Source organism: Mesoplodon bidens (genome assembly GCF_964165515.1).
Source record: "Mesoplodon bidens genome assembly, chromosome: 7".
In the NCBI taxonomy this organism is placed as follows: domain Eukaryota; kingdom Metazoa; phylum Chordata; class Mammalia; order Artiodactyla; family Ziphiidae; genus Mesoplodon; species Mesoplodon bidens.
In genome coordinates this window covers 14,483,011-14,604,906 of record NC_138164.1, presented here as the reverse complement: position 1 = coordinate 14,604,906, position 121,896 = coordinate 14,483,011, and the positions used below count along the sequence as shown (strand labels likewise).

General features: G+C 48.0%; 3 protein-coding genes and 1 pseudogene across 4 annotated transcripts in view; 1 reads left to right on the top strand and 3 right to left on the bottom strand.

The window, feature by feature from the left end:
- Nucleotides 1–14,347: 14,347 nt before the first annotated feature.
- On the bottom strand, nt 14,348–87,194 carry TMPRSS13 (transmembrane serine protease 13). Its single transcript, XM_081238861.1, has 13 exons — nt 87,095–87,194; nt 34,558–34,798; nt 33,379–33,483; nt 30,142–30,264; nt 29,037–29,166; nt 27,101–27,193; nt 23,286–23,329; nt 21,857–22,019; nt 20,772–20,944; nt 17,945–18,043; nt 16,635–16,777; nt 16,328–16,480; nt 14,348–15,617 (listed from the first exon to the last, which is right to left on the bottom strand). The coding sequence occupies exons 2-13, from the start codon at nt 34,691–34,693 to the stop codon at nt 15,591–15,593; spliced, it is 1,389 nt and encodes a 462-aa protein (XP_081094987.1). The 5' UTR covers nt 34,694–34,798; nt 87,095–87,194; the 3' UTR covers nt 14,348–15,590.
- On the bottom strand, nt 31,595–32,230 carry LOC308619740 (large ribosomal subunit protein uL22-like; annotated as a pseudogene). The gene has a single exon. The product of its transcript is annotated as a large ribosomal subunit protein uL22-like (transcript).
- Nucleotides 87,195–94,601: 7,407 nt separating the features above from the next.
- IL10RA (interleukin 10 receptor subunit alpha) lies at nt 94,602–110,906 on the top strand. Its single transcript, XM_081241067.1, has 7 exons — nt 94,602–94,744; nt 96,831–96,945; nt 97,553–97,743; nt 98,871–99,040; nt 100,803–100,950; nt 102,998–103,119; nt 106,339–110,906. The coding sequence occupies exons 1-7, from the start codon at nt 94,678–94,680 to the stop codon at nt 107,263–107,265; spliced, it is 1,740 nt and encodes a 579-aa protein (XP_081097193.1). The 5' UTR covers nt 94,602–94,677; the 3' UTR covers nt 107,266–110,906.
- Nucleotides 110,907–121,309: 10,403 nt separating this feature from the next.
- Nucleotides 121,310–121,896, bottom strand: part of SMIM35 (small integral membrane protein 35) — a gene marked incomplete at both ends in the record, with an annotated part of 2,025 nt that continues 1,438 nt past the window's right edge. Inside the window, one exon of the mRNA XM_081239392.1 lies at nt 121,310–121,409. Within this exon, the coding sequence (XP_081095518.1) occupies nt 121,310–121,409 (100 nt within the window). The remainder of the gene's footprint in view (nt 121,410–121,896) is intronic.

Below are 121,896 nucleotides of genomic sequence, written 5' to 3'. Positions count from 1 at the left end.
TTCCATGAGATTATTATGAGGATTGGTATAGAAAACACGTGTAAAATACCTACCACAGTGCCTGGCAATGACAATTGCTCAATAGACGTGTGTTTCTTGACTTTCCTGTACTAACCAAGCCCACTTTGACCAGCCCCAACAGAGAACTGTAACTGACACCTATCACGGACCTGCCCTGTGCCAGGCAGGGAACTAGGCACATCCCACGCCTTCTCACACAACAACCTTGAGTACCAGGTGTTCCTGATTCCCATTTTCCTGTGAACTCCACCCTGTAGCAGACCATTGTGACAAAAAGTCCTAGCAGATGCAGAGATGCAAGACAGCAGCGACTGTAGGGTCAGAGGGACACGCCCCCTGCTCTGACCTGTGGACCTTTGCACGTCGCCAGGAACCTGGGTGCTCCGTGCAGGATGAAAGTGCCAAGTTCTGCTAACCCTGTCCATATCTGGGGGACGCTGATCGATCCAATTTAACTCATCAAGCTGGCTCAGGGAGTGACCAAGAGAACTGAATACAATTCTCTGGTTGGAGAGGCTTCTGCAGGAGATACAGATGCCAACAACCACCTCTGAGCATTTACCACAGGCCTGGCACAGCGCTGATGAGTTCACATACATCCCCTTCTTTTCGGGTGCACTCAGCAGGGAGTGGCAGCTTGCAGTAAGCAGAAGCTGGAAGAGACCTTAGTTCCCTGACCGGGAATTGAACCCTGGTCGCCTGGGTGGAAACCAGGAATCCTAACCGCTAGACCATGCGGGCCAGCGTCTAGGGTCTAAATCCCCAGTCCTTGTCTGCCTTGAGAGGAAAAATCTGACAAGGAGACGGAAGATATAGATGAAAGTAAAGCGTTTATTAGAAAAGCAGAATACGTGGGGAAAGACGCATGGGCGAACTCAACGAGAGAGTAGATAGAGTCATGCCTTTGGGAAGTTTAGATCCTTTATAAGGGGGCAGTCTTCTGGGTCTTTGTTCTTCTCTTGGCCAGTCGTCTTGCTTTGACCCCATGGCTAATTTGTCTCAGCGCCCTCCCCTAGGTGCGCAAGGACCCCTCAGCCAAGATGGATTTCAGCGCAAGGGCGTCTGCGGGGGATGGCAAGCCTAATTATGGTCTGGCGTCCCCTGCCTTTTTGACCCCACGGAGCCTTTCTGCACATGTGTCGTGTCTCCCTTGCCCCAAGGATGGGAAATAAGTGACCTCTTGATCTTTTAAACAGGGTTTAGTCCCTCTCTGTTCCTGCTATAAAATTGTTCTATGTATGGCTATTTACCCTATTCCTGTTGTTTTTATATCAAAGTGCAGATCTCGAAGCGCAGGTCTCAAAGTGAGGACAGGAGGCTGGTCATAAATGTGTTGCCCGGAGCCCACTTGTCTCTTGACTCAGGAAATATAAACAGGAGGCTGGTAATAATTGTCCGGCCTGGAGCCCATCTTTTTCCGGCCCCAAGGAGTGTGAACAGGTGGCCAGTTGTAAATGTCTAGCCTGGAGCCCATCTATCTCCTGCCTCGCCCTCATTTAATCCACACGACAGCCCTGCGATGCAGATCCTATGTTTGTCCCCATTTCTCAGACAAGGAAACTGAGCCGAAAAGAATGACACAATTTCCCAGAGTTGCTCAGTTGATCAGTGACAGAGCCAGGACCCAAATCCAGGTGCAAAGCAAGTACTTGTTTGGAGTTTGTTTGGTGAAGATGCAACCTCAACTCACAGCTTCCAGGGGTTCTGCACTCCTGGCCCCTTCTCCCCATGAGAAGACCCCGATCCCCAGGGCTCCCATAATGCATGATCCTGTGACACAAGGACACCCTCTCATAGCCACCAGCCACCCCTGACCCCTGCCTGTGTTGGGCTTGAGGCCCTGGCACCCACCCCTGCCCTCACTGCATGCCAGAAGCCATTAGCCAGGGATAGGCAGGAAATTGCTTTCTTTGTCCCAGTAACCTGTTTAGAGGAAGTGCTGGGAAGTTTTTTCCCCTCTGAATAGGCCATCTCTCTCCGTCTCCCATCGTGAACTTCCTGCTTTCTGTGTTGTTGAGATTAGATTTCTGTCTGTGATCAAAGAAGGGTGCCTTGTGGCTGCTCTAGCCAGAGACTGGTAAGAAATAGGTGTTTGGCTGGAGACACATCTGGCTACTGTCATTATTGTCATCATTTGGTATCTGCTAAGTGCCCCAGAGCACCTGCCCTAGGCTCGGGAGTGCTCTGAGAAGACAAAGTCAAGAAAGATGGAGTGAGCTTCCTGCTGCCAGGCGGCCTACATGCAAATCTCCACCTGCAAGTCAAATATCCCAAGCCTGGCGCACACAGGTGTGTTCAGACAAACACGTCCTCTAGGAGGGGTTCATGAATGTAAGCGAGACTCGAGCCTTGCAACCACCAGAAGGGCTTGTTAAAACAGAGTGCTGGGCTCCGCCCCCAGGGCACCGCACTTTGAGAACCAGCCCACTAATAATGCCTCTACCAACAGCACTGAGATACTCACATGTGTGCTCCAACGCATGTACACGCACAGACATACGTGTTCAGACACAGGGCTTGCCACCTCTTAAGCATCCTCTGGCCCCACTCTCCCCCTCAGTCTTTGGGCTTCAGTATCTCCAGTCTTCTCGGCATTCTCCAAGCCATGCTCCTCCTGCCTCAGGAGGAAAAAGAGGTAGGAGAACAATAAATTGAGGCAGAAAAGCAGAAACACTCATGTGTGCTGTCGTCAGGTGTGGACCAAGAACGCTGCCTGCTGAATCAGCAAACAGAGGATGTTGCAGTCATCAAGCCATCAGCCACTGCAGCTACCTTGAAGGTGCGCCCTGAGGGAACTCAGGATGGAGACAAACAGTCTGCCTGCCACCACACCATCAGCTACTATAGCGCCCCCAATGGTGTACACTGGAGGGGATTCAGGATGGAAAAGAACAGGATACCGGCCCTAGATAGTGGAGGTGCATATCAAAGGAATGATTTCATTAAGCCAGATTTTGCATCTTCCCATACATAGACAAGTGCTAAATTCATTAACTTTAGTTGTTTGTTTTTTCTTTAATTAACAATAATCTTTTGGTGTTCCAGCTGCCTGGGTTTTTTTTGCAAAAACTCCTATATATCCTGGCTCCTTGCTGTCTTCCGGGCTTAAGTCCCCAGCAAGTCTGCGGAATAAAACATAATTCTCAACTTTTAGGTTGTGCTTTTTTTTTTTTTTTTTCAGTCGACAGTGGGAAATGGCAGTAGATTCTCCTGGCAAGATGGTTCTCACTGAGGGTGGAACAAGAGACAAAAACTTTCTCTGCCTGGAACACACTTTCTCCTACTGAAACTGAGCAAAGGCTTGTGTGTCTGTGGTGCAGAAAGCCAAACTCTGACAGTAGGAGTTGGCATCAAAGTAAGGAGTTATTGCACGGCACTGAGCAAGGGAGTGGGAGACAAGCCTCAGATCCACTTCCACTTGACCTTTGAGCTAGCGGTTTTTAAAAAGGAGAACAAAAAGACTGAGATTAATCATCGTCTTGTGATATTTACAATTCTCTGGCCAGGTGGTCCATGGCTTGGGGGTCTGTTAGCTCAGCTTGCCCTGGAGAAACAACCTGAGTTTGTATGTTAATGATGATGTCTATAATAGGAATCTTAGTATATTAACATTATGGGCAATGAAACCAAGCAGGATCCTGCGGGGCCCTCCTCAAAAGTCCCTCCGCATTTCCTGGTTCTCATTTGTAGAAAAAGGCTTTAGTCTCCTAGGGCTCCCTGAATTCCAAAGAACAGACTGAAGTATGTCCTAATTAGGGAAGTGAGGGAATGCAGAAACAAAGGAAAAGCAGTCAAGCAAAAAAAGTAATGATAGCTTAAACAACAGTTCAGCAATAGAGCAGAGTCCGAGTTCCTCCTCAAGGAATATACAGAACAATCTGACACATGTCTTTGAGTTGTTCTGCAGAAACTAAGCCCCCACATGGGTGGAGGATGGTGACTACACGCTGACCACAAACCAGACTGGTTGGAACCAGAAGGTTGATGATTAAGATTCCTTGAATACCACCCTATTACCTCACCTCACCAGCAGCAATCAGAAGAAAGTCCACGAGCTGCAAACCCTCACCCCAAATGTTGCCTTTAAAATCTCTTCCCTGAAAACCATTAGGGAGTTCAGGCCTTTGGAGCATAAGCTGTCATCCTCCTTGCTCGGTGCCCTGCGATAAACACTGTACTCTCCTTCACCACAACCCGGTGTCAGTAGATTGGCTTTGCTGTGCAGTGGGCGAGCAGACCCAGGTTTGGTTCAGTAACACCAACAGGAATTTTAGTATACTAACTATGTTATTGACAACAGTAATTTTAGTCTGACTCTGATTAGTGTTCAGTTAGCATAGAACTGAGGTCAGAGGGGACAAAAAAAGAATAAAATTTTGGAAAGAGAGATGAATCATAAACTCGGTATGAAAACTCGGTTTTAGGGGGACTCGGTTTCACTACTCTTTGTCTAGTTAATGCCTACCCACTCCTCAGATCTAGGTTCTAACACCTCTTTCTCCAGGAAGCCTTCCCTGATTCCCCTACCACTCCCACCACCATCACTAGACCAGGGCAGAGTCTAATTAGAGGTGGTGATAAAATGAAATTATTTTAAGTCAGGAAAGGAAAAAAATTTAACATAAAATTGTCTCCGCTATTTGAGCCGCTACCGCCCCCTCTTTAGTATGCATTGTGCATCTGCATTATACATTAACTAGATCCCCTTAGATGACACAGGAATGCCTATTAGCCAAAAAAAGAAAAAAAGAAAAGAAATTTCCTCCTCGTGCCAGCGAGGTAACTCCTTAGGAGATAACATCCCTTCCTTAATCCTGTAAGGGGTCACAATGACCAACTACTCACCTTGCTGGACTGTGTAAACTGTCAGTACATTACTTTGATGTATAATCCTTTGACATATAACCCTTTGTCTAATAGCAATGTTGGGGGGTGGGGGGAACAGTTCTCAGAGCTTTTTGAAAGACTGTCTCCCAGGTTATAAGCCCCAGATTGGTGCAAATAAAATTTTCCATTTCTTTCTTAGATTGAGTATTGATTAATTTTTCATCAACATTGGTCATATCTTTGTATAATTTTTCTTCACATATTTAAAAAACGTATGTTTGAGTCCGTGAGAGCTGTGATCACGTTGAGTTTCTCACAGTTCCACCCTAGCTGTGTGCCTGCTTCATGGTAGATGCTCAGAAATGTTTGTTAAATGAATAAATGAACCCCTCATGCATGTGGACAGCTCACATAGACACACAGGTATTCACGCAAGAACACGTTCATGTGTACTTTTACGTCTGCCTTTAGCATTCTTTGAACCATGGGGTAACGGACTTAGACACTGTGGAGGTGTAGAAGTTAATTAAACTCTTCTGAAAAACAGTTTAGCATTTTGGATAAATATGCAGACAACCCTACTTACAGGAATTTACCCTTAGGAGATCATTGCTTCAGAATGAAGCATGCACAGAGAACTCTATGGCGTTAATGTTTATAATATCAAAATCTGGAAACTAACTACTCTACTTAAACATCCACTGAGAGATTAAGTAAATGACACATCTACACAGTGGAGTAATCTACAACCATTAAAGATGATAATATCCATCCCCCTGGGGAAGGTGTTTATCTCTTATTGTTGAGAGAAAAGAAATCAAGATACAAAATAATCTGTATAATATGATCCCATTCATATAAAATTGTAGACCTCTCTCTATGGATACATAGAGAGAGATCTAGAAAGATTTTACCCAAGTGCTAATAATATTTACCTCTGGGTGGTGGGATTTTAAGTAATTTTTACTTTCTTCTTTGCAAAAGTACCTACTATTGTAATAGTTATTGAGAGATTAAATGAGATAATAAAATATGTGATGATGTGGAGAGTTTATGCCTGGCAAATAAATGGTACACTTTATATTATTTTTATAGTTTTCAGGATTGTTTGGATTTTTTTCAGATGCTCCTGTAGTGAGAGTTAATTACAAAATTACAGAAAAAAAAAATCAAGCTTTAAAAAAAAGACCAGAGTGGAAAGGGGCAGGGAAGGAACACCACGATATAGGTGTGTGTCCTCCACTCCAACCGCAAGTCCTGCTCCCAGCACTTAATGTAGTCCTTGCACTAGTGAGTGCTTGTCATAATTTATTGAATTCAACAGAATTTGGGGCATCTATTAGTCCAATTAGAAGGATTATCAGAGAAGAACCTGATGGAGTTCTAATCTCCAGTCCCAACCACAAAGCAGACCCCCACAGGCTTCATCTGCAATATTGAAGCTATTAGCCCTGCTTCCCCAATCCTGGGCAGAATGATCAAAGTGTTTCTAGCACACTCACCTAGGATGCATCAAGCCGAGGAAGTTAAGAAAATGCAAATTCCCAATCACTCTTCTTTCTCCCACCCACTGAGCTCTTCATTAAACTGCAATTAAATTAACATCCCTCTTCTTCAACAAGACCCAATATCACCACATAAAGCTGACTAGCCTTAGCCCCCTTCACGGGAGAGATTGTTCACTTTTTCCTCAGAGTGAGCAGTGAAGGTAAGATCAAGATATGGTTCCAGTAGAATTTCCAGAAAGTTCCTATCCAAAATCAATACCTGCGGATTTCCCTGTTTTTGTCTTGCTGTGTGGTCTAATACAGCAGTCCTCAAAGTGTGGTCTGAGGACCCCTTAAGGTGCCTGAGACATTTTTCAAGGGATCAGCAGGGTCAAAACTATTTTCATAATAATGTTATGATGTCATTTGCATTTTTCACTGTGTTGACATTTACCAATGGTACAAAAGCAGTGGTGAGCAAAACTACAGGCTCCTTACCATGAATCAAGGCCACGGCACCAAACTGTGTGTGTAGTCACTGTGTTCTTCGCCAGCACACTCTTGCCAGTTTCACTTAAGAACATCTTTGAGGGGCTTCCCTGGTGGCACAGTGGTTGAGAGTCCGCCTGCCAATGCAGGGAACACGGGTTCGTGCCCCGGTCCGGGAAGATCCCACATGCCGCGGAATGGCTGGGCCCGTGAGCCATGGCCGCTGAGCCTGCGCATCTGGAGCCTGTGCTCCGCAACGGGAGAGGCCACAACAGTGAGAGGCCTGCGCACTGCAAAAAAAAAAAAAAAAAAAAAAAAAAAGAACATCTTTGATGAAGTGGTAGAAATTATTAATTATTGAAAAGTATTCATTTTACTTAATCTCAATCCTAATTACATGTCTTTTTAACATTCAGTGTGAAAAAATGAGAAGTATGCACGAAGCACTTCTGCTGCATCCCAAAGTACTAAGGTTTTCTTGAGGAAAAGCCTTGTATTGTGTTGGCCAAGAAGTTTGTTTGGGTTTTTCTGTAACAGCTTACAGAAAAACCCAAACGAAGTTTTTGGCCAACCCGATATTTTTGAGCTGCAAGCTGAACTAGCCACTTTCTTTGTGTGAAATACCGTTTTTCCTTGAATGAAGATTAACATATAAATGACTATTCAGACTTGATAGTTGGCAATCATTTTCTCAAAAATGAACAAAATGAGCTTGTCACAGCAAGGAAAACAACAGACAATATTTGTTGCTAGGGACAGAATTTAAACTCTTATGAAAGTTAGAATTTTGGAAAATTTGCATCCTTCCCATGAGCTTGACTGACTTCCAATCCTTAAGACTTTTCTAAGAGATCAGTGGTAATATTTTTTTTAATTAATTAATTTATTTATTTTTGGCTGTGTTGGGTCTTCATTGCTGCACAAGGGCTTTTTCTAGTTGTGGCGAGCAGGGGCTGCTCTTCATTGAGGTGCTCAGGCTTCTCATTGTAGTGGCTTCTCTTGTTGCAGAGCACGGGCTCTAGGCGTGCGGGCTTCAGTAGTTGTGGCTCGCAGGCTTAGCTGCTCCACGGCATGTGGGATCTTCCCAGACAAGGGCTTGAACCCATGTCCCCTGCATTGGCAGGCAGATTCTTAACCACTGCGCCACCTGGGAAGTTCCGAGGTCAGTGGTAAAATTAACACATATTACTTTTGATATTGTATAATGAAGTGTGTCAGCATGTGGAAGATGTTCATAACTCAGAATCAGTATTTTCCAAGTGACAAATGCATGATGTTACATTATTAGGCGTGGGTAAAAAGACCCATTTGGAGTGCAACACAGACCAAGAGATTTTAATGTAACTGAGTAAAAAAGTTCATTGACAGGTTTTAGATTCCACATTGCAACTGACCTTTATGAAACTGTCACTTGTCAAGTTTGAGTATAGTAAGTATCAAAAACAAGGATCCACAATTACCTGAAAAGGCTAATAAACTATGTTTCCACTTTCCAACTCTATATCTGTGTGATATTGAATTTTCTTCATACATTTCAACCAAAACAGCATATCACAACAGATTGAACACTGAAACAAAAATGAGAATCCAGCTATTTCATTCAGCCAGACATTAAAGACGGTTGCAAAAATGTAAAACAATGCCACTCTTCTCCCTTTTTTGTTTAAAAAGTATTATTTCAATAAAAACATTATTTTTGTTAACATTAAGTACTCAGCTACAAATATAATGAAATAGGAACAGGATCGGTATGCTAAAAACTACAAAACCTAGATGAAGGAAATCAAGGAAAATCTAAATAAATGGAGAGACATATCATGTTCATGGTTTGGAAGACTCAGGAGTTAACATGTTAATTCTCTCCAAATTGATTATAGATTTAATGCAATCCCAATCAAAATTCCAACAGGCTTCTTTATAAATATAAGCAAGCTGGTTCTAAAACCTATATGGAAATGTAAAGAGCTAGAATAACCAAAATAATGTTGAAAAAGAACAAAATTGGAGGATTCACCCTACCCAACTTTAAGACATTCTGTAAAGCTACACTAATTTAGACAGGGTGGCATTGGTGAAGGATAGACACATAGATCAATGGAACAGAATAAAAAGTCTAGATATATACCTGTACGAATATGCTCAATTGATATTTGACAAAATGCAAAGGCAGTTGGATGGGAAAAGTACAGTCTTTTCAACAAATGGTGCTAGAATAACTGGCCATACATTTGCAAACAAAGAAACAAACAAAAAATGAACCTCAATCTGTAACTCAGTGGTATCCAAAAAGTAACTCCAAATGGACCTTAGGTTCAAATGTAAAGCATAAAACAATAAAATCCTTAAGAGAAAATATCAGAAAAAATCTTCTAGAGCTTGGATTTGGCAGAGTTCTTAGAACAATCCAAAAAGAAAAAAAATCAATAAATTGGAATTCACCAAATTAAAAACTTTTGCTCTGTAAGGACACAATTAAGAAAACAAAAAGACGAGCCACATGGGGAGAATACATTTACAAATCACATATTCAACAAAGACTAGTATCTGGAATATATAAAGAACTCTCAAAACTCAACAAGAAGAAACAACCCAACAAACAGGCAAAAAATATGAACAGACATTTCACTCAAAAGGCTAGATAGATGGCAAATAACACATAAAAAGATGCTCAACAGCATTAGTCATTAGGGACATGCAAGTTAAAACCACAGTGAGACACCACTACACATCTATTAGAGGGGTTACAATAAAAAATCTGAGAATACCAAGAACTGTTGAGGATACGGAGCAACTGGAACTGTCATATTGCAGGTGGGAATGCAAAATGGTACAGCCCCTCTAAAAATAGCCTGGCAGTTTCTTATAGAGTTAAACGTACGGTAACCATAATCTCACCTAGAGTAATTTGTCCCAGAGGAGTGAAAACTGAGGTTCACATGAAAATCTGAACACGATCATTGAAATCTATGCTTATCTTGATTTCTGCCATGATCTCATCAGGAAAGAATGGCTTTGATTCTAGAGAGAATTTATTGGCCTTTGTACAGTGTTCATAAGAGACAGGCCTGAGTTGTCCACAAGCAGAAGGGCTTTGGGGGTTGAAGAGAGGGGAGCAGCCTGGGCCTGACCCAGGGAGAGTGGGGTTCCTGAGCCTAGGGGTACAGAGAGCAGTGAGTTTGTGAGCTACACCCTTTACCTGTAAAATCCCCTGAGGGTGACTGTGATGGCTGCAGACTGAGCACCCCGCCTGGAGAGCAGTGGACAGGCTCTCCTGGGGCTGAGCTTCCTGGCGAAGAACATGATGAGAGATGTTTTCCAGCCAGGCTGCAGCAGTTCAAAGTCAGATTTTAATCTGCTTTTAAAGAGAAAGATGACATTTCTTATACTTCAATGACATGGAACAAATTCCTACTGGCTCTACCGATGTTAGCTGGAAAACCCAGGGATAGATGAGATGACCCAGGGTGAACATTCACCCTGAGAAGAGAGCTGAGTCTGGTGTCCTGGGGACACCATTTACAGAGCTTGTGGGAGACAGAAGGAACAGCCAGAGGGTCAGGAGGGGAACTGGGAGAGCTTGGTGCCACAGAAGCCGTGGCAATTTCACAGAGGAGGAAGTACTCGATAGTTAAATGCTGCGGTTCCAGTAAGATGAGGACTGAAAATGGTCCATCAGATTTGGCAACGTGGCAGTTCACTGCCATGATGGGGCAGGAGCCTCATGGCCGTGGTTGGAGGGGTCCGTGGAGAACAAGGATGTGTGTCCCCTCACAGCCCTGAAGTGTCAGCTCCTTTGGCTGAGCAGTCAGATGCCACCAGAGCAGGGCCAGTGACAGGAATCCATCCTGGTCCCATCAGTGGTGAGAGAGCAGAGTGAGGTCAATGCAGTGCATCTCCTGCCACCCGTAGGGGATGGCCATCTACCCCAGATGGTGGTGTCATCTCCACGGAAGATCAGCCCATTGCTATGAGACTAAGAGGAAAGTGTATGGAGAGAAATGGCAAACTTCCTAAGCCCTGGAGATGTTTCCAAATTTCCCTCTCCTATCTCACTTATTGGGTGAAGTGACACGGAGGTGAAGGATCTGGCCCTTTTGTTGCAAACTCAACATTTGTTGAGAGGTCCTAATATGCCAGTCACTTTGCCCTGTGTGTTTACATGCATCCTCCCACTTAATCCTGCAACAACGTGTGGCCTAGATACACCCAGCTCACGTATGAGGAAACAGAGATTGGCTTGCCACAGAGCCAAACAAGCGGCTGAGCTGGAATTTGTACCTCCAGGTTGCTTTGATTCCAGCTCCAGGACTCTCTCCACTACAACACAGTGTAATTAGGAGGAATTATTCAAAGAAGGCTCCCAGCTCCCTCCTTGTATGAAAAGTGAAGAAATTCTGGGACCTGGGACTTAGACAGAGGAGACAACTTGTTATATCCACAGGTCTCGCTGGCAAGAACTGAGCTTGAAGGACCAAAGACCAAGCCATGCTCCTCCGTTCTCAAAGGACTCATCCAATAATGGCTCCTGCCTGGAGCGTCCCAGCTGCTTATCTCCAGACCACAACACTCTGTGTTCCCTGGGTAGGTCCATTGTAAGACCAGCATGGGGCTTTCTCCCTGGGCTGGGTGGCAGTTTCCAAGGAACACGAAGCCTGGGCCAGTGCAGAAGAGGTAGGGAATGAGTGGCACGTACCTCTCAGAGTCACCCACCCACATCGAGGAGACATGGAGGTGTCCTGGGGCCATAGCGGGTCATGGCATGGGAGGGTCTCCCAGAAACCATCCACTTGGGGGTGGTGGGGGAGGTGCCAGGGGGCCTCCTCCCATCCATGATGCATTTGTCCCAGCTTCTGGAAGCTGCATGGTCTAAGGCTCTGGTCATGTGACACTCTGAGGGATATGCCCATCCTCCTCTGGGGGGTTGTCCCACCTTGCCCCTCCTCCAGCACAGGCCTGGTGGAGAACAGAAAGATCCACAGAGCCAGATGGCAGACCCCATGAGGCGGCAGCTAGGAAGCCTCCACCTGCTTTTAAAGCAGCTTTTAAAATCAGACAGCCTGGCTTCAAAGTCCAGCTCTGCCACTTAGTAGTTGTTAGTTTGGGGGAAGCTTATTCCAGTTCTCTTGGCCTTGTTTCCTCATCTGTAAAATAGAGATAATAAGAATGCCTACTTCACACTCACAGAAGACAATACACATCAGGTGTTCAGCAGAGCATCTGGCACATAGCAAACGTTCCGCAAAGGTAGCTATTATTGTCATTATCCACATCATTACCGTTACGAGGAGTTCTTTCCATGTGCATCTCTCAATGTCCTCCCAATTGCATCAGGACATCCACTAAGCAATTATGGAAAACAATAGGTCTTGGGAATCCAACCAAAGCCCAGAGGCAGCTGGATGGGCAGCAAGGCTGTATAACTGGCTCTTTCTCCAAAGAGCCACCATCACCTGTCCCACCCCCAACGCACTCACTTGACCCTCCCCCTTTCCCCAGGGAAATTCAGCCGTCAACAGAGCTGACAAAGCCAGAGAGTTTGACTGGAACCTGGAGATGCCTGGGACCCAGGGACCATAGGACAGTGTCACCAGCAACACCTCCCCTCAGTACACACACCCATCGCCCTGGAGATTCTGGATCAATGTGGGAAATCCCATCACCCACCCTCCATGATTTTTATAGCCTCTATAGATGTCCTGGGCCTAAGGAATATTTTTCTCTTCCCATCTAGATACTGCTTTTTCTCTTACCTCTCCCTGACACACACACCTCTGCACCCCAGCAAATCAATTTCTGCCCTAGGAAGCCAAGAGAGGAGAGAAAGAGTCTGGTTCCTAAGTAAAAATGAACAGAGATGCCATAAGCCCTAACCCTCTGCCCCAAGGCCTGGCTTCTGGGATATGACCAGCTTCCTCTGGGGGGCAGAGATGGCTGGTTATCTTCCCAAACAGGTGCTTACTCTCTTGCACGGGAACTACCCAGGGACTGACTTTCTTAGTACCTTTCCCACTTGATCTAGGTGGTGCCATGTGATATGTCGACACCCATAAAATATGAGTGAAAATGACATGTATCACTTCTGAGCCAGAGCATTTAAGAAGTGGATATGCTTCATCTTTTCTTTCCTCTGTCCACCGGCTGGAAGCAGATGACAAAGTCACTAGGCTGAAAGAATCTGAGCCCCTGAAAGATCATGTGGAAGAAAGCCTCCCATTGACCAGACACCCTCACTGGACTGTTAGGTAGATGAGAAACAAACTTGGATTGGGTCAAGCCACTGAGACTGTGGGAAATTTGGGGATCTGTGACAGCAGGTGTGTTACCCCTGCTGCTAAATATAGTAAGCCTGGCGCCTGCCCCCTCCCCATGCTTTGTCGTGCAGACAGAGCAAGCAAATCATTGGAAGGAGGATTTCCCCTGGCACTGACAGGGGAGATGAAACAATCTTGGGGTGTCCAAAGGCCAGGCCCATGGGGGCAGGCCTGGAGAAGTCTGTGCTCATGGCTAGAGGCACACATGTGTGTTGAGGGTGCTGGGAATTCATCGTGGGATCATAATGGGTGAGGTCAATAGATTGATATTAAATGGAGGAAAAGTAAGTGCAGAGCAAGAAGGGCTAGATCTTTCAGAAGAGGCCAGTGGGACCGCCCATCCAATTCTCTTGGAAACAGTTGAGTAAGCACTGGGGCTTCTTTGTAAACATGCCTTTTGCTGAGCTGGCAAAGTCAGAGGCAGAGAAAGAGGAAGGAGGGAAACAGAATAGGCACTGGCCTGCTCTTGCCCCACCCCAGCTGCTTGGTGAAGACTCACCTACTCTATTAAGACTCATTTCAAATCTCACCTCATCTACGAAGCCTTCCCTGATCTCTCTAGGTGCAGCTACTGGCTGTGTTCCAAGCACGGTGTCCACACTGAGTCACAGCTTCTATCACACCGGGTCATGACCATGACTTCCTGAGAACCACTGTGGTTTTTGTACCACCTGGGCCTGGCGCAAGTTCCTGGTACAGAGCAGGCACCCATATGGTGGGTGAATGAATAAATAAATGATGTATGATTAAATGAGCAGAACCCAAAACGGAAGAACCAAAACTAAGAACAAAAACTGAGGACGTCTGGGCACCTGGGAGGACAATCTCAGTTTTCTACCTAGGGTACCATGAAAACATCCAGTGACACATTTTTCAGGTCACGCAACTTTTATTGCTGAAGACCGCTGCTAGGGGTGCTGTGGATGTGAATGTTGCCGTCCCCCCAAAACCCCCAGCTGTGATAACACATCACCAACCCCCTCAGACCCTGCCCAGCGAACACTAGCCAATTCCAACTGCTTTTCCAGAACGGTGTATCCCCTGAGCAGCCATCTGCCTGGGCTGGGCTGGGCTGATCTGCTCGGACCCTGCCCGATGGGAGTCATCGCATTACCAGACAGGCCCAAAGAGGGTAGGAGAATGGGATTGCGGGAGGATCGGGTGCCCCAGAGAAAAGGATGGGGAAGGTCCAGGACTTCAGCTGATGCCCTGCAGGAGGGGCAACTCGGATCCTTCAGAGAAGCTGTTTGGAGGGCCTGGGGACAGAGCCAGCTTTCTCTCCAAGGCAGTTTTCATGGCAACACTGTGTCTGTGAGAAGGTAAAAGATGGAGAAAGCTGAGAAGAAATTCCAAAGTCCCAGGACAGCCCTGGGTACCAGGGATGCCCATCCACCTGGATTTTCCCAGGCTCCGGGGCCAACAGAGAAGCAGCATCGGTTCCTTCATGCTCCTGCAGCCCTTGGATGCAGCAACAGTTGTGGTTCTCTTTGTGATGGATTTGCCCACCAGCCCAAGTGAGGATTTGCTTCCCTGAGTATCTCAAAGGGCCCCTTGAGGGCAGGAGCATTCTGTGGGACTCCAGAGGGGCACAGCTGCCAGGAGCCCCTCTGAGTTTCTGAGGTGATTGATGTTAGCTCTCTTGGCTCCTGGAATTTTTTTTTTTAATTTTTATTGGAAGATCGTTGATTTACAATGTTGTGTTAGTTTCAGGTGTACAGCAAAGTAATTCAGTTATACATGCACATATATGCACTCTTTTTTCTTTTAGATTCTTTTGCTCCTGGGATTTGTGGAGAATTTTTTAGAATACATCTACTTCTATTTCTTGAATATAAAAATAAAATGAAATGAAATTTGCCTCCAACAGCCTGTGACCAAATGAGGGCAGCGAGCCCTGTCCTGAGTTGTCAGCGGGGACAGCCATGGCACGGCCCCAGCAGGAGGGCTGAGAGGGGAGAGGCCACGCAGGAGGTCAGCGGGAATATCTTCCCACTAGGGATGGTCCCGGTACTCCATAAAACCTATTACTGGCCCTTGATGGCAGTGACAGCTGGGCCACTCGGGGGGGCAGCCCATTCTGGACTAGTCTCCAAGTTAGGGTCAGAGAAGCAAGAATTCCTGATGTGACCTTCCAGGCCCTTCCCTGGGCTCCACCTCCTCCATCCATTATGGTCACCCCTGTGGGAACCTCCATGGCGTCCAAACAGTTATCTTCAGGTAATTTCCAGCCTGGCGTTTGAGAAGAGCCGAGAGCTCTCCTGGTTTCTGAAGACCTTGGGAAAGCAGTGACACACACGTGTGCCCATGCACACACACATGTGTCTTCACAGAGGCAGCAGACAGAGGAGGTGGCACGATGGTGTCTGGTGGCCTTTAGCCCAGATGATGGTGCCTATGGCCCGGTCACATTGGCCAGAGTCTTTACAGCAGCCAGTGCCGTGAGGTGGAGCCGGACTTAGTCTTTCCGGAAGCGCGTCTCACTCTGAGGAGAAGACGGAGAACAGGGTGAGGGTGGGCAGGGTGTGCCTGGAACACAGAAAGCTGAAGGTGGGGGCTCAGAGCCTAAAATTCAGCCCAGCTGTTATCGGGCACTGCCCCTCAGAGAAGAGGGGCAGCCCAGAGGAAAAGATGGGAACAGGACCCGCCCCACTGGATTTCCAGAGAAGCCTTCCCATCCCCACCTGAGCCCTCACTGCCTGGGCAGAGAAGGGAGGGGGTGGCATAGCATCCCTGCTCTACAGCTAGGACGCAGGCCCAGGGAAGGTAGGGGCTGGACTGGGTCCACAGAGGTGGGGGGTAGACCTCCATTTCCTGATGCCTAGTTTCCCGGGAGACCCACCTCCCGCCAAGAAGGGGAGGCCTCCTCCTGTCAGTGTGTGGGCTCACGACGCGGCCATCCCTGGGCAGAGGACAGTGATGCTGGGGCCGGTACCCAGCCTAGACCCACCACTTTCCAACCCTCTGAGCTCTGGTTTGCAGGAGGAAACGGGGCAGAAGAAGCACAGGCAGCTGGGGTCGGCCCAACATTTGACTCCTGTCCTGTCCTGGTCATTTCCACATTCTGAACATCCCCAAAGGCAAGGGGGCAAGGGTGCCTCGCCGAGGCCCTGGGGAAAGGCTAGGCCCTCTTCCAGGCACCCCACCTTTGGGAGTCCCCTCCTGCTGGGTACACACCCCCTGCAGGGCTCTCACCTCCATCTTGCTGTATATCCAGTGGAGGACTTCCGTCACTTTGGTGTACACGCCGGGTTTGTTTCTCTGGCCACAGCCAACGCCCCAGCTGGTGACCCCTGCCAGGTACCAGAGTTGGTTCTGCTCGCAAACCAGGGGCCCCCCGCTGTCTCCCTACAGGGGAGTGCACGCGCATCAGCAGGGTGAGAGAGGCGGTCCTTGGGCAGGAGACGGTGGGCACCTGACTCTCCCTCCGACCCCCAAACCTCAGCCTTCCTCCCTTCCCTTGGGGTCCCAGGGCCTGAGCCCCATGTGGGAGCAGCCTTACCTGGCAGGAATCTCTCCCTCCCCCCAGGTCCCCCGCACACATCATCCTCGGGGTGAGGTAGCTCTTGTAGACCAAGTAGTTGTTACACTTCTTGAAGTCGATGAGGTTGACCTGCACCTCCCGGAGGAAGGGGGAGGTCCTCTCTTCAGGGCAGCGGAGGAGAGAGAAGACGGGAAGGGAGTGAGACTCCGGGCGGCTTTGTGGCCTTCCAGCTGCCCACCCCACACCCCAGACTGGCAGCCTCCCGGGCGTGGAGGGCACCATTCCCATGGTAGGCCACCCAGGATGTATGGGCACATACACCCTCACACCAGACACAACTCACTACACGTAACAGAGACGCACGTACACAGACAAACTCACAGGCCTATCGGGCGGCCTTACATGCTGCACGATGCCTTTCTGTATCCAAAGCAATGTCAAATAGATCATTTGCTTCTGGTAACCACGTACTCTGAGGAGAGCAGGTGTGATAAATCCATTTACAGAAGGAGAAATTTAGGGCTGAGGAAGGACTTGCCCACGGTCACCCAGCGAGTCAGTCACAGGGCCAAGATCAAAACGAGGCTGCTCCTGGCCAGTCACCGCTCCATCCCATGAGCAGGCTCTGACACCTGCGGCGGCCACAAGCTCACGACTCTCATGGCAAGGCCATACATAATCTTACAGACCGGACACCAGACACGGCCACCCTGTGATGATGAAGTGAGGGAAAACCAAACCGCTTCCTAGCCTTGTTTCAGCACAGACAAAACACAAGGTAGGTCAAACCACGAAAGGACCAAACAGCCCCCTGTCCCAGCCAGGATGAGTAGCTGCTGCTTCTTCACCAGCTACAGCTTTAGACTCAGTCTATTAACTCTTTCTAAATGAGATTATTAAGATATCCACTCACAGGACTATCCCTGCTTCCTACAAGCAACCTATCTAGAGAAATACTTCACTTCTTTGAACCCCCTTCAAAGCACCCGAATCCTATAAGTCCTTTCTGACACCCTCTTGTCGAGACACCCCACGGTTCTCCCTGGTGTGAGCTCTCCCTCGGTTCAATGAGCAATGAACCCAGGTCTTTCAAAGACAGGGGTTTTCCTTGTGTTTTTGGCTGGGGCATTGTCACAGCAACTGCTTTGATGTATACACAGGTGTATATACACACACATTCACACCAAGGCCCATGAATCTATATATCCAAACCCTCATCTAGGTAGACCCTCATCTCTATACCCTGACATATCCCCCCACACACACTCTACACAGACACATATGTACACACACACACACACACACACACTCTCGCATCTGCCTCTCACCATCTGTCTCCTTGGTCTTGCCGAAGCCTGTGACCCAGCAGGTCTCATTGAGGCTGAAGGTCTGTCCATGCATGGGGAGGCAGGCAGGGTGGACATGTGCTGTGACAAGACCTCAAGACATCAGTGAAGGGAAAAGGCTGGAGGTTTTGGTGGGGGTGTGTGTGGAGGGACAGGAGTACCAATGTCCCAGGACCTCCTCCTTCCCCCAGAGTGCTCCTGAATCTTTCAGGGCCTTGAACGGACCAGGCAAGAAACTCAATCACTTTATCTTGACCCTCCAGCCTTCAGGGTGCCGTCAGAGTCCCCCAGACATTCTGATTTTTCAGTGGGTGACATGTGGGCAGATGCATATGTCTTGGAAGCTCCCCTGTGCCAAGCTGATACTGGGTGGCTGAGGGTCTCTTTCTTCAAGACTGGCTGTCCTGGCTGACTCTCTTCCACGCCTGTCCCTCAGAGCAAGGAGCAGTGCAGGCTAAATCCCAGGTATTACTGCCATGACATCTCAGGGGTGTGTCCTGCCTGGTCTGGCGAGGGCACCCCTGGTTGGCCAGGGCCTGAGCCTCTCTCTCGAGGGTGAGACAACCTCTCCAAGTGGGGAGAGCGCATCCCTAGAGACACAGGCCACGAAACTGCTGCTCCCTTGCTCCCACACTCAGAATCATATAGAAGGTGCTGTTGTGCATCAGTTCATAAGCTCCCTCTGAGGACCAGTGTTCCCATGTGGACTAGAGCATCGACCAATTTGCAAGAAGAAAAGAGTTGATAGAATGTTTGCAGTGTTCACGATTGTTATGCTCACTGCAGCTTCCTGTGCCTAAAACAGTGCCTGACATATAAAAAGTGCTCATAGGAAGGAAGGAAGGAAAGAAAGAAGGAAGGGAGGGAGGGAGGGGAGGGAGGGGAGGAGGGAGGGAGGGAGGGAGGAGAAAGACAGAGGGAGGGAGAATTAATATAAAATTTTTCTCCTGTAAATTGGGAGTCTAACACATTCTCTGCTAGAGAGTAAACAAACAAAAAAATAAATGAAGGGATGGCATCGATTATTAACCAAAAACACAAAACACGACTTCTTAAAATAGTGTGTGCCTATTTTAGAGACATGCAGTCTTAAAAACATGTAACACTATCATATATTCTACTCTTTTTATGGGGTAATTAAATTTATCAGTGAGCCTTCACAAGTTTTCTCAGCTAGTACTGTGACTTCGAAGTGCTCAGCCTACCAGACAGTTTAAGAAAATCTGCCCTGATCTCCAAACCAAAAATCAGCGCACATGGTCTGACCACAGGACTACATAAATCTAAGCTGTGACTGTCTCAGCCTAGAGATATTCTTCCTTCCCAGGAGAGTGGGAGGGGGTAGGAGCGGCTATCAGAGTCTAGAGAGGGAGTGCTGCCGTCTGAAAAGCATAGGTAGTGCTATAATAGCTTTCATTTAGTTTTACAAATGAATTCTATTTGGAATTCCAAATAATATTCATGGGGTTTGGGGTGATGGCAGGTAAGATCTGGACGGTTAGCCAAATGAAGTCTGGGCTTTACAAGGTTGGGAAGGCCTGTTCTGATCCTTCAGACCGCCTGCCCCCTTTTACGTGTGCACGAGGGGCAGGGCAGAGGCAGCACGGCACCCCCATCTCACTGCCCCAGGCTCCACAGACGAGGCTAGGAGGGGCAGGAGAAGGGCTGAGAGGGCTCGCCCATGGCGGGTGGTAGGCTTGGCTTCTGCTGGGCTCGGCTCTGGGCCAGCTCCGCCCAACCCAGTCCTGCGTTGGGGTTGGGGTTCTCCTCCGCACACCGCTGTGATGAGCTAACGGCTGTGACTCAGGACCAACACCGCCTCCGTAATTCATGTGCCGGCAAAGGCCTGCTCACAGGCCCAGAGCACCAGAGAGGCTGGACTAAGCAGAGAGCCCTCCAAGGCTTCCAGAAGCCTCTGTAGCCTGCCAAGACTGATTAGGTGCCCGAATCTGTGCCCCCGCGGCTCCCCGGGGTGCCCCCGACATCACATCACTAGCTTCTAAGTGGCTGTTTGTGTGTGTCATCCGTTTTGTTCTCTTTGCAGTGAACTGCAGAGCCGCTATGTAGTAGACACACGGTATTTGACGCCTGAACAAATGGGTGGATGAAGTAATGAAGATGAACTCCGATCTCCTGAGAACTTCAGTAGCCTTTCCTTCCTGTAGCCCCATTTGGTCCTCAGCTCCACCCTCAGCTCTCACGGCAGTTAGATGTTTGGATGTATAGGTACTTTTCTTGTGTTCTCAACTTTAGCGTTGGCAATTTGCCAGCAGAGAGCAGCGTGGGAAGAGCATTGCTTAGGAGCCAGACCCAACTGGACCCAGTCTTGGAGCTGCTGCTTCTTACTGCATGGCCTCGGGGAATTCTCTCTCTCTAAAGCTCCGCTTCTCAAAAGTAAAATGAAGTTAATCATAGTACCTGCTCCACAGGATGGTTTGTGACGAGTAAATGAAATTGTAGATGTAAAATGCCCACCACAGTGTCTGCTCTCTGTTAAGTGCTCGATATGCCAGTGAAACAATTCGATCTGTTTATCTGGATGAAGACCAGTATCCAAACCCTGGCTCTGTCACCAATTTGCAATGTCAGATGGGTCACTGCGGCAAGTTTGTTTCCAACCTCTGGGTCTCAGTTCCCCTAACTGTAAGACAGAGGTGTGCCACTAAATGGATCTCTAAAAATCTTTGACATCCACCATGCTGAAGCTCTGTACCCTGGGATGGGTCAGTGGATGCTGCTAAGTGTAAAGGCTGGGCCCCAGGGCTGCTGGATGAGCACGGTGGGGTGTGACAGGCATGGATTCACTCACTGGTCAGAGTCAGGGGCTCGGAGAGCCGCATGAGGGCGATGTCATAGTCGTCCTGGTCATCCGTGTAGTTGCTGTTGATAATGATCTGGGCAATGGAGGCTCCCTCTGGCAGGTGGTACAGGTTGTTGGTGCCCACGTACACCTTCCAGTCCTCCAGGATCTTATCCGGGGTCCTGCCAGAGCCACAGAGAGCATGGGCCAGTTACCACCTGGCAGAGCCCTCTGGCAGCATCCGCTGCACACAGGGAGCTGCAGCCAGAGCACCACTGGAGGCAGGAGAATGGATGAAATGACCTCTGGAGGGAGCTCTCTATCTTAGCCCAGAGATCTAAGACAATCCCCTACTTCCAAAAAACCGCTCTGAACTGGCGGTCCTGTACCTTACAATAGAAACTGGGAGAGGATGAGTAAGACTTCTGGGACCACTGGCTCCACTGTCTCCTCTGGACGCCACCAAGGATCAAATAAGGGGGGTGGGACACATCTCAGTGGTAGTATCCTCAGCAGAAACGGAGCGTTCGACAGGACAAAGTGACCCACTGAAGCCTCACTACTGGGGAAGCTAGTGCCCCTGAGGTCTCGTCTCCGAGCCCTTTCCTGTCTACCAGCTCAAAGGACAGGCCTGGCTGGTGACTGTCAGAAGCTGACTGCACTGCCCTTCCCACAATCCCCATCCCTCAATTCCTGGGACAGCATTCCTGCTGTCTTGGGCTCCACTCCTCTAACTTCTAGTTTCTGGAAGCAGCAACAAGCCCCAACCCTCTTTATTTCACCCTGTTCTTTAGGGCAGGCTCACAATTCCTTCCTTCTACCTGCCTCTCTCTCTCCCTTGGAGCCACCAATAGTATTTTCTCACTCTGTACTGGCTCAGAACAAGTAATCCCAACTCACAGTCCCAGGACCAAATACCAATGGCAAATCATGGTCCTCACCACACACGAGCTGCCCAGCCCGCAGGGGCCAGGTTTACAAACCAGGTTTACAAACAAAGCCCTCCTCCACAGAGAGAAGTCAGTCTGCCCTCAGCCCTTGCTGGTGTCCCCGACCCTCAGTGGTGTTGCATCACTGCCCCCTTGGGCACTTACATGAAGAAGCAGTGGGCGGCGGTGAGAACCCACTGGGCGTCGATCAGCGTGCCCCCACAAATGTGGGCGTGGGCATACTGCAGACTAACTTGCCAAGGCCACTTGCTCTCTGGGGCCAGCGCCCCTCCCACGATCTGCCCGGTCATGGCCCTCAGTCCACAGTCTGGGGAGAAGCAGAAGAGATGAACCAGTATGAACTCAGCTTTTCTCAGAGCTGCTACCATGCTCCCAGGCCCAGGGAATCTCAGGCAGCCGCATCCTGAGGTTACCACCCGCCCATGGAGGCCGCTTTGCTCACTTAATCTGATGCAGCACAGCTGCTTCCTGCCAACACAGAGCTCCCACATGGGGGGTTAGATTTCTGGGATCACCCAGTGGGTAGTTTGGTCCTAGGAAAGAGCCTCTTTCCTCTCCCTCATTCATTCTTCCATTAATTCGATAAATGCTTCCTAAATACCTATGCTTTGGGCACTGTGAAAGGCATTAGGATCACAACGGTGAATCCCAGGGCTGTTGTCAGGACCTCGCGAAAGCAGACCAAGTCTAACATGACCCTGAATTGGTAAGCACTGTGAGGGGGATCGTTTCAAAACAAAGGAGAAAAGCCCTTCCCATAATGCACAGGTAGGTGGTGCCCACATGTTTCCTCAGTGGGTCATTTCGTGCTGTTGGGGACCCAGCACCCCAAGTGAACATTTCCAAACATGTTCTGGAGTGAGTCCTCCCCCCGTAATCATGGACAGAGTTTGTTCACATGTGTGTTCTTTCTTTGAAGAAGGAGAGAGTGAAGAGCCAGTGGTGGTCTGAGGGGGCTCCATCCACAGCACTGTGCCCGCCTGCTCAGGGGAGCACCCCACCTGGTCATCATGAGAACACAGCACTCATGGACCGGTTAACAGTTTGGCCTTTGGGGTCAGACTCAAGGTCCAATACCAGCTCCTTACCTACCAGTGGTCTGACCTTAAGTAAGGCAAAATTTTCAGTCTCTTTTCAGTAAGCGGACAATAATGGCACCTGCCTCGTGAGAATTAAACGTAATCACGTTTGTAAAGCCATAGGCGCAGTGCCTTGGAATCCAGTGTGCTCCGTAAATGTTGGCTCTGGATCTAGCTCCACGTCTATTGATAGCAGAGCTTTAAGCTGGCCCTGACGTGCTCTCCCAGTCCTCTGCCCTCTGCCCAGAATCCAGGAGACTTGAATGGTGAGGTTGCTGGGCTAAGCAGAGTCAGGAGAAGGGGAAATGCTACCCTGAGAATGTCCATCCAGGCGCCTTACAGGACCCTGGCCCTGAAGCAGACCTGCTGCTCCAACCCCTCTTCCTGGCTTGGACACCCAGGGCTGGCCCTCTCCCTCATAGGGACCCCACCCCTCTGCCCCCTGACTCCCACCCCACACAGGCCACTATCCAGGAGAAAGGGCATCTTCTTACGGGGACACTGGAGAGTCACATACTGCTGGGAAGGGCATTCAGACCTGCATGAGGAAACACAAAACATGAGAAAAGGGCACATTAGCTGGCTCCTCCAGGAAGTCTTCCGTGATTGGCTCCTACTAAGTCTCATCCCATCCTCTCTGCACAAGAATATGGAGATACTTTTCTTTTCTTTTCTTTTCTTTTTTTTTTGGTAACATCTTTACTGGAGTATAATTGCTTTACAATGTTGTGTTAGTTTCTGCTGTATAACAAAGTGAATCAGCTATATGTATACATATATCCCCCATCCCCTTCCTCTTGCGTCTCCCTCCCACACTCCCTATCCCACCCCACTGGGTGGACACAAAGCACCGAGCTGATCTCCCTGTGCTATGCGGCTGCTTCCCACTAGCTATCTATTTTACATTTGGCAGTGTACATATGCCAGTGCTACTCTCTCACTTCGTCCCAGCTTTCCCTTCTGCCTCCCCATGTCCTCAAGTCCATTCTCTATATCTGCGTCTTTATTCCTGTCCTGCCCCTAGGTTCATCAGAACCTTTTTTTTTTTTTTAGATTCTGTATATATGTGTTAGCATATGGTATTTGTTTTTCTCTTTCTGACTTACTTCACTCTGTATGACAGACTCTAGGTCCATCCACCTCACTACAAATAACTCAGTTCTGTTTCTTTTTATGTCTGAGTAATATTCCATTTATATATGTGCCACATCTTCTTTATCCATTCATCTGTCGATGGACACTTAGGTTGCTTCCATGTCCTGGCTATTGTACATAGTGCTGCAGTGAACCTGTGGTACATGTCTCATTTTGAATTATGGTTTTCTCAGGGTATATGCCCAGTAGTGGGATTGCTGGGTCATATGGTAGTCCTATTTTCAGTTTTTTAAGAAACCTCCATACTGTTCTCCATAGTAGCTGTATCAATTTACATTCCCACCAACAGTGCAAGAGGGTTCCCTTTTCTCACACCCTCTCCAGCATTTATTGTTTGCAGATTTTTTGATGATGGCCATTCTGACCAGTGTGAGGTGATACCTCATTGTGGTTTTGATTTGCATTTCTCTAATGATGACTGATGTTGAGCATCCTTTCATGTGTTTGTTGGCAGTCTGTATATCTTCTGTGGAGAAGTGTCTATTTAGGTCTTCTGCCCATTTTTGGATTGGGTTGTTTGTTTTTTTGATATTGAGCTGCATGAGCTGCTTGTAAATTTTGGAGATTAATCCTTTGTCATTTCCTTCATTTGCAACTATTTTCTCCCATTCTGAGGGCTGTCTTTTCGTCTTGTTTATGGTTCTGCTATGCAAAAGCTTTTGTTTCATTAGGTCACATTTGTTTATTTTTGTTTTTATTTCCATTTCTCTAGGAGGTAGGTCAAAAAGGCTCTTGCTCTGATTGATGTCATAGAGTGTTCTGCCTATGTTTTCCTCTAAGAGTTTTATAGTGTCTGGTCTTACATTTAGATCTCCAATCCATTTTGAGTTTATTTTTGTGCATGATGTTATGGAGTGTTCTAATTTCATTCTTCCACATGTAGCTGTCCAGTTTTCCCAGCACCACTTATTGAAGAGGTTGTCTTTTCTCCATTGTATATTCTTGCCTCCTTTATCAAAGATAAGGTGACCATATGTGTGTGGGTTTATCTCTGGGCTTTCTATCCTGTTCCATTGAGGTATATTTCTGTTTTTGTGCCAGTACCATGTTGTCTTGATTACTGTAGCTTTGTAGTATAGTCTGAAGTCTGGGAGCCTGATTCCTCCAGCTCCACTTTTCTTTCTCAAGATTGCTTTGGCTATTCGGGGTCTTTTGTGTTTCCATACAAATTGTGAAATTTTTTGTTCTAGCTCTGTGAAAAAAGCCAGTGTACTTTGATAGGGATTGCATTGAATCTGTAGATTGCTTTGGGTAGTACAGTCATTTTCACAATGTTGATTCTTCCAATCCAAGAACATGGTATATCTCTCCATCTGTTTGTATCATCTTTAATTTGTTTCATCAGTGTCTTATAGTTTTCTGCATACAGGTCTTTTGTCCTCTTAGGTAGGTTTATTCCTAGGTATTTTATTCTTTTTGTTGCAGTGGTAAATGGGAGTGTTCCCTTAATTTCTCTTTCAGATTTTTCATCATTAGTGTACAGGAATGCAAGAGATTTCTGTGCATTAATTTTGTATCCTGCTACTTTACCAAATTCATTGATTAGCTCTGGTAGTTTTCTGGTAGCATCTTTAGGATTCTCTATATATAGTATCATGTCATCTGCAAACAGTGACAGCTTTACTTCTTCTTTTCCAATTCGGATTCCTTTTATTTCTTTTTCTTCTCTGTTGCTGTGGCTAAAACTTCCAAGACTGTGTTGAATAATAGTGGTGAGGGTGGGCATCCTTGTCTTGTTCCTGATTTTAGAGGAAATGGTTTCAGGTTTTCCACCATTGAGAATGATGTTGGCTGTGGGTTTGTCATATATGGCCTCTATTATGTTGAGGTAAGTTCCCTCTATGCCTACTTTCTGGAGAGTTTTTATCATAAATGGGTGTTGGGCTTCCCTGGTGGCGCAGTGGTTGAGAGTCCGCCTGCTGATGCAGGGGACACGGGTTCGTGCCCCGGTCCGGGAAGATTCCACATGCCGTAGAGCAGCTGGGCCCGTGAGCCATGGCCGCTGAGCCTGCGTGTCCAGAGCCTGTGCTCCGCAACGGGAGAGGCCACAGCAGTGAGAGGCCTGCATACCGCAAAAAAACCCACAAAAAAAAAAAAAAATGGGTGTTGAATTTTGTCAAAAGCTTTTTCTGCATCTATTGAGATTATCATGTGGTTCTTATCTTTCAGTTTGTTAATATGGTGTATCACATTGATTGATTTGTGTATATTGAAGAATCCTTGCATTCCTGGGATAAACCCCACTTGAAGGTGGAGATTCTGACCTTTCTCCCTCCCAGTGGGACAGACCCTTCCAGTGCTTTCTGCAGGAATGGGGATGGCTTAGCGCAAACCATGCCCACTCTTCTCCCAACGTCCCAGTTTTTCTGTGGCAGATTGCACATATTGGCTAGGTCCATGTCCTTTGAACTCATGACTTCACTGTCCCAGCATCTTTCCCCAGCTAAACAGGTGACCCAACATTCCTCTGACAGTTGCTCAATGATCAGCCAGCAACGTAGCTTGCAAACCACCCAGCACAAAGCAGGCGTCCAAGAGGCAGCTCATTGCCTCCCTTCCCTCCCCATGCCTACTTCTCTCACAGCCTGGTTTCTTCTCTCCCCTCCCCAAGATAAACACTGCTAGCTGGTGGGGCACCCCCCCACACACACTCCTCCCCTCCACCCAGTGGTGGTGGGAAAGAGCAGCTGCAGTGCAAAGATGACAGATGGCGAGGCCCAGGGGGATGGCGATGCCCCTCAGATGGGCCTCCCTGCCCCTGACCACCTGCACCTGGCACTCCCCCGCTGAAGCTCCCCTGCCCCATTCCCCACCCCAGTGATGTTTCCCCCTTTCCACCGCAAGCCCCCTCCCTGCAGCAGCTTTCAGTCCAAACATCAGGCTGACCAGTGGCCCCGAGGTTTATTCACTGTCTCTGGCAACCAGGTAAACTCTTGGGGGCCCCTCTGACCTCGAGGTGCTCTGTGCACCCAGCTTCAACTACTTTCAATCAGGAGGCAGGTAATGAATGAGAGCTGTTTCTGAGATGCTCTTGACATTCACGAGGGACTCCTGGAGGTGGGGTCCCAGAAAGGCCGAGGGAGAGGGGCTCCCTGACTCAGAGCACTCCTTCACTCCCCTGCTCACAGCTGACAGCCTGGCCCGCCTCACACACCTGTAGATGCTCTCCTGGAAGGAGGAGCTATATTTGGAGATTGAGAAACTGCTGTCAAAATTCTTATCGGTCACATTGGCTGTCCGGTAAGCACTGCAAGGGAGGAGAGGGAAGAAGAATGAACCTCCTTGAGACAGCGCACACCCGTGGTTCCCCAGCCAGCATCAGAGTCCCAGTGAGCCCTGCTGCAGAGGCCAGAGGCAGTTAAAACCCAACAATCTCAGACCCCACCCACATATTCCACCACTGCCCCCTACTAGCCCTACGCACTAACCCAGTAGTTTTGAAAGTGTGGTCCAATCCCAGGGGACAATGTTAGCACTGCCTGGGAATTTGTTAGAAATGCAAATTCTTGGGCCCTGTCCCAGACCTACCAAATCAAGAATTCTGGTTTTCCGTTTTAACAAGCTCTGCAGGTGATTCTGATGCACCCTCAAGTTTGAGAAACACCGACCTAACCCTTTTCTATCCAGACTGTGATCCGTGGACTGACAGCAGAAGTATCACCCCAGACCTGCTGAGCCGGACTCTGCATTTTAAAGATCCTCATGTTATGGGTTTGCACATTAAAGCCTGAGAACCATTTGGCTTTTAGACCACAGTGTGCCTAAGAATCACCCCCGGGTGTTGTTAAGCAGGTTTGAAATCCTAATCCCAGAGATTATGATTTCAGGGTGCATTTTAACAAGCACCCCAGGTGATTCTGCTGTGGGTGATCCATGGACCGCTATCTGCGTGGCCCTTTGGTGTGTTTCTAGAACACGGGACACCCTTGCATGAGAGCATGCCTTTGCGGGTGCTGTCCCTCTACCCAGGGGCCTCGTCCATGCTCTGCTGACCTCCAGGCACAGTCAGGCCCCCTCTCCGTTGTGTGTGCATAATGCTTCCCACGTGTCCTTTCCATTACACATCACACGGTGCTATGATTATTGGTTGAAGCCTCTCTCACCCACACTGTACCAGAGATTGTCCAAGGGCAGGGATCTTGTCTGGGTGAATGGCTCAGACATAATAAAAGCTCGATGAATGTTCTTTGAATAAATGGCACTATCTATTGAAGCCCAAGGGAAGTTCGCATTTGCATAAGGTCACACAACTCAATGATAAACGATGTCCTTTGTCTTCCAACTAGATCACCCAGGTCATCTTTCACAGATGAGAACTCTGAGGCTGAGGTAGGGGCAGAGAACTGGTTCTAAGTCCTCATCCCCAAGCCCTGGTGTTCTAGGTGGTTTCTACAGAGAGCCCACAGTGAGATCCTAAATAAACCTTTCTCGCTACAACTTCACACACGTTGGCGAACCCCCAAACTACTTGGTTTGAAACCCAGACAAAGAGGGAGGTGACTATGTGGCCTGCCAACCGGGGGCTCCTTCAAGGGGGAAAGTCATGGTAAACCCCACTCCCTACTCCACCCACTGGTACCAACTTCTTGTTTCAGATCTGTAGAGCCAAAGATGCTCATGACTTTACCTAGCCACGTCTGCCCATCCCGTTCCTCGTGTGACGCATTCTAGCCCAAGCTGCAGCTGCTGTTGCTCAAAGCCCACTGAAGGGTTTGCACAGCCTGAGTTGCTGGTTCCCAGATGTGAGGAGAAGATGAGACCTGCCCGAATGCCTACCCACTTCACAGGGCCTCTGCAACCACTGAATGCGAGCGCGGGCACAAGGGCGCTTTGATGCCAAAAACCATATAGGAACGTCATCCTGCTGCAGATCTTCAAATAACTACTTTGGTCTCCTGGTAACAGCTTGTCCCCAGACTTGGGCTCCTCTGGCCACTGTCCCTTTGAATAATTCAAGTGTGCTATGAGCTAGTGACCTCAGCCCTGGTCCCCAAGAGTCTTTTTAATATGAGTTTCTATCAGTGATGCTGAGATGCTCTTGTGAAGAGTCTGAGGCACCCCTGAAGCTGGGACTCATGGGGGAGGTTTACCTCTTGAAACCCAGCTGCTGGCAGGTCTTCTTCGAGTAGAAATCATTCCAGCTGTCACTGCAGATGGGAAGCCACTTATGGGAGGATCCAGAGTAGGCTTTAAGCAGAGACTTGTCCCAGTCAAACCTCACTGCAGGGCAAAAAAAGGTCAAGGCAGGTCCTCAGCACCAGGAAGCTCCAAGTTCTTGAGGAATGAACTGAGTAAGGCTCTGAGAGGCTCCTGTCCTAAGGCTTCTCACTGAGGCCTTGCAAACAGCCGGGAGCTTGGCCCAGGATGGGATGATCATTAGCCAGTGCTCAGAGCCCAAGATGCTCAGTAAGGGCAGAGCCAAGGCAAGGGGCTGGGCGGAGCCGAAAGAGCTCTCCAACCGACAGGACCCACGAGCCGTCACTGGGCGAAGGGGCGTGCATTGCCAGGAGCTATCACCCCAAGAGGTCAGTGACGTGCCCAAATAAGAGAGGGACAAGGGGAGTGATGATCCAACTGAGTGCTCACTAGACAGGCTCAGTCACAGATGGATGTGGTCATGGGCAAGGACACACATATACACACAGGTGGAAAGGGCCAGATGTGCCCCCACAGACACCCACGTTAGGGCTGTACGTGGACAACACAAGTAAAAACCACTGAGGACCAGCGCTCAGAGATCTTTGTGCTCATGAAAGCCTTCATTTACAAACTGACCTTCATGGAACCATAGGGGTGGCAGGTCAGAGGTCACCTGCTGGGCACATGAACAGAGCTCTGGACCCCACACCTGCCTCCAGCCAGAGCAGCCCTGCTTTGCTCAGTCTGGTAGCTGCGAGCTGTCAGATTGTATCTGAGAACCACTAATCTTGTCCAATCCACTCATTTTCCAAGTTAGGAAACTGAAGCCCAGAGAAGGTAAGTGATTAACCCAAGTCACACAGCACTCAAAGCCAGGTTCCAAATCCCAGCCTACTGTGACTAGAACCCAGATCTTCTGAGTCTCTCTCCATTGCCTCCCATTTGAGCTGATACCCAGTTTGCAGTCCCCAGAGTGCACGTGCGCGGGTGTGCATGTGCGCACGCGCGCGCGCACACACACACACACACACACACACACGCAGCTGGCCTCCTTACCACAGCCCAGCTCGTCGCTCTTCAGCTTACAGTCCACGACCCCATCACAGCGCACAGCATGCTTGGGGCAGCTCTCTGCCGGCTCCTTGTACTTGATCCCTATGTGGCCCTGCCAGAAGTAGACTGAAAAAAATGAAGCAGAAGCCAGGTCACTGCCAGCCCCAGAGAGACATGACACTAAGCAGCCCAAGGCCCTGGGTGTTCTGAGACACTGATCTGCAATCCCTCCTGGACTCTGGGTCTCTCGTCCCCCATCTGTATGGAGAGAAAGCCTGCTCAGGAATGCTCCGGAATGCTCCAGAAAGCTTCTGCAAGCAGGGCAGCACTCAAGAGCAGCCACCCAGAGAGAGAGGGAGGGAGGGAGGGGGGAAAGGAGGGAGGTGTGGAGACGGTTACTACTCTGGGAGCTCCCCTGCCCTACGTGCTGGCCAGAGGGGTGGTCAGAGAAAGCCCTTCCTCCACCATCCCAGAGGCCCCTTCTCAGAGCCACTCTGGCATCCCTCCGCCTCTGTGCTCTGCGGGTTGTAGCAGAGACATTTCCATCTTCAGTCATACACTTGCAACCACTCCCTGTCCTGTCTTCGCAAAGGCTGTCCCTCCCAGCCACAGAAGCTCCTGGATTTTCTTCCTCCTCCCTCTTCTCTAAACAAGGGATGTCCCCTTGGCTCAGTTCTTGCCCCATGACTTGTCTTGATGCCTTTAAACATCTTCCCACTCCACGAGCAACTCTAGGTGGCTGATTCCTAAATGTACAAGCTGGGCTGAAAAGCCAACAGCTTTACAAACCATATGTGAAAATCAGCTTCATGACTTCTTCGAAGACCCATCTCTTTCCAAACTAGGAACCGTCATCCCTCCTGCCCGGAAACACCTCCCCTTGGATGCCTAAGAAACCCGGGTTCTGATTCCTCACCCCGCCTCTTGACTGCAACCTGTTCCTCAGCCCTCACATATCCCACCAGTCCCACTGTGCTCTCCGTCACCCCGGGTGAAGGTCAGCCTTGTGTGACTGCTCCTTCCAAGTCCAGACACCAACCCCTCCTAACCTCTTGGACTTCCCCCTCCTCTCTGTGCCCCGGTCCTTCCCTCTCCCACGTCCCGGGCACTGAGGCTCCTGGGATCACTTTGATGTGTAGCAGAGAGAGCTCTCAGGGGGCGGGGGCTCTAGTCCTGACTCCCCTGCACAGCTGCTCAGTGACCACTTCCCTGGGAATTCCGGAGGTCAGGGGGCTTCAGGGAATGCTGTGAAATCATGCTGAGCACCTGCCCTCAGTGGCCATCTCCCCCCTCCATGGGTTATTTCCTACTGGAGCGGATGTCCCACGTGGCAGCAGGTTCCGTGTTGACGCCTTCACATGCATTGCCAGGCAGGCGGGGAAACTGAGGCTCGGGAAGTTCATTAACTTGATGAAGTCACACAGCTGGTAAGTGGCGGAGCCGAGATGCTTTGGCAGGTCTGTCTGGTCCTAAAGCCATACTCCTTGTTTGTTTGGTTTTTTTTTTTTACTATTATTTATATTTATTTTTTGCAGCATTTATTCCCGGGCCATAAGTTTTTGTTTCTTCAGTTTCTTCTGAGATATCTTCTTCTTCTAGGCAACCTCCTCTTCTGGTTTAGGAACAATCTGTTCTTTTTCAGTAAGGATCATCTCAATGTGGCAGGGAGAGCTCATGTATGGGTTGATCCGACCACGAGCTCTGTAAGCCCTGTGCCGCATCTTGGGACTTGGTTCACCTGGATGTGCTCAATGACCAGAGAATCTACATCTAAGCCCTTAAGTTCAGCATTACTCTCTGCATTTTTGATCACGTGCAGTAAAAATTCAGCACTCCTTCTGGGTCACCGACCCTGCATCCAGCCCCACTGTTTGGCCTGGGCACACCTACCAACTCCACCATTGTAACGATGGAATGGCACACGTTGCCTCTTTAAAGTGACATCCTTCAGAGACTTGGTGGCTTTTCGGATATGCATACCCTTAATGGCCTGGGCAGTTTCACAAGTGTTCTTAAAGTGAACACGAAGATTTGAACCTCTTGACTTGCATGATTTTGTGGCGTTTTCTGGGTCAAGTGAAGAGCGAACCATTTTTAGAGGTCACCTCAAGCCACTTACCGGAAAAGGAAACATAAAACCATACTTTTAACCAGCTTGCAACTTCTTCCCATGCAATCCTCTCCCTCAAACAGCCCTGCCCTTCGCCACCCGTGCTGTCTCTTTAACAGAATCCTTACCCCTCAGCCTGGCATTTAAAGCTCTCTACAATGTGGCCCAGCCATGCCCAACCAAACGACAGCCCTCAGGTCCCCAAATGAATATTCTCTCTGGTTAAGTGGGTCCCTTCCCTCTCCCCAAGCCAACTTGCCCATCTGCCCCCCACATTTCCTGCAGCTGCTCATCCTGCTCAGATGCCCTGCCCAAGACGGACCCCCCCATCTTCTAGGTCCTCATCTGGCCCCATGGCCTTTATGAGCTGTCCCCTGCCACCCCAGCCCATACAGCTGTCCTCTCTTGCTGATGGTCACACTCAGATCCACTTGGTCTTAATCATTTCCACCTACGTCCCCCAGGAGACTGTACCCTCCCTGAGGACAGGGTGGTGTGATGTGTGACCCCCTTTTCTCCGTCCTAAGATTTCCCACCGTGCTGGGCTCAGACTGGACTCCCCGGCAAGGAGTCCAGGGACATGTCCTGAGTATCTTTCCCAAAGGAGGGCGTGGAACTGAGGGAGCCTGGACCCCTGAACACTTTATCCCATTGACTAAAAATGCCTGGGGACTTTTCCTAATCAGTGTTTTGATGTTTGTTTTTTAAAGAACTAACTTTTTTACAGTGGGATTTTGTGCCAGGCACTATGCCAGTAGCTCATTTAGTCCTCATAACCCAGTGAAATCTTTAGGAAATTTTACTGAGCACATAATAAGTCGAATGAATGAATTTAATCCCATTTGAAGAAACAGAAACTGAGCTCAGACTGGTTAACTACTCGCCCGAGTAAGTAACACAGGTGGGACCCAAGCCAGGTTCCTCTGACTTCCCACCCTCTCAACCCAGCTACCTCCAAGGGGCCTGGAGGTGCCATGGTCCAAGGCCATTTGCAGGAGTGTCCCTTTGTGGACATGGCAGCCGGTGAGTGTGTGTCCCCCACTCGTCTCCCTGCTGCGTGTCCCCATCCCTGAACCCCACTGCACCCCGCAGTGACCAGAGCCCAGCCCTGCTCCCTCTGTTAAACTCACAGAGAACGAGGAGCGACACCACGAGGGCGATGAGGAGGAGGATACATCCGATGAGCAGCAGCTGCTTCAGGCCCTGCTTCCTGGTGAACTTGGGCAAGTTGATACCTGGGAACAGGCCAGAAGTAGGGGAGGGTGAGGCCTTTGGAGGGGAGTCTGGCACAGTGGATGAGGGAGAAGGAAAGGAAGCTGGCCCAGGAGGGCCCTGTCAGGACCACTCCACCCAGAATACGGCACCGCCCCTGCCTGAAACCAAGCTCGCTTTTACTCAGCATCTACTGTGGGCCAGCTAGGCATTTGCATGTGTTATCTCATTTAATTCTGACAGCAACTGTGTGAGCTGGGTATCATTACACCCATTTTATAGATGGGGAAACTGAGGTTCGTAGATGTTAAATAACTCGCTCAAGCTTACTTGGCTAGCGAGTGGCAGAGTAGGCATTCAAATGAAATCTGTCTGATCCCAAAGGTCTCCACACCAAAGTGCCTCACCGGTCCTGCAAAGGGCAAGACTGGGCCCCAAATCTGGGATGCTCCTCCAGTCCTGTTTATATTGCAGTGCTGGGGCAGGAGGACAGGAGGAGGGCAAAGTTGGGATGGGCAGAAAGGCTGCTTCCCTAAGGGCAGAGCCAGTCCCTGAGGACCATTTGATGTCTCTGTCTCCCTATTAGCTTGAATCCTATAAGCCAGCTTGGGAAGTTGGGGGTGGGGCATGCCTGCCTGATCAGAATCTCTCTCTTTGCCCCTCTACCCACAGATGAGCCCACGATCATGACTGTACTCCAGTGAAGACCCCAGCTTCCCTGGCAGACCCCCAGGGCAGCCCAAGGAAAGAACCCTGGTTTCTAACCAGGAGCCCTGGCTCTCAAAATCTGCACCTTGACCCAGACTGAGCAGCCTCCAAAGTTACATCTGCTCTGTCGGTCCTGGTTTCTTATCCTCTACCCCATTTGCTGCAATTTCCCACTGCCTTGGGTTTGCATGTCTTGCTCCTTTCTGCCCCCTCCTCCCCAGGTCCCCCACTGCCCACCCGGACCATCCCCCCTCCTTCCCAGTCATCGTTATTCAAGGGCTACAGGAGGAGTAGAGAGTGACAACTTGGAGATTCCCCCCCACTGCACCCCCCTCCGCCCTTGGACTGCTTCCCTGTTCCTCTTGCCTTCCCTGCAGGAGCCCCCTTACCTGTGCTCTCCCTGGTGGCCCTGGCGGCCCTGGCAGCTGGTGTGGACCTGGCAGGAGGTGCCTCGACAGGTACGGCCCTCACTGGTGTGGCTCTAACAAGGTGTACTCTCGGAGACGATGTCATGGAGGCTGACATGGCAGACGATGACCCGCCGGGCGATGACCTGGAAGGTGATACCCGGGCTGGGCATGCACAGGCCAGCGATGCCCGGGCTGGAGGTGTCCTTGCTGGAGAGGCATTCTGAAAGCAGAGTGAAAGCCATCCCTCAGGCTGCTCCCCACTGCCACCCCACCCAGCTCTCAGCCCTGCTGGGACAGGAGATAGATGCCCTGGAGCAGGAGGCTAGGAGGTGAACAGACCTCCCAGACAGGGAAGAGAATGTCCAGGGATGGATGAAAGCTCAAAGAGCCTGCGGTACCCTACTCCCTGCGGTCTCTCCCCATCACAGGGACCTGCGGAGGTGGGCAGAGGGCTGTGGGTCATCTGCCTGGGGTATGGGGGCACCTGCTTTGGCTACACGTGTCTAGGGACCCTCAGAAATGAGGTTGCTGGACCGGACCCTCACTCTGAGGGGGAAGTAACCACCCGTTCTGCCCTCTTCACTCCCCTGCATCCCACCCTTCTGTGTATGTGTGTTATATTATAAAACATCATTCTTACTATGAGCTGTCATCAAAAAGTGTGAAAGCACTACCTAAGGAAAGCCCTGACCTGCCTTGTACCCACACTGTTCTCAGTAACACAGGAAGTCACACACACACACCCCGATACATCGGGGGAAAAGGAGAGGCAAGATGAAGGAGAAGAAGGTGACCAAGGGCCTTAACCTTCCTCAGCTGTAGGTGGAGTGATTTTTTCATTTCGATTTAGCGCTTTAATCTGTAGTTACAGAGGGCTTATTCCCTGAGTGCTTTATGTATTTACTCACTTGATCTTGAGAACAACCCTATGAGGTAGGAACTCTTATTATCCCCATTTTGCATCAGGGGAAACAGAGGCAGAGAGATTCAGTAACTTGATCAAACTCTCAGAGTTAGAGTGGCAGAGACAGGATTTGAGCCCAGAAAGTTGGGCTGTGGAGGCCACACTCAACCACCAGGCTTTGCTGCCTCTCTGAGGAGGGGTGCATGAGATAATGCAGCAGTGGCCGGAGCAGGCAATCAGTGAACACCAGTGCTGCTCCTTCCTGGAGAGTCTGAGCCTTTGGGTGCACTGAATCTGGGATTGGGAGCTGGTGGGCAGCCAGGGCTGATGGAATGTCCTTGAGCAGCCTCTACTGGTGGCCAAGCCCTGGTCTGCAGGAACCCCAGTCCCTGTCACCAGATTAGGCATCCTCTCTCCTCCCTCTGCCCTCCCTCACACCATTTCTGCTTTCTAAGCCCCCTCTAGGTGTCCCCAGAACAGCAGGGGGAGCTGGAAACTGACCTGGCCACGTCTGCCCCTCACTATCATTTCTGCTGAACACTGACTGGATACTCAGAGGGCAGCCGGGGAGCAGCAGGAATGGTGGGGGAAGGGACCTGTGCTCAGGGACCCTGCGTTCTGGGCACAGTCGGCAGGGCTGTGTGGAAGAGACAGGCTCTGGACCTTGGGCCCCTCTATTTCATCCCTCACCTACCACTGTGCTTAAAAGCATTTGACACTAGTAAGCAACTCAGTTAATAAAAAGTCCTCTTCATTAGAACATCCGGCTCAAGTCAACACTATCAATCCTACCAGGCAGGGTGGGTTTTTTTGTTTTTTTTTAACTCCATCTTCTAAGAGTCAGAGGTAATTGATCTGGTCACCTCCATTTTTCTGGAGGCTGTGGGATGAATTCAAGGAGGGACGTTGAGTCCCTGACCACACTCAGCTTGCCAGAGGCAGGGACCCGGAGTGACTATCCCAGGGAGTTACTGGGGTTAATTGATGAACATGGGTAAATACACATGTGTCCAGATGCCCCAGCCAGCAGAGCAGGGACACACTCGTGTGTGTTTAGGGATATAAAGGGCAGCTGAACCAGAGCTCAGATTTCCCTCTCACCCCTGTTGTCTAGAGACTAGATTTCCACAAAACGAAGACAGGTTAGCCCCTGGAAGCCTCAAGGGGAACAGGACTGGGGTTGGAGCATGGAGAGGGGGTGAGGATATGCTGAAATGTACAGTGCATCCGTTCACAGCATTGGCTTTGGAGTCAGGCAGACCTGGGTCCCAATCCTAGTTCTAGAAGTGTGACCTTAGACATGGCACTTAACTTTCCTTTTTCTCTTTCTTCATCTGTAGAATAGGACTAATACTTCTGAGGATTCAATGAGATAAAATAGGAAATCTCTTGCCCGTGCCTGGCACACAGTGGCTGGGCAGGAAACACTCATTCCTCTCCCCCCTTTGCACTGGCACACCCAGAGCCCACCGTGCTGAGATTTAACAGCACTGAGGCACAGCCAAAGGGCTAAAAGGTGGTGTGAGCTCATCTTGGGAGAAAAGAGGGTGCTCAACAAAGGCCAGACTAAGGTCCTTCAATAAGAGGAACAAGCCCAGGCTGTGTAGAGCCCTGTGCTTCGTTCCCACAAGTGGTGGCCCCAGCCTCAACACCTGAGCGAGACCTTGGCATTGTGGCACCTCAGCTGGCCTGCCAGGCCTCCCTCCCTGTTATGCTCACAATATACATCGTCCCTCACCTCAGGGGAAATTCCCATAACTCAATTCAATAAATATAAATTGATTATATAATTGATATAATTGATTATATAATTAAATATAATTGATTATAGCTCCCAATGTATGGTACTTGAGGGTTTATAATACACCTGCACATCTATGGCCTCCTGAGGTCATCACTCCATCCCTGAGAGGTTGATATGTTTAGAAGCGCGTTTTACAGGTGAGGAATCCAAGGCTCAGAGCTCAGATTGCCCATTATCACAGAATCAGGAACCTGGCCCAAGCCCAGCTGCATCTGAGTCTCCTGTCTTCTGGAGTCAGGAGCAAAAGGCTCCTGGCCCGGTCTTTCCTCTGAACCCTGTGCATGGGATGTTCGTTCTGCATCTGTGACGTGGCTTGAGAATTGGGCCTGGGACCTTGCAGGCCTGGGAGTGCCACCGGGAGCCTGGGGGTGGAGCCAAGGTCTCCTGCAGGGATCTTGGTCTTTCCAGTAGGAAGCAGGGAACTGAAAGTTTCCAGTGGGAAGCAAGGTTGAGCCCGGTGGCCTGCCAGGACAAGCCTGGTCGTCCGGAGCAGTGGCATCACAGCCCTCCAGTACTCTCAAAGCCAGCTGGCGACCGGGCAAGAGACTTAACCTCTTCACATCTCGGTTTCCTTACCTGTGCAGTGAGCCGGTCACCTTGCTTCATAGCATCACAGTGATAGGTGATGTATATAAAGTTGAGACTTGGCGACCGTTAGCTGTGATGGAGGGTGGGTGTTTGTCTATCTGCTTATTTGCTAAAGACACTGGGCTTGAAATAGAAAAATCTGTGTTCAAATTTGACTACCTCCATTCCTAACTGGCTTGGGCAAGTACATTAACCCTTCAGAATCTGTCTCCCCACATATAAAATGGGATTGATCTTACCTTCTTCCCCCAGATTGACAAGGAATAAATATGAAAGAGGCTGGTTTATAAATGCATATCACCGTAATAATAGGAACAGCCCACTAAGCATTTTACTTGATCCCATTTCAACCTCATAACAGCTCTTGTGGTTGGTATTATTAACCCCATTTTATAGATTTTGAAACTGAGCTCCAGGGTGGTTAAGAACATGCCCAAATTTACATCTCAGGTAAGTGACGGGGCTTGGATTCTATCCAGGCCTACTCAGAGCAAGTTGAGTCTGGCCCAAAATTATCACGAATGCCCACAGTAACTTCCTGCATTTCTTCAGGGCTTACAATTTGCAAAGAGCTTTTACACCCATTATTCCATTTGATTCTCACAATGCTCCTAGTTAGCAAGCTGGACAGGAGTTTTCATCCCCAGTTTGTGCACGAGGAAACTGGGGTTCAGAGGGACTCGAGAGCATGCCTAAAACCCCAGAAAGGATTAGTGGCCCTGGGACTCTTATCACAACCTTCTGACTCCCCCGGCAAGAGCTCAGGCCCTCCACCTGAGCGGGACCCCATGACCAGCTAGGGTCCTGTCACCCCGTCAGCAGGGCCTGAACGAGAGAGAGGGCTGAGAGGTCCACAGGTGGTGGAGGCCCAGAGGAAGATGGGTGGGGAGACCTGGGGGAGGATGGAGGGAACCGGGAGCAGGCAGGCATAGCAGGAAGCCGGGGGCAGCCAGGGAGGCAGGGAGACCTCCTGAGCCTTGCAGGTCCCTCTCCCCGATGCTGGCTCCACCCACAGGTAGGTCCCAGTGTGCCCACCCACGGCCTTGGCCGGCAGGAAGTGGGGAGGAGAAGTCCTGGGGTCCCGGCAGGAGACCCACCTGGGTCCCTATTCTCTGAGTCTAGAGGGAGGTGGGACGTGTAAAATGGAACTAACCTGGGGCTCGGTACCCAAGGAGCCAGGTGGAGGGGTGAGTAGTCTCCAGCCAGACTCTTTCAAACTGTTACCTCTGGGCCTCAGCGGTCCAGCACAAAGTCTTCCCAAGGTTGGGAAGAATGGGGTGTGGGGATGGAGGTGAAGCTGGCGGGGAGGGAAGAAAGGGTGACACCCAAGAGGGGATGGGAGGCCCGGGAGGCCCTGGAGGCCCTGGCCTCAGGTGAACAAGCACTCTGGTGGGAGACAGGTGGAGAGTTTCTGGCCCCACAGAGCAGGACAAGAGAAGAGCCCTAGTCCCCAAAGTGCCAGATAGAGCTGCCCACGTAGAGAGCTGCAAGGGACAGCAGGATGGAAGCGCAGCGCCAGGACCAGGGGAGCACAGCCTCCAGAGTGAGGCCGTCTACTCCATCTTCCTGACTCCAAACCATCACACTTCCAGGACGCTGCGGGGAAGAGTTCTCACTTCCTAGGACCACAGAACAGGAGATTCCACAGCCGTCCTTCTTTACCCGTTTCACAGCCTTCCACCCGACCCTCCTGGAAGTTCTTCCTGACATCTAACCTACTAGAGCAGTAACTCATTTCCCTTCCTCAATTCTTGGAGATCAACTGCTGAGATTCCAGCATCCCTCCTGGAGGCCTGACCTCTCCCTCAGAGCAGATGCCTTGAGCAGGTGGGGAACAGGGAGGGGAGGAGAATTCTTGCCCTAGGTCCTGAGACACGAGGGACAGAGTCCGGACCAGAACCGGCCTGACTCCTAGCCTTGGCCAGTGAGCAGCAGACCCAGGATTGGGAATCAGATGACCAAGGCCAGACTCTCCACGACCTGCCTGCAGACCAGAGGCTCCTCGGTCTTCAGGGGGACAGTGGGACAGGGCAGAGCCAAAGCGTGGGTGACTCTGGCCGTTTTCCTGGCCTAACATTGCCAATCATTCTCTGCCTCTCTGCCCCCGCCACCCCTGGCGTGGTCTCTGGGGTTACCCCCTGGGCTAATACAGCCATGAACCCTCACCGTGTCATGGACCAGGTCTATACCCCAGGCTGTCACTGATGCCACCTGCCTGTGTCTCTGCAGCTCCCGGCGGCCCCTACTCAAAACTCATCCAGTCCCCTCAAGACGCTCTGCGGCAGGAGGCAGCGGGCAGGGCAGGGTCCACAGGAAGGCAGCAGAGGATGAGCCAGGGAGAGGCCTGGAAAGAGCAGTCCCTGGCTCTGGGGCTCGTTCCAAGCACTTTCCGGGACAGGAGCTGATAAGGATTATTATTCCCATTTTATAGACAAGGAAGGAGAGGCCCAAAATATTTGTGTGCTTTGCTCAAAGTCGCTCAGGTACGTCTTAGAGCAGAAGAGGGACTAAAACCCGGGACCCATTGTACCCGGTCCACTGCCCTCTATACCACAGTTTCCGGGGTAGATTCCCCAGCCCATGGCACCTGGACCAGTGTCACGGTTTCCTGCGGCAGCTCTGCCCTGGGCCCTTACCTGGTGGGGGATGGGAGTAAGTTAACCAGCCCCCAAGTGGGTCCTACCCTTGGCCTCTCTGGGTCTCCTGCAGGCCCAGCCAGCAGTGCCAGAGAGGAGGGAGCTTCTGCCGTGCTGAGTGATGCCCCAGTCTCCTCCTGGATTGCTTCACCTCAGTGGTTATGTGGCCCCCCCACGTGGATGCACTGTGCCCTGGGCTTTCCGTAGAGACTGTTATTTACCCACAGGCGGCAGCCTGATCTCTGGCCCAGATGCACTGTGGGTCACTCAGAGCACCCGGCATTACAGGGAGAAGAACCCTATAATAAAGTCTCACGCTAGGCTTAAGAAAGTCCACCTGCAGTGACTTGAACACGTTTCCATGTCTCTCGGGGCCCCTTCAAGTCCAGCACGAGGTGACTGGGCCTCCCTCCTCAGTTCCGGGCCATGCTCAGGCTGGGCATACCACAGGCTAGAAGCTCTTGAAAACCCTCTAGTCCAACCCATTTTCCTATTGATGAGGCGATTAAGGTGTCGAAAGGCAATGTGATTTGTCTAAGATCACACAGCCAGCTGGGGGCAGTGCCAGGACCAGAACCCAGATCTTCTGACTGCCGTCCTCAGGCCGCTGCACACCTCCACGCTCTCCCACTGCCTGCCCCTTACCAAGCTCCAACAAGGAAGGACCCCTTGTTAGATTTAGGCCCCTGTGGCAGCATCTCTCTCCCAGTGACCCTGAGAATCAAGGATGTTCAAAGGGTGGCACCCCAGGCCGGCACCCCAGTATTCCAGGCTACGCAGGATGAGGTGCTCCCCAATCCCCACTGGAAGCACGAGCGGTACCAAGAAAGATCAGGAGCCCCTTTTCACAGAACTTAAAAAGCCTCCTTGGGCTTCCCTGGTGGCACAGTGGTTGAGAGTCCACCTGCCGATGCAGGGGACACGGGTTCGTGCCCCGGTCCGGGAAGATCCCACATGCCACGGAGCGGCTGGGCCTGTGAGCCATGGCCGCTGAGCCTGCGCGTCCGGAGCCTGTGCTCCGCAACGGGAGAGGCCACAGCAGTGAGAGGCCCGCGTACCGCAAAAAAAAAAAAAAAAAAAAAAAAAAGCCTCCTCGCCTGTTGGGAGCCTGGGGAACCCCTGGACCATGGCAGGGGAGCCTGAACCCCCTCCAGTGTGGACTGGACTGGATCGGAGTGGTTCATGCTTCTTTCCAGCCTCACTGCCCAACCCAGGCTTCATTACAACTCCGGGTACACAGGGTTCCGTCCTACTCTCCCCGCTCCCTGGACCCAGAGAAACCGCACGGATACAGGCCCCCACAGGCAGATTTCCCAGCACCTCCTGCCACCCAGCCACCAGCACGCCCCACATATATGCAACGTTAACCTCAGGGACCCCAGTCAGCCTGGAATCAAACTGGGCTCCAGATTAAGAAGCCAGAGCCCCGAGGCCCCCCTCACCCCAGGCACAGGAGACTCCAGGGAGCCCTGCTTCTGCTCCTAACCAGCTCATGACCTTAAGGATAGTCACATTCCTTTCTGGGTCCAACCAAGGAAAGGCTGGACAATCAGCTGTTTTCAAACAAGTTTCTACAGAGCATTAGAAGTTCCGTGGAGATGCCTTGGAGGCCAGCTTGTAGGTAAAGAGCTTCGAGTCCTTTACCCCACTTCAAACAGAGCAGATTAACTTTTCAGTTTTATGCAGTGGGTTCCACATAAGATTTCATGTGAACAAAAGAGGACGCTACTACAAAGAACTTGAAAATTGCAGGCCTGATTGGGTGCTAAAGTTCCTTCTAGTTTATGATGCCTCTTATACACATGAAAAAACCTTGGGGATCCCTATTAGACTAGAATGAAAATACCTTCCTGCTCATTCATTCATTCTTTCATTCATCAAATAGTTTAAAGAACACTGAGTACCTCCTATTGCCAAACAAATAACGTTTGGTTGCCCAGGACCTTGGTGCCTCAGTTTCTCCCCATGCCCCCTCTCTACCAAGGCTGGGGTGGTAACAGGGCTGCTACATAATGGGGGCCCCCTACATAATGACAGTCCTGGGTATTGCGTCCCTATCACAGGAGCCAGACGCCGCCTGGCATCGCCAAGGCCTCCACTTGGCTGACAAAGCCCTGGGTTCCCTGTGTGGCATCCCTCCCTGCCTGGCTGGACACCATCCACCCCCATTGCTGGCATACCAAGAGGAAGCTGTTTTGCCAAAGCAGGACACTTAAGCCAAGTGGCTACTGTTACACCAGTCAGCCTTCCCACCCAGCACCCAGCCTAGAGCCCCGTACACACACTCCCACACATTTCATGCTTACATTTGCCAGGTCACAGGGACAACACAGGGGGAGGCAGGGTGGGATGGGCCCAGCATAAGGCTGCTTGGCACCAGTGCCAACATGGAACACAGAGGTTTCAGGTGAGGGCTGCACACCTGCAGGGACAAAGGGCAGGTGCCAGGTGTCCTGGGGGTGTCTGCACTTTGGGGTCTAGGGGGTAGCAGAGCGACCTGAGCCTACTGGTCTGCTGTCTTGGGAACCTGCCCAGCCCCCTCTAAAGACGGTGCCTGATCCTAGACCAGCCCTGGGGCCTCCAGCCATTCTCAAGTGCACAGCATCTGTGGTCTTGGGCTGACTGAAAACCTGCTCCACTTTAAGAAGACCCAGGGCTTCCCTGGTGGCGCAGTGGTTGAGAATCCACCTGCCAATGCAGGGAACTCAGGTTTGAGCCCTGGCCCGGGAAGATCCCACATGCCGCAGAGCAGCTAAGCCCGTGTGCCACAACTACTGAGCCCACGTGCCACAACTACTGAAGCCCGCATGCCTAGAGCCCGTGCTCTGCAACAAGAGAACCCACCACAATGAGAAGCCCGTGTACCGCAACAAAGAGTAGCCCCGGCTTGATGCAACTAGAGAAAGCCCGTGTGCAGCAATGAAGACCCAAAGCAGCCATAAATTAATGAATTAATGAATTAATTAAAAAAAAAGAAGACCCAGTAGAAGAAAATCCACTCTACAGAGGATTGTCGCTTTATCAGTGGGTCAACTTCAGTCTTTCTTTAATAAACATGGCACTTCTTTAAGCACTGAGCATGTGACGCCTTTTGAAAAACACAAAGTATGCACTATTCTTCAGGAACAAATGTGCATATCCAGTGTGGCACACCTGTAATCCCACTCTACATGATTCCAGAGACTGTCATGGAACCAGAAAGGGGCCTCAGGGGGCAATTTGTCCAACCCTCTCCTTTTGTAGGTGGGGAAACTGAGGCACCAAGAGCAGAAGATATTAGTCCAAATTTAGAGGAGCTAGGACTAGACCCTAGATAATGATGATGATGATGATGATGATGACAATAAACCTTAACTCTATGAATACATGTCTATCTATCTATCTATCTATCTCTTTATACCAGATGTTCTTATAAAATAGACGTATTATGTGAAAGACACTATTCTAAGACCACTTGAAGTAGATACTATTTTTATTCCATTTCACAGATGAGGAAACTAAGGTGCAGAAAGGTTAAGTGATTGGTCCAAAGTCACTGCTGACCTGGAACTTGGTCAGTCTTCTGTCCACCACATCCTGCAGCTTCTCTCTTGAACACAAAGAAGCTGTGAGCCTTCTCCACCTTCTTTCTAAGATCCCCCCGAAGTCCCAACCAGCTCACACAGGAGCTTCATCAGGCTTAAGTCCATTGGCCACCATCTTTCTCACTACTTTATTGAGCTGATGGTCAAAAATCACAATGCATGTTTCTGCAATGAAGTCCTCAGGGAAAAGGGCACAGCCTTAGACGACTAGTTACTCCCAGTCTCCTCTTATTCAATTTAATTAGTGTTAAGAAATCTGTTGCAGATCAGCTTAAGATCTTCAGGAAGCTCTCTCTGTCCCCACCTCCGGCTCACCATCTTGGAGGTTCCACCTTAAATAAGGGGTCAAATCTAAGAACCTTAAATAAGGAAGTAATGGTTCAGTTCTTTCATTCCAAGGTAAGTCTCCCAGAGTGAACGTGGGACCTGCCATACCATGTGACATTTATTCTATCAATAATGAAAAGCCTGTACTCTACCCTGTGCCCCTCCAGTGACCTTCCATGTTGGTCCCTGACTCTGGAGAGATGAGTTTCCTAGCAGGTGCCCCCCACCCCATCACCCTGCCCCAGGGACTGGCCCTACCACCCTTCACATAGCTCAGCGCTTCTCACCCCTTGTGTCTAGGGACCATCAAGTTTAGGCTCCCAGCAAGTTACCAAGGAACATGACCCATGGCTGTGACCATGGGTTCACCTTCCCCATGCCTCAAACAAAACTCCATTCTGCCTTCTGCATCCCCCTTACTGCTCACCAGAGGTTCCAATGAGCCCCAGAGGCCTAGGGTCAAATGACCTTGGTGAGGCAGAGACATGGGCCAAGGAGACCAGATCAGAGGGCAGGAGAAAAAGCCTGGGACAGAAAAGTCAAGAAGGGGCTGGAAGAATGGTGGGAGAGATGATGGTAGAGTTTTCAGAAATACATCTGGGGTTCAAAATGGACCATGAGCCAACTATCAGCCAGAACATAGGCTAAGCTGATCCTCAGTTCCAGAGTTGGCCCATCCTTCCCGGAGTCCCAGATTCTACCACATCACTAGAGTACAAAAGGTGGAGGTGAGCAGAAAATAAGACCAAAGGAGAAGTAAGAGCACAGAGGAATGTCCCTCAAGAAAAGAAAGCTGAGGAATAGTTGAACAAAACCTTTGGAGGGCTTCCCTGGTGGCGCAGTGGTTGAGAGTCTGCCTGCCGATGCAGGGGACACGGGTTCGTGCCCCGGTCTGGGAAGATCCCACACGCCGCAGAGCGGCTGGGCCTGTAAGCCATGCCCGCCGAGCCTGCGCGTCCGGAGCCTGTGCTCCGCAACGGGAGAGGCCACAACAGTGAGAGGCCCGTGTACCGCAAAGAAGAAAAAAAAAAAACCTTTGGAAACCTTCACATGTAAATGACTGGCTTTTCCACAGAGGACACTTAGCTGCTCTCTACCAAAAAACAGAAGAGGAAAGTAATCTTAGTTGTAGCAGAAGGAATCATGGTTAGACATAAGGAAGCACTTTCCAAGCATGAAGATTATTAAGCCTGAAAATAACGACCAAGAGAAGTTTAAAATCCCCTTGAAGATCTTCAATGCCACCTTTTCCAAGCTGGTTTATGAGTCTAGTGAGAGGGTTACCCAAAGATAACCCTGAAGCCCAGTTAGAATGCTAAGCTTCCATGATTCTCAAACCAGCAAAGTTGTCCCAACAGCACATACGTCCTGGCTGGGGTACTCAGGGGCCACAGAGCGGGAGCCCAGGATTCAGCCACACAGCCCTGGGGGTGCTTCCTGACCTGACCCCAAATCCCATCAGCTTCTCCTCCCATGGGGCCCCTTTTAGGAACCATGATAAAAGGAGGCTGCGTGATCTTGATCCCCAGCAGCTTCAAACTAGAAAAGGCACATTCAGTTTCCCCTGAAACCGAGGCACACTGCCGCTGCCCCACCTGGCTTCCAGCCCCATCCCTGTTTCCTCAGTGCCAGGAAGTTCTGGCCCAAGCTCCGCAGATGCACTCTCACCAGGTGGCTGTCTCTTTCCATGGTCTCCGGAGGGGTGAAGCCTCCAGGCTCAGCTGATGTTGACGGGAAGATCCATGTTTGGCTTCCCAGGCAGGTAAGGAAAAGGAGGCTGGAGGGCTGAGGGCCAGCCCTCACCAGATGGGCGGGGAAGCCAGTTGGGACATGTGAGGTAATCCTCTGTATGAACAACAGGGCAGAACTAGCCAGACCTGTCCCTCGCCCCTCCTCCAAGGCCATCCCAGTTATACTCAGCAAATACCAAATACTGGGAAGATAAAGCTACCTTTATTCCCAAAGCTGTCCCTACAGAGTCAGCTGTGGGGAAACCAGAGGTTCCATACCACCTTTTTCAGAGGGGGATTCTGGGGAGAAATGGCCCGGGCCTTGGGAGGACAATCTTAGCCATGCCAACCTGGGCCCCTAAAACAGGTGCTTCTGAGCTCTCTGAGGTACGACCCTGTCCCCATAAGGATCGTCCAAGATCAGGGACCAGCGCCTACCCAGGGCAGGAGAGAGTGAAACTTCGTCTCCAAGGACCACATGCCCAAATCCCAAGTCAGGGCACGTGGTCTGGCCAAAAGAATTTTTTTCCTGAACTTTGCTTATTTCCACCACAACTCTCAACAAGGAAATTAAAATCAAATGGCTTCTAATTATGCACATAATGAATTGCCTCTATTGAAAATAATAAAATGTTATGAAACAACACATCAAAACCAATGAAAATAAAACATACATATATTGGAACGGAAACCATTCCAAGAAATACTGTGCTGACTCATGATCGCCTACCTCTGCCCCAGCCTGTCGAAAGAAGTAGTCTAAAGAAACAGAGGAAGCGCTGCTGTGAAGGGAGAGTAAGCACCTCCACGCCCAGCAGAACTGCTGAGAACAGCAGAATGTAAGCTTTGGGAAGAACCTTCCCGCCTCTGAGTATTTGGGGGCACAGAGATCATAGAACTGCAGACCCTTAGAGATGGAAGGAAGCTCAGAGTTCATCTGGTGATTCAATCTCCTCATTTTACAGATGGAGAAACAGAGAGCCAAGTAGCTGAGGAAACTTCACGAGTCACATCTAACAAACAGCAGCAGCAGCAATAATAATAAGGTGCTGGGTGTCCTATGAAATGCTTTACATACAGCAATGCATTTAATTCCTACAACAATCCTATGCATCCATCCTTCACTCAGCCATTCAACTAGTATTTACTGAGTGCTTCTTATGTTCCTGGCACTGTTCTAAGTACTAGGGACACAGTGAACAAACTCAGCAGAGACCCCGGCCCTATGGCACTAGCATTCGGGTGGGTTGGGGCAAACAAAATGAATTTTAAAAACAGATAGACAACAACGGTGACGACAGATGGATGATACAGTGTAGCAGAAAGTGGCAAGTGCCATAGAGCCAAACAAAGCAGGGAAGGGGATCAAGAGGGCTGGGCTGGCAGAGTTACAACTTGAAACAGGAAGGTCAGGGAGGGGATCACTGACGTGAGATTTAAGCAGAGACAAGGGAAGGGATTACTATTCTCTCCATTTACATACAAGAAAACAGGAATTTCTAGCTCAGAGTGGAAACTGTCGGCTCCAAAGGTGTCTTGAAGGAAATCGAATCCAGAGGCAGAAGGGTGGTGGGCCCAGGCAGAGACCCTAGGGTTCTCCAGTCTTGGGTTATTTGGGGTGTCACTGCCCTGGCTCTCCAAGAGAACTCAGCTTCAGGCCCCATACCCTCCCTCCTCCCTCCACCAGCCTGCCAGGGCAGAGGGACCCCTCCCACGTGGTCATCTAGCCCCGAGGAGATGCCAACTTGTGTCCTCAGCACCTCCTCTCCCCTCTTTCCTAGGGAGGCACCCCCCCCACCCTCAGGCCACTGGGGACTCTGAGGCTGGAGACTGGCATTGGGCCTTTCCTTCCATAGACCAGACCTGAGGAACACTACTCTGTCTCCCAGGCAGACCACTGGCCTCCCAGGGTCACCCTTAGCTTCATTCCCTGAAGGTACCCCCGTCCTCTGGTAAGAGCTCAGGATTGGGGTTCTGGGCCCATGGCGGGGGGTGGGGTGGGTGGAAACCCCACCTCGGAGGTAAACGCCAGCGATGTGAACTTGGAGGTCTTTCGATTCACCCTCTGGCAGACCGTGATGACACAGCCACCCAGAGAATGTGTCCGGCTCTAAATGAGGAGGCTCTAATGGGGAGGCTCTAAAGAGACGTGGGTTGTATTTCTTGCTCTGTTCCTTGGGTCCATCAGAGACACAAGTCATCCCAGGGTCCTTGCTGACCAAACCAGCTGACCCACGTGGAAATGCCCATAAGCCGTCCGTTCAGTTCAATCAGCATTGACAGCTCAGCACCAGGCCCCGCTGTAGCTGTTGGAGGTGAAGGTGGCAAAGAACAGCAGGGTGGGGACCCTGCCCCGGGGGGTGGGGGGAACATGCAATATCCCGCACTGGGGCTCGGAGGCAGGGCCAGGGGACACTGAGGCATGACATTCTTTGCTGGCAGTTTTCCTGTTTCCAGAGGGGAAGGTCCTGGGTTGGCACGAGGCCTGGACTCTTCCCCCAACAGAGCTGGCCTTAGTAACCACCTACCCCGGCTTTGGCACCCGGCTCCAGCCTTGCTCTGCCTCTTCCTGTCTCCTTGGAAGGAAGGAGACCCCGTCCGTGCCACCCCTGCGTCCCTCTGACTACCCCCCCTTTCCTTTGCCTCCCCGCCCTCCTCCCTCCAGAGACCTGAGCACGACGACTTTCCACCCAGAGGCGAGCAGCGCCCTGGGCCCGGGTGTTCACCTGCTCTACCTTTTACCTCCCCTTCCGTGGGGACTCCAGGCTTTTAGTAGCCTGGTCCTTCCCCGCCTCTGGATCATTTCCATTTAGGGTGGAGGGAGTTTTACAGAAAATATTTCATCCATGCAAACAAGTACATGCCTCAAGGCAGCCCCAAGAGAGTGAGGAGTGACAGAAATCTCACTACTATTTTGAGACTAAACTCCTAGCGCTCTGCTTTCATGGCCGCTCCAGCTGCCACTACCCAGCACCTTGCAAGCTCCTCCCTGGGGCTACAGACCAGGAAACAGGGCTCTTGGCCATTCTAGTCCCACCTGGTTGTCAACAGTCCTGGTTCGTGAGTCCTGCTTCATCAGCCCTACTTGAGAATTTCCTCCCATTTCCTCCGTGAAAGCTCTGAGTACCATCCCTCCTGTGTAGCCCACTTCTGAGCTTCTCCATCACTCAGAGCTCAACAGAGGACTTCCCTCCAGGTCTAAGGGAAGCTGGGACACACAGACCACGTACTTAGAGGCCAGGCAGAGAGGAGACAACAAGCCCACCCTCAAGGGAATAAGTCACCAGGAGAGACCCCCTGGGCCAGGACACCTGCCCCACCCCAGAGCCTGGACTCTTCCCCCAGCCCCTGCTCTCCCCACCCCAGCGCTCCTCCCTGAGCCCAGACCAGCAAGGCTACTGGCCGGGACCCACACCAGGTGCTTGGTTAAGGGTACTCCCGGATATTATAAGGGGAGGCTGCATAGGGTGGCAGTATTTTTTTTTCAAGCCCAGAGGAAACAGCTCATGAGCCTAAACGGAGCCCCTCAGCCAGCCTAAGGAAGGTTGGCAGGGGACTCTGCTGGTGGGGCAACTCTGAGGCTACCCACATCCAGCAGATATGGGGCCTCTTGGCTGAGTAATAGGGACAGGGTAGGGAGGAAGGCCAGCCACACCCAGAAAAGAAAGGTGGGCAGAAAGCCTGAGCTTGGCCAAAGGACCACCTGACGACCCCCCCAGCAGGTCAGGGCCTCAGAGCGTCTAGAACCCTCAACCCAGGAGCCAGCGTTCCCCTTAGTCATGGAATTTGCTGCCCCATTTGTCTTGTTCAGGACCAACAGGAGGCAGAGAGGGACCAAGCCCTGTTCTTCTCCTCGTAACCGTCATAGTTCTGGTTGCATCACCCTAAATCCGTGATTAGATGGGATAAACTACGTAGAAAGCCTCTGGCAGAACCCCAGACTCCCTCTGGCACACTCTGGCCCCCAGCCCCTTAAACAGTGGGCCATGGGCCGTGAGGAGGGCTGGCCCCGCCCTCCAGGGTGTCCCGGGCCAGGGCAGCCGAGTCCTCTCGGCTGGACCATCTATGACCCTCCTACCTGGAAGTCATCCAGCTGTGCCCAGATTGGAGTGGAAAATACCACCATCTGGAGACAGTTCTGACTGTTTAGGTGCCACCTGTTTCCAAAGAAGCATTTGATGCAGCTGCTCTTCCTCGTGATTCGCCCACACCCGTTTTTCTGTATTCCCAGTTCCCCTCCCTGCAGAAGTCAAACCCCACTTCAGCATGACAGCCCCTCTCACACTTGAGGGAACAGTTTGGTGATTGGTGACTCTCTGAGTTGGCACTCTGCCCACCTGAACACACCCAGTTCCTTCACTTGCTCCTGGTGTGAGGTGATGTCAAGTCCTCTTCCCTCCATGGATTTCTCCAAAAGCAGGCCCACGGGCACTATGGCCCTGCTGAAGTGTGGTCCCAGAGCCCCTGTCCCCACAGCAATATTTATAGGCTCCTCCTTGAGATAAAACCAACCAGTGGTTCACCAGAACCACCAACTGGGCTGCTGCTAATTTTTCCACAGGACTGAAGCAGCTGCCCACAGACCAGTGGTGCTGAAAGACAGGTGGGGATTAAGCCCTGCAGAGGCAAACATGGGTCACCTGCACACAGCCACATTCAAATACTCACAGAGTGAGGACAAATGAGACACTGCTGTGACCACGAGACTCCCACATTCAGACAGGAGCATCTCTACTCCCCTCTGATCCATCTGAGAAGACTGTCTGGAGGAGGAGGTGGGATTCCAGAAGGTGTGAGAGACAGGCAGTAAGACAGCCTGGCACCCTGGGGCTGCCAAGGAGAGTGTGAGAGTCCTCAAAGGAACGTTCAGAGCAGGAAGTGTTGAATGGTTTGTACAACAGACTTTGAGATCTGTCATGGAATCAGAGCTCTTCAGGTACTACCTCTGTGTCCTTGGGCAAGTTACTCCCCATCTCAGAATCTCAGTTTCCTTAAATGGGAATAATGGCTCCTCTCAAATAGAGTATTTATGTCCATTCACTGAAATCATTTGTATAAAACATTTGGCACGAGGTCTGATACATAGTACCCACCAATACATAGTAGCCATTGTGATATGATATAATTTCAAAATTTCACTGAACAACAGGTTAGTGCTTTGAGCAGGTATGGAGAGGGCTAAGACGTATGCTTTGAATTCAAAGCCCAGAGAAAATGGTCCTTTGCTGGCAGTTTGGGGGAGAAAGCCCTGGGCTAAGACTCGAGACTGGGCTTTTATTGCTTCTCTGTTATTGCTGAGCAACTTCTCAGGGGCACCAGGGCTCAGCTTCCTCATCTCTAAAAAGTGAGGTCCCTTTCAGCTCTGGAGAACCTAATCTCTAAGTAGAGAGATTGGGCACAAGAGAAGAGAGTCAATGAAGGTGACCAGGCAGTCTGGAGATCCTTGCACAAGAGCTGAGGAACAGAGAATCTGACAGAAAGAAATAGAATTACAGTTTGAGAAAGAAGAAAATGCTGCCAAAGGTTGCCCAGGAAGACAGAACAGAAGAGTGGTCAGAACTCAGAGAAAAAGTAGAAACAGGTGCAATGTGCAGTAAATAAGAATTATGAGGAGAAACTATATATTTTTTCATGGTTAAACATAAAAAGAACGCCAGGAAATAACTCACATTTGCAAAGCACTTGCATGAATATTATTTCGCTTTGTCCTCAGAACACAATTGCATTTTGCAACAGGGAGCCAAGAGTCAAATAAATACACCTTCCCCTGTCAACAGCTTATGAAGGATGGAGCTAATGCTCAAACCCACATTCTCTGCTTCCACGTGGATCTATGTTCTTACTATGACAGTGTCTGTTGTAATAGATGGGTATAATGGATCATCATATTTTTAAATTTTCCAAACTATCAATATACTGTTTTGATAATAAACACTATAGAATGTTAAATATGTACATTATTGTTAGAACCTTCATCTATATTCCTTACAGTTCAGAGTATTTTAAAAGGAACACTTCCTTTGGATGTAATTCTTTCCCTAGCTTCATTTTTTCAGCTGCTGCAGATGTGTTTTTATCAGAGCAGATGAGAAGTGTGAAGTCACTGAAGGTGAACCCCTGCAGGTCCCCAGCTTAATCATTCTGTGTTTTGCCAACTGTCACCAAAAGATAGACATTTATATTGTTTGCCCAGTGAAAGGGAAATGTTATGCATTTTGAGCTTTTGGCTTTTTGAATATGAATTATTTTTTAAAAGATACAAAGTTATACAGACTTTAAATCTAGATAACATGAGAAACTTCAGATTTTTTTTTTTTTGGTAGTATAGTTGATTTACAATGCTGTGTTAGTTTCTGGTGTACAGCAAAGTGATTAAGTTATATATATATATATATATATAGTTTTTCAGATTCTTTTCCATTATAGTTTATAAGAAGATATTGAATATAGTTCCCTGTGCTATACAGTAGGTCCTCGTTGCTTCTCTATTATATATAGTAGTTTGTATCTGCTAATCCCAAACTCCTAATTTATCCCTTCCCTTCCTTTCCCCTTTGGTAACCATAAGTTTGTTTCCTATGTCTGTGAGTCTGAGCATGCAACTACATTATTCCATTTCTCCAATAGGTTATTCAGAATTTGGAAGGAGAACATGAGCCTTTCTGCTTTTTTGGCTCTCAAAAGACTTCTCAGTTTAGAAGAAACTAATCTAAAGGAATATGATTATTTTTTCTCTATGCACATGGATATTAAGACATTGAATAATCACATTTGTAAAGCACTTTCTCTTTATCTCCTCTAGCCCTTAGGACAGCCCTCCAAAGCAGACAGGACAGGTGATCTCAGGAAAGCCCAGAGAGGCTCCAGGTCCCAAGGCTGGTGGCTTGGCTGGGCCCAGCTGCAGCCAAAATATCTCCAAGTCTGTGCATTTCACATTAATGGTACACCCCAAACGGGGGCCCTTAATAATTATGATCAACATAAAATTCATGAAGACAAACGCTTCCCTTGAAACTATCTTTATATCCAACCTAGAGCACTGCTTAGGGACAATGCACATTGACCCAGGTCCAGCCCTGGCTTGGCTCCTTCCCAGAAGTGGAAACTTGGCCAAATCACTTCACTTTAGTTCTCTCAACTGTGAGCCAGCAAAGGTAAGATCTGCTCTGCCTGTCCCTTAGGGATCAAATGATATTGTGAGATGCCTCCTGGGAAACGCTGACGTACTCTAAGGATATAGGACGTTATTACTATCAGCTTAAAACTCTGTGTAAACAGATCTCCCTACAGTATGTCTTCACTCAATGCTTTTGACCACTAAGTTGTCCCCTTTTGTAACACATCAGAATTCAGTTCAGCCTTCCAAGTTTTATAAGTTTATATTGGGTTTATTTTTTCAGCTTTAGTTTTCCCACACTGAGGGGTCCTGACGTTTCTAGCAGTTTCTGATGGAGACCCTTAATCATGGAAGCACTGAATGGAGGCCGTTACACAGAGTAGGACAAGGTTTCCAGCTGATGTTTCCCTGAAAACATCCAGATTCCATCGGCCTTTTGGGCTGAGACTACCCTTTGGACCACTACTACCCTTTGGACCACCCACTGGTAGGCTGTATCCAAAAGTGTTTGTAGCACCTTTTAGATCCCTCTCTTGAGTCAAGACAGAAGGCTCAGGGCCCACGACCTTAAAGCTAGTGCATGGATCATTTTGCTGAGATATGTTCCCTTTCACTTACCAAATCAAAGCCCACTCACTCAGCCCCTGAAATCTTGCTTAATTTTTATACATCTGTAAACAATTATTTGCTGTGCACCTATCGTATACCAGGTACTGCTCAGGCCACTAAAACATAGCAGGGGCAGCCCAGCATCACGCCTGTCCTTATGAAGCTTATCCTTCAGTGAGAGCCTCACTCTCCTCCATCCTCACCCTCCTCACCCTGGGACTTTGCTACCGGAAAAAGAATAGCTAATGCATATTGCACCCTCTTTGTGGACCGTGTCTTAGTTAATTGCCACATCAAACTTATAAATAGATGTTTTATACCCATTTTACAAACGAAGAAGCAATCAAGGCTCAAAAAGGATAAGTAATTTGCCCAAGACCACAAAGCTAGTAAGTGCTGGAAATGGGTTTGAAAACAGCTCTGTTGGACTTCTGAAACTGCTTGCAATGCTACTCTATGCCTCTCTATACAGTCTCCCAACTCAGCGTTGACTTCAGACATAGAAATATGAATGGTCATTCTGTCTTCCAGAGAATTCATGAAGACTTAAATAAGGTCTGTCCACTCCAAGATTCTTAGAGGGTGTTACTTAATTCTTTGTATAGAGAAGTTTCCAATTTTCTCTATGGTTGGTTTTCCATTCTAGGCTAGCTGCTTATCTATATGGCAATATAACATAATGGTTAAGAATGTAAACTAGACTATGGTTTTAAAAAAAAAACACCCTAGGGTGAAATTTTGGTCACATTAGTTACAAGTTTACTATCTGAATCTCAGTTTCTCCATCTGCAAAAGAGAAAATAATACCTATCTGATGGGTTACAATGCCCCATTAAAGATTAAATGAGATAACACTCAATAAAACGGTAATGTATGTTACCATACAACTTTCCTCTTAACCACAATTTTTTCAATAGTCTTGGATATTGGAACTTTTACCATGTTTAGAAAATCTAAAACAAACATTGAAAACGAGCTTCTCTCTAGTTGGATTAAGATGTGTGTGATGGGAAAAACTCAGTGTTCCTCCTGTGTTTCTCCATTACTACCTTACCCACAATATCCTGACACCAGACGGTGGGGCTTTTTTCCCCGCACCAAGCAATTCTGTGACACCAGATGAATGTCCTCCAAGTTACCTCAATTCTGTCACATCCCACGAGACTGCCCCCCAACTTCAGATGCCACTGCAATAGGGGCCCAGCTTACCTACCAGTTTTGTCCAACTTAACTACAAATTGGAGGTTCTCATGACCTCCACCCCTTTGGATTCAGTTATTTGCTAGAACAGCTCGCAGAACTCAGGGAGGCACTTACACTTACCACTTTATTAAAAGATATGATAAAGGACTCAGCTGAACAGCCAGATGAAGAGGTACATAGGTGAGGTCTGGGAGGGTAGGAGCTTCTGTCTCTGTAGAGTCCTACCCCTCCCAGTATATGGATGTGTTCACCAACCCGGAAGCTCCCTGAGGCCCACACTATTGGGATCTTATGGAGGCTTCCTCATGTAGCCATGATCAATTATCAACCCCATTTCCAGCCCCTCTGCCCTCATTAGGGCATGGGGGCTGTGAGGCTGAAAATTCCAAGCTTCTCATCATGGCTTGGTCTTTCTGGTGACCAGCCCCCAACCAAGAGCCATTCAAGAGCCCACCCAGAGCTGCCTCATTAGAACAAAAGACACTCCTATCACCCAGGAAATTTTTAAAAGAGTTTTAGGAACCCTGTGTCAAGAACCAGGATCAAAGACTAAATATTGAAACCAAAGATTCTCCTAGCATCCTATTTACAAGGGTTTCAGGAGCCCTGTGACAGGAACTGTGGGGAACAGAGACCAATACATATATTTCTTCTTATATCACAATATTTTTTTTAAATTTTATTTATTTATTTATTTATGGCTGTGTTGGGTTTTTGTTTCTGTGCGAGGGCTTTCTCTAGTTGTGGCAAGCGGGGGCCACTCTTCATCACGGTGCGCGGGCCTCTCACTGTCGCGGCCTCTCTTGTTGCGGAGCACAGGCTCCAGACGCGCAGGCTCAGTAGTTGTGGCTCACGGGCTTAGTTGCTCCGCGGCATGTGGGATCTTCCCAGACCAGGGCTCGAACCCGTGTCCCCTGCATTAGCAGGCAGATTCTCAACCACTGCGCCACCAGGGAAGCCCCACAATATATTTTATTGAATTTGGACAGGATTACTTTTACCTGAATTAATTGCCAACATTTAAAAACCCAAAGAAGTCTGGTTCCCCTTCCAAGATTGGACAATAATTTGCCCATAATATACACTCAATAAGTATTCACTAATTGACTGATATAATTCTTTTGCATCTCCTCACAATGTCTAGCACAAATCTAAGCAACCAGTTAGTCAGTCATCAAGTCTTTATTGAGTCTGTACTATGTGCCTATCAGGAGTTGCTTAATAACTAAATTGCTTCCACTGATCTCCCCATCGTGAAGAAAAATTACTGTGAATAGGCTACACCTTATAGGGTTATGTGAGGGTGAACAGAGCTGGTGCGTGTACAGCCATGGCACAGACCAAGTGCTCAGTGGATGTTCACAATCAGACTCACAGAAGGTCCAGCCTGGAAGAACCTCAGGGATCCTCTTTTCTGAATCATTCTTTTAAATTTCTGATTGCAGGGCAATCTTACGGCAGAGCTTTGAGAGGCCAGGATTCTAAAGACCCACTTCCTGCCTTTGGCCTTTCCACCCAGGCCTGTGCCCAGACCTCAGAGTCTGAAGGCTGCCCAAGGCTTCTTTGGTTCAACACCAAACCACAGACCCTCCTATACCAAGTTCAATGCTTCAAGGCTAAATCCAAGGCCAACCAGCCAGCCATCCTCAGCTCCAGCTGGAACCACCACGGCCCCACCTGCTCTGGCTTCCAGTTTTGGGGTGAGGAGTGAGGAAGACCAGAGAGCCCTCCTGTGTCACCACTGTCCCCTTTTCTTGTCAGTGCTGGGTGCCCTGGCTTTCCACTCACCCTGAGCACCTGGAAGAGCCAGTTCTATCAGTCTTCACTAGGCCAAGGCTGGTGTGATGCAATGTGGCCCAAATCATCAGGCCCAACTTCAGTATAATCATTCACATGTGTGGATGACACACACAGAGGGGCTAACCAGGGGTAATTACCCCAGGCAGGGTGACAGAGCCAGTGACTAAGAGAATTCTTTGCTCTAGCTTCAGAGAGCTGGAGAGAAAATTCCAGCAGTCCCACCTGGGCCTGGACCCTGTGTGGCCCTCCAGGACACCTTTCCCATTAGGCCTCTCATGGCATCCAGGGGGGCTCCATGGGGATGGAATCCCAGAGGTAGGCAGGGTGTGTGTACAGATGGAATGCCTGCATCAACTGTGCATGTCCAGAATAGAGCAGAATAGACCAGCTCACGGGGCATGTGTTACCTGATTTGTCTCCCCTAAAAGCCAGGAAGTGGTCAGAAGAAGATTCATTAATTTGTCCCACAAAAAAAAAAAAAATTAACAGCTTTATTGAGATAGAATTCACATCCCATATAATTTGCCCACTTACAGGGTACAGAGTTATGCAACCATCACCACAATGAATTTTAGAACACTCATCACGCCAAAAAGATACACCCCACCCATTAGCAGTCACTCTCCATTAGTGACTGCTATGGGGTCAGGGGAGGTAAGCTGGGGAGCTTACCTCCCCCAGCCCCATAGGCAACCACTGATCTACTTTCTGACTCAATAGATTTGTCTATTCTGGACATTTCATATAAATGGAATCATACAGCATGTGATCTTCTGTGACTGGCTTCTTTCATTCATCATAATATTTTCAAGGTTCATTCATGTTATAACTTGTATCAATACTTCATTCCTTTTTATTGTGGAATAATATTCCATTGCATGGTTAGCTCATATTAAATTTATCCATTCATCAGTTGATGGGCATTTGGGTTATTTCTACATTTTGGCTATTATGAATAATGCTGCTAACAAACATTTATATACAAGTTTTTGTGTGGATATATGTTTACAGTTCTCTTGGGTATATACCTAAAATTGGAACTGGTGGATCATATGTTAACTCTGTTTAACATTTTAAGGAACTTTTTCACAAATAATTTTGAGAGTTTCCCATGTGCCAGGCCTGGGCTGGGTGCTAGGGATTCTGGACAAATCTGGTGAAAAAAATCTGAATAAATTCTAGTGAAGAAAACAGATGAGGTTCTGTCCTCATGGAGCTCGAATTCTAAAAAGGAAGACAGGCTGTAGGCAAGAAAAAGTAAATAAGCACAATCATTTCACATAGCAGTGGAAAGAAAACTGATGAAACGGAGCAGAATGAGGGAGTTGCTTTGGATGGTACAGTCAGGGAAGGTCCTGGATAATGAAAAAGAGTCAACCAGGCAGGGCTCTAGGTAGAAGGAAGAGCTCAGAGGAAAAGAGAGCAGCATCGTGGGAGCAGAATGAGCAAGGAAAAGAGTGGTCCTAGGGTCCCGTAGGCCACAGGCAGGGATCTAAATTTTATTCCAAGAACAATGAAAAGCCATTGTGTTCTTTCAAGTAAGTGGTGGAAGTGGGGGGGGGAGTGTAGAGGCATGATCTGATTTTTTTTAAATCAGATTTTGTGAAGTGTAATTTATGTACAATAAACTTCATCTTTCTAAAGTATGAAGTTTGATGAGCTTTGAAAAATACTACAGTTGCATAGCTACTACTGTGCTCAAAATATACAATATTTCCATCTCCCCAAGTTTCTCTTATACCTTTTCTCAGTCAATCCTCTGTCCACACTCCCTGTCCCCAACAACCACAGATTCATTTTTTGTGCCTTTTTAGAATGTCATATAAATGTAATCATAAATATGCACTCCTTGGTGTGTGGCTTCCTTCAGTCAGCATAATGTTTTTGAGATTAATCTATATTGGCAAATAGGAATTGTCTGTTCTTTTTTTCTTGCTAGTGGTACTCCATTATATGTATATGCCACAATTTGTTTGTCCCTTTACTAGTTGATTGACATTTGGATTATTCCCAGTTTGGGGCTATCATGAATGAAGCTTCTATCAATATTCATGTACATCTTTGTATGGACATGTTTTCATTTCTCTTGAGTATAAACACCTAGGAGTGGAACTGCTGGGTCATATGGTAAGTTTTTACCTTATAAGAAAAACGAAACTGTTTCCCAAAGGGGTTGTACCGTTTTTGCACCCCCCACTAGCAACATACGAGAGCTCCAGTTGCTCTGCATCCTCACCCACACTTGCTATTGTCAGTCTTTTAACATTTCAGCTATTCTAGTGAGTGTATAGTAGTATTTCAATGTGGTTTCAATGTGCACTTCTCTGACATCCAATGATGTTGAGCATTCTTTCTTGTGCTTATTGGCCATTTCCATACCTTCTTTAAAATAGTTTTGGTCCCTCCCCTTTTGATCTAATTGTTTGTCTCTTTATTATTGAGCTATAAGAGTTCTCCATATATTCTGAATATGTTTTACACACTCTGGATATATGTTTTCATATATTTTCTCCAGTCTGTAGTTTGTCTTTTTATTTTCTTAACAGTGTCTTTTAAAGAGAAGTTTTTATTTTTTATTTTTTTTTTTTGCGGTACGCGGGCCTCTCACTGCTGTGGCCTCTCCCGTTGCGGAGCACAGGCTCCGGACGCGCAGGCCCAGCGGCCACGGCCCACGGGCCCAGCCGCTCCGCGGCATGCGGGATCCTCCCGGACAGGGGCAAGAACCCGTGTCCCCTGCATCGGCAGGCAGGCTCCCAACCACTGCGCCACCAGGGAAGCCCATGAGAAGTTTTTATTTTTGATGAAATTCAACATATCAATTTTTTCCTTTATAGTTTGTGTTTCTCATGACTTATCTAAAATTCATTTCCTGGGGAATTCCCTGGTGGTCCAGTGGTTAGGACTTCGTGCTTTCACTGCCAGGCCCAGGTTCAATCCCTTGTTGGGGAACTAAGATCCCACAAGCCTCAGTGCAGCCAAAAAAAAAAAAAAAATTTTTTTTTAAATTAAAAACAAAAGTCATTTCCTAACCCAAGGGATTTTTCTCCTATTCTCTAGAATTTTTATAGCTTTAGCTTTTACATTTAGATCTATAATCTATTTCAAGTTAATGTTTGTGTATGATGTGAGGTAAAGGTCAAGGTCCATTTTTTTTCATTTTGGACCTCCAATTATTCCAGTACCGTTTATTGAAAAGACTATCTTTTCCCTATTGAATTACCTTAACACCTTTGCCCAAAACTCAGTTGACCATATATTTGTTGCTCTATTTCTGTAGCCACAGAGCACATTAGTGTCTGAAGCAGGGAGCTATGTACCAGCCTCTGACCCCAAAATAGGAATGAAATTAAGGCCTCCAGGCAGCCACATGGCCCCTGGGCTGGGTGAACCCTAGGACCCAACTGGGAGGAGGCACACACTGGAAATGGTCTCTACTGCGAAGAGGGAGAGGAGGAGAACTCCCGGGGCACAGGACCTGGCTCTGGCCCCAGCGGAGGTGACATCTGAACCTAGAGGTCTCTTTCAGCTTCTCTGGTGAGAACTGAGAGAGGCTGGGGAAAGGGAAGGCCAAGAAAGAGGAAGGACAGAGGAGGGGATATCATTGGACCATTGATCAGAGGACCATTGATTGGTCCAGGCCTATTGGGCAAAGCTGGGTAGAATCAGCGTTAGGAACCCAGGCATCAGAGGTAGAAAGACCAAGAGAGCAGCAAAGGGAGAAGGAGAAGAGGGAAAAGAAAGGAACCTGCTGTTGTCAGCAGGAACAACAGTGGCCACATGGGCCAGCACTTGAGCTTAGGGATAAATTAATGAATGGGTTCAGGTATAACGCTCACCTCAAATGAGGATCAGACCACCAGAAAGGACTCTAGATTCTCAGAGCAACGGTTCCCCATCCTGGCCTCACACCAGCACCACTGATACCTGGTCCTCACCCCAACCAATGCTCTGGAAGAGAGCTGGGCATTGGTATTTTTGAGGTGCTTCCTCAGTAATTCTAATGAGCAGCTGGGGCTGAGAAGCCCCTGTTCTCATCCAACTTCTTCATCTCACAGAGGAGGAAACTGAGAGGCAGAGTTGGGCAGTGGCTTGAACTAGGATAAATGACCATCCTGGTTTGCCCAGGACTCAGGGGGTTCCTGGGATGTGGAGCTTTCAGTTCTAAAACCAGAACAGTTCCAGAACATGAGACTTTCAATGCCCAAACTGGGAAAGTCCCAGGTAAACCAGGACAAGTTGATCATCCTAACTAAAACATTTATCTCCCTGTTCTCAGTAGCTCTTTCCACTTAAAAGGATAGATTAGATGATCAGTGAATCCTGGACAAGCAACTGGGCATCTTGCTGTTTGATCAAACCCCTAATGTGGCAGAGCTTTTGTTTCTAGCTGCCCTTCAGGACATGACGTCCCCCAAATCCAAATACAAAACAGTCAGTCAATTAGCCTCTGAGAGGACGGAAGTCAGGTGATCTCAGTAGAAGCCACATCTAGCTTTGCTCGGACATGTTACCGTACTGGCTTCCTGCCTCTGTGGGGTGACAGAGCGGCTCCTTTCCCAGCGAAATTCTCCTAGAGCAAGCTTTCATGTCACCACATACCTCTCCTCTGTAGCTTATCACAGTAGTAATTCTATATTTGTGTGATAATTTGATTGACATCTGTCAAGATTTTAAATTCAGAGAGGACAGGGGCCATGTCTGTTTCAGCTCATTATTGTATCTCAGCACTTCGCACAGTATCTGGCACATAGTAGGTGCTCAACAAATGAATACATGTAGGCACGCATGAATGAATGAATAATGAATATCATTACCTATAATTGTGCCCAGGGAGTAACACTGCCTTACATCCTTCTATCACTGGGAGATTTCAAACCAGTAGGGGCTAAGGGTTAAGTTCTTGCCTAGGGGGTTTCATACTGTTATGATAAATGTAATTTATTCATCATCCTCTGAAGTATACAGACACAGGATGATAATGAGGGGAGTGACGGCCTCACTGAGAGGCCTCTCTTTGCTACCTGCTTCCTGAGACATGGCTACTTCTGAAGCAGAACTGCTGATTACCCTCAAGTCCAATCCACACACCTCCCTGTCTCAGTAACCTTTGACATCTCTATTAGTATCTGTGACATTCAGGGCTTGCCAGGCAGGGCCTCTGTCACATTCCTAGTACCTCGATACAGACGGCCCATGGATTTACCATCATCACCACCATCATCATCATCACCAACCTCATCTTTATTGAACACCCCTATGTTCTAGTCACTGTGCTGAATGCTAGGAAAGCAGTGGCTGGGGTGGGAGTTGGTAAGATAATAATGATAGATGAGACATAATTCCTGACCTAGCATGTTTTACCATTCAGCTGGGTGGAGAGATATGTACTTAGAAAAAGCTTATCAGATTCTAGGACAGTTTGCAATAAATGTCAGAGACAGTACAGTCGTGAAGTGGTGTCCAATGTCAAAGGAGGGAGAGTACTAGATAGAACCGTGGGTAGAGCTGGGCTGGGGCGCTCTCCACTGTGTCATCCACACCCCCCATTTTCCATGTTCAGATACCAGTCTTTGGCCCTCACCCCCACCCTCCACTCCACTGCCCAAACTCAGAAGGAAACAGGACAGGGGTATCTTTGTGGAAATGCTTGCCATGTCCCTCCGGTCCAGGCACTCATTAGAATGTCAGATGAATGTCAGATGAATGAATGAGTCAACAAGGGCAGCCCCAGCTGCACCCTCACCTCAGATATAACAGGTGATACGGTCCTCCTGGGTCTCACCCCACTGAACCTAGTGACGAACACCCCACTGTTGAAGTCATCCTGGTGAATCATTTCCTGGGAAGTGGCCTGGAGAACCACGTCCCGCTTTGCTGGCTTGGCCGCCCAGGACATGCTTGGCTTAGGGCGCCACCTGCTGATACTACTAGGAAAGGCTCTCCAGGTCACCACCTCCTTCCCCACCTGGGCCAGCCTCAGAGTCCTCCAGGCTGGTAACCCAGGAAACCAGAACCCCAAGGTCCAAGTTCCCCAAAAGAGCAGAATCAACCCTCTTCCAAGACTCTTACTATAATCCTCCTGTGCGGCTTTGGTCTTGAGCATCCTTTTAAGGGAAAATGTCACCTGTGTATCAGCTACTTACATGTCCCTAAAGCATTCAGCTGTCCGGAGTTATTACCCTCTGCTTCCAAGCCCATACAAGTGGGGAGCTAGGGTCACTCCCCACACCTCCAAGGATTATGGAGGGGGACTTACGTTTCCCAGAGTTACCTTTAGATCTGCATTCTTTCTTCTGCTGGTGTTGGAACTCTTGCTCGCTGCTCTAGGTTTTACATCCTATTCACGTGCTGCTCTTTTTCTGCACCATGTACCCCACCAGACAACACCCCTGTTGCTTTGTTCCCCAAAGGGCCAACTACCAAAGGCTGTGCAGGCAGCACACTTTACAGAAGGTATAGAGTCGGAAGGGGGGTGTTCAAGCAGGGAGGTGCCTTGTCAAATAACTCAACACTGGGCAAGAGACGGGGGGAGGGAGGCTGAGGTCGGCATGATGCCATTTACAGACCTAACCTTATTGTGGGAATAGAGGCGCCAAGACAGCTCAGATCAGTTCTGGACAGGAGTTCTGCAGGGACAGAGAGATAATGGTCCTATCCTCATGAAGCTTACAGCCTAGTGGAGCGAGATGGGCAATAAACAACTGGACTAGTAAATAACTAGGTGACTTCTGTAGTAATAAGAGTTATAAAGAAAACAAAGTGATAGGGAGTGGCTAGTAGAAAAGAAGGGAGGCACTTGCATAAAATGATGTCAGGGATGACTTCTCCAAGGAGGTGAGAGGTGAACCAGGATCTGCATGGTGAGAAGGAGAAAGAGCAAGGGGGAGGAGAAGGGTGAACAGTCAGGAAGAGAGGCGGAAAGGAGTCAGAGTATTGGCCTTTCACCTTTGGGGTGAAGGGTCAAGAAGAGACCTCCCCAAAGCAAGGTAACCAATGTGAATTTCAAGGACAGGAATTTCAATGTACAATCTCAAAATTGTGTGTGCACTGAGGGGTACAGTGTGGCCAATCATTTTCAGTAAATCGATCACACTCATGGATTTTTTTGCAAGGGAGTTTTTACTTTTGTTTCTGTTTTGGTTTTGGTGGAAATCAAGGAAAGAAGTGAGATTGTCACCCATGGAGAAGAACAGAAAACGTGTCTAGAAACAGAAACTCACAGATAGAGGCAAGCATGAGCTCACAGGTCCCCCTGGGAATTCCTCTTCAGCAGGGTTTCAGACCACAGCCGGTCTGGGACTTGGGGCTCAAACTCATCTTAGCTAGATCCCAAGGAGCAGAGAGAGAATTCCCAATGTTTATTGCATACTTGCACTTTACTTCCAATATCTCATTTTAGCCTTGCCCCTAGGTACCACTGTTACTTCCACATGATAGATAAGGACACTAAGGTAAGAGAGGTTAAGTAACTTGCTGAAAATTACATAACTCATGAGTGGAAGACATAGAATTTGAATTCGAGTCTGACTCCAACCCTGTGCCCTGGATCAGACTCTACAATGTGAATACAATGAATTTTTTAATGAATGTTTCTCCTTCCCTCTCACCCCAACACTCAGACACCCAGAGACACAAGCAATTCCTCGCTCTTTTGACTCCCCCATAGTACCTGGTCTGTTGAAATTTGAAAGAGACCTCGACTACACAAAGCAGTGGTTCTCAACCAGGGACATTTGGCCACATCTGGAGACATTTTGGTTGTTGTTGGTGGTGGTGGTGGTGACATGTATCTAGTGGGTGGAGGCCAGGATGCTGCTAAACATCCTACGATGCATGGGACCCACAACAAAGAATTATTCAGACCAAAATGTCCCTCGTGCTGAGGTTGAGAAACTCTGATGTGGAAGACGTCATCAAGGAAAGCTACTAGCTGGCCAACTTGACATTACCTTGATGACTTAACCTCAGTCAGGGAGCTGTTGCTCAGCTAGCAGCACCCAGAACCTAGGTTTTGTGAACTCTCCAAGATGATAAGGCCCTGAAGAAATGATGCACCTCAAGCCAAAAAAAGCATAAGAACTCGAGCTTTCAAATTTTTGAAGCAGATGGACCCCCAAAACCAAAACAAGCAAGAACCCTCCCCGCTCTTCACAGATGCTATTGCAATACACTCTAGAAAAAACAAAGGAGGAAAGTGAAAGGAAACCTCAAGTCCGATCAAAGTCCTGAGGTATCTGAGCTCCTTCCCCAGCAGTCGGGCGGGGGAAGAGCCCTGGGTAACACTTGTCCAGGGCTGCTGCACTGGCACCTGAGAACAGATACCAGAAGAAGTCTTTCTAGAAAGATCAAGATCTGGTGATAGTCTGAGATCCACAGGGACAAAGCCAAAGGGAAAGAGCCCAGGAACGAGGCCAAATACCACCCACGTGAGTGAGACCAGTGAATTCTCCAAAGCTACGCTCATTAATTTACCACAAAGAAACCTAAGGGTCACACAGTCTAGAATGTTCTCATTAGCATAGAAATAACTTCTTCCCAGAAGCAGACCCTCAGAAAACCAACTGCTCATTCAGTTTGGAGGGAATCCCCACAGAGGAATGAACTTAATAGTCTCCTTTGAAAGTGCTTTTCTCACCCCAGGACTGTCCAAGCTATACTCTTCCAGAAAGATTCTAGTCCTGAATGCAGATGACCTTCAAGTTCTCAGTTCCAGGGAGACCTGGGTTCCCCTGCCGACCTCCTTCCTCACCCACATGTCTTCTTCCCAAGGGCACATTGTCCAGGTTGTGGTGAGTCTTTCTTAGCTGGAAGCCAACAAGTCTCCTGATTTGACCTGGGATGTGTTGATTTTCTAGGTTAGCTCTAAAGAGGCTCTCTTGTTTCCCTTGTTCACCAATGCTAGTTTGCGGTGGGGGCTGGGGGGTGTGAGGGGCCCTGTCCCCTGTCCTGCAGCTCTGTGCTGGCTCCCCTGTCACTTCCTACACTGTAAGAGTTCCCTGAGTATGTACATTGCCTCCTGACCCCTAGTCTGTGGTTGGCAAGGCAGGTTCAACAGCACAAACTCTCGATGTGGACAAAGTCGAGACTGAGTCCCAGCTGCAGCCCACGCTGGCTGTGTGACCCTGGACAATGGCTTTACCCTCGCCCAGGCTCAGTCCTCTCTTCTGTTAATCAGAGCTACAAACGGCAATGGTGGCTTGAGGACTAAATGAGGGGATGTGGATGAAGTGCCTTGCACAGTGCCTGGCAATGCTGAGCACTCGGGAAACGTCAGCAATCACGGTAGCTGTCACCTTGCACGGGGCCTCGCAACAAGGGCAGTGGCGTCTCCCACCACGCCTCCCGCCTGACCTGTGCTCAGCACGTGTTTGTGACTTCGGGTATCGGCGCGGAACTCCTTGTTCACTATTCATTTCACGTACACATGATTGTCCGATCAGTGTGGATTAGAGATTCTGTGAGGGCAGAGAAGAAAGCAGTGCGGCGAGGTGGAGCCCAGAGCCTGGATTCAATCCTGCCTTCTAGATCACTCTGGCAGGTTACTTACCCTCTCAGCTTATTCATTGGAAAAGTGAGGAGGTGGCAACATACGCCTACCTTCTAGACTAGCACTATCCAACAGAAATATAACATGAGCCACAAATGCAAACCACAGGGATGCGATTTTTAAAGATTTAGCACCTATATTATAAAGAGTAAAAAGAAACAGACAAAACTGATCTTAGTGTATTTTATTTAACCCAAGATATCCACAAGATTATCATTTCAATGTGTAATCAATGAAAAAATTTAAGGGGTTGTTTTATCGTCTTTTTTTTTTAACATTAGGTCTTTGAAATCCAGCATGTATTTAATATACACAGCACATCTCAATTCAGACTAACCAGGTTTCAGATACCCAGTGGCCACATGTAGGGAGTAGCTGCCATACTGGACAGTGCAGGCTTAGGAAGTAATAAAAATTGAATGAGTTGATGGGAAGAAATCAGTTGGTCCCAAGTAAGTGCAGGGTAAATGTTGGTGTTATTACTTCACCACTTGAAAGAGACACCACACGGGTGTGGGTGGGGCTCTGAATAATTTTGTGTCAAAGTCTTTTTTGAATGCTCATCTTCTTATAAACATAATATACAGTAGAGGATAGAGGCTAAGCACATAGCTTCTGAAGTCAAACTGCCTGGGTTACATCTCACCCATGCCACTTACTAGCTGTGCAGCCTTAGGACAATTACTTGATGCCTCTGTACCTCAATTTACTCATCTGTACAAGGGGGCTAAAAACAGGACCTCCACCATGGGGTAGTTGTGAGGATGAAATGAGTTCATTCACGTAAGTGCTTAGAAGAGTGTCTGCCATCTGATATCATAATAGTAGGTATTATTGTTCCACGTTTGTTAAAGAAAATCCAAAAATACAGAAAGTTTGGAAGAAAATTAATCAATTAACCCCAGAGTCTTTTCTACCCCAAACAACCACAGACGATATTTTTCTGCTGTGGTTTCTCAATAAAACATGGGGCCCCACCTAGTTCCTCTCTTGATGTTATAAAGTGCCTCTCCCATCCTTCCCTTACTCTCCACTCCACCCCCCTTGTCTGCCTTTGAAGTCTCTGGCCCCAGAAGCCAAGCGAAGGTCAAAGAACATTCCTAAGAACACGAAGAATGGGCGAAAAAATATGCTTCTAGGCAACGCTTCTCTGGTCTGTTGTCCAGTGACAGTCTGATCAGTAATTGACATGACATCTTGCTTCCACCAAATGTCAATTGACCTGGAGGGGTGGGATGGGGAGGGTGGGAGGGAGGGAGATGCATGAGGGAAGGGATGTGGGAACAGATGTATATGTATGACTGATTCACTTTGTTATAAAGCAGAAACTAATTAAAAAAATAAATAAATAAACTTTAAAAAAAAATGTCAATTGAGATGGGACTGTTGATTTGGTCATATCACAGCACAGGGCAGCTCTGTGTGTCAGAGATGTGATGCCCACCTGGGACAAGCCCAGGGGCTTCTCTCAGTCATGCTGGACAGTCCCAGGGCACCTTGGCCACCCAAATTTGAACAGAGAATGTCTGTCCCTGATTACAACCCCTCCTGCCAGGCCTGCAGCTCCAACTGTGGCCACTTCTTTCTAAGGCAATGGTTCTCAAACTTGAGGGTGTGCTTATGAGAATTACCTACTGAAATGGTTACAGTGCAGATATGACTGGGTTCGACTCTGAAAGTCTGATTTAATAGCTGTGGGGATACCCAGGAATCTGGATGCCGTGGGGGATTCTGATGCCTGTGGTCTGCAGCCCACGCTTTGAGAAGTCCTATTCATGTAAGGGGGGTAATTCTCTTTGTAGCTCACTGGTAGCTACAGACACAGAGACCAAGCTAGAGACAGTGATGGTGAGAGCGAGGGAGTGAGGGAGAAAGGGGGAGGGAGCCCTCCCCGAGTCTCTGACACACAGTCCTCTCCTTGGAAGTTCAGTGTCAGGCTTCCACGGGACAGCACCCCTCACCCGTTTTTTCAAAACGGTGTGACTCACATACCACATTCCAATGATAATGGAAAGAAATACCATGTCTGGAGTCAAATCTTAACTTTGCACCTTAGCTGTGTGACTTCAGGCAAGTGTCTTTCCTCTTTGAGCAATTTACTCATCTGTAAATAGGGATAATGAAGCCAACCTCTCGGGATGGCTTTGGCTATTAAATTAGATACTGTATGTGAACCAACAGAGCAGAACCTCCTACATAGTAGAGGCTCATTTTAGTTATTTGACAACTATTTATTGGATACCAGTATGTGCCAGGCTCCATGCTAGCTTTGGAGGCACAAAGATGCATCAGAGGAGCTGTCTTTTTATAAGGTGTCCTCCAGGTGCTGGAGAAGGCAGACAAGGTCTCCACTATGAGACAGAAGAAAAACCAGACAGGCAGGGTGGCTTCCCAGAAATGTGAGTACCTTCCCTTCCTCAGATGATAATTTGTTACCCATTCAGAAGTTGGGGAGTAGCCCATTGAGACCCAGTCATCCCCACACTAGGACTGGCCATAAAAAGGACATGTTTATAACCTTCAGCTGACCGTCCCAAGGAAAGCTAACTTTCAGCAAAACTCAAATCCGCTAAGTGAGCTAGGGAGTGAGGCTTGGTCAGCGTGCAAAACTCTTGCCTCAGTGCACATCAAAGACCTTTCGTATATTTATGCCCTAATAATCCCAGTTCTTGACATTTCCTCTAAGGAAGTGATCTTAAAAAGAGAAAACCTTTACACACAAAAATGATATGTCAAAAGCTGTTTTAAAAAAAAAGTCCACGCCCTTTAATCTAGTAATTTCACTTCCAGAAATCTTCTCTAAGGAAATAATAATAGAGTCACACAAAGACTGTGATGTGTACAGGTTGTTCATTGCAGTGTTTTAAGTAAAATTCTTTGGTCTAACATCAAACAAGAGAGGAATTGGCTAGGTAGGAAATAATAGTCAAAACATTAAACAACCAGTACAAATAAGGATTCTGAAGGCCCCTACTATGCCAGGTGTTAACCTTCTAGCTGCCAGACTGTGAAAAGTTTGGGGAGGGGTGTCCAGGGCAGCCTGGAAGGGAAGACAGGGCATTGTATCACTGGCTATCCTCCTACTTACTAGGCTAAAAATTCAAATTAGATTCAGAGGCGAATCATGCAGTCATTAAAAATGATTGTGATTACACGTATATACATTTGTCAAGACTCACCAAATTATACACTTAAGATCTGTGGATTTTACCATATGTAATTATATCACAATTTTTTAAATTATTGGGAAATAGAGTAGTGGTTAAAAGCCTGTATTCTGACCTCAAATGGATCTGGGTTGGACATACCACCTCCACCAATTCCCTTTCTAAGCTCCAACTACCTATCTGTAAAGTGAGGATAATGATTGTCTTTACATCATAATACTGTTGTGAGATTAAGTGAGATAATTAATGAAAAAAGTTTTTACATCATAATATTGTTGTGAGATTGAGATAATTAATGAAAAAAATTAACACAATGCTCAACACTTAGTAACTGCTCAGTAAATGTTAGCAATAATTTTATAATATGAAAAAGTATATATGATATAATATATATAACACATATGACATACATATGTATCATATACATCATAGACATATAATCGTATACATACATATCACATGTATATCATATATACATATATACCCATGATATAATAAGAAATATGAAAACCAAATACAAAACTATATCTGCAATATGATTAAAGCCGTATATATTTTTACATGTTTAACCTTTGCATTAAACAGAGACAGGGATGGAGTGATGTCACCAAAATGACGACATAGGACATTCCAGATTTCACCCCCTCACACAAGAAGAACAACGAACAACTATTCATGGACAAGACACCACTGTGAAAATCCTAGAACATGGAGGTGAGGCTGAAGCACACCCTGTACCACAGAGACCAAGACAGATCACATCAGGAGGATAAGAGGAGCAACCACACACTGACCACATTGCCCCTCCCCCAGGCTGGCGCAGCACCACATGGAGAGGTCTCCCTTGAGCCTATGGTTCCTCCAGAGGCAAAAGAGAGCCCAGGCTGGACATCCAGCCTCCCCATTGTTGTGGCTCGCTTCTTAGGAGTCCCACTCTTGTCTTGCCTCAGGGGGATCGCAGGGGAATCTGTGGAGCTTGACCACTGGGAATCAGATTGTGATGGAGAAGGGAGGAGGGCTTGTAGGAACCAGCATTTGGATTTTGGCAGACCAAGTTCCTACTAGCAGCACCTAAGCGGTAGTCTCAACCAGGAGCTTTACTCATCTGCAGAGCCAAGACAGTGGTGCAGTCTGACCAGGGAACTTGGCAGGGTGCAAGTCTGCCTGATTTGGGACCTCAAACAAAAAGCTTTGTCAGCCCTGGAGCCTGGTCTGCCCCTCCACCCAGGCAAGGGAGCTAACTCATAGCCCTACCTACTGCTGAATACAGCATCCAACCCTGCTAGCCAGGAAACCTCACCAGAGCTCCTGGGAATCTCAGTAGCCCACCCTGCAGCCCCGATTACAGTGGCACTTGACTGGAGAACCCAGCCAGTGGCTCCGAGCCTGCAGGGCCAACTCAGTGACCATGTCTGTCCAGGGAGCTAAGCATGCAGGTCTGTCTGATTTGATCACCCAGCAAAGAGCCCTGACAGCCCTGGGGCCTGTTCTGTAGCCCCAGCTGGCAGAGAAACTAATTTATAGCTCTGCCCAAAGCTGAATACAGCCCTTGGCCTGATCCGAACAAGAAACCTATCATCTCTAGTTGCAGAGCTATCTTGCAACTCTGGTTACAGCAAGACTTGAGCAAAGAACCTGGTCAGTGGTCCTCCCCATCTGTATAGCTATGATGGTGGCCCATCAGGCCAGAGAACTTTGACCCCTAAACAATAGCCTTGCGGGACCTACCCCAACAGGGAAACTAACTTTTAGCCCCACCCACTGCTGAATACAGCCTTCAGCCCATCCAACCAGGGAACCTAAGCAGAGCACACAGGATGCTGTGTAGCCCATCCTACAACCCTCCTTCCAGTGGCATTTGAACAGAGAGCATATCCCATAGCTTTTCCTGTCTACAGAGCAAAACCAGTACACCCATCTGCCTGGGAAGTCAGTGCAGTCTTACCTAATTTATGTCCCCAAAACAAGCTATGCAGGCCTTGGGTCCGTTCTGCTGCCCCCCACCCCCACCCCCAGCGCAGGGAAGCTAATTCATAGCCCCATCTACTGCTGAGTATAGTACCCAGTACCAACAATCTAGGAAGACTGACCAGAGAACTCAGACAACCACAGAACCTATCCTACAGCCTTGCATGTGCAGGGAACCAAGCCAGCGGTCCTATCTAACTGTTCTCAGCCAATGGCAGCCCCCCAACCTCAGAGCTTGGGCAGTGGCCTCATCCAAAAATAGACCCTGATAGTAAGCCCCACCTGTCCAAGGATGTTACCACCTGACACATCTAGAACTCCAACCTGCGAAGCCTAGTGAAGAACCGTCTCTGCCAAAGTGAACCTGTAAAGTCTGGAAACGAAGACGGCTTACTCAAATGTACAGATACAAATGTAAGGAATCAAGGATCATGAAAATCAAGTACACATGACACTACCAAAGGAAACTAATAAAGCTCCAATAACTGACCCTAAGGAAATGGAGATCTATGAACTGTCAGACAAAGAATTCAGAATAATCCTCTTGAAGAATTTTAGAAACTACAAGAACACACAGATAGACATTTAAATGAAATTAGCAAAACAATACATGAACAGAATGAGAAGTTGGAAAAATGTTTTTCATGCAAATAGTACCAACACAAAACAAAACAAAACAAGAGTAGGGGTAGCTATACTTATACCAGACAAAATAGACTTTATTTTTTTTACCTTTTTATTTTATATTGGAGTATAGTTGATGAACAATGTTGTGTTAATTTAAGGTGTACAGCAAAGTGATTCAGTTGTCCATATACATGTATCTATATTTTTTCAAATTCTTTTCCCATTTATGTTGTCACATAATATTGAGCAGAGTTCCCAGTGCTATACAGTAAGTCCTTGTTGGTTATCCATTTTAAATATAGCATTGTGTACATGTCAATCCCAAACTCCCTAACTACCCCTTCCCCCCACCCTTCCCCGCCTAGTAACCATAAGTTCATCCTCTAAGTCTGTGAGTCTGTTTCTGTTTTGTAAATAAGTTCATTTGTATCATTTATTTTTAGATTCCACATATAAGCGATATCATACAATATTTCTCTTTCTCTATCTGACTTACTTCACTCAGTATGACAATCTCTAGGTCCATCCACGTTGCTGCAAATGGCATTATTTCATTATTTTTAATGGCTGAGTAATATTCCATTGTATATATGTGCCCCCCACCTTCTTTATCCATTCCACTTTTGATGGACATTTAGGTTGCTTCCCATGTCTTGGCTATTGTAAACAGTGTTGCAATGAACACTGGAGTGCATGTATCCTTTCAGACCATGTTTTTCTATGGATATATGCCTAGGAGTGGGATTGCTGGATCATATGGTAGCTCTATTTTTAGTTTTTTAAGGAACCTCCATACTGTTCTCCATAGTGGCTGTACCAATTTACATTCCCACCAACAGTGTAGGAGGGTTCCCTTCTCTCCACACCCTCTTCAGCATTTGTTGTTTGTGGATTTTTTGATGATAGCCATTTTGACTGGTGTGAGGTGATATCTCATTGTAGTTTTGATTTGCATTTCTCTAATAATTAGCGATGTTGAACATTTTTTTATGTGCCTTGGCTATCTGTATGTCTTCTTTGGAGCAATGTCTATTTAGGTCTTCTGCCCATTTTTTGATTGGGTTGTTGGTTTTGATGATATTAAGCTGCATGAGCTATTCGTAAATTTCAGACAAAATAGACTTTAAACTAAAAATGGTAAAAGGAGACAAAGAAAGCCATTATATAATGATAAAGGGGTCAATTCATTAAGAAGATATAACAATTATAAATATTTATGCACCAAACATCAGAGCACCCAAATATATAAAGAAATACTAACAGAACTAAAAGGAGAAATAAACAGCAATAGTTGGAGACTTTAATATTCCACTCTCAACAATGGATAGATCATCCAGACAGAATGAATAAGGAAACAGCAGGTTTGAGCAAGACTATAGATCAAATGTACCTAATAGTCATATACAGAACAATCTATCCAACAATAGCAGAACATATATTCTTCTTAAGTGCACACGGAACATTTTCTAGGACATATACCACATGTTAGACCACAAAACAAGTCTTAGCAAATTCAAAATTGAAATCATACCAAGTATCTTCTCCAACCACAATGGTATGAAACTAGAAATCAATAACAGGAGAGTTATTAACTAGAGTTAAAAACTGGAAAGTTCAAAAATATATGGAAATTAAACAAAACTCTCCTGAACAACCAATGGATGAAAGAAGAAATTAAAGGAGAAATAGAAAAATATCTTGAGACAAATGAAAATGGAAACACAACATGCCAAAACTTATGTGATACAGCAAAAACAATTCTATGAAGGAAGTTTACAGTTATAAATGCATACGTTGAGAAAATGGAAAGATCCCATATAAATGACTTAATTTTACACCTCAAGGAAGTAGAAAAAGAAAAAATTAACACCAAAATTAGCAAAAGGAAGGAAATAATAAAGATTAGAGCAGAAAGTGAAATAGAGAATAGGAAAACAGTAGAAAAGGTTAACAAAGTTGAGAGTGCATTCTTTGAAAAGACAAACAAAATTGACAAAACTTCAGCTAGACTAACCAAGGAAAAAAGAGAGAGGACCCAAATCAACAAAACTATTAATGAAAGAGGAAACATTACAACTGATACCACAGAAGTACAAAGGATCAAATTAGGCTACTATCAACAATTATATACCAACAAACTGGACAACCTAGAAGAAATGGATAAATTCTTGGAAACATACAACCTACCAAGACTGAATCATGAAGAAATAGAAAGTCTGAACAGACCAGTTACTAGTAAGGCGACTGAATCAGTAACCAAATGTCTCCCAACAAAGAAAAGCCTAAATCTAGATGGCTTCATTGGTGAATTTTACCAAACACTTAAATAAGAATTAACGCCAACTCTTCTCAAACTCTTCCAAAAACTCAAAGAGGAGTTGGGTTAACCCAAACTCATTTGATGAAGGCAGCCAAAAACCTAAGCCAGACAAGGACACAAAAAGAAAACTATAGGCCAATATCCCTGATGAATATAAATGCAAAAATTCTCAATAAAATACTAGCAACCAAATTCAGCAGCACATTAAAGAGATCATTCACTATAATCAAGTGGGATTTATCCCTGGTATGCAAGGATAGTTCAACATATGCAAATCAATAAGTGTGATATATTACATTAATAGAATAAAACAAAAATCATATGATCATCTCAATAGATGCAGAAAAAATATTCAACGAAATTCAACATCTGTTTGTGATAAAAACTGTCAACAAATTAGACATGGGAGGAACATACCTCACCATAAATAAAGGTCATATATGATAAGTCCACAGCTAACATCATACTCAACGTTAAAAGTTTGAAAGCTTTTCCTCTAAGATCAGAAATAAGGGTGCCCATTCTCACCACTCCTATTCAACACAGTATTGGAAGTCCTAGCCAGAGCAGCCAGGCAAGAAAAAGAAATAAACAACATCAGAATTGGAAAGGAAGAAGTAAAATTGTCTCTATTTGCAGATGACATGATTTTATATCTGGAAAATCCTAGACTACACACACACACACACACACACACACACACACACACACATACACACACACACAGCTGTTAGATCTAATCAGTGAATTCACTAAGTTGCAGGACACAAAACTAACATACAAAAATCAGTAGTGTTTCTATACACTATCAAGAAATTACCTGACAAAGAAATAAAGAAAACAATCCCATTTACGACAGCGTCAAAAACAACAGAATATTTAGGAATAAATTTAACCAAGGAGATGAAAATTTTCTACACTGAAAACTATAAGATATTGATGAAAGAAATCAAAGAAGACACAAATAAATGGAAAGATATCCTGTATTCATGGATTGGAGAAATTAATATTGATAAAATGTCTATAATATTCAAAGCCACCTACAGATTCAATGTAATTCCTATCAAGATTCCAATGGCATTTTTTATGGAAGTAGAAAAATCAATCTTAAAATTTATATGAAACCACAAAAGACCCTGAATAGCCAAAGCATTCTTTTATGAGAAAAAGTGGGAGGTATCACATTTCCTGATTTCAAGCTATATTATAAAGCTATAGTACTCAAAACAATATGGCTGTGTCATAAAAACAGACACATTGACCAGTGGAGCAGAGCTAAGAGCCCAGAAATAAACCCATGAATATACAGTCAACTAATATTTGACAAGAAAGCCAAGAATACTCAATGAAGAAAAGACAATCTCTTCAATAAATGGTGCTGGGAAAACTGGAGGTTCACATGTAAAAAAATAAAACTAGATCTGTATTTTAGACCACTCAGAAAAATGAACTAAAATTGGTATTGCAGACTTAAATGTAAGATCTGAAATCATAAAACTCCTAGAAGAAAACAGAGGGAAAAAATATACTTGAAATGGGTCTTGACAACATTTTTTTTAATATGACACCAAAAGCAAAGGCAACAAAATAAAAAATAGACAAAGAGGGCTACATCAAACTAAAAAGCTTCTACACAGCCAAAGAAACAATCAACAAAATGAAAATGCAACTTACAGAATGGGAGAAAATATTTCAAATCACACATCTGATAAGGGGTTAATATCCAAAGTACATAAATAACATACAACTCATTAGCAGGAAAACAAATAATCCAATTTAAAAATGGGCAAAGGGCCTGAATAGACATTCTCCCAAAGAAGATATTCAAATGGCCAATGGTACGTTAAAAAGGGGCTCAACATCACTAACCATTAGGGAAATGCAAATTGAAACCACAATGAGGTATCACCTCACACCAATCAGAATAGCTATAACAAAAAAACATAAAAGGGACTTCCCTGGTGGTGCAGTGGTTAAGAAACCGCCTGCCAATGCAGGGAACACCGGTTCGATCCCTAGTCCGGGAAGATCCCACATGCTGCGGAGCAACTGAGCCTGTGCGTCACAAATACTGAGCCTGTGCTCTAGAGCCCGTGAGCCACAACTACTGAGCCCTCCTGCTGCAACGACTGAAGCCCACACGCCTAGAGCCCATGCTCCACAAGAGAAGCCACCGCAATGAGAAGCCCACGCACCGCAATGAAGAGCAGCCCCTGCTCACCCCAACTAGAGAAAGCCTGTGCATCGCAATGAAGACCCAACACAGCCAAAAAAATAAAATAAAATAAACAAATTAATTAATTAAACAATAAATTTAAAAAACAAGTAATAAATGATGTGTAATCTAATGAAAAAATATGAGATTTCTATCAATAAATTTCCTATCAAAAAAAACCTAAGAGACCAATACTGGCAAGGATGTGGAGTAAAGGGAACCCTTGTGCATTGTTGGTGGGATTGTAAACTGGTACAGCCACTATGGAAAACACTATGGAGGTCCCTCATACCATCTGATCCAGCAATTCCACTTCTGGGTATATATTTGAAGAAAACAAAATCACTATGTTGAAGAGATATCTGCACCCCCATGTTCACTGCAGCATTATTTACAATATCTAAAAATGAAAATAACCTAAATGTCCATCAACAATGAATGAATAATGAAATTGTGGTGTATATATATGCAATGAATACTATTCAGCCATAAAAAAAAAAGAAAGTCCTGCCATTTGTAACAACATGAATGGGCCTAGAGGGCATCATGCTAAGTGAAAAAGTCAGACAGAGGAAGACAAATGCTGTATGATCTCACTTAAATGTGAAATCTAAAAAAACAAAACAACCAAGTTCATAGAAAAAGAGATCATACTTGTGGTTACCAGAGGCAAGAGGGTGGGGGTGGAGGAATTGAATGAAGGTGGTCAAAAGGTACAAACTTCCAGTTACAAGATAAATGAGTACTAGGGATGAAATGCACAACATGATGACTGCTGTTAACACTGTTGTATGGTATATTTGAGAGCTGCTAAGAGAGTAGACCCTAAAAGTCCTCATCACAAGGAAAAAAATTTTTTTCTTTTTTGTATCTGTGTGAGATGGTGGATGTTAACTAAACTTATTGTGCTAACCACATTGCAATACATGCAAGTCATTGGGCTATACACCTTAAATATATACAATGCTGTATGTCAATTATATCCCAATAAAACTGAAAGAGAAAATAAAAACATTTTAAAAAAAACAAAGTGAAAAATATGTCATGGGACTATGGGTGATTTATTTTTCCTTCTTTGTAAACTTTTCTTTACTTCCAAATTTTCTTTAATAAATATGAACTGCTTTGTAGAAGAAAAACATTTCTAATTTAAAATATGAGATAATTTCAAAATCCCATTGTTTGGGAATAAGAATGCTTCAAAATGTTATGGTTTGTTAGCACTACCTGTCCTTAGGGTACTTGGAAAGGGATGAACTTTCAAAATGGGAGAGTCAAGGAGCCAGCTATAAGGAACCAGGGAATACAAAATCTAGGGAATGGGGCAGGCAGATGAAGCTGACACTGGACACAAGAATTCTGAGTAAAAGATGAGTATCTGAGTGAATGAGCAGAATTCTTAAGAAGCTCAACAAACCCCAAGCAGGGTATATTCCAAGAAAACCATGCCTAGGTACATCATAATAAAACTGCTGATGACAAACACAAAAAGAAAATCTTGAAAAGAACCCAGAAAAAAAAAAGACACATAATCTTAAAAGGAAGAAGAATAAGACTAATGGCTGTTAAAAAGGAACGAAATTGGGTCATTTGTAGAGACGTGGATGAATCTAGAGACTGTCATACAGAGTGAAGTAAGTCAGAAAGAGAAAAACAAATATCGTATGTTAACGCATATATGTGGAACCTAGAAAAATGGTACAGATGAACTGGTTTGCAAGGCAGAAATAGAGACACAGATGTAGAGAACAATCATATGGACACCAAAGGGGAAAGCAGCGGGGTGGTGGGGGTGGCAGGTGGCGGTGGGATGAATTGGGAGATTGGGATTGACTGATGTCAATACTGTTTATACTGATGTGTATAAAATAGATAACTAATAAGAACCTGCTGTATACAAAATAAATAAATAAAATTTAATTTAAAAAAAGACTAATTGGGCTTCCCTGGTGGCGCAGTGGTTGAGAGTCCGCCTGCCGATGCAGGGGACACGGGTTCGTGCCCCTATCCCGGAAGATCCCACATGCCGCGCAGCGGCTGGGCCCGCGAGCCATGGCCACGGAGCCTGTGTGTCCGGAGCCTGTGCTCCGCAACGGGAGAGGCCACAGCAGTGAGAGGCCCGCATACAGCAAAAAAAAAAAAAAAAAAAAAAAAAAAAAAGACTAATGGCTGACTTTTTGTTATAAGTGGAAATGTACTCCTCCCCACAAATTTATATGTTAAAGTGCTAACCTCCAGTACCTCAGAATGTGACGGTCTTTAAAGAGGTAATTAAGTTAAAATGAGATCATTGGGGTGGGCCTTAATCCAAAATGACTGGTGTCCTTATAAGAAGAGGAGATTTGAACACAAACATTTACAGAGGAAAGACCATGTGAGGGTACAGGGAGAAGACAGCCATCAGCAATCCAAAGAAAGAGGCCTCAGAAGAAACCAACCCTGCTGACATCTTTTTTTTTTAATGTTTTAATTCTTTTGGAGTAGAGTTGATTTACAATGTTGTGTTAGTTTCAGGTGTGCAGCAAAGTGATTCAGTTATACATATACATACATTCATTCTTTTGTAGATTCTTTACTCATACAGGTTATCACAGAATATTGAATAACGTTCCCTGTGCTATACAGTAGGTCCTTGGTGGTTATCTGTCTTATATATAGCAGTGTGTGTTCATACCAAGCTCCTGATTTATCCACCCTCCATGTTTCCCCTTTGGTAACCATAAGTTTGTTTTCAATATCTGTAAGTCTGTTTTGTAAATAAGTTCATTTGTACCTTTTTTAAATAATTAGAGTCCACATATGAGTGATATCATATATTTGTCTTTCTCTGACTTACTTCGCTTAGTATGATAATCTCTAGGTCCATCCATGTTGCTGCAAATGGCATTATTTCATTATTTTTTATGGCTAAGTAATATTCCATTGTATATATGTACCACAACTTCCTTACCCGTTCCACTGTCAATGGATATTTAGGTTGCTTCCATGTCTTGGCTATTGTAAATAGCGCTGCAATAAACATTGGGGTGCATGTATCCTTTTGGATTATGGTTTTCTCTGGATGTATGCCAAGAGTGGAATTGCTGGGTCATACAGTAGTTCTATTTTAAGTTTTTTAAGGAGCCTCCATACTGTTCTCCATAGGGGATGTACTAATTTACAAACCCACCAACAGTGTAGGAGGGTTCACTTTTCTCCACAACCTCCCCAGCACTTGTTTGTAGACTTTTTGATGATGGCCATTCTGACTGGTGTGAGGTGATACCTCACTGGAGTTTTGATTTGCATTTCTCTGATAATTAGTGATGTTGAGCATCTTTTCATGTGCTTCTTGGCCATCTCTATGTCTTCTTTGGAGAAATGCCTATTTAGGTCTTCTGCCCATTTTTTGATTGAGTTGTTTGTTTTCTTGACATAGAGCTGCATGAGCTGTTTGTATATTTTGGAGATTAATCCCTCGTAGGTCACATCATTTGCAAATATTTTCCCCCATTTTGTGGAACCCTGCTGACATCTTGATCTTGGACTTCTTGCCTCTAGAACTGTGAGAAATAAATTTCTGTTGTTTAGAAGTTATTTTGTTATGGCAGCCCTACAAAACTAATACACTTTTTTTTTTTTTTTTTTTTGGCGGTACGTGGGCCTCTCACTGTTGTGGCCTCTGCTGTTGCGGAGCACAGGCTCTGGACGCGCAGACTCAGAGGCCATGGCTCACGTCCCAGCCGCTCCACAGCATGTGGGATCTTCCCAGACCGGGGCACAAACCCGTGTCCCCTGTATTGGCAAGCAGACTCTCAACCACTGCGCCACCAGGGAAGCCCACTAATACACTTTTTAACAGAAACAAGAGAAACCAGAAGACAAGGGAATGATATTTTTAAGGTGCTGACAGAAAATAACTGCCAACCTAGAATTCTATAATCAGCAAAAATGTCCTTCAAAAATAAAAGTGAGAACTTTCACTTCTGGACAAGATAGAGTAACAGGGACCATTTTACCTTCCCACCTGAAAAAAACCACTGCCCTCCCCATGGAAAAAACATATGTAGTATTGGTTTTCAAGATCTTGAAATTCAGGCAACAAAAGACAAGAACCCTGAAAGCCCTATGATTGCCCCAACATGTTGCCTTGAGAGAGTTTCCAGGCCATAGCACAGGGAGGGGGAACTCGGGTAGAGCCTATGCAGCTGGGGTTCATAGGATGGAATACCAGAGATTAGAGAGCTACATGCAGAGAGAACATCAAAGATCTGAAGGAGGTTCCCTTCAAGTATTCAGCAGAGTACTGATTAGTGTGTCCAAATGAAGAAACTACCAGAGGCCATGCAAAGAACCATCTGAAAGAGTAAGAGTGAACTGTACCTGATGCTCACACAGAACTGGAAACAGTACCTGTCCTCACTATCCAGACTGGAGAAACTAATAATCCACAGGGCAATGGGTACAGTTCTCAGGGTAGTCTTGCCTCATTAGAGGAGAATAATTGCCAGACTCACCTAAGAAATCACGAAAGCAAGACACAAAAGGATAAAACTTTTGCTAAGTAAACTTAATTGCATCCCAGAACACAACTCAATAATAATTATAGGAATACAAAAATATCCAGCACCCAACAATATAAAATTCACAATGGCTGGCATACAACCAAAGATTATAAGGCATGCAACGAAACAGGAAAACACGACCCATAATGATGAAACAATCAATCAATTGAAGCAACCCAGAACTGACACAGATGCCAGAATTGGTAGAGAAAGACATTAGGACAATTATTATAGCTGTATTTCATAGGTTCAAAAAGTTAAGTAGAGACAAAGATACTTTTATTTTTAAAAATCTCAATTCTAACTTCTAGAGGTGAAAACTACAATATCATAAATGAAAAATAAACTGAATGGGATTAACAGCAGATTAGACACTGTAGAATAAAAGATCAGTGAACGTGAAGGCATAGCAATAGAAACTACCCAAAATGAAACACAGAGGAAAAAATAGCCACAAAAGATAAGAAAAGAAAAGAATATCAGTGAGCTGTAGGCCAGCTTCAAATGGCCTAAGATTGAACTCCCTGAAAGATTCCTGAAGGAGATGAGAGGAGGGGGAAACAGAAAAATATTTGAAGAAATGATAGCAAAATTTTCCAAATTTAATGAAAATTATAAACCCACAGGTCTAAGAAATCAACCAACCAACCAAACAAACAAAAACTCTGAGCACAAGAAACATGTAGAAAACTACACCAAGGCACATTATAATCAAATTTCTCAGTACCAATGTTAAAGAGAAAATCTTAAATGCAGTCAAACAAGGACATGTTACATACAAAGGAAAGATTAAGATAAGGATATGTCACATCAGAACCAATGTGAACAAGAAGACTAGGGAGCAACATCTTTAAAGAACTGACAGGAGGGCTTCCCTGGTGGCGCAGTGGTTGAGAGTCCGCCTGCCGATGCCAGGGACACGGGTTCGTGCCCCGGTCTGGGAAGATCCCACATGCCGCGGAGCAGCCGGGCCCGTGAGCCATGGCCACTGAGCCTGTGCTTCCGGAGCCTGTGCTCTGCAACACGAGAGGCCACAACAGTGAGAGGCCCGCGTACCACAAAAAAAAAAAAAAAAAAGAAAAAAAGAACTGACAGGAAAAAAACAATCCATCTAGAATTCTATGCCCACAAAAATATCTCTCAAAAATAAAGTTACAATAAAGATATTCTCAGTTATACAAAAGCTGAAAGAATTTTCACCCCACACCATTTTCCCCTATTATTAATATGAGAACATTTGGTTACAATTAATGAACCAATGTTGATACATTTTCATTAACTAAAATTCCTACGTTATTCATATTTCCTTAGTTTTTACTTGATGTCCTTTTTCTGTTCCAGGATCCCATCCAGGGTACCACATTATATTGGTTGCCATATCACATTACATTTAGTCATCATGTCTCCTTAAGCTCCTCTTAGCTGGGACAGTTTCTCAGAGCTTTCTTGTTTTTGATGACCTGGACAGTTTTGAGGAGTACTGGTCTGATATTTTGTAGAATGCCTCTCTCTTGGAATTTGTTTGATGTTTTCCTCATGGCTATACTGGAATTACAGGCTCTGGAGAAGAAGACCACAGAGGCAAAGTACTATTCTCATCATATCACATCAAGGGTAGGTACTGTCAACATGACTTTGATATCACTGTTGATGTTGACCTTGATCACCTGTCTGAGTTAGTAGTGATTGTCAGGTTTTGCCACTACAAAGTTACTCTTTCCCCCCTCTTTCCATACTGTCCTCTGAAAGAAAGTCACTATGCACAGTCCACACTTAAGGAGTAAGCAGTGATGGTCATTGAGGGTAGAGTATTTACATAAATGATTTGAAATTCTTCTACATGGGAGATTTGTCTCTTTTCCTAGTTGGGATTTTCCATATTTTGCTCAGAGCTCATCACTGTTATCAGCCAGAGGGTTATCCAGTGCAAACTATTCCACCATTACCTGAACTAGACCTTCCCACATCTAACATCTGTTGGACATTTATGCACCATGCACTGTACTAAACATCTTTTATGTATTTAATTTCATTTAATCCTTGCAATAACCTTATACAATAAATACTATTATTCTCGTTTCATTGATAAAGAAACTGAGACTCAGAGTTACTCTACTTGTGAACCCCATGGTATTCCTAGCTATGCCTTGCACACCATACCCTAAAAATTGGAGTGAATTTCCATAGATTGTTCGTCCACCCAGATTTTGTGCTGCTTGGTTGACCCTGCTCTGAATCCTCTCCTTCACTCATTTCTCAGCGTGTCTCTGAGGCTGTCTATCCTCCCTTCCCTGCTGGGCCTGGTTGTGTAGTAACTAGGCTGGCTCCTCAGCCTGCCTCAAAGCCTACCCCAGAATCCAGTTCCATGGCTTCCCATGGGTGCCTGAACTCTCAGGCACAGAGCAGCCCCAGGGCATGAGGGGTCACAGCCTCACACCTCTGCTCACATGGAAAATGCCTTCCCGCCAAAGGACAAAAACAACTCCTCACACCTATGAAGACCTGAGCGATCTAGAAGACTGTTTCACACTCTGAACAAAATCCCCCACCCAGATGTTCAAAGGTGAGAGAGCAGGGAGGGAATTGAAGACTCAAAAGCCGCTATGGTTGGAAAAGAAACCTAACAAGACAACTTCTGGGCAGTTAACCCACCTGCACCCACAACAGCCCTTAGAGGAGGAATCATGGGTATCAATAAGGCTCAGCCAATTTTAGAGAGCTCAACCACTCAGTACTCAAGGTTTTGCCCTTCCTCACCCCACCCTAAACCTCATCTTGGGCACCACAATGGAGTAAAAACAGGACGTGGGGGCAGAATATCATTTGATATTCACAGAAGCCCTGGAAGGTTGACAAGGGACTTATATTTTCACTTCACCATAGAAATGGAGGCGTAAAGATGTAAGGCGATTTGCCAAACTCAGCAGAGTTAGCAAGTTGTCTGACCCCATCTTGGCCTATTCACACAGACAGTTGGATGGAAAAGACCAGGGCCAGTGTCATTACCAAAACATCAAGTTGAGGCACCTAGTAATAGTGGCCAATAAACAAAGATGTAGATGAAAATTGTTGGCCAGAAGAGTACTCCGCGAATTTGGGGGTGATGCACAAGCCTGGAATGACTAGTGTTTATCAAGAGGGTTCTCTGGAGACAGTGGAATATTCTGCAGAAGCAGGGAAGAGGAGGCAGGCAGAAGGCCAGATGGGTCCACACTCCCAGAACATTCATCTGACTGCCATCTCCTGGAGCACTACGCCTGGCTTGGGGCCCCTGTGCAGAAACCACTTGGTGGCATCTACCCCGGAAACCCATTTGGATCAAGCACTGCAGGCAGCAGAACTGGAGCTGGAGTCCCAGGAGAGGAAACAATCCACCTCAGTCTTCTGCTCCCACCCAGACAGGTCTCTGAGGGTTGCCAGCACTTGGCCTACTGCCGAGCACACAGTGGGGCCATATCAAAAGTTGGTTGACTTAAGTGCTCCTGAAAGAGACTGAAGTACAGAGAGGTGAAGTCATTCTCCCAAGATCACACAGCAGTAAGTAGTAGAAATGAGATTCAATGCAGGTCAACAGGCTATTCAGCATTCAAGCCCTCATGCTTTCCCCTCCACCCTATAGTCTCTTGCCTCAAGGGCCAGAAGAATGTCACTTTCTTGTCTTCATCTCTGTAACTCCCGACACAATGTCTGCCACACAGTAGGCTCTTATGAATTTTTTGTTGATCAAAGCTTAGAAGTCTGCCCTTAACACTGAGCTCAGGGGGTTTCCTTGCTAAACCACATGGTATACTGGGCAGGAAGTGAGAGGATGAGGCCGGAGGGAGGAACGGGGAGGAAGGGTTCTAGGATACCAGGCAGGAGCCACGAGTTAGGATTGGGCTAAAGGATGGGGAGAAGGCACAACAGATTGACCCCCGCACACAGTGCCTGAAACCCACACCCCTCTCCCCATGGGCCCAACCCCAAGCCCTGCACATCCTGCCGGTGCTGGTCATGCCCTGGTCCTGCCATCTGTTCCCTCTGCCTGCAACACTCTTCCCTCCCCTCTTAACCTGGTGACCCCAACTCGTCTCTCAGATTTCAACTCAAGCAGCACCTCCTCATAGAAGTTCTCTTGGGCCTTTCTCACCAGGTCAGGTCCCAATTATGGACTCTCATGGCACTTACCACAGTTGCAATTTTGCATATTACATGGATGATTATTTGATCAACGCCCATCTCCACGTCTAAACCGTAAGGCTATGAGAAGGCTCTGCTTCGCTCACCATGTCTTCCTAGTGCCCTGCAGTGTCCGGTATTGAGTAAATGCTCAATAAATATATGTTCAATCAAGGTATGATTGAATGAATACAGAAATGAATGTTGAAACTGGTCACTGTGGTAAGATGAAAATAGCTCTCCAGAAGCTATCCATGTCCTAATCCTTGGAACCTATGAATGGTCCCTCCTATGGAAACAGGGTCTTTGCAGATGTGATTAAATTAAGGATCATCAAAATGAGTCCTACCTGGACTTCCCTGGCAGTCCAGTGGTTAAGACTATGTGCTTCCACTGCAAGGGGCACAGGTTCAATCCCTGGTCAGGGAACTAAGATCCCACATGCTGCACAGTACAGCCAAAAAATAAAATAAAATAAAATAAAATGATAAGATAAAATAAAATAAAAATAAAAATATTCCTTTAAAAAAAATGAGTCCTACATGTAATCACATTTAGGCTCCTGAGAAATTCTAGTAATTAAAGAGACAGGGAGATTTGACACATACACCTCACCATGGCTGCCTTGGGTTCTGGATCTCTCACAGGGGGACACGGTTGTACCCAAACACCTGCCAACAGGCCTCAACCTAGTTCTTTGCCTGGCAACCTCCCAACTGAGCTACAGCTGGAATGTCCCATCTGCTTCTTTTTGTCTGTGGCTGGTGGGAGTAGGGGTGAAGAGGAAAGTGGTGATGTAGGGTCAGACAGGCCTGGACTGGACCATTTGCTGAGTAGCCTTGGGAAAATCATATAACCTCTCAGTTTCCTCCTCTGTAAAATGAGAAAAGAATACCTCAAATAGGATCAGATGAAGTAATAACAGCTCATTAGCCAGCACAAAAATAAACACTAGGTTTCCTTTTCCCCTCGCTTTCAAACTAAGCATCCTCCAAAGCAAACACAGTCTCTTTTTCATTTTTGTCCCCCGGTGCTAATCACAGTGGCTGACACAGAGCAAGTACTCAATGAATATTAGCAGATTCAAGCTGTTGACCCAAGAGGGAGAAGGGCCGTGAGGAAGATGTGGCAATAATGGACTTTGTTATCAAAGTGGGACCTCAGAGGAGCTGAGTTACTGACTTATGCTTTAGTATGTAATGACCAGAGTTGGTGTGGGGAGGAAAGTTAAATGGAGAGGGGGAAAGAATTGAGTCCTGAGCTCCAGAACACATGTAATGGAAAGAGGCTCCTAGTCCAGGAGCCACAAGAAGTAGCTCATTATATGGTTGCACAGGGAGCATCTCCTGAGAACAATGGATGGGCAAGTATCCAGTACTCACATGGAAACCCTTCTGTTAATTTATAAATGCGGACGCAAGTAGTGACCACTTACAAAACTTTCATGAACCTCAGAGCATTTATTCACTTCAGCTTTCTGAAATTAGGCTTAGAATTTCCACAATTGGTAACATTAAACATGAGTCACCTATTTGGAGTTTCATACCATCAAAGTGTTGATAAATGGTATATATTTCTGAACACTTATTACTTAATCAAAGAATTTTTATGCGTTAAAAAAATGTGTTTACCAAACCAAAGTTCTAAGAAGTGTAAAAATAACCTCACCTTATTCAAGAACTCTAAAAAGCTGCAGAAGAAATGCTCATTTTTCTCTCATGGGTCCTGAGAATTTTCCACTTCGGTTCCTTTGGTGTCCTGGGAGGAGGGGCTGAGGGAGAAGAGAAGGGCAGGTTAGTGCAGGCAGAAAGGAAGGGCTAGTGGCCACCAGAAAGGCCAGCAGGACTTCCTGTTATCAGTCACCCAACTGCTGGCTTGTGAAAAAGAGTTTGGAACAAGGTGAAAAGGACAACAACTCACTTGCTCTTATGTCCCAAAAGGTCAGATGGCCACAGAATGAATCTGGGGGTGAGGTGTGAACTTGTCTATCTAACTGAGCTCCTCCTCTCTGACTTTCATTTTCCTATAAATGATAAGAACTTGAACTGTACCCTCGGACTGTAGAACTTCCCTCTTCCATGCTCCCCTCCCACGCACACATCCACTGGGAACATGTGCACACTTTCTACGCACCATGCCCAGCTGACCTCCAATTATCGTTTCTTGTACTTGTCATTAATTCTGTGAAAGAGGAAAGGCCTTATTTCCAGTATGTCCTGGGGAAAGTGCTGGAAGAGAAGCAGGGGTACAGATGAATTGTCTTCCACGTAAGGATTCCAGGATTCCAAGGGGCAGCAAGATCTCTTGGAGCCATGAGGGGACGGGGAGAACAGGCTTCGGGTTATGACCTGGTCAAGATATGCTTGGCCTGGCAGTGACCAGAAAGAAGACCCAATCCATAAGAAAAATACCAGCAGTACTAATACCCTACATGTGTATTACACCTTAGAGTTTACAAGACACCTTACATCTAAGCTGGTCCTTAGACGTTATTTATTACAGGTTTAAATCCCCTGAAAGTACATGCTCCTGATCAGGCCAGCGTATGACTAATTTTTGTATCCCACAGGACCTAGTCAAGGGTACTTAACAAACGTTTGCTTACATTAATCCTCTCGACAACCCCAATAGGCTGTAAGAAGAGGTATCATCTTTATATTATAGGTACGAAACCTGAGACCTGGGGAATTTGTGACCTGCCCAAAGTCACAGATGACAACTGACAAACTGGGACTTAAACCCCGGTTTTAGGTCTTCCCACCCCGCACTCTTACTGCTACCAGAGGTACGGTGGAATGGATACCTTTAAATTCTTGAAACTGAAAAACTGCAATTCAAGGGTTACAAGCAATTTCTATATCACAGAGTAGTAATTAGGATTTGTCTTTAGGTGGAAACCTCTCTCTGTCCTGGGTGAACCTTCTTAGTCATGTCAATAGAAAGTAAGCATATGCCCATAGTTTTGGGCAAAGGCCCAGACCTCAGTAGTGGACCCAAGACAGGTCCCTCAGACTGAGGTCTAGAGGTTTTGTTTGGCAGTGTGAACTGAGTATCTCCTTAGCAGATCCATGGCCCGGAGAAGTTAGAAAAATAGGCTGAATTTAGGCTGTCCCATCCCACACCTGAAAATCACTGTTCTTTGTTGTGGTTTTGCTCATAGAAGACCAGGAGCCCAGACACGCACAGGAGAAGCAGGCAAACCTGGTCTCTTCCCCTCCGTGGAGGAATGGCTGTGCAGGGCCCTGGATTATGCTTGACATGCCACTGTCTGGGCCATACAGATGCTGTCCCACCTGTGCTGTTATGTGAGGCTAAGGCAGACTTAAGGAAATATGCCAGCAACTAGCCCTTTGTGGGCCACTGGAGCCACACTGTACCTTGGGGTGGAGCTAGGAATTTCCCTTGAAGGATATTGATGCTCTTCCTGTGAATCATCTTAAAGCGAGAAATAAGAAGAAGAAGTAGTGGGCTTTGAGCAGGGAAAGGAAGGCCTCTCCCCTCTCTGGGGGCAAGAAAGTTGTTCAGAGAGGCCTGGAGATTTCCAAAGGTGGGAAGCTAACTGGTTTCTTCCTGCCACAATGACTGCCAAGAGCTTAAGGAAAGTGTTCAGAATGGCGCCAAACTGGTGGGAGCTCTGAGTGGCTACTTCTTAAGGTGGTTGAAAACTATCTCTTTGGTACTTCTGCTATTTGCAAGCCTCCAACAGCAAGTCAAAATGTGATAGGCCCTGTGTCTACACTTGAAGTGAGCAGCTGCAGCCCAGCACCATGAGACCCTAGGAAGTGAGGTGTGAGATTGCCAGGAGAGCCCTGGGCATGGGAGACTTCCCTGGAGAACCCCACAAGTTCTCTGGGAATGGAAACCCAAGAGCAGATGAACTTCTTCCCTTCGTAGGATAGGAGCTCAGACTGCTGTTAAGTTTAGAATGAAAGGGAAATGACACCCCTAAAAACTGGAGAAGTCAAAGTCATCTGGACTACACAAGGAAGACACAGCTGTTTCTTGAAGGGAATGGGATATTTTTGTCAGCGTTCTTAATCTCTCGTACCCAGATTCATGAGAGCAATGGCAATGGACTAGGTGCTCACCCGTCCTGATAAGATGATTGGAGGCAAAGAGGAGTCCAAGTGTGGTCAAAGGCCCCAGTTGTCCTGGGGTGGGGTGGGCTTCAGCACAACATACAGCCTGGAGAAAGGATGAGTGAATGCAGACAAGGGGAAAGGGCACTGGCCCCCTCTAGTTAGTATGAGGCCTTTCTGCTGAATATTTCTACTAGCCATACCCCCTCTTATTTGGGAAGCCTTTATCAGTTGTCAGAACACTTCTGTATCTGGCCTTGCAACAGCCCAGGAGGGTTACAATTCTTCCAATCCTGTCATTAGCTAATAGAGGTAAAGGGACTGGCGCAAGGGCACACACCTGGCAGTGGCCAAGCTAGGGCGAGAAATAGGTCTCCTGTTTCTGAGGCCCACAGGCTGCCCCCAGCAGCCCTGTGGATCTTGACCACTGGCCAAGAATGATATCCCGAGTAGACTGCAGGCTTGAGATGGCCCTTGGCCCCAGCTCTGCTGATTCAAGAGAATTAGCAGGGGAGGTCCCTCACCTGGGAGACCAGTATTTCTTCCTCTTTTCTCTTTGCTAGGGGGCACAAAACATGACATGTGATTCACATGGTCTTCATAGTTCCACAAGCTTATTTGTTGGGGCCTGTCAGGCAAAGAGGTGAACTTCAATCAGATCAGAGTTTTGATTCTGCCACTAACTAGCTGAGTCACCTTAGCTAGTTACCTCTGTACTCTGGGTTTCCTCTTCTACTTAAAATGCAAATCTGCCAGGTCTCTCTTCTGCCCAAAACCCTTTAGGGAGGCCTATCACCCACTCAACTAAAATTCAAGCAACTCTCCATTCAAGTCTGAGCCACACCATCTGAACAGAAGAGAGAGGGACATTCAGAAGGGGGTTCTGTCCCTGCTGAGCTCTTTTATTCTCATCTAGGAGAGAGCCAGGCAGACGGTGAATGGATGTGAATGTTAATTAGATTCTGTAACCAACAGCAAGAAGGCTCCTTCTGGGGCTGGGCTGGCCCTTGATGGACTCTTCCCCTCACATCTGTCATTCTCCTTGACCCAGTGACTACCAAGTATCCCCAGGCAGCTTCCTTTTCTCTGATTTCTTCTCAGGGTTGGTTCCATTGAGGTCTCTCTCCCTGTTATGTTCAGCTCTGACATAGTGATCACAAGGCCTGGAACTTCCCTCATCACTAGTCCAGGGACAGAAACTGCAAGCTGTCTGTTACCACACTCAAGCTGGACTTCCTGCCGCTCAGATGCCCACCCTACCCCACAGTGGTGCCCATTCAGAAGCATCAACCTGAAGACCAAGATGAAGTAGAGCGAAAATGGGACAATGGAACCATCCAAAGCCCAAAACTTGTCCTAAAATTTTCCCAGTGTAGCCATGGGGGCAAGGCTCTGCCCACATGTTCTCTGGGGCTCCTCACCTTCCCTCTTCCCACCACACTCAGCCCTGAGCTGTTCCTCCTCCCTCACCCTCACCCTCCTCTTGTTCTCTCTCTCAACTCAGTAGACACTTGTCTTTTCCAAGAACTCTTCCAAGATTGGGAAGGGCATTTTTTATATGGTGGCAAAAGCATGAGCTCTGGAGTCAAACAGACCTGGACTGTAATCTTAGCTCTGCCACTAAGTGGCTGAGTGATGCAAACAAGTGATGTTGTCCCTGACTTCACTTCCCCATCTGTAAAACATTAATAATTATGTCAATCTAGCGGGGTAGTAATAAGGATTAAATGAGACAATGTTTGCACATTAATCAGGGTAGTTAACATTAGCTGCTATAACAAAAATTCCAAAATCTCAGTGGCTACATACAAGAAAAGTGTGCTCCACACTCAAGTCACCGGCTGATGTAGATTGGGTGTCTTTCCTGCATAGCTCCCCTCCAAGAGGTGATTCAGGGACCCAAGCTCCTTCCATCCCCTTGGAGTCCTCCACTAGGCCCCCTCCACTGGCTGACAGAATAGCAAAAACAGAGTTAGAGGCCAGGCCAGGAAATGGCACCCATCAATTCAACTTTACATTGGTTAAAACCCAGTCACATACTCCACCTAATTGCAAAGCAAGCTAGGAAATGTAGTTGTCATGTGTGCCCAGGAAGAGGAAATGGAATTGCTAACCATCTAGCCAGTCTCTGATACAACATATTAAGTATTTAGCAGAATGACTGATACATAGTAAGAACTCAATAAGCAAAAGATATTATAATTACTTTCTATTATCTGTCCCAATACTGGTTTGAATACCAGAAATCACTGAACCGTAGGTGGACTTTTCACAACACTGAGATTGAATAACTGAATACAAACCAAAATAAACACTGAGTTTCTTCAAAGAAAAAGATACAGTAATCATATGTCTGACATAACTCCTGTTCTAGGTGCTTTCTTTGAGGCACCAGGATACACTGGAATAGTCTACATTCAAATGCTGACTCTGCCCTGAGCAAAACATTAACCTATGTCAGTCACAGTGGTTTCCTCTTCTTAAAATAGGAATGTTAATTTACTCACTTTACAGGATTCTTAAAAAAATGTCATATTCCCTCATATCTAAGCATATACTTCCCTCTGTCTGGAACACCCTCCTTGTCCCCTCTTCACCCAGCTACCTCCTACTGATTCCTCAGGTCTCAGCTTAGATGTCACCTCCTCCAGGAAACCTTCCTTATCCTTGACCCCAGTTGTGGTAGAGTGTCTGTCTCCTGTGTCCCCATGTGAGCCTGCATTTTCCTTCCCAAAGCACTTATCACAGCATGTTAAAAATTTCTGTTCACTTTGTCTCTAGCTGAGTGTTCATTTCTTGTGGAAAGGGACCTTGTTTTCATCACCATTTTTCCCTCAGCCTCAACAATGTGCAGGCACATAATATCCCCGGGTTCATAATGATATGCACTAAATGTATGTCATATGAATGAATTAAGAAATCCTGATCCTTCTTCAAAATGGTGAGGGGGTATAGACTTGTAAACTCTTACAACTCAACAAAAAACTAAAAGTAAAGACAAGTTCAGAAAGACACAGTGCAGCGTACTCCTTGTAAAGGTCAACGGGAACTAAGAAGTCATTTCAGACAGTAGCCACACCCTCGGGTCATGCCTGGGTACTTCTAAGGAATTGGCTAACTTTTAGTCTCTCAGTTGAGCAACAGAGGGTGCAAGAAATATCCTCACATGTTAAAAACCCTGGGACTCTTCCTCCAGGCTGATGTAAGAGTGTGGCAACAAGAGCTGTCCACTTAGGGTGGCCCTGACTGACCATGTGTCCTGCTGGGCTTGCATATACCACTCTTCACTATCCATGTGGCCAGTGCATCCCTGACCTTCACCGACCACCATCAAAAAATGAGGTCTTGGGCTTCCCTGGTGGTGCAGTGGTTAAGAATCCGCCTGCCAATGCAGGGGACACGGGTTCGAGCCCTGGTCCGGGAAGATCCCACATGCCGCGGAGCAACTAAGCCCGTGTGCCACAACTACTGAGCCTGCGCTCTAGAGCCCGCCAGCCACAACTACTGAAGCCCACGTGCCTAGAGCCCGTGCTCCGCAACAAGAGAAGCCACAGCAATGAGAGGCCCGCGCACCGCAGCGAAGAGTAGCCCCCACTCGATGCAACTAGAGAAAGCCCACGTGCAGCGACGAAAACCCAACGCAGCCAAAAATAAATAAATAAATTTAAAAAAGAAAATGAGGTCTTTCTAGTCCCAAGGTAGATCTTCAGATACAGGATGGGACCTCCATCCCACCCCCCGCCCTCCATACACACACATAGTCTGAAGCACATGCCACCACCCAACAACGGTGAAGTGGACAGTTTGTCTCCCATGCCCAGATACCTTCCGTGCACCTGGAGTGAAGTGGCAGATGAGCCAATTGACAGAGGTATGAGTGACTGATGACGTTTACCCAGTTCTCCCGGAGCACTATTACCCAGCAGGAAAAAAAAAAAAAAAAAGATGTGGTGCTACAAGGACAATGGTGCTTCAAGGACAAAGGACGACCCTGCCTGAAAAAGTGTCAGCGTTACACCCCCTACCGGACTCTTAGTCGCCCTCCCTACCATGTTGCAATGGTTAGGAAATTTCTGAGCCCACCTGGGCAACGGGACCTGTCCCAAATAAGGAAAGGCATATACCCTGTCCCATTCCCACCCTATAGAAGGAAAGTATATGTGCCTCAACCAATCAGTAAACGAAATTTTCACCTCGGGCCATTCCTTTGTTTTCTGGCTATAAAAACTGATCAATAGCACATGTTCTGGCTCGACTCTCCCAGACTACTAGGAAGTCGACCCGCTGTTCTGGCAGCGACCCTTCCCTCTAATAAATTCTATATTCTTTACATTCTGCCTTGTGTCTGGAAATGCTTTTCCAACCCCCGTTCGGACCACGACAAAAAACCTCTAAACATGAGATTTCAGGCAGGCGAGGGAAACCCAAAAAGGCTGGAAGACGTCGTCGGCACCCCTTCCAAAATATTAAGCAGGTAGAGGACTGCCTATTTTACTGTTGGTTTAGCTCAGCCCTACATCAAGGTACTTGGCAGCTCCAAGGCTCCCACACGTGTCCTCTCACACATCCCCTGAGCACCTGAGACAATCTCTTTCCCAACTCCGAGCAGCTGCGGATCCCAACCCTACTCTTCAGTAAAATTTGCTCTGACGCCCTCACCCCACCTTCCGTACCCACAGGGACAAGGCTGTCCCTCGCCACCTGCACCGCAACACACACACACACACACACACACACACACACACACACACCCTCACAGGCTGTCCCTCGCCACCTGCACCGCAACACACACACACACACACACACACACACACACACACACACTCCAGGCTACCCAGACCGCTTTCACTCTATTACACCGGGGCCTCCGGGAGGCGAGGAGGGTGCGAGTTGCCCAGAGCCCGGCCCCCGCCCCGGGACAGCATGCACAAGCCCTGCCCCTGCTTCCTCTCCACTTGCCTGGGCTGACCGCCCTCCGCAGCGGTTCTGGCTCCCTGACGCCACGGCTCCGGGGCGGGGCGTCTCGAGGCTCCGCCCTTCGACGTCAGCCTAGCGGGGCGCGGCCTGGCAGGCGGCCGGAGGTTTCAGTCGCAGTCCCGCAGAGCGGCGACTGGAGGCCAGCATCCCGGCTCTGGCTTCTCCTCCCGCTCCGGAGGATGCGGCTCGACCAGGATGCTGCCGCGCCTGATAGTGCAGCTTGCGGCCCTCCTCAGCCTGCTCCTCGGCTCTCGCGCGCACGGTAAGGATCGGGGTCTAGCCCTGCCCTCTCCGCGCCCGCCCCGCTCCCTCTCCTACCGGTCGTCGCTCCTACATTAAAGTTCTGAGTGCCACGGAGAATCACGTCTGGTTGGCCCTCTACGGAGAGGGGCGCCCATTATCTCCCCGCTCCCCCGAATCTCCCTCATTCTGGCAAGCCTGGGTCTCAGGCTCACCCGTTGTGGACGTGGAAGAGACTGAGATTGACTAGGGGAGGGGGAAGTGTGGATAGAGAAGTTAAATGACCCCCCCCCAAGTCACCGTCCACCCGCCTCTCTGTGAGTCATAAATGTACCCCTGGCTTTTCTATTGTTCTAGTTCAAATGAAGGGACTGCTGGTCCCTCTGGGGAATTACTTTGATCTCAGTCTGACTCTACCTTCCCTTAGCTCTCCGATTAATCTATTTCTGCCCCGTGCCATGTCACCCTATCTCAGCTCTTTTCCCCCACTATTACCTGTCACCCCCATCGGATCATCCCTTCTCCTTCTTTATCCCCCAGTGCTCTCCCACTGCCACCTGCCTCCCTCCTCCCTACTGTTACTCCTCCTAACCCAGCCAGAAATCCTGGAAAGTTTCTGCAATTGAAAAGACTAAATCCTGAGGGGGGGAAATGAAAGGGCCGGGAGCTGGAGGGACCAGGAGCTGAGGCAGGGAGAGCAGGGACTGAAACTGCTTCTACATGACGCCAGAATACGAAGTAAAACATGCAGTCACCATTCACATGATAGAGAGTGGAGCTGGGGATGTGCAGCCCAAACACCACAATGATCCACCGTGTTTTTCACTTTCCGTATACTGTTTTGAAATCGAGACACAGACTTGAGGATCAAAGACAGTATAAGAAAGAAAGCAAGGGACCGGGACAGATGTGCTTTCTAAGTGAGAATGACAGTCAGAAAAAAGAAGCATTATTAGAGAGATGATGAGAAGTTGGAGAACAAGGGAAGCCTGGGAGTCGCTGTCAGACGGAGAGACATAAAGGGATCGAGGAGGAGAGAAGAGGAGCTGAATGTGGGTATTGGCCTTGACTTACTTCATTGCACTTGATCGGCAAGACTCTTAAAGGAGGTGTATTTATCACATCCTTACCAATGAGAGAACAAGTTCAGCGAGGTTAAATGATTTGTCTGAGTCACACTAGCAAGTGCTAGTTTGAGGCTCTTAGAGTTAGTTTCCCATGGTGAGAGGTATGGCTGGCTGTGAGGGGAGGACAGGAGGTGGAGAGAGGCACTGGTACTTAGTCTATATCACCCTGGAGCCAAGGGTGCCAGCTCTTTGTGGAAACGTCCTCAGCCCAGTCTAGACCCAGGGCTGCCTGTCCTACTCAGCCTGAGGCTGGGCATCTGGCTGCAGTAAAGCCCTCCTAGAAGTGAGGGGATGGGACAAGCACTCAGCTTGGGGTTCTGTGAAGAGAAACAGGTAGATGCCAACTAGCAGGATATCTGTGTACCCAAAGAACTCCAGAGAGGGGGGCCTTGGGCTAGAGCCAGGGCTGGGGCCAGGGTGGGGACCAGGTGTGGGGATGGAGAGCAGTCCTTGGGATGGGGCTGGAGCAGGGACAGGGACTGGGCAGAGCCAGGCACCAGCTCATCTGAGAGCTCGCTGTGGGCACATCGTAGCCCTCAGCCCCTGCCTTCTTGCCTGGGATGCATCACACCCACCTTGGCTCTTGTCAACCAGCACTTCTGCTTCTGATCACTTACAGCACAGGACAGTGACTTAAGGACACTATACTAGCTCTGGGATCAGACACATCTGGATTCAAAGGCCCACTCTACCACTTACTACCCCCATTGACCTTGGGCAAGTCACTTAACCTCTCTGAACCTTCATGTCTTCTCTGGTGAAACTGGGGTAATAAATGCCTACCTTGTAGGATTACTGTGATAATGAAATGAGACAGTATATGTAAAGTACTTAGCTGAGTGCTCAGCTCAAGGTAAAGTGCTCAGTAAATGGGAGCTGTTAGAATGCCTGCCACCATCACCACCATCATCTCCTCCCTGGCGGGGAGGTGGAGGGGGCCTCTGCTAGCTCTGGTACTGACACTGTTCTCCCTGTGGACAGAACTGCCCAGACCTTCATCTGCATGGTTTGAAGCAGAATTTTTCTACCACGTCCTCCACTGGACTCCCATCCCAAATCAGTCTGAAAGTACCTACTATGAAGTGGAGCTCCTGCGGTAAGCAAAAGGGAGGATGGAGAAAGGAGGGAGGTGAGTGAGGGAGTGGGTGAGTCCATCCCCTTCTACCTACCCTGGCATGGGAAGATACCTGCCTTGTTACTGAAATGACACCAGGAAGGACCCTGGCACATATCCATCAGTTGACAAGAACTGATCAAGTCTCATATGGCCAGAGTAGTGCGCTGGAAGCTCTGGGTGAGAAAGCCAAGGTATTGCCTTTACCCTCAAGATTTTTCCATCTTATTGGAAAAACAGGAAAAGCATCCATAAGCCAGTTGGAGAACAAGGAAGCCCTAAGGACTACAGATGTAGTTGGGAGAAGGGAGGAATTGGGCTGTGTTGTAGGGAGTGGCAAGTCTTCCTGGACGAGTTGGCGTTTGAGCTCCTCGTATTCCAATCTAAGAGTCTCCTAGAGCACAGAGAAATTGGTCCAGAGTCCCAGAACCAAGGGAGATCCCCTTGCAACTAGATGCCCCAGACTAAAGGGAATACCCTGAGGGCTGTGCCGTCATGAGAGCTCTCCCCTGGCCTCTTGCTTCCCTCCTAAAGGAGTTAGGTTTGAGCACAAGTTCCTCTCCCAACGCCTACCCCGCTATCTCCCCAGGTATGGAGTAGAACCCATCTACTGGAACCCCATCCACAGCTGTAGCCAGACCTTGGTGCTGTCCTGTGATCTCACCATGCAGACCCTGGACCTGTATCATAGCAATGGTTACCGAGCCAGAGTCCGGGCAGTGGACGGAGGACAGCACTCAAACTGGACCTCTCCCAACACCCGCTTCTCTGTGGATGAAGGTGCTTTTCCTCCCCGGGGCCTAGAACATGGCTTTCAGGGTCCTTTCCAGCCAGAAGCTCTAGTCTAGAACTTTTCTCTCTGTTCCCATAGCTCGCCACATCTGCCTGGCTTCCTGGCCGGGGATTTGGTTGCCCAAACAAGCCTGAGTCAGGACTTTGGAGAAGGTTTAGATGAAAATAGCCAAGTTATTCAAGATTTAAAAGGGAACTGTAGTTGTTTATCCTACAGAAGAGAAGTCTTGGGGTGAGTTGGGGCAGCTGAGTCACGAGGGCCAGGTTGGTGTACTTGTAGGGTTCTGGGAGAGGAAGCAAATCCATAAGCACCCAGCACAGGGCAGCAAGCTGGAGGCAGAATTCCGATCAGGTCCTCCTCCCTTTAAGAATGAATTCCTTGGGGTCAGAGTGTGAGGCTTTGAAGCAGGGAGGTGCTATTGAAGCAAAATTGGGAGTTTTTCTCTCTGCAGAGAGAAGAGAAAAGAATAAGCCCCAAATGTGATGGGATTCTTTCCTTCTGCAGATTGGGACTGATTGTGCTCTATGTGTGTGGCAAGGCTGCTCTGCACAATTCAGAATGATACTCTTGGAGGTCATTGTCTCCCAAATGCCTGCCCACAGGCCAGTACTCCGCTGGCTGCAGAAACATCACTGAAGAGTGTGTTTAAAATAGACATTTCCTGGGCTTCCCTGGTGGCGCAGTGGTTGAGAGTCCGCCTGCCGATGCAGGGGACACGGATTCGTGCCCCGGTCCGGGAAGATCCCACATGCCGCGGGGCGGCTGGGCCCGTGAGCCATGGCCACTGAGCCTGCGCGTCCGGAGCCTGTGCTCTGCAATGGGAGAGGCCACAACAGTGAAAGGCCCGCGTACCGCAAAAAAAATAAAAATAAAAATAAAAAATATAGATGTTTCCAGGGCCCAGCTTCCAAAATTCAGATTCACTGTGTCTTGAGTGGGTCTGGGCATCTGCGTTTTTAACATGCTCCCCAGGATATCCTTATGTTCTGCCAGGTTGAGAAACCTGTAGCCCAGGTTTTAGGGTGGGTAAAGCTTGACCCTGGAGGCCAGGTGTGGATGGGGTGCCCAGGCCCTCCCCAGCCTGCAGGCCTCATGGTTTTGTCTCCCGACTCAGTGACTCTGACAGTTGCCGGTGTGAAGCTAGAGATGCACGATGGCATCATCTTTGGGGTGATCCAGCTCCCCAGGCCCAAGATGGCCCCTGCAGGCGACACATATGAAAGCATCTTCCACAACTTCCGGGAGTATGAGATTGAGGTTCGCAAGGTACCAGGACGATATAAGGTATGGGATTCCCCAAGGCCGGGCTTCCCTGTCACCTGGGCCGGAAGTGCCTTGTGCACCCCTGGGGAGCTTTTCCAGCAGAGTCGAGAGAGCTTGTGGGGCAAGTGGGGGGAGCTGAGATGGCCTCAGCCCTCAAACCTGTGCTTCTGCCAGGTGGCAGGGAAGACAGTGCCCGCTAGGTGTCAGGCAGCGCAGGAGATGTTGTAACTATTGCTTCCAACCCCCTTGCAGGTGGGGATTCTATTCCATGTTGTAGATGGCGAAATGAGGCTCTCAGAGGCTATGAAAATGCCCAAGCACACTCCCATAAATGGGGGATCTGGAACCTGCAAAATCCATTCCTCTTTCCTTTCAACCACAGTTGATTCTAGCCCCCTTCTGGGATGGTCCTCAGTATCTATAAAATACTTCCTTTTCGCTTTTTTTTTTTTAACATCTTTATTGGAGTATAGTTGTTTTACAATGTTGTGTTAGTTTCTGCTGTATAACAAAGTGAATCAGCTATATGTATACATATATCCCCATATCCCCTCCCTCTTGCGTCTCCCTCCCACCCTCCCTATCCCTCCCCTCTAGGTGGTCACAAAGCACCGAGCTGATCTCCCTGTGCTATGCGGCTGCTTCCCACTAGCTATCTGGTTTACATTTGGTAGTGCTTATATGTCAATGCCACTCTCTTACTTCATCCTAGCTCACCCTTCCCCCTCCCCGTGTCCTCAAGTCCCTTCTCTACGTCTGCGTCTTTATTCCTGTCCTGCCCCTGGGTTCTTCAGAACCTTTTTTTTTTTTTTTTTAGATTCCATATATATGTGTTAGCATACAGTATTTGTTTTTCTCTTTCTGACTTACTTCACTCTGTATGACAGACTCTAGGTCCATCCACCTCACTACAAATAACTCATTTCGTTTCTTTTTATGGCTGAGTAATATCCCATTGTATATATGCGCCACATCTTCTTTATCCATTCATCTGTTGATGGACACTTAGGTTGCTTCCATGTCCTGGCTATTGTAAATAGAGCTGCAATGAACATTGTGGTACATGTCTCTCTTTGAATTATGGTTTTCTCACAGTATATGCCCAGTAGTGGGATTGCTGGGTCGTATGGTAGCTCTATTTTTAGTTTTTTAAGGAACCTCCATACTGTTCTCCATAGTGGCTGTGTCAACTTACATTCCCACCAACAGTGCAAGAGGGTTCCCTTTTCTCCACACCCTCTCCAGCATTTATTGTTTCTAGATTTTTTGATGATGGCCATTCTGACTGGTGTGAGGTGATACCTCATTGTAGTTTTGGTTTGCATTTCTCTATTGATTAGTGATGTTGAGCATCCTTTCATGTGTTTGTGGCCATCTGTATATCTTCTTTGGAGAAATGTCTATTTAGGTCTTCTGCCCATTTTTGGATTGGGTTGTTTGTTTATTTGCTATTGAGCTGCATGAGCTGTTTATGAATTTTGGAGATTAATCCTTTGTCAGTTGCTTCATTTGCAAATATTTTCTCCCATTCTGAGGGTTGTCTTTTCGCCTTGTTTATGGCTTCCTTTGCTCCTTTTCATTTTTAATACAAACTAACTCATGGTAATCACAGAGATCTTGGGCTGCCTCGATAATGCAGGGTTTTTTTATCTTAGAAAAAGAACACTGAAGGGGGTTGGCCTTCAGTGCTTTAGAGCGTCTCTAAAGGCCCCTCCAGCTCTCAGCTTCCATGTGGCATGGAACAAGGATATCGTGTTTACTGCTCTGATTGTTTTCGTTTCAGTCGCATGACAAGATAAAACATGAAAACTTTAACCTCCCAGTCCCGAGAGGGGTGGGAGAGTTCTGTGTCAGGGTGAAACCATCTGTCAGCTCCCGAGTGAACAAGGAGGTCTGGTCCAAGGAGGAGTGCATCGTGCTCACCCCGCAGTGTGAGTTGGTCAGGGCTGCTGTCTGGGCAGAAGGGAGGCAGGAAGGGCCTCGCACGTCTGAAAAGCATTCCACTGAGGGCTGCCGATGTGGGGCACTGTGCTAGGGCCCCCCAACTGCGACACAGCTCTCCATCCTCACACAGCTCTATGAAAGAGCTCCTATTGCCCCCATTTTAGAGATGCAGAAACTGAGGCTCAGTACCTACAAGCAACTTCCAGGGTGTGGCCACAAAGCCAGGTCTCCCATTTCTGCGGGTGCTTCCACTGGAGCCCAGCTGCACTCCCAGGAGCCCTTCTGCAGCACCCCTTCTGCAGCACCCCTCAGCCAGCTGTGGTGGTTCCTGTTTGTTACATTCCTCTGCTGTCTTTTTTTAGAGCTGGGGGCACCAAGGGCTACTCCGAACTTCCCCTCCTCCCCCTCAGAGGAAAGCAGAACTGAGCTGACTCCTCCCCACAGCTGCAAAAGTCAGCAAATACTGTGCCAGGCTCTCAGCCCAGTGCTGGAAAGGGGAGGGAGGGAAGGGCATATGGCATGTGAAGGCTGCAGTTCTGCCCACAAGGATCTTACAGTCTGGCTGGGAAGACAGGATGTGCCCAGAGGAGGCTCTAACTAGCTACTCAGGACAACATATGTCAAGTGCCCAGCGAATCATGCCAACAGTCAGTGCGCTGGGAGTGCCCAGTCCAGTGTGGGCAGCGTCCAGCAATGACCAGAGGGACTCCTTACTTTTCTGCAGTACATTTCAGTTTATGGCAGACATGCACAAACTCATTGTCATTTCAGCCTCACTCACACTGAAGCAGAGTAAGGCACCATCTGTGTGCCAGGCGGCCTTAAGAGCTTTTCAACATCCACTCACTGATATAGAAATAGTTTTGTATACAGGTCTGTGTTCAAATCTCAGCTTCGTCACTAATGAAATATATGACCTTGGGCAACTTGCTTAACCTCTCTGGGCCTCAGGATGCTAATCTATAAAAATAGGGACGATAATAGTATTTACCTCCTAAGGTGGTTATAAGAATCAGGTGACATAAGTACAGTAGTCCCCCCCTTATCGGAAGGGCATACGTTCCAAGACCCCCAGTGGATGCCTTGAAAGCATGTATATATACATATACATATATATATGTTTTTTCTCTATACATACATACATACCTATGACAAAGTTTAGTTTATAAATTAAATAAAAATTTAAGAGAATGCCCAAATTGGCAACATCACTACTCTTGCACTTTGGGGCCGTTACTGAGTAAAATAAGAGTTACTTGAACAAAAGCACTGGATGCCACAACAGTCCATCTGATAACTGAGGCAGCCACTAAGGGACTCACGGGTGGGATGTGCTGGACAGAGGGATGATTCATGTCCCGGGCCAGACAGAGTGGAGCAGTGTGAGGTTTCATCACGCTACTCAGAACGGCACACGATTTAACTGATGAGTTGTTTATTTCTGGAAATCTTCCATTTAATGTTTTTGGACCACAGTTGAACACAGATAACTGAAACCACGGAAAGCAAAACCACAGATGGGGGGGGGGACTATTATAAAGGGCTTGGTTCATGATAAGTGCTGTGTGCTTCACAACCATCTATGAGGTAGGCACTATTATTTTGCCCATTTCGTAGACGGTAAAACTAAGGCTCAGATAGGCTAACTAATTTGGCCACAGCCTCACAGCTAGTAAGTGGTAGAGCTGGGATTTGAAGCCAGGTCTGGCTGCTCCCAAAGCCCCCCTTCTTACCTGCTGTACCATCCTGCCCCACCGCTATGTATGCCTTCATGTGAGTTTTGTGCAGAGAGCTGGAGGCCATGTGTCTAGTGAGGGAATCCTTCAGGGCAGAGGTTGGAGGGCCAGGCAGGGACCCCCAAGAATCCTGGCATGGCCTCCAGAGTTGTGGCCTAGAGGTAACCTGGGGTGGGGGATGCAGGGGGTCACTCGGCCTCTCACCGAGAGGCTCCTGAGAGGGGCCATGGGATCCTCGGGGACTGCCCCTCCATATCCCATGGCACCAGGCTATAAACCCATCTCTCTGGGCCCACAGATTTCACCATGACCAACCTCAGCATCTTCTTCACCTTTGTCCTGCTGCTCTGTGGAGCCCTGGCCTTCTTCCTGGCCCTCCAGCTGTATGTGCAGCGCCGGGGGAAGCTGCCCACCGTCCTGGTGAGTCTCACAGGGAGGCTACTGCCCCATCCTCCCCGGCCCCACCAGGACCCTGGGAGGCAGGGAGCACCCTCCCAGGCAGGCCGTACCCTCAGCCCTGACGTTATCAGAGGCACCTTCATCAAGCACCATGGGGGCGGAGGGAGGGCTTGAACGCCAAGCCCAGCGCGGAGAATGTTGCCTTATAGTGGCCCAGATAAGACACAGTAATCCCAACCCGCCATGCGCCATTTTGTTACTATTTGCCAATAATTGGCCACGAACCAGCCCCTGTGCACTAGTACCTCGGAGTCAGGTAGTCATAGCCTCACTTTACAACTGAGGAAACTGAGGCGTAGAGAGATTGTTACATGCAGAGGGTCCCACAGCCAGGAAGAGTCAGGGCCGGAGCCCAGCCTTCCCCATCCCTAGAGGCTGGCGAAGGGTGCTCTGGAACAGGAAGACAAAGGGCTGCTGTCAGTGTGGGAGAGAGCAGAGCGGAGAGGTGATGCTGAGAGGCGAGCATCTCCGGCCCTTCCCACAGCCTATCCTCTTGCTACACGGTGCTGACAAACACCGCATCTGTCGTCAGCCGGCCTCCAAAGTTCAGCTTGCCGCATCGAGCAGCATTTCCAGACCACAGCCCGTCTCTGGCCTGGGATTCAGACTGGACCAAAGGTGGTCCCCACAGCTGACATTACCATGATGGTCGGGGGCTCAGCTGTAAGGGTGGGCTCCTTCGGGGAGACCAGGGCCCAGGGAAGCTCACAGCTGGAAGGGGACCCTCCACAAGGATCCCAGGATCTCTAGGAAAAATGAGAGAGACAGAGGCCCTCTGAAATTATTTTGAGTAAGAACTCTGAGATGGGGATGGAGGAGAGAGAAGAGGGGTGGGGCTGCCTGGTGAGTGCACCACGGGACCTGCCCTCAGGGATGGGTAACTAGAGAGCAGAGTGGTAGGAAAGGACCGCTGGATGGGAGAGTCTTAGTTGGGCTTGGGGAAAGGCATCTAGTAAGAGAGAGGTAGCTACTGAGTTACAGTTACCAAGCATCTACAACATGCAAAATGTTGTACGGAAGCAGCTGAGTAATGTGGCCCCTGGTCCCAAGGGGCTTGATTACGTCCGGTGGGCCAGCCAACGAATCAACTATTAAGTTTAATGCAAAACGGTGAAATGGACATAGATGCAAAAATGCCGAAGGAGATGACAAGCAACCTCTGGTCTTTTTGTTCTTTCTGAACATTTGGATCACAGAATTGACTTGTTCTCATGAGTTTTTTCATCCTCAAGATAAGTACAGCCCAGTTTCCTTCCTCTAACGATCACAGCCATTACTAACTTTATAAATAACTGAGAGAGCACGAAGCACTTTCACATGCACTTGCTTGTTCTCATTCATTAGCTGCTTTGATCTGATCTTCAATGATTATCAAAGTAAGCATTGTTAAACAAGTGGGGGTTACAAATCAGGACAGTTGAGTACAAATGCCAGATTTATTTGTTCTTTGCTGCTGTGTGACACTGGGCAAGTCATTTAACTTCTCTGAGGTTCAGTTTTCTCCTCTAGGAAACAGAGATAATAATACTTCTTTAGAGAATTATTGGAGAGTAAAATTCAATTCACCAAGTGTTTATTGAGTGCTTTCTCTGTATCAGGCACTGTTCTAAGTATTTTACATGCATGAACCACAACTTGAGGAGGCAATACTGTCATTGTTTCCGTTTTGCACAGGAGGAACTAAAGCACAGAGACGATAAATGATTTGGCCGAAGTGACACAGCTGATAAGAGGCAGACCTGGGATTTGAACCCGTGAAGTCTGGCTCCAGAATACACATCCTTAGTCACCAAGCCATCTGATATCAGTAGGGATCCAACCAATAAGAGTTGCACTAGAGTCATCACATACAAAGGGAACAAGGGCAGATGTGCAACAGTGAGTCAGTAAGTCAGTCAACAAACCTTTGGAGTGCCTACTATGTGCCAGCTCCGTTTAAGCTCTGGGAACTGAGTGGCCAATAAGAACAGACGACTCCTGCCCTCAAGGAGCTTCTATTCTGTTGGAGTTCGGGACTGTGTGTGTGTGTGTGTGTGTGTGTGTGTGTGTGTGTGTGTGTGTGTGTGTGTGTGTGTGTGTGTGTGTGTGTGTGTGTGTGTGTGTGTGTGTGTGTGTGTGTGTGTGTGTGTGTGTGTGTGCGCGCGCGCGCGCGCGCGCGCGCGCGCGCGCATGTGGGGGCACAGAAAACAAAAAAATAACTCCAGGAACTAAGTGCTAGGAAAAAATAAACTGGGTTAATGGGAAGAGAGTGTCTGGAGCACTGCTTTAGCCAGGGTGATTGGGAGAGTCTCTCTGAGGAGATGACATCTGAATTGAGACCTGAACGATAAGGAGGATCCAGCCATACAAAGTGCTAGGAGAAGAGTATTCCAACCAGGAGTAGCCTGTGCAAAGGCCCTGAGACAGCACTGTCCAGAGCAAAAGGAACACCAGTGCGGCTGGGGCACAAGAGCAAGGGGGAGAGAGGTTAAGTGACTTCCCTGGGACTCTGGGCAATTAATGGGGAGCGAGGCCTCCCCAGCTGTAGCTCTGCTTGTTTCACTGCCCCCCACGCTGCAGCCAGGCTGTGTTTATGTGAGTCACTCAGGGAGTGGAGAAATTAACTCGGTGTCTCACATCCAGCGTTATAAGAGATGAAATGAATAACACGGGATAGGATAGGACAGGACAATACAATAGATCACAGTGCACAGGTAGTAACGATAAGTATTATTTTGTGAACTTGGTTTCAGTCACATATGAGTTATATATTTATGGGCTATTTATATACAGGTTATCGTGTAACATATTTCTTACTTGGGGTCATAGTGAAAAAAAGTCTGAAACACATTTCTAGATGTCCGTGGGTCCAGCCTGCTTTCGGGTTTGAAAAGCACTGCTGATGGAGCCTCCTGAGAATGTTCACCTTTCCCTGCAGCCTCCCATTCTGCCTGTCATTCTGTCTGAACTCCGAGAATACAGGCTTCTTAGGTATCTGGCCTGAGTCAAACTGAGAACTGCATGAGGAGGAAAACTCAATTCTGAACCAAAACCAAAAGGACACGTGGCAGCGTACTCCAGGCTCTGCAGGACCCCCTCTGTTGGAGCAGTACCTCCTGAACCCCCGGCCTCCCCCGGCCACACTGGGGCGGGCTCTTGCAGGTGACCCTCCCGCCCCTCACTCTACCCTCTCCTCCCCAGGTCTTCAAGAAGCCCAGTCCCTTCAGCCTCATCAGCCAGCTTTCCTGCCCAGAGACCCAAGACACCATTCATCCCCTCGATGAGGAGGCCTTCCCCAAGGTGTCCCCAGAATTGAGGAACTCGGAGCTGCACGGCAGCACGGACAGTGGCTTCAGCAGTGCCAAGCCATCCCTGCAGACTGATGAGCCCCAGTTCCACCTCCCTGCCCCCCACCCCCAGGCTGGGGGTCCTTTGGGAAAGGGGGCGACCCGGTTGCTGGAGGACAGCTGCAGTAGCGGCGGCAGCGAAAGTACAGACAGCGGGATCTGCTTGCAGGAGCCCAGCCTGAGCCCTGGCACGGGGCCCAACTGGGAGCCGCAGGTGGGGAGCGACAGCCGGGACCGGGATGACAGTGGCATTGGCCTGGTCCCGAACTCTGAGAGGCAGCCTGAGGATGTTCAGGGTGGCTCAGCTTTGGACCATGTTAGTCCCCTGGGACCGGAGGTGGCTGCGGGAGAAGACCCAGCTGCAGGGGCCTTCCAGGGCTACCTGAAGCAGACCCGGTGCCCAGAGGAGAGGGCAGCCGAGGCAGGCGGCCTGGAAGAAGAGTCCTCCTCAACAGATGGCCTTGGCCCCAAATTCAGGACATGCGTGGATGCTGAGGTGGACTGGCCTCTACCAGCCCTGGCCAAGGGCTATTTGAAACAGGACCCCCCAGAAATAACTCTCACTCCCTCAGGGGCCCCAGCTGGACAGTGGAACCCACCAACTGAGGATTGGTCACTCCTGGGCTTGACCAGCTGTGGTGACCTGGGAACATCTGACTGGAGGTTTGCCCACGATCTTGCCCCTCTGGACTGTGTGGCAGCCCCAGGCGGTCTCCTGGGCAGCTTTGACTCAGACCTGGTCGCCCTGCCACTGATCTCCAGCCTGCACTCAAGTGAGTGACTCAGGCCAAAGGGCTGCTTTGGGTTTCCGCTGCACCCTGCCTGGACCCAGAGGGGCCCCAGGGGATGAAAGTGAAGCACAGGGCCAGTCTGGGCACTTTTCTGCAAGCGTAGTGAGGCCAGCGCCAGCCCTGGTTAAGTGTCCAGGGCAGGAGGAAACTAAACTAGCACAGGGTACGTATGTGGCATTGGCCTCCTCTGCAGACGGGGCCCTGCAGACTCTGGCGGAGCTGAGAAGGGCAGGGCAGAGATCTCCACCTCCTTGGGACACTTCCCATATTGTTAAGGACTACTTGCTCAGGGGAATCATGGGGCTTTTTGGAGTTGTGGTGAGGCCACCAGGCTGAAGTCAGCTCAGAGAGCCAGGCCTCCCTGCTGAGGCCAGCCATGTGTCAGGGCCTCCAGCAGGATGGAGGGCTGAGAGGATGGAGGCTTCAGGGCCTCGCTGCAGGGGCCATTTCTAGGAGGTAAAGGAGGGAGCAGGGGCCAAAGGGAGCTGAGATCCAGAAGGGGGCTTCTGGCTCAGAATCCAGTGCTCTGGGTATGGCTTGTGTCCATCTGCAGACCGCACCCTCTTTCAAGCAAATAGAGCAGCATCCCCCTGGGGCACTTGGAGTGGCCAAGCCACGGACTACACTCACCCTGCTGCCCACACCATGTTGCTGACAGTACCAGCGAAACCATGGGTGTTTGTACTGGTCAAAACGCAGGCCTTCAGGTGGCCTCTAGGCTTGGACGCCACCTTATCTGCCCAAGAGGGTCAGGGTTAGGACCTGCACTGTGTTTTCTGCTGACATCCAGCTACAGGACAGGACACTGGGGTAGGGCCTCTGTTCAATGATCAGCTGTGCGACCTTGGGCCAGCCACTTCTCAGAGGGCCTCTGTTATCCCATCTGTGATGTAAAGAATCTCTAGGGGACCCTTCTAGATGGATGGATGTTAGCCACGCTGGCTTCTGGGGTAACATCTCCAACCCCAACTGACCCTGGGTAGGGAGGAAGCCATGCCTGCACAGAGCCGGCTTCTTTCCCGTGCCGCAGGCTAACTGATGTAGCAAGAGCGCATGGCATTGTGCTGAGAGAGCAACCAGACCCTGGGCCCAGAGAGGGGGCAGGTGTGGGCCCCGCTTCCCCACAGTCAGTTTAGAATCTGTCTGCAAAGCCAGTTTACAATCCGTGGGCAGGGAACCTGGGAGGGGTGATAGGCCCGGGGTGTGCCCACCCCCCAAGTCATCCTCGGCCCCGTGTTCTCCGTGGCATTCTGGGAACAGACATCAGGCCCAGGGAATCCAGCCAGAGCCCCTTCCGCTCTGTCAGGAAGCTTGTAGGCGCCAGTCCGATAGTAACTCCCTCTAGAAACAGGCTTGAAGGAGGAGTTTCTCAGCGTTTCCTTGGAAGGTTTATTTATTTATTTTGTTCATTTATTTATTGAAGAGGCAGCAAGATACAGGGAAAGAGTTCTGGGTATTTCGATAGCCTAGGAGTTCTCATTCTGATTTCACTGTTTCTAGCCGTGTGACCTTGGGAAAGCCACTTTTCCTCATCTGTGAAACCAGAAAACGTTGTCTGACTTGTTTCATCCATAAGGGCGTGAGGTTCCACTGAGGACGAGGGTGTGAGTGTGCCTTGAACACAGGCTCTGTGAGTGACATGTGTTCTTTCTTCCAATAAATTGTCAGAACCACAGGAATCTTGGGAAACCAATCAGATTTCTGATGACACAGTGGCTGGTAGAGGCATCAAGTTGTTGATGATTGAGAACGATGAGTAGATGTGCGATGTCGCTTTAAGCTACCAAGACTGAGGACTTAGGCTCAAATCAAGTCCAAGTCCTCATGTTAACATTTATTTTCTGTGACCTTGGGCAAGTTTCTTACTAAGTTCCAGTTTCTTCATCTATAAAATGGGAATAATCATTCTTCATGGGGATGTCAGGAGGTTTAAATGAGATCACACATGAAGAGTTACATTTAAAGCTGTATAGGGAAATGGACAGTTTTTCTTGGAAACGGGTGAAAATGAAAGAGATCGTGAAAAATGTATGTTAAGTATGTAACGAAATTGCTGAAAGAGTGCCTGAGGAAAGATAATGAATGCAACTAAGGTAAAGAGCATGTAATGTAATGAAAGATAATGAGAATGAGTGTAAATGAAAGGGTATGCGGAGGGTTCTTTAAGAAGACTGAAAAGGAACCAGTGGGACAGAAAACACTATCTTTTGGATGTGAATTCTGACAACTTGAAAGGAGACCCGACGGCCCCTCCCTTCCAGGCAGAGAGCAGACCAGGCGTTCCTGGAGCCCCGCCAGCTGCTCCCCCCAACCTGGAAGTGTGTCCCAGCAGTGCTTCTCGTAAGTGCAGAAGCCATCTGCATTCAATTCTAAAAGCAGCCTCCCCCTTCCACGAAAAGCCACGTGTGGGTTTGAGGCTCTCCCCGAGCTCAGCCCAGCCGGTGGAGCAGACCCAGGGCTTGGGGCCTGAGTTTTGGATACACTTTGCTCTTTGTCGCAGCCTGGATCCTCCAGGAGGTGGTCGGGGACACCACATCTCTGTTCCCCTGTGTCATTTCTGACGACGCCTCTCCCTTTACTCTGAGAAAATAACCAGTTCTGGGGAAGCATTGATCCTATCATCTTCAGAGAACTTGACTAATCTCATACCGTTTGGGACCTGCTCAGACTTTTGCCCCGAAGCCCTCCTTGTCCAATTGGTGTATGGGGTTGGTCACTTCCTCCTGGAAATGAGTGTTGGAGATGGCGTCTGCCCAAGGGAAAGGCCTCTGGGGCAGGTTGGATGAAGCCTGGCTGAGACGTGAATAGGAAGTTTCGGCGAGTAAGAGGAATCCCTCTCAAGGAACCGAGGCCAGTTTGGATGGCTGGAGTAGTTCGAAGGAGAGGGTGGAGTCCGAGCACGTGAGCTCTTGCAGCAGGCTTCCCTGATGTGGAAGGAGTGGGAGTTTGTGCCGAGTCTCCTCCTCTTTTAAGCTGCTTTCTGACCACCCAGCACGGCCAGGGCCATGGGAGAAACTGAGAGAGTTCTTCCAAACAGCAGTGAGACACTGCCAGGCTTCTTGGGAATTTGGAATAAAGTCCCCAAGAGATGGCCCCGTTTGTTCCTACACTGAGAAACCTCCTTCGAGGGCTTTTCCAAGCTGAGGGATGGGTGATTCTGCATTTCTATGAGCTAATGGAACTTCCTCTTAGTAAGGAGATGGGAAGTGGGCATTCTACTGAACCCTGTTTTCCCGAGTTTGTAAGTAGCTATAGTCAAAGAGTCTGCCTCGTCTTTCCCCAAAGATCTCCATCCCTCCCCACCCCACTCCCAATGCACACATGGTCACAGGACACACGCCACCCCTGAGATGGTCCCACCCACTGCACTGAATGGCACCCACAGGGCAGTGCAGGTGGAGGGTCGCTGAGCCCCGCCCACGAATGACAAAGAAGGGGGTCTTGCTGTGCCCCCCTGGGACAGCACACTGGTAACCATCTGAAGTAGTTCTAGCAGTTAAGGCTGACTTTATCAAACCCCAGTCTAGAGGACACTAGATACTAGAAGGCATGACATCTATTTCCTGTAGTGCTCATGGGTTTGGGGGTTTCTTTGAAAGCAAATCCACAATTAAAAAATTTTTATTAATCATTTATGATCACTTTTATTGATGAGCCACCACACCTCACTATCAGCTTGCTCTCAACTTCATTTTCACTCCCGTAAACATTCAAAAAGGGTGCTGGGACCCAGTAAACACTGACAAACAAGGGTCGGGTGAGGTGAAATTTGTGTTTTAGAAAGATAACCCTGGTCAGTACACAACAGGGTCAAGACACCCTGGCATGAGTCAGAAGGAACCAGGCAGAATGTAGGGTGAACTGGTTGGAGGCATTTCTTGTCAGCATTTCATTTCTTCAAGAAACACGTTATTAAGCATGTACTACGTGCCCAACATGGCACTCGGCCCTGGGTCCAGAGTGGTGAACAAAAGGTGTACAGCTTCGTGGAGGTCACCTCTGCTTATGAAGATAATCACCAAGCTACTCAACAGACTAACAAACATATTACTATCATCAGTGATAAGTGCCATCAAGGAAACTAATATCCACACACGAGATGGAAGCAAGCAGCAGAGAAACTGAACAGGAGGTTGTAGTGGTCAGCTCAGGCTGCTGTAACAAAATACCGTGCTTCAACAACACCACAGTTATTTCTCACTGTTCTGGAGGCCAGGATGTCCAAGACCAAGGTGTTGGCAGATTCATTTCTCGGTGAGGGCTCTCTTCCTGACTTGCAGATGCGGCTAAAGATTCATGATGGCCCCTTCTCCTTCTCCTTCCATAGTGGGATGGGATGGGGGTAGGGGTGGTAGAGAGCTCTGGTTTCTCTCCCTCTCCTTGTAAGGATACTTTTTCCACTGTGAGAGCTTCTCTCTCACGACCTCATCTAACCCTAATCACAAAGGCCCCACCTCCTAATACCAGGGGTTAGGGCTTCAACCTATGAATGGGGGGACCACAAACATTCAGTCCACGACAGAGGCTTAAACAATAATCCAATTAAATGAGCAGGGACAGTGGGAAGAGAGGAAGTGACAGATTCAAAAGACAATTTGAAGAGAATATTGGCAAGACTTGATGACAACCTGGAGTGAGAGAAACAGGAATCAGAGGTACTAATCATACTGCAATGTGGATGAGGAGAAAAGTGAAATATGGTCGTGGAAGGGAGACATGGGCATGGGGGAAAAGGGGAGATGGTGAGTTCTGGGGTTGATAGGTCAGCCAAGGAGACAATCCTCCAGCAGTTGGCAAGGCAGGCCTGGCACTGGGTGAGGGCTCAGAGCTGAGGATTCGGATATGAAAGCCTTTGTGCTAGGACCCACTTAGGTCAAGTTCACATTCAAAGGTATGGAGAAGACCACCAAGCTCCTCTGCAGCCAATATACAGTTAAAATACTCACCTCATGATCGCCCACCTAGAGGAAAAGCAGGCTGCCATTCCTCTGCTCTTAGCCATGCCTATGCTGGGCACCTGTCTTGCAGACCCCACTGTCATTGGTGCCATGTTGTTCCTCGGACAATCACAGCCCATCACAAGGGTGCAGCTGAGAGTTTTTAGTGAATCAGCTGATCTGTAGGGCTGGTTAGCTCTGGAGCAGGCACAGGGAGGGGTGCTGGTGAAGATTAGTACATGACCCGCAAAGGTCTGGGTGTGGGTGCCACACCTGCATACCTCTACCTGCACAAGGAAGGAGGGGCTGGTGGAGGTTAAGTCCTCATGATGGCCCTGGAGAGCACAGAAATATTCTTCAGGATCCTGCTACCTAGTCATGCAAATCCTAGGCACCCCTCTACCTATCCCCCAGGGCACTCAAATCACCTGGGGGTACTTGTCTTCCTAAGCTGTTTCTCAAGGCCCAGAATTTCTAAGGCTAGTTCCCAGGGACCTGCTTAATAAACAAGTTCCAGGTGATCAGGTTGCAGGTGATTCCCATATACATTAAAGCCTGAGAGTCACTGCTTTCGAGAATAACTTGATGATTTGCTGCTTGTTCTATTAAACTCAACCCTTCTCTCCTCACTGCTCCTAGATGGTATCACCCAGTCCGTACCTTTAAATGCCATCTGGTTGCTGGTGACTTCCAAATGCCCAAGCAGGACTTCTCCCTAACTCTGCTGCCTTCTGAGCAGCTCCATTTAGATGTCTAGCACGCATCTCAAAAGTATGTCTGCAACAGAACTCTTGACTCCCTCACACACTCATTCCTCCCCCAGTCTTCCCCTCCTGAGTAAATGGCACTATCATTTACCCAGTTGTTCATAACAAAAAACCAGGAGTCATCCCTTCACAACCCACATCTGATCCATCAGGTAGGTCCTATCAGCTCCACCTTCCAAATAGATGGTGAACCCAACCACTTGTCACCACTCCCACATGATCATCTTGGTCAAATCCATTATCAGGTCTCACCTGGACCACTGTTCATCCCCTTCCTGCCCCTCTATTTCCACCCCTGCTCCGTTAGTCTAATGCAGCATGATTTGTACAGTATACTTACTCCAGTGCAGTAGCCAACGTGATCTTTATAACATATGACTCAGGTCATGTTATTCCCCTGCTGGAAGCCCTCTCCTTTGCTCTTGGTCCAAAGGGGTGGTAAAATCCAGATGAGTTGGTATCTGCCCACTCTCTCGACACACCTGCTGCAGCCTCCCCCTGCCCACTCTGCTTCAAGCTAATTTCCATCTCAGGTCATTTGCCCTTGCTCCTCCCAGGTCTTATCCTGCATTCCCTCCTCATTTAATCCAAGTGTCTCCTCAAATGGAGACTCTTTGAAGAAGTCTCTCCTCACCACCCTCCCCAAGTATCCACCCCATCTCTACTTCATCCCTCTATCCCCAGCTTATTTCCTTCAGAGCACTTATCATTATCTGAAGTGACAAGATCGATTTATGTGTTTATTTGCTCATAGTCTGTCTCTCCCAATAAAATATAAGATCTGTAAAGACAGGGACTTTATCTATTTTGTTCACTCCTACATTCCCAAACTTCAGTTTGTATTTCTTGAGGGAGTGAACGAGCAAGTAAATAAATGAATACAGACTTACAATATAAGGCTGTAAGTGCTGCCTTAGCCTAGACTGCCCCAGCCAGAAGGAGAGCCTGATTCAAGGAATTATGGGCAGGTGGTTTACTTAGAAGGCCATCAGAGGGAACAAGAGTGAGGGAACAGGAGAAGGAAAAGCCCAAACAAGAATAGGTTATCAGGCTGGTCATGCTGGGAGCAACTGAACCCTGATCCCACTGGAATGTTTCTTGCAGCATATGGAGGCCTCTTCCAACTGTCCCCTGAGCACTGACAGTAGAAGTCCTAATTCATCAGCTCCTGAACTTCACTGGCTGATGCTTCCCCCAGAGATGCTGACTCATCTGTACTCTCGGGCTGCTGGTGAACAGGGCTGCATGGGCTCCCCCAGAAAAGAAGGAGCCAGGGCAGAGAGCAAGTGATGTGCGGTGGGCACTGCAGAAGAGACTGGAGAGCACAAAGTCAGTCAGAGCCCACTCAGAACTGGCCAGAATCAGGGGTGGAGCCAAGAGGACGTAAGGGATCATAAGCAGCATCAGCTGAACGTGCTGTGATGCAGATGTGCACAGCAGTCCATAGGAGGGGCATTTGGTCCAGCTAGAGTGTTCAATGCACATTTGTTGGACTGAATTGAAAGGAGTAAAATACATGATTTATTAGATTATGCTAAGTGAGGTTGGGAGACTTCCAAAACTTGAGATATCGTAAGATCTGAGCCCACAGTTCAAACCTGGGGCAAAGAAACCACACATCTAGTAGAACAAGCACTGTGTGGCATGATACAATGGAGTGAAGAAAGCAAAACACTCACGTGGAGGAAGTGCCCATCAGTCCACCCAGGCTGAAAGGACCAACCCATGGACAAGCTTCCAAGCCAAGGTGGCCGGTCTGGAGATGCCCCAAGGGCAAAAGGGAAGAGGCAACAGACCTAGGAAGTGGAAAGAATGTTCAGGAGGCCTGAGTTCTACCGTCAGCCAGCTCAATCTTGTCATGTCAGCTCTGGGCCTCAGTCTTCTCATCTGCCAAATGGAGAGAGTTATCTTCAATCTGACTCCTCTCATGAATGCATTGGGCATACTACTGTCATTGAACATACAACATTCTGTGCTCATTTCACTGTGAGCTCTTGGAGAGCAGAGACTCCTCTTGATTTCTCTCTGTATCCTTCACATCCAACCAATGGCTAATATAGAGCATAGGTGCTCAGTACATTTTTTATGAATAAATGAATGCCTGAAGGAGTGGATTTCCTCACAGAGAAAAGCATGTGAAAGACGTTGAAGTAGTATAATGTCCAAATATGAGATGGCAATGTGGTTAATGGTAGCCTGAGGCTGAATGTATACTTGGGAGACATTAGACCGAGCTGAAATGAAAGCAGTCAGGATATAAATTTGATTTTTATTTTCAGGCTTGTCATCTTCTCGGCTTCATCATATTATGCCATGATTATTCCCTTCTCTGCTGTTTTCACCCTATAGCTCTCAGGTGTTGGAGGGACTCAGGGCTACAGACTAAACAGGAAGCCTAGAGCAAGGGGATGTGGTCAGGAGGCAAGGCAAGGGACCGTGAAAACATTGAACATGCAGCCATTCACCCCTTCAGCAAACATTCATTGAGCACCTGTCATGGGCGGGCCCTCTGGGAATACAGCCAGTGACAAGACACGATCCCTCTCTTCCTTGGCTCACCTCTGCAGTGGACACGGACACACACACACACACACACACACACACACACACACACTCAGAGGTATCTCTGCCTACCTCCTCCCCTGCCTCCCTCCTCCCCTGCCTCCCTCCCCCAGCACTGGGGAACTGAAGTCACCCACACTCCGAAATAGCCTTGCAGCTGGAAGGGACCTCAGAATCCTCAAGTCCAGTGGCAGCCTTATACAAACAAGGCACCTGGGACCCACCAGCTACTGGGGCTGAAGACCTGAAGATGAGGTTTCTTACATTTTCCACCCTTCTGCCTCTCTATGGCTCCCTGCTTGTGTATGAGAAACCTCATCCTAGGCTTTGGGGAGGGGGAGACTACCCCCATGGCTCTGCAGGAAAAATCCAAGAGACAGGGAGTCTACCAGGATCTCTGGCACTGCCCCACCTGTTGTTTTGTTGGCCTGTTGCTGCTCTGGGCAGACAGAATATTTTCACTTCTGGTCCCCAAGTGTGAGAATTCACCAGGCCGCTGGCTTCCTGTTTTGTACCAGATCTGCTTAAATATCACTGTTTCTAGATGGTTTTTGATCACTAAGCACTTTAAAAAATACAGTAACGATAAACCCGACTACTCCCACTTTGAGGTTCTCAGAACCCTGGGCCAGAGAGAGGGACACCATAGACACTAGGCCCTCCGTGGTCAGTGGCATGGAGCAAGGGCATGACAGCTGAAAAGGAAGCTACAGGAGAGCAGAGCTCCCCCCTCACCTGCCCAGCTACTTCATGGGTTTGGCCATTATCCCTCAAATAGAAAAAGTCACTGTGAGCACTTTCTCCAGATCTGTATCAGTTGATGATCAAAGGGTTGAACATGATTGAGGACGGGAAGAGAAAATAGAAAGTTTTGGTTTTCCGAGCACCCGGGATTGGGCCAGGGATGAAGCAACACCCAAGATTCCCTGAAGAGTCTTTCAACACAATTTCCTGAGGAGTTCCTGGCTATGGCCAGAGCCATGCAAGGTACCATAAGGAACTCAGAAAAGGTATAAGATCTGAATTTTGCCTGCAAAAAGTACCCATCAAATAGGAGAGAGCGAGGTTAATCTCAAGAGAGATTGGATCCCCGCACAGTGCCTAGCACAGTTCCTGGCCTATTAGAGAAGCTGCATGAATGAATGAATACAAGGGAATGATCGATAATTAAGTGATGGTAGCCAGAGAGTATCTGTAATTAAAACTCAGAAGACAAGAAGATCCACAGATGTTGAAGAAGTTTCTCTGGAGAAGTGAAAATTGAGGTGACCTAAAGAATGGGCAGAATCTGATGATTTGGAAGTGAAAGGGGATATAAAAAATAAAAGAAAGAATGAGGAATGGGTCAGTGAGAAGCTCAGGGCTGAGGACAAGGCCTGAAGAGGCCAGGCTTCTGAGGAGCCCTTCTCACCCCACCAGGGGACCTAGACAAGAGACTAGAGACCAGAGTGAGGGGGCCAGGGAGCTCAGGGAGCTGCTATCTTGGGCGGAGGCTAAAGGTGAGCAAGAGGTAAAAAGAAAACATTCTTGCCTGGCCTTAAGCAAATCATTTCAGCAGACCCTGAGCCTCTGTTCCCTCACCTGTGAGGCTGGGAGGACGAAGTGAGACAGTGCATTTGAAGTCCCTGCTTTGCACTGATCTTTGATCAGCAAACGTTAGTGTTTTACCTTCCTGCTCAAGAAGGGCTCGGTTGGGGATGGTCCAGTCCCGTGAGCTGGTCAGACTTAGCCAAAGTCAAAGCACGACTGAGTAATATTTAGGATCCTAAACCGTCAGGGCCTAAGGGAACTGCAGCCATCACCTTCCAGCTGCCACCTCCCGAGTTAGAGAGTTGTAACTACACTTTGTATTATACTTGCCTCTTTTGTGTACTGAATGCCTACTAAGTGACAGGTGCTATGCTAAACACACAGAGTACAGAGATTAGAAGGTGAGACCCTTTTTCTCCTTCAAGTAAAAGAGAGGAACCTTGGAGAAGTAGGCCCGTCCTCGATTGCCAGATGCTGAAATTGAAGCCCAGGGTGGTGACGTGAGCCCATGGCCACACAGCATGGCAGGACAGGGGTCAAGACCAGACCCTGTTCTACAGTGTTCCACCCTCCTCCCACCTGAGATCGGGCTGCATCTGTGAGGCCTCAGATTCTACTCAGGCTCCAATGCTGTCGGTGGCTGGCTGTGCAGCCTGAGGCAAAGCATACAGCTCTCTGAGCGTCAGCCTCTCCATATGTAAAATGGGACGAGCAATCATCTCCACGTCACAAGGTTGCTACAAGTTTCAAGACACAGTAACATGCATGGAAATGCATTGTACTCTGCAGACTGCGTATTGTATCAGCAGTTCCTGCTCTTCCTCACGTCACCTTGGCATCTTTCTCTAGGACAAGGCAGCCTTCTGTGGCCAGAGAAACTGGGTGTTTCTCTCCACTCAGCAGGCATTTATTACGCACCGCCTATGGACTTCACTTTCAGCAGTTACTAAAAACCTGTGGGACGTAGTAACCCTGCCTGGTCGGGTGGCATCAAATCTAGAGTCCTGAGGGAAGCCACAGGCAAGATGAGACTTAAGCCAACCATGGAGGCTAGATGTAGCTGGGGGTGGGAGTGGGGAGGAGAAGGCATTCTAGGCAAAGGCAGCCCTGGCAAAGACACCAAAGAGGAACATGGTGACAGTGAACATGGGAAGGGCCAGCCCATGGAACTGCTGACACTCGTGACTGCTTCCCGACTCCTGGGGCCAGTGAGATGAAGAATAAAGGGAGGAGGAGGGCCTGGGGGGGTCGGTGCTGGCACGGCCATGGGTCTGGGTGCCCAGCCAATGCCCAGACCAACCAGACTTGAAGCCAGATTTCTCGCCATCTTCTCCCTTATCGTTTCTGAAGCAGCTGGAATCTGCCCCCAACGGAAACATGTAGAATCCAGGGTAAAGAAATCCGTGCTAACCAGTCAGACTACGGAAGTCAGGAAAACGAGGGGGAGGCAGAGAGGACAGGGAACACGTCAGAGGACCCAAAAAGAGGAAGTGGCCCAGTCTCAGTTCTGCTCCCAACTGAGGAGCAGAATGGAGGAAATACCCTCCATTCTCCCAGCCCTCGGCAGCTGTTCCTGTCTCCTAACCTCAAGCCACCAAACCGGGGGCCAAGACCACCTGGGCTCTGGGCCCCATCCTTTCAGTTTTTCCCAAGGCCGCTGAGTTCTGAGCACTTTCAGGGGCCTAGGACAGTCCTGCCGGGGCTGCAGATGCAGGATCCACACTGAGCAGGGCATAGCTGAGAGTTTATTGAGGCTGGACACCCCCTGGGTTAAGAAATGGGGCTCAGCCCTCAGAACTGAAATGCAAGGAAGAAGGACACCAAAGTCAGCCCTTCCCCCGCAATAGGCCTTCAAGGAAGGGAGGGATCCAAAGTCTCTTGGGGGGCTCTTCCCCAGCCCCACCTACTCAGGAATAGAGGAGTCAGGGCCCAGCTGAAGACCTCCAAATCCGGAGATTTGGTTTATTAAGTTGGAGCCTGGCTACATTGAGAGAATGGCCCCCAGACCCTGGAGGGAAGTAAGGGGATAGCAGCTATAAGTCCCCTCCCCTCCCCTCCCTCCCTCCTTCCCTCCCTCCCTCCTTCCCTCCTTCCTTCCCTCCTTCCTCCCTCCCTCCTTCCTCCCTCCCTCCTTCCTTCCCTCCTTCCCTCCCTCCCTCCCTCCTTCCCTCCTTCCTTCCTCCCTCCTTCCCTCCCTCCCTCCCTCCCTCCTTCCTTCCCTCCTTCCTTCCCTCCCTCCCTCCTTCCTTCCCTCCTTCCTTCCCTCCTTCCTTCCTTCCTTCCTTCCCTCCCTCCCTCCCTCCCTTCCCTCCTTCCTTCCTCGGCAATCTGCTAGAACCCAAAGCAAGAAAGAAACCAGGCCTCAGGAAAGAGGATAGGAGGACAAATACCGTGACTTCTCTCCTCCTCGCCTATCATGGTCCTGGGCTTCTGCATCTTGTCTGCCTTGTTGCTGGGACATGGGCAGGGAGACCAGTGGCTGGTAGTTCTAACTGCAGTTTCATTAGTGGCAGGGCCCCCTCAGGCCCTGCTCCATCCACAGCTGCCCCAGGAACTCAATCTCTCTGGATTGAACAACTCTGCATTAAGTACCTACTAAGCTGACATCCCAGTTCAGGCCCCACCTCGGGTCCAGTAGGGCACAGACCGGAGGAAGGATGACTCATGAACAAACTGTTCTCCTGTCACAAAGCTATACTTGGTTCTGGATTTCCCGTGTGCATTATCTGTTTTCTTCAGGCTAATCTTGGCTCCTCTTCCCCACTCTCACCACTTCGGGTCCACTTTCCACGTCACAGGGCAGGCCTTCCACGGGAAATGGAGAACATGGGAGATTGAGCTTGCCACACTATGCCCACCCCATCACAGGAAGCTAAAAACAAGAATGTGTTTCTAGACCGTTCTCAGCACTGCCCTCAAAATTGTTTGGGAGGCACCAAGGCTGGTCAGCAGCAGAGAAAACAGCCCCCGGTGGTGGACATGTGTGTGGGAGGGCATGAGGGGTTGGGAGACTTGCTGAAAGTGCCAGAACCAAATGCGAGTCAAGGCCTAAGCTCAGCCTTCAGCTCTTAGGGGAACTTGGCTTCTGGTAGGAAGGTTGAAAGTGGAGTCACCCTCCCTCCCACGTGACTTTGCCTATGGAGGACGTGACAGGTTTTCTGGCCCCTGTGTCAGTCCTGCAGGGAAGTGACTGGGGATGCCCCAGGTAGCAGGCCCCAACCACACCGGCCAGCTGGGCACCTGGAACTCCACCCACAGGCTCAGAGGCCTCCCGGGAACCAGCCCTTTCTCGCTGGGACGTGGTCATCTCTGTTTCTGTGAGAAAGCCATTGTGACTCCACAGACTCTGTCCCCAGAGGCCTGACTCTCCTGGGGGACTCTCATGCCACAGGCTGGTGGTGTCCCCAGAGAAGACTCCTCAATGTTCACAAGAGGGGGCCAGGCCAGGCCTTGAAGACCCAGAGGTGAAGGCAGGGGAGGCCGGGAGGGGCAAGTGCTGAGCCAGGAGCCTCCTCCTGCAGAAAAAAAAAAAAAGGGAAAGTGACAAAGAAATGAGTCTTGGGAAAGATTCCTCTAAACCAACACATCAGGGCAGAGGGAGGAACACATGGAAGAGGTGAGTGTGGAGTCCTGTGGGGAGAGATGAGAGAGGAACTGAGGGTCTGTGAGGGACTGCTGGAGGGAGGAAATGTTTAGATGGGAGAAAGCAACTGTGCTGTGAAGAGGGATGGGCTTGAAGGCGGGCGAGGAAAGGTGTGACCAAAGGGTCAGCCAGCCAGGAAATAGGGATGGCTCCTGGGCTTAGAAAGTTCGGAAAGTTCAGAAGCTCTACAGCAATGCTTCTTGGAGAGGGTGGCCATCTGGAATCTTCATCTCAGAGCAAAGGGTTGAGATACAAAGCTCTATTCTAGAAATTTCCATCTGATCAGAAATAGAACTTCCCCAGGAAAGAAAGGCAGGACGTGGATCAAGTGGAAAAGGAGCGGCCCAGGGCTAGCAGGAGGTGGGGAGTGGGAGACAGCATGACCCCAGGCCTTCATCCCTGAGATCATCCCCTAGAGCACTCTCTCTCCAGAAGGCGGGGGATGAACCAAATCATCTCCGGGTTCCAAGCAGTCCTTGGTGCTAGGGTTGGGGTGCCTGGACCATCTGAGGACCACACTGGGACACCAGACTCACTCAGCTCACCAACCTGCCACTCACCTCTCTGGGGCTCCAGAAAGCTGACGTTCCCCTCATCAGACCAATCTGTTGGAGAACTTCAGGTAGCCACCATCCGGACGGCTGATGTGGCCACTGATGGTGAAGGGTGGACCCATCTCCAGATCCTTCATGTTCCTGAGAAAGATGAGCCAATCAAGTTACTGGGGCTGAGAACCAGGCCTCTTCCTGGAACCAGAGCATGGGAAGAACTTCTGGCAGTGACTCACTGACTCACTGGCTTACCTTCCAGAATCAGAGTTACCCCATCTCTCAGGCCAGATGAGAAGCTGCCATGTGACAAAGAGCAGATGAGATGACTTATCACAAGAGGAGTTTCCAAATCCCACACCCCGAATGCCTGATTGTCTTCATTTGACAGCATGTTATGCCTGAGATTAAATTATTTGTAATCAGGCAGGTGTCCACCACAGACAGTGAAATGCTTGAAGACAGGAGCTATGCCCAGTTATCTTTGTACCCTTAGAAACTAACACCACAGTACCTGCTACAATAGATCTTTACCAAATACATGATGGGTGAATGAATAAATGAATGAATGGATGGATGGATGGTGCCTGCCCAGGGGTGAATGCTAAGAGGAGCACTGTCATTTGGATCTTAC

Excerpts from the sequence above, each read along its gene's own strand:
- TMPRSS13 (XM_081238861.1), bottom strand. The coding sequence starts at position 34,693 with ATGTCAGCCTCCATGACATCGTCTCCGAGAGTACACCTTGTTAGAGCC. Across the intron at positions 22,020-23,285 it reads TGTGACTCTCCAGTGTCCCC|ACTGTGGACTGAGGGCCATG; the intron begins GTAAGAAGATGC and ends GCTTCTCCCCAG. Across the intron at positions 15,618-16,327 it reads GGATATACAGCAAGATGGAG|AGTGAGACGCGCTTCCGGAA; the intron begins GTGAGAGCCCTG and ends TCTTCTCCTCAG.
- IL10RA (XM_081241067.1), top strand. The coding sequence starts at position 94,678 with ATGCTGCCGCGCCTGATAGTGCAGCTTGCGGCCCTCCTCAGCCTGCTC. Across the intron at positions 96,946-97,552 it reads TATGAAGTGGAGCTCCTGCG|GTATGGAGTAGAACCCATCT; the intron begins GTAAGCAAAAGG and ends CTATCTCCCCAG. Across the intron at positions 103,120-106,338 it reads GGAAGCTGCCCACCGTCCTG|GTCTTCAAGAAGCCCAGTCC; the intron begins GTGAGTCTCACA and ends TCTCCTCCCCAG.